The 144,179-nt window shown below is 43.4% G+C and overlaps 8 protein-coding genes and 1 pseudogene across 14 annotated transcripts; all 9 read left to right on the top strand.

Annotated features, from left to right (window-relative positions):
• Nucleotides 1–4: 4 nt before the first annotated feature.
• Nucleotides 5–3,738, top strand: LOC143491277 (mucolipin-3-like; the record flags this gene model as incomplete). The annotated part of the gene is made up of 9 exons (XM_076990126.1): nucleotides 5–13; nucleotides 235–334; nucleotides 877–989; nucleotides 1,261–1,410; nucleotides 1,528–1,629; nucleotides 1,854–1,976; nucleotides 2,226–2,432; nucleotides 3,220–3,350; nucleotides 3,512–3,738. Coding segments are annotated over 9 exons (963 nt in total), but the record flags the coding sequence as incomplete, so codon positions are not given.
• Nucleotides 3,739–14,504: 10,766 nt separating this feature from the next.
• Nucleotides 14,505–24,187, top strand: LOC143491300 (E3 ubiquitin-protein ligase TRIM35-like). The gene is made up of 6 exons (XM_076990159.1): nucleotides 14,505–14,556; nucleotides 14,698–15,177; nucleotides 15,526–15,621; nucleotides 15,732–15,980; nucleotides 16,650–16,749; nucleotides 21,538–24,187. The coding sequence occupies exons 2-6, from the start codon at nucleotides 14,773–14,775 to the stop codon at nucleotides 22,080–22,082; spliced, it is 1,395 nt and encodes a 464-aa protein (XP_076846274.1). The 5' UTR covers nucleotides 14,505–14,556; nucleotides 14,698–14,772; the 3' UTR covers nucleotides 22,083–24,187.
• Nucleotides 24,188–37,625: 13,438 nt separating this feature from the next.
• Nucleotides 37,626–46,260, top strand: LOC143491299 (E3 ubiquitin-protein ligase TRIM35-like; annotated as a pseudogene). The gene is made up of 7 exons (XR_013125172.1): nucleotides 37,626–37,948; nucleotides 38,090–38,569; nucleotides 38,924–39,019; nucleotides 39,130–39,360; nucleotides 39,704–39,726; nucleotides 39,865–39,983; nucleotides 42,537–46,260. The product of XR_013125172.1 is annotated as an E3 ubiquitin-protein ligase TRIM35-like (transcript).
• A 2,648-nt stretch (nucleotides 46,261–48,908) lies between these two features.
• Nucleotides 48,909–73,483, top strand: LOC143491256 (E3 ubiquitin-protein ligase TRIM35-like). The gene is made up of 7 exons (XM_076990099.1): nucleotides 48,909–48,991; nucleotides 49,133–49,606; nucleotides 49,951–50,046; nucleotides 50,157–50,387; nucleotides 50,643–50,665; nucleotides 50,966–51,072; nucleotides 73,141–73,483. Exons 2-7 carry the CDS (start codon nucleotides 49,208–49,210, stop codon nucleotides 73,227–73,229), a joined length of 945 nt encoding a protein of 314 aa, XP_076846214.1. The 5' UTR covers nucleotides 48,909–48,991; nucleotides 49,133–49,207; the 3' UTR covers nucleotides 73,230–73,483.
• Nucleotides 73,484–74,211: 728 nt separating this feature from the next.
• Nucleotides 74,212–85,625, top strand: LOC143491251 (macrophage mannose receptor 1-like). Of its 6 annotated transcripts, XR_013125151.1 has the most exons (12): nucleotides 79,285–79,410; nucleotides 79,527–79,862; nucleotides 79,966–80,325; nucleotides 80,442–80,777; nucleotides 80,888–81,247; nucleotides 81,364–81,699; nucleotides 81,810–82,169; nucleotides 82,286–82,621; nucleotides 82,732–83,091; nucleotides 83,307–83,434; nucleotides 83,530–83,636; nucleotides 83,727–83,851. XR_013125151.1 is itself a non-coding variant. In XM_076990089.1 (11 exons), the coding sequence occupies exons 1-11, from the start codon at nucleotides 79,395–79,397 to the stop codon at nucleotides 84,089–84,091; spliced, it is 3,495 nt and encodes a 1,164-aa protein (XP_076846204.1). In that variant the 5' UTR covers nucleotides 79,285–79,394; the 3' UTR covers nucleotides 84,092–85,625. The 6 variants fall into 6 exon arrangements, 5 of the variants coding, with proteins under 5 accessions (XP_076846208.1, XP_076846204.1, XP_076846206.1 ...); XM_076990089.1 differs by having other exon boundaries at nucleotides 83,307–83,636; nucleotides 83,727–85,625; XM_076990091.1 differs by having other exon boundaries at nucleotides 82,747–83,091; nucleotides 83,307–83,636; nucleotides 83,727–85,625.
• A 4,192-nt stretch (nucleotides 85,626–89,817) lies between these two features.
• Nucleotides 89,818–97,396, top strand: LOC143491252 (E3 ubiquitin-protein ligase TRIM35-like). Its single transcript, XM_076990094.1, has 7 exons — nucleotides 89,818–90,022; nucleotides 90,735–91,214; nucleotides 91,544–91,639; nucleotides 91,750–91,980; nucleotides 92,258–92,280; nucleotides 92,579–92,697; nucleotides 95,322–97,396. Exons 2-7 carry the CDS (start codon nucleotides 90,810–90,812, stop codon nucleotides 95,876–95,878), a joined length of 1,431 nt encoding a protein of 476 aa, XP_076846209.1. The 5' UTR covers nucleotides 89,818–90,022; nucleotides 90,735–90,809; the 3' UTR covers nucleotides 95,879–97,396.
• Nucleotides 97,397–104,404: 7,008 nt separating this feature from the next.
• LOC143491254 (E3 ubiquitin-protein ligase TRIM35-like) lies at nucleotides 104,405–111,293 on the top strand. The gene is made up of 7 exons (XM_076990096.1): nucleotides 104,405–104,726; nucleotides 104,868–105,347; nucleotides 105,693–105,788; nucleotides 105,899–106,129; nucleotides 106,485–106,507; nucleotides 106,646–106,764; nucleotides 109,308–111,293. Exons 2-7 carry the CDS (start codon nucleotides 104,943–104,945, stop codon nucleotides 109,844–109,846), a joined length of 1,413 nt encoding a protein of 470 aa, XP_076846211.1. The 5' UTR covers nucleotides 104,405–104,726; nucleotides 104,868–104,942; the 3' UTR covers nucleotides 109,847–111,293.
• Nucleotides 111,294–116,493: 5,200 nt separating this feature from the next.
• On the top strand, nucleotides 116,494–118,235 carry LOC143491278 (C-type mannose receptor 2-like). The gene is made up of 4 exons (XM_076990127.1): nucleotides 116,494–116,794; nucleotides 116,898–117,257; nucleotides 117,473–117,643; nucleotides 117,734–118,235. Exons 1-4 carry the CDS (start codon nucleotides 116,494–116,496, stop codon nucleotides 118,096–118,098), a joined length of 1,197 nt encoding a protein of 398 aa, XP_076846242.1. The 3' UTR covers nucleotides 118,099–118,235.
• Nucleotides 118,236–123,666: 5,431 nt separating this feature from the next.
• On the top strand, nucleotides 123,667–130,026 carry LOC143491253 (E3 ubiquitin-protein ligase TRIM35-like). Its single transcript, XM_076990095.1, has 8 exons — nucleotides 123,667–123,785; nucleotides 124,392–124,473; nucleotides 124,615–125,094; nucleotides 125,424–125,519; nucleotides 125,630–125,860; nucleotides 126,150–126,172; nucleotides 126,471–126,589; nucleotides 129,456–130,026. Exons 3-8 carry the CDS (start codon nucleotides 124,690–124,692, stop codon nucleotides 130,010–130,012), a joined length of 1,431 nt encoding a protein of 476 aa, XP_076846210.1. The 5' UTR covers nucleotides 123,667–123,785; nucleotides 124,392–124,473; nucleotides 124,615–124,689; the 3' UTR covers nucleotides 130,013–130,026.
• The last annotated feature ends 14,153 nt before the right edge of the window (nucleotides 130,027–144,179 follow it).

Below are 144,179 nucleotides of genomic sequence, written 5' to 3' on the forward strand. Positions count from 1 at the left end.
CTTCAGCATCACTGTACGTCACATGACCCTCCACTTCCTCTTGTGTGTTGGATCATGAGTGGAACAAAAACAACCCCTTTATTATCAACATTTTCCATAACTATAAATACGCGTTCCTCCCCCGTCGTAGCCAAGTTCCCTGACTGTGGGTGACCAAACATAAACCCCTTCAAACACTTTTCCTTTCGTGTGTGTGTGTGTGTGTGTGTGTGTTCGTTTTCCATCGGAGTACAGATCACGTTTGACAACCGCGCTCACAGCGGCCGTATCCGAGTGGACCTGGACAACGACGTGGACATCAACGAGTGCAGGGACTGGAAGGTCACGGGTGCCTGTGAGTGCCTATCCCACAATTCCTCTCTTCCCAGGACACGCGTCCTCCTCCGAGTGGCCGCCACGTCGTGCGTCATCGTGATTGGTCCCGAGCTCCTGGTAGCCCTGCCAGTGCCTCCGTCATGAGCTGGTGATTCATGATCAGTTACGTCTATAACGAGGGGAGTTATTCTGGTTATGGCAACCATGATGAATGCGTTACACTGGTAAAATTCCCACTGAGGTTTGTCTAGTCATCTTGCCCAAATAATGGTAAACAAATCTGTGATTGTACATTTAATTTGATTTACATTCAGAACCTTCTGAATCTGAAATATAGTGCAGTAACAGATTCTGATGTAGGACATGGAGATGAACCAAACGGATAGGGAAGGTGTGGTGTGTGTGTGTGTTGGGGGGGGGGGGAGATAAGAGTCCTGGCGCTGGTATTGGAACTGGAGTGTGTGCTGGGAACTTGGCTGATGACCTTTTTGACCCTGAAATCAGTTGCCCCTAACCCCCCCCCCCCCTACCTCCCCTTCCATTCTCATCGTGTCTCCACAGCCCCCAAGAATATCTACTACACGGTGCTGTTTGACGTCGTCATCATTCTGACGTGTCTGGCGTCTCTGGTGCTCTGCACGCGCTCAGTGGCCACCGGTGTTCAGCTGCAGTTTGTGAGTGTCTGTCTGTCCTGAGCACCACCAGCTTTTTGGACAACCTTTGATATCCATGTGTCCGATATGGGTTAAACCTGTAGATAGACAGACATTATAGAACTTAACAATAATACTGTTACTGTTACTACCACTACATCTGGTCTTCAACAAAAAAATATATATATATGTGTTTAGCATTTAAGCACAGATGTATAGAAATAATTGTGTCCATCATAAGGACGTAGGAGGTGGTGTTGAGCACATCTGTGTGGTCTGTGTCTCCATTCAGGACTGCACGGTTTTCTTCCTGAAGCACTACAGTAAACGTGTGTCCTGGTCTGATCGGATGGAGTTCATTAATGGCTGGTACATCCTCATCGTGGTCAGTGACGTCCTCACAATCACCGGATCGATACTCAAGATCGCCATCCAGCTCAAGGTTTGCCCAGCCACCCCCGGGTCTGTTAATTCTAGATTTACATTGAAGCGTAAATGAAGCATATTGATTGGTAAGCGATGGCTGGTTTGAGTGTGCTGTGGCTCCGCCCCCTTCTAGGCGGTGACGAGTTATGACGTGTGCAGTATTCTCCTGGGCACTGGCACCATGCTCGTGTGGATCGGCGTGCTACGCTACATGGGCTACTTCAAGAAATATAACGTGAGCCTCGATTTTAGCACTGAAATGACTGACCTGGGTTCACTTTCCAGTTGTACTGTGAGCACCAGAGTAAGACTGGAGAGAGAATATGCAGAATGTTCACCAGAATAGTGAACTGCTGTTGTGCTACACGTGAAATGCTGCAGCAGGACAGTAGTGATCTCTCTGTGTGTGTGTGTGTGTGTGTGTGTGTGTGTGTGTGTGTGTGTGTGTGTGTGTGTCAGATCTTGATCATCACCCTTAGGGCAGCCTTCCCAAATGTCATGCGTTTCTGCGGCTGCGCTGCTATGATCTACCTGGGCTACTGCTTCTGTGGCTGGATCGTTCTGGGGCCCTATCACGAGAAGGTGAGGCCTGGCCCCGCCTCCCCCCCCACCCGTCACCATGGTGACCTCTGACCAGGCCCAGCCAGAAAGCGCATCCACCCAGTGGCCATATTTAAGCTCCGCAGTTACTAAAGCTATTAAAACATTGTTCACAACCTGGGTGTGCAGTGATTTCTGCATCAAATGGTCTGATAATGCACATTATTTTAGATGTTTTTATAATACCTGTTCCATTGTGGTGTCCGATTGAGTTCTCCCTCCCCTTCGCAGTTCCGCACTCTGAACACCGTGTCCGAGTGTCTGTTTTCGCTGATCAACGGCGACGACATGTTCACCACGTTCAAGAACATGCAGCAGAAGAGCTACCTGGTGTGGGTGTTCAGCCGCATCTACCTCTACACCTTCGTCTCTCTCTTCATCTACATGGTCCTCAGCCTCTTCATCACCTTGATCACGGACACCTACGAGACCATCAAGGTATCCTCCGTGGTTGAGCTGCTCACAGTAACGTGTTCACTCTCTCAGTGCTGCACCAATCATAAGACTGTCTGGAGTAACGATGAGATAAAAGCCCTTTCCAAAGAGTTGTGGGTAGAGGCGTAACTTGGTTCTACTACTAGAGGTCAAAGTTTGGAGTTTTCTTGTATGGTGTGTGTGGGTTGCGTTGTGTGGTTCTGGACCACTTTCCCTTGACCTGGGATGGGACGGGGGACGGGGGGGGGGGGGGGGGGGGGGGGGAGTGTGTGTGTGTGGTGATGGGGGTTCGGGGGGGGGGGGGGGGTGGGGGGTGGAGTGTGTGTGGTGGTGGGGGTTCTGGGTGTAGAGTGGGCGTAGATGTCTGACGTGCTGGTGAGGTAGAAAATCTAAAGATGAAGCACCTAGATCAAGGTTTGTCTCGGAAATCTTTACTGGACACTTCTGGAGAGAGACTGACATCACACACGCAGTACGCACACACTGCTGTCCTGCAGGACGTCACACACGCGGTCCTCGCACACTGCTGTCCTGCAGGACATGGAGGAAACGGGAACTGGAGAGTACATGCACACTAGCACCTAAAGTTAGAGCGTCAGCTAGGTCGTGAGGTCAAATATAACGTGGTTACTATGGTACCCAATAAGTGCAAAGGAAGCCACAAGTATGTAGGCTTCTCGACAGAATCGGATATAGTGATGTAAGAAAGATATTTCCCCCTACAGTTCTGGAGGGGTGCGCGTGTGTGTGTGTGTGCGTGTGCGGCGCTGACACGCTGGTCTCGTTGCAGCAGCAGCAGACTGACACTGAGCCGACGTCGGAGCTCCACGCCTTCGTGTCGGAGTGTAAGGACCAGCCCAGCTCGGGCTGCTACCGCGTGGACCAGCGCACCTCTCCCTGTCTGCTCTGCTGTGGGAGAAGGTGAGCTGCTCGGTTCCTCCAGGCTCCTCAAACCACCTCCACCTCCACCACACCTGGCATGGTGGTGCGTCTCCATCTTCCTGCCCACAGCACCCACATCTGAAGCTGATGTATAGTCTTCTGCTTACTCATTAACATTTATGGGCCTGTTTCTGTTTCAGGGTTCACGACCTGCATGAGCGCTGCTGAAATGGGACTGATATTCTAAATGTAGCAATTATTGTAATTTTATGCTAATTACATGTATAATGTACATGTAGGACAAAGCAGAAAAGATTTAAAGGAATATTCTAAGTCTTTGAAAATTTTCATTGTAATAATTTACTTTATCTTATTTGTTTTGTTATTGTACTCTTAAAAAATAATAATAAAATTTGTGACACAATGACCCTGAGGTCATGGGGTGTTTTGGGTCTTGGGTCATCGCTTGCCCTCCCCTGGGCAGCCCAGTGAGGTTTGAGGAGATCCCAGCTTGTCTCTCCACTCTCAGGGGTGGTCCCGCACAGGAGTGCTTCCTCCTGGGTCACTTCTCCTCCTCCACAGCCTCCTCTGTGGTTCTTTCAGTGTCGGCCATGTCTGGTGGCTCCTCTCTGCTACAGCCCTGAGATCCCCAGCAGGCCCGATTGGGCTCGTGGCAGGCCTGCTGCCCCAGACCTCCACCCTCTACCAGGCGGAGTTTGTGGGACTCCCCCGTCTTCTCAGGGAGGTGTTGGTCCCAGCAGAACCACCTGCTCATGTGAAGAGCAGGTCGAGCCTCGGTCTCATCACTGTGGGCTCTGGAAACTCTGGAAATGCACAGTGTCAACAGCAAGGGTTGGTTTTGGAGGTCTAATGACTGTTTGGGTCCATGAGCCTCGGTGAAGGGGTTCATTAATCCATTAAACACTCAAATAATTAAACACTTTAGCATTTTATGTGATCATATACTTTGTGGCCACAAAACCAGTACCATAAATACAAGTGTGAGAGTGTGGAACAACCCCCAGTGACCAGTACAGAACTCTGACCAGTATGCCTCAACATCAGTATGTCAATATCATCTGTTGGGAGTCAGCTCTTCTCATTCAAATCAGTTCCTTGACTTCACAAAGCTTGTTTAGACCAAAACACAAACAAGCTGGTGAATGACCATCTCAGAAGGATTTAATACCATTAAAGGTTCAGGAAGGTTTACTTACTGCAGTTAGGAATTGGCTAACTGTATCTCTTCAGACTAACTTACTTTTATGCATGATCTCAAATACAAAACTATCATAAAAACAGATCAAAGTAGTCACCTAGATATTTGTCAATCTCGGATCATCTGTTGCAGTGGTAACCATCAGGATGTAAAGTTTAGGTCAGGTCTCATCAGAGTGCTGTGGTTTGGGTATGAATGCTTTCAGCGTGCCGTGTTTGGTAGTCTGACCCAGAACAGGAGAACAGCACCACCTAATCCACCCAGCTACACGTCCATATAGTGTGACCGGTCCATGGAGAGAGACCGGTTTATGCGCCGCCCAGTTGGATTTGCGAGGGGAGATTCTGGTGCTGATCAGAGGTAAAAGGATGTTTGAGGAATGAGCCTGTGAGACGGTATGAAACCAAACTCTCCCAACACTGTAAAAAATCCTAACAGTGGTTTAACTGACCGATGCTTTTTGAGGTGGTTGAGCAAATAAGTGTGTTGGGGATGTCGGGACATCTTGTGAACTAAATTGATTCATGCAGCTGCATCAATCCGATGCTCAGATTAATCGACCTACAAAAGTGAACACATCCAGAAATTAGTGAACACTACTCTCTTAAGACCGTAAGACATGAACACCACCATCTTAAGGCTGTTGGCTAAAGTTAATGTTGTGTGTGTTGACAGCACCCTGGACCCAGGACTGATGCTCTCCAGTGACCGTCACTTTGAGTCTATATTTGAGGTGTGTGTGTGCACATGTTTTTTTTACACTAAAACTGCATTTCACTGATTTCTTATGTAAGCTGCACTCTATGAACTGTTTCCATTTGCCCAGGAGCTTGAGAATAAAGTAATCTCTGTGGTGATAAATAGTGCATTCATGGTGCTACACGTTTCACTCATGACGGTGTGAGAAGTGTGATTATTTGAATCAGTAGTTTGTTTACTGTGGTGTCTCTCCTAGACTCTGCGGCTGTGGGCTCACAGGGAAAAGCTGTCCAATTCTGGCTTTTGATCTCAGCTCAAATATCTCAAATCTCAAAGAGCTGAACTTGAGCAATAACAATTTACACAAATCAGGAGTGAGACTGCTGTGCAAGAACATTCGGACTGTGAACTGGAGAGACTAGAGTGAAACTAGAGTGAGCATTACCAGCAAAGATTAAGAGTGTCTACATTTTAAAATAAAAACTAATCTTGGTTTATCAGTTTTCAGCACAGTACTTTCACTGTGAGTTAAAGGGATAATTAATGAAAAATGCCTACATTACAAACACAGATAATTAAAGCAAGAAACCAAACCCCAAGTGATTGGTGCACCTAACCTGTGGTGATTCTGAAATTAGCCACCATCTCTCACTCAAGCAACAGCACTATTATGTGGTATATGTCTTGGACAGTGTAGCAGGTTTTGTTAGTGAACTGAAGTTTTAAAATTAATGAAGATAATCCATCTAAGGTGGGACTATTAGATGTAGTAGGTGTAGGTGACACTATGTAGATCAGTAGCGAACCCTGACCATTAAACCTGGGCCCGCTACACCCCCCCGAATTATTTTTTTCCTCTCCTAATAAACTGCACTAAAGAATAAAGAAAAAACCGAGACGACAGTATAACTTTAGAAACGCATGTAGTGCGTTCAAATAACATTTGTACTAGATAACTTGTTAAGCAAAATAAGTTTCCAAACAAAATAAGGTTTCACAGCTCCGTGGTTCTCGCAAGCGGAATATGTAAATGAGGACGTCAAAGGGCCGAATCGAAACTAGCTAGCGGCGGTAGGCTAACGACAGCTAGCGTCGCCACAGCGGGCGGAAATTATCATACAGTTAAGCCCGCCCACTAAGAGGGTAGATATGATTGGTCAATTTTGCTGTCATTCTGTAAACGAACAGCGGGCATCACAGTCCTGATAGGGGGAGACACAGGCTCACAGGCTTCCACTTAACCCCTCACCTTCCAACACAGATTGAATAGACACGGTTGAATATTTTATTTGCTTATATTTTTGTAATTGTTTAGATGTCGATTGTAAAACTGTAAGTAGATAAAATAAAATTGGATAATTATATATATATTGTTTTAAGAATATTTTAGGCCCTCTGAGAGGGCGTAGAGGGCCCTGACGGTTCCCCACTGATGTAGATGTAAGTAGCTGTTTTATGGTGTGTTGTTCTTGCCCTGGACTTCCTGAACCCAGCAGTGCTGTCCATGCAGAAGATTCATGTAGCTGGAGCCCAAAATATGAAGCCAAATTTCTATGAATATGAGAATGTGGTATCTCTTCATTTCCCACCTTGCTGACAGCCCTAGTCTGAATTCCACCAAAGTAATTCTTTAGAGATGGAGGAATTCAGGATGTTTGTGAGAAGCAAGCTTTAGCCCCCTGGGGTACTGTTGCCCCCTGGGGTACTGTTGCCCCCTGGGGTACTGTTGCCCCTGGGGTACTGTTGCCTCTGATTTTGTAAGCTTGAAAGTACATAATATTCTGTTTTATGTACTACTGCCTTGATCACAATGTACTGAAATTCTCATTCTTTCTGTTTCTGTATTCTTTTTTGAATTCCCATGCAGCCATTATAATAAACCCTTACTCTGGGTAATAAACAGAATTACTGAACTTATGTATATTTCCTATTGCATAATTTTGCATTTATTTGCATTTACGTTCTGTAGTCTGTGTGACTGCAGTATTACAGAGGAATGCCTTGCTTCTGTGGCCACAGCTCCGAGGTCAAATCCATCATCACACCTGAGAGAGCTGAATCTGAATCACTATAAACCAGGACACTCAGGAGTGAAGCAGCTCTCTGCTCTACAAGAGGATCCACACTGTACACTGGAGAAATGAGAGTAAGCTTCTGAATTCCATTATTCACATACTCATTCATTGATACATTTTGCAATTTGATCATATGTTTACTATAAGCCTATGATTAATGTTGATGGTTTAAACTATATTTCCTTTATTCTAACAGCACAATGCACAGTGACTTCTTTATTTTTATTGCAGTTTCTTCTTATGATGAAGTCATAAGGGTGGATGGAATTAACAACTGTGTAGATACAGAATTGAGAGAAAACATAGGGTGACCAAACGTATTTCACAACCGTGAGTGCAGTAATATTTTAGTTGTGTGGAAATGAACATTAGTGTAAGTGCTTTAGTGCTATAAGTGTGTGTACAATATGCATTTATTTTACACTAAGAACAAAACACCTTTTGAAGCTGGAGATGTTTAATGCACCAGTGCAGTGCAGTAGTTGACCTGCAGTCTCAGTAGTGTGTGGGCGTGCATCTCAACTCCTGAACCAGGCCACTGCTGGTGACTGGGTCGGTACTCTCAGTAGCGCACATACTTCCTGTATATATGTTTTAAGTGTGTCCAATGCATCATTACCAACACAAGACAGTAAGAGATTCGTGGCATTATACATGAGTACAATTTACATGCAGTTGAGAGTAGGTTGTTGCCTAAACGAGGTTGATTCAGTGTGGGAGTTACTTAATTGTAACAATGCAATTGTAACAATTTATTGTCATTTCAACTACACACAGAGTACACAGTGAAACGAAACAACGTTCCTCCAGGACCATGGTGCATAAAGACACAGTGCAGACAGAACTTAAGTGCAACACAAAGTGCAGACACACAGTACAACACAATACAGACAGTACAGTACACTAGACACAGTGCAGTATACTGTACTGTCTGTATTGTGTTGTACTGTCTGTCTGCACTTTGTACTGTGTTGCGGCGTTCCGGGTCCGATAAATGGTGCTTTTGTTTAGAAAGAAGTTTACAAGTTTAGAAAGAACTTTATTGTCATACATTGTACAAGTACAAGGTACGAAATTTCATTTACCTGTGGTCCAGTGTTAAAGCACCGGGAGCCCAGAGCAGCTGCAGCATCTAAGACGCACCACCAGCTCTGCAGGGTTGGGGGAGAAACAGAGAGATAAACACTAGGAGACAAAAACATATGACCACAGATTATTCTCACAACAGGACAACAGTCTGTGTGCACGCAAAAAATCCCCATAGCACATACAAGTATTGATAACACAGAAAGTAAGCAGTGAGAGGCGTGATTCATTCAGATAGGGAGTGAGAGGCAGAATCCTGGCAGAGTTTTTGTGTAAAAGTTTGTGGTGGAAGGCGAGCGCCATCTCTGACAGTCTCTGTGTGGGGGTAGGAGGAGGTAACCAAGATGACGACCTTCTGGGAGAAGTTTGTTTGGGCGCCAATGCAGATAAGCAGAATGAAGAATTTAGCGAGGAGCTCGTCCTTGACTGTTTGAGCACACAAACTCCTCTTAAGTCAGCGGTCTCCCAACTGTGTTACTGTTTGTCGCTACTTCCAGTTTTTTTCCCGCTGTTAAGTGCAAGGGAACACCAGTGCTCATGTTCTACCCCCGCCAGACCCTGCTACAGTGGAGAAATCACTCAGAAAAGCTCCAAGATAAAGTTCTGCAGACGCTACGAGAGCTCACCCTGCTACGAGACCCAGGCCCGCAGACCGCGGTGTCGCCTGATTCCGGCGTCCAACGGAAGTCTCACCGCAAGCGGTGCGAGCGAAAGCGAAAGCGCGGTAAGAGAGCCGGGATCCGCGCGAGGCTAAAGGCTAACCCCAGCCGCCCGGCTGTACCGTCGCTGTTCCTCGCACACGTTTGCTCCCTACACACCGAACTGGAGCACATTCGGCTCCAGCGGACGACCCGGCGTGAGTTCCGAGACTGCTGTGTTTTAGTTTTCGTGGAGTCGCGGCTGAGCGACGACATCCCGGACAGCGCCGTTCAGCTAGCAGGGCTCACCGCCTTCAGAGCGGATAGGAGCGCGGCCCCGTCCGGGAAGACCCGCGATGGTGGAGGCGTGTGTGTTTACATCAACACGGAGTGGTGCAGCGACGCTGTGGCTGTGGCCAGACACTGCTCTCTGCTGGTGGAGTTCCTGATAGTCAGATGTAGACCTTTTTATTTACCACGAGAACTCTCCTCCGTGCTGATAGCCGCCGTGTACACGCCACCCAGCGCTGGTGCTGATGCTGAGGAGACACTAGGCGAACTGTACGGAGCCATCAGCGAGCTGCAACTCAAACACCCAGACGGACTGTTCATTATCGCCGGAGATTTCAACCATGCAAATCTCAAGTCAGTCCTCCCTCAATTCCATCAGCATGTGGACTTTGCAACGAGAGGAGCGAACACACTGGATCTTGTCTACACAAACATCCCCAGCGCGTACCGGGCGGAGCAGCGCTCCCACCTCGCGTTCTCGGACCGCATGTGTGTGTGGCTCACTCCAGCCTACACACCGCTCGCCAGACGCTCCAGACCAGTTCAGAAGCAGGTGAGAACCTGGCCGGCAGGAGCCGTCTCTGCCCTTCAGGACTGTTTTGAGCGCACAGCGTGGGACATGTTCAGGGAGGCTGCAACTGACGGCGACACAGTTAACCTGGAGGAGTACACAGCATCAGTCACTGGCTACATCAGCAAGTGCATTGATGATGTTACTGTCTCCAGGACCATCACTATACTCCCAAACCAGAAGCTGTGGATGACTGCTGAGGTACGTGCGCTGCTGAGGACCCGCAACTCTGCCTTCAAAGCGGGTGACAAGGCGGCCCTGAGGACAGCAAGGGGCAAATTGTCACGAGCCATCAGAGAGGCAAAGCGCGCACATGCCCAGAGAATCCACAGCCACTTCAAAGACACTGGTGACACACAGCACATGTGGCAGGGTATCCAGACAATCACCAACTACAGGACAACACCACCATCCTGTGACGGTGATGCCTCCCTCCCTGATGCCCTGAATGACTTCTATGCACGGTTCGAGGCACAAAACGACACGTTGGCAAGGAAGACCTCACCCAAGCCAGACGAGCAGGCGTTGTGTCTGTCTGCAGTGGATGTGAGGAGAACTCTGCGTAGAGTCAACCCACGAAAAGCTGCAGGACCAGACCACATCCCCGGCAGAGTGCTCAGGGAATGTGCAGAACAACTGACGGACGTTCTCACGGACATCTTCAACATCTCCCTGAGCAGCTCTACTGTCCCAACGTGTCTCAAGACCACCACCATCGTCCCCGTGCCACAGAAGTCCACAGTGTCCTGCCTCAACGACTACCGTCCCGTTGCACTCACCCCCATCATCATGAAGTGCTTCGAGAGGCTAGTCATGAGGAACATCAAGACCCAGCTGCCCCCTTCAATAGACCCCCTGCAATTTGCATATCGTCCCAACCGCTCCAAGGACGATGCCATCACCACCACCCTTCATCTCTCCCTCACCCACCTGGAGAAGAAGGACACCTACGCCAGAATGCTGTTCATAGACTTCAGTTCAGCATTCAACACCATCATCCCACATAAACTCATTGGGAAACTAAGCCTGCTGGGCTTAAACACACCCCTCTGTAACTGGATCCTGGACTTCCTGACTGGAAGGCCCCAGTCAGTCCGGATCGGGAACAGCACCTCCAGCACCATCACACTGAACACCGGGGTCCCCCAGGGCTGTGTTCTGAGTCCTCTGCTGTTCACCCTGCTGACTCATGACTGTGTAGCAAAACACAGTTCAAACCACATCATTAAGTTCACTGATGATACAACAGTGCTGGGTCTCATCAGCAAAGGTGACGAGTCAGTGTACAGAGAGGAGGTGCAGTGGCTGACAGACTGGTGTAAAGACAACAACCTTCACCTGAACGTGGACAAGACCAAGGAAATGGTTGTTGACTTCAGGAGAGCACGTCACACTCACTCTCCGCTCAACATCGACGGGTCCTCTGTGGAGATCGTCAAGAGCACCAAGTTCCTTGGTGTCCACTTAGCGGAGAACCTCACCTGGACCCTGAACACCAGCAGAACACCAGCCAACACCAGTTCTACAGCCAAGAAAGCCCAGTAGTAGTAGTAGATGTAAAAAAGGCGCAGAGTGTAGTGTTAAAAGTGCGAGGTGAAGGTCTCGTGGAGTGTTATCAATGAGGTGTTAATGAGTCCACAGCTTTTGGAAAGAAGCTGATTTTCAAACAGTTTGTCCGTGTGTGTGTGCTGGTCCACAGATGGCAGCATCTTGAAGAGAGAGTGTCCCAAGTGTGTGTGTGCAGCTGCAGTCTGCTGGAACGGATAGTGTCCATGCTGGAGAGATCAGGCCCACAATTTATTATGGAATCAAAACGTGGAGCCAGTAGTCAGTCTTGCACTACTGTAGTATTTAGTTCTGTCACACACGGTGGTCACTGCCGCCAGGAGTGAGTGGGTGAGTGGGTGAGTGGGTGAGTGAGTGGGTGAGTGGGTGAGTGGGTGAGTGGGTGAGTGAGTGAGTGAGTGAGTGAGTGGGTGGGTGGGTGAGTGGGTGGGTGAGTGGGTGAGTGGGTGAGTGAGTGAGTGAGTGAGTGAGTGAGTGAGTGAGTGGATGGGTGAGTGGGTGGGTGAGTGGGTGGGTGGGTGAGTGGGTGGGTGAGTGAGAGAGTGGGTGAGTGAGTGGGAGAGTGGGTGAGTGAGAGAGTGGGTGAGTGAGTGGGTGGGTGAGTGGGTGAGTGAGTGAGTGGGTGAGTGGGTGGGTGGGTGAGTGGGTGCTTCGGTGTAGCCGCGATGCGGGGAGCTCGGACACAGACGCTGGTGTTGACGCTCTGAAGATGCTCTTTTATTGTGAAATAACAAACATACTACACATGCGGCTACAGATGCTCCATTTATACATAAATGTCACAAAAGCAGTGTCACAGCATTAATGAGATAATGTATACTGATCTATACATAAAGAAAAGATCAGAGTTTATGCAAACTGAAGAGTCATTATAATGCAAAACAAACTCATTGAGGCACATGTCATGAGTACCGTGTTTACTGTTATTTATTAATCACCAGTTTAACCAAGTTGTCCCAGGTGATGAATAGCTAAGAGTTACTTGTTTCTTGTCGTGACCAAAGTTATATTTTAGTATATCTATCCCTGGTTCAATTTATTCTTTTGACCTTTGTTTCTTCATACTGTATCAGAGTTCTATTGTATGGTTGTGTTTTAAAGATTAAATTGCAAATGACAATAATTTTGTGAGTTAAAGATCTGTTGCTGATTACAACTTAAAGTGGTGATGAGGCCTTAAACATTTTTGGAAGTTTTTAAAAAAATCTTAGAAGGGTATTGAATTTATTTTCAGTATTTCTGCATATACACTGTTGTATCTCACTTATATTAGTAAACAACCGACTCGTTACCTTCCGCCATTTTTTCTCTGCTCTGAACACCTTGTAGCGGGACTATAGTTGTCTTGTAGTCCCGCTCCATAGTATTATCCCTTCATTGTACAGTATAATTCCTATCTGCATTCTGTGTTTCAGTCTAGCATTTTGTTGTATTCTTTTTAATAAATATTCATTATCTTGCATTTTCGTCACCCCTGCCTTTGACAAGCGTTACACTGCTGTAGATGAAGCAGTGTGTGACTTTAAGGTATGAAATGTACACTACTGTTTTGGTTTAACTAATGTTTTCCCATATTTATGATTATCTTGAAATATATGTTAGAAAGATTAGAATTTCACAGTGAAACAATATAAATAAAACATTGATACACAACCATACCCACTCCACACAGTCACACACATACAACTCTCTCATACCCACTACACATACACCACACACACACACACACACATACTGTATATACATCTCTCTCACACACTCCACATACATACACCACACAGACACACACATACATACATCTCTCTCATACACACCCTACAGAAACAGTTTTGCAGTAAAGGTTATATTTTACAGTATTAGGGACATTACTGTACACTGTGGCCTAACCCAAAAAATAATTATCGTAACTGTAAACATAATTAGCCATGGTCCCATATGTGTAAAAATACACATATACAAAAAAAGCCACACAAGGGGGAAAAACAGGATACAAAACTGAACAGTCTTGTTATGTGTAATCTAAACGGTCTTCAGCAGTTGGCCACATGTTTCATCCACATCACATCTGATGTTGGCCCTTGCCATGCACCTGGGATAGAAAAGCTTGGTATGCCTTATTCACCCCTGGCAGTCTTCAGCTGAAATGTCTCTGCAGCCGGGATCCATTGCATCCAGGAGGGACATTTGGTCATGGGGCCGATGATCATACGTGTTCCTCTGTGATTCCTCTGGGGGGTGTTGTGGGAGTATAGGGTACGGGGCCCTACCCTATCCAGTACCTGTACAAACGGAGCAGGAGCTTGGTTCACATGGCTGGCAGTAAGTCAGACTGGTTCCCTGTGGGAGTTGGACTCTGCCCTTTGTCACCGATTCTGTTCATAACTTTTATGTACAGAATTTCTCAGCGTAGCCAAGTGGTGGAGGGGGTTCAGTTTGGCTCTGTCTTAGAGATAAGATACGGAGCGCGGTCATCTGGGAGAGACTAGGAGTAGAATCACTGCTCCTCCATGTGGAGAGGAACCAGTTGATGTGGTTTGGGCATCTGGTCCAGATGCAACATGGGCATGTCCAGCTAGGAGGAGACCCCCCCCCCCAAGACCCAGGACAAGCTGGAGAGATTATATTCCTCCTGGAAACACCTCTGTATCCCCCCAGAAGAGCTAGAAGAGGTGGCTGAGGGGAGGGAAACCTGGACCTCTTTGATTAGGCTACTGCCCTCACGACCCAAACCCAGATAAGCAGATGAACATGGATGGATGGATGGATGGATGGATGGATGGATACCAAAAACTAGTACCGGGTCCTAAAGCCCTGCAGATACCCCACAATCCACAATTAGGTGCTTCCGTTACATAAATATTTACTTTAAAATGTTTTGTTGCACTCCAATGTAATGAGTAAATATAAAACCTGAAATTGAGTTAGTGGACGATTCCCTGATTCAAGTACTTGATAGTAAACTGGCGCCATCTGGTGGAACAATAATAGTTTTTCACCTCCTTTATTTCTTTACAAAAGCTCCTCCTCCCTGTACACGCCTGCCTGTATGAGGAAGTAAATCTGGGAATGCCACACGAGTCTTTATTAATTCTGCGTTCAGGTGAGTTATAAATATTATGAGAACCTCTTAACTCTGGTATTTACTTCTTTCTGCCTTATTTCTGAAAGGAGTCTAAACTCCCTCAGCTGGATAAAGGACTACAGTGACTGATTCTCTTCTGTGCTACTGTGTTTATTACAGAATATCTAAAAGTGAAAGTGAAGTTTGTACAGAAGGAGACATTACAGAGAAACAGCACAGCAGCTGTTGGAGGAAATGGCTGCTACAAACCCTCTGTCAGAAGAAGAGTTTTCATGTCCTGTGTGCTGTGACATCTTCAGGGATCCTGTTATACTGTCATGTAGCCACAGTGTGTGTAAAACCTGTCTGCAGCAGTTCTGGGAAACCAAGGGATCTCAAGAATGTCCAGTTTGTAGGAGAAGATCTTCAAGAGATGATCCTCCCTGTAATCGTGCACTAAAGAACCTGTGTGAGTCTTTTCTAGAGAGAAGGAGTCAGAGATCTTCAGCAGGGTCTGAGGTTCTCTGCAGTCTGCACAATGAGAAACTCAAACTCTTCTGTCTGGAGGACCAACAGCCTGTGTGTTTGGTGTGTCAGACTGCAAAGGCACATAAAACTCACGACTGCTGTCCAGTAGAGGAAGCTGTGTGTGACTTTAAGGTATGAAATGTACACAAATTTTTTAACTAATGTTTTTCCGGTGTTTACAATTATCTTGAAAAAATATGTTAGACAGTCTAGATTAAATTTGTCAGATGATGAGATTTCAGACAGCTAAATCAGACCATCATTCACCGTGAAACTTAATATAAATAAAAATATTGATATACAATCTGCTACAATATATCATACATCTCAATTTGATAGTAAAAGGATGAAAAGCAATAATAGTAATCATGCCATTGTGTTCAGTCGTTATAATCACTGTAATCTCCAGCACATCTATATAGATACAGTGATGAGTCCTGTAAGACTCACACTGTCCTCTACTAAACCCGTATTTTACAGAACAAACTCAAGACCTCAATGGAGTCTCTACAGCAGCATCTGAAGGTCTTAGAGGAAGATAAACAAGACTGTGAGAAAACAGCAGCACACATTAAGGTGAAAGGTCAGTCTGAGTTCTGAATGGTGCTGTGATCACTGTCCACGTACACCATAATGAAACACACACATTTGGACAGTTTATATTTCCTCATCATCTCCCATTCCAGTATCAGGCCCAGCACACAGAGAGGCAGATAAAGGAGGAGTTTGAGAAGATCCACCAGTTTCTAAGAGATGAAGAAGCAGCAAGAATAGCTGCACTGAAGGAGGAAGAGGAGCAGAAGAGTCACATGATGAGGAGGAAGATTGAGGAGATGAGTGGAGAAATAGCATCTCTTTCAGATCAAATCAGAAACACAGAGAAGGAGATGGAAGCTGAGAACATCCCGTTCTTACTAGTAAGAATCACTCAGTCTGTCTCTCACTTAAACTCACGTACAAAACATGTTAAATACACCAATGTAGAAGAAAAAATAAATAAATCACCCTGACCACCATCTTTCACTAACTCTCTCTCTCTCTCTCTCTCTCTAACTCTCTCTCTCTCTCTGTCACACACACACACACACACACACACACAAATGCACACACACACACAAAAAAAAGTTTTAGTTTGTGTGTGTGTGTCTTTAGACACATTGATTTTATTATCTCATAATGAAAAGGCATGTTTGAGCCTCATATAAAGAAAATGACAAAAATTTGATTTAATTTTCTGTGTTTGTCCCTCTGTTTCCTTCTCAGAACGTGTCGTCCACATTGAAACAGTAAGTGATTATTATTTCTGTTTGATATATTATGTTACACATTGTGTTTGTGAAATTATTCTGATACATTCAGATCTTCAGTATGTGGTCTGTGTTATTTCAGAAACATGATATATGAAGACGGTATTTAGAAATAAAAAATATATATTGATATTGACGATGTGCAAACATTTCAAAGACATATTGATGGATTTAATTAAAGATATTTCACATGTTACTTTTAATGTTAAATACTTTGAATAAGATAAATAATAATCTATTATATATTTTAATAATATAATAGCTTTATATATTTCCAGAGTTCATCACACCCCAAAGGAACATGAGAAGGTGTCAGGAGCTCTGATCAATGTAGCAAAACATCTTTCCAACCTGAAGTTCAGAGTCTGGGAGAGAATGCAGAAGATTCTCCAGTACTGTGAGTTTTGGTGTTCTTTGATTAAATTTAGAGTAATTCTGTTCTCCTCACAATTAGAACTCTATAGAGAGAGAAACATTAACATTGTGTGTTTGGTACATGAACTATTCCAGTATTAAAGGCTGTATTAGTATAAACAGTGAGGGGGACGACCAGTTGACTGCTGGTCTGAGGAGAGACAGTCAGTCCATGAGGAGATCTACACCACCCACTCTCCACCTCTACACACCACCCACTCTCCCCCTCTACACACCACCCACTCCCCCCTCTACACACCACCCAATCCCCCCTCTACACACCACCCACTCTCCACCTCTACACACCACCCACTCTCCCCCTCTACACACCACCCACTCTCCACCTCTACACACCACCCACTCTCCCCCTCTACACACCACCCACTCTCTCCACCTCTACACACCACCCACTCTCCCCTCTACACACCACCCACTCTCCACCTCTACACACCACCCACTCTCCACCTCTACACCACCCACTCTCCACCTCTACACACCACCCACTCTCCCCTCTACACACCACCCACTCTCCACCTCTACACACCATCCACTCTCCACCTCTACACACCACCCACTCTCCACCTCTACACACCACACACTCTCCACCTCTACACACCACCCACTCTCCACCTCTACACACCACCCACTCTCCACCTCTACACACCACCCACTCTCCCCCTCTACACACCACCCACTCTCCACCTCTACACCACCCACTCTCCACCTCTACACACCACCCACTCTCCACCTCTACACACCACCCACTCTCCACCTCTACACCACCCACTCTCCACCTCTACACACCATCCACTCTCCCCTCTACACACCACCCACTCTCCCCCTCTACACACCACCCACTCTCCACCTCTACACACCACCCACTCTCCACCTCTACACACCACCCACTCTCCCCCTCTACACACCACCCACTCTCTACCTCTACACACCACCCACTCTCCACCTCTACACCACCCACTCTCCACCTCTACACACCACCCACTCTCCACCTCTACACACCACCCACTCTCCACCTCTACACCACCCACTCTCCACCTCTACACACCACCCACTCTCCCCTCTACACACCACCCACTCTCCACCTCTACACCACCCACTCTCCCCTCTACACACCACCCACTCTCCCCCTCTACACACCACCCACTCTCCACCTCTACACACCACCCACTCTCCACCTCTACACACCACCCACTCTCCCCTCTACACACCACCCACTCTCCCCCTCTACACACCACCCACTCTCCATCTCTACACACCACCCACTCTCCACCTCTACACACCACCCACTCTCCACCTTTACACACCACCCACTCTCCACCTCTACACCACCCACTCTCTACCTCTACACACCACCCACTCTCCACCTCTACACCACCCACTCTCCCCTCTACACACCACCCACTCTCCACCTCCACACACCACCCACTCTTCCCCTCTACACACCACCCACTCTCCACCTCTACACCACTCACTCTCCCCTCTACACACCACCCACTCTCCACCTCCACACACCACCCACTCTTCCCCTCTACACACCACCCACTCTCCCCTCTACACACCACCCACTCTCCACCTCCACACACCACCCACTCTTCCCCTCTACACACCACCCACTCTCCACCTCTACACCACCCACTCTCCCCTCTACACACCACCCACTCTCCACCTCCACACACCACCCACTCTCCCCTCTACACACCACACACTCTCCCCTCTACACCACCCACTCTCCACCTCTACACACCACCCACTCTCCCCTCTACACACCACCCACTCTCCACCTCTACACACCACCCACTTTCCACCTCTACACACCACCCACTCTCCACCTCTACACACCACCCACTCTCCACCTCTACACACCACCCACACTCCACCTCTACACACCACCCACTCTCCACCTCTACACCACCCACTCTCCACCTCTACACACCACCCACTCTCCCTCTCTACACACCACCCACTCTTCACCTCTACACACCACCCACTCTCCACCTCTACACAACACCCACTCTCCACCTCTACACACCACCCACTCTCCCCCTCTACACACCACCCACTCTCCACCTCTACACACCACCCACTCTCCCCCTCTACACACCACCCACTCTCCCCCTCTACACACCACCCACAATCCCCCTCTACACACCACCCACTCTCCACCTCTACACCACCCACTCTCCCCTCTACACACCACCCATTCTCCCCCTCTACACACCACCCATTCTCCCCCTCTACACACCACCCACAATCCCCCTCTACACACCACCCACTCTCCATCTCTACACCACCCACTCTCCACCTCTACACACCACCCACTCTCTACCTCTACACACCACCCACTCTCCACCTCTACACACCACCCACTCTCCACCTCTACACCACCCACTCTCTCCCTCTACACACCACCCACTCTCCACCTCTACACACCACCCACAGTCCCCCTCTACACACCACCCACTCTCCCCCTCTACACACCACCCACTCTCCACCTCTACACACCACCCACTCTCCACCTCTATATAATAAAGTGGCTCTTGGTCTCTGACGGGTTGGCCTCCCCTGATGTAGAGGGTACAAAACAATTCACTTCCTAACTGTATTCAGAAATTAGGCAATAAATATGAGCTTAGGGCAACAAGTATGTTTAAAAAAATAAGAGCTAATATAATATATAAACTAGTGGTGGGCCGTTAACGGCATTAACGGCGTTCGTTAATTTGATACTCTTATCGGGCGATATAAAAATTATCGCCGTTAATCTATTCTTAAAGTTGGGTTGGGAACTGGGTCAAAATGGGTAAGCAAACTATGATGACTTTCAACTTGACAGTTTAGTTCGGCTGTATTCCTAACCAAATTGCACAGTAGGGGCGAGAACGAGTTTTCAAACCTGTGAATTACAAATCGTACGTGTGTTTACATGGATGCAGACACGAAGTCGCATTTTTAGGAACGTAAAGTTTTACCGGAGCGGAGCTCGGAGCGGTCGTTTTCTGCATGGTCCTAGCGCTAGATTCGTCGTTATTTAAATATTTCTTTTTAACCGTTAAAACTGCAGAGGACCAAAACCGGCTTTCGAAAAAGTCTCCCCCAAATTACGTCCTTGAGGTTAAATGTACTAAATGTTGGCTTACATTTCAAATATTATGTTTAGAGTAGAGTAGAGTAGAGTAGAATTTTTTGTCATTATACATGATACAACGAGATTCTGAGTGGTACCTCTTAGTCACATAACACGATTAAAAGAATAAAAACAGTGTGGGACAACATGTATACATAAAACATTTCAGTAGTCTGTCGGGACAGATACTGATATTGGTTTATATCAGCACCATGGTGTAGGTGAGGCAATTATGGCATGATGGTATGTGTCACGGTGAGGCGGCCCCCTACCGGCCGCCTCCGTCCACAGCGGCTGCTGTTGTTGTTTGGTGACGTCATGTGCGTCCCTCAGGTGGGCGGAGCCCGTGATCCGTCTCACCTGAGGGTCGTTTGTTTGCCTATATATGTCTTGTCTTTGTACCAGTTGACCGCTGGTCATTATATCCTTAATTTGGATCTTTTGCACGGGTTTTGGTTTGCACACTTTCTATTAAACCATCCTTTTTCCCTGAGACTTGGCTTCCTTTTCAGTTGCTCACACCGCCCGTCACAGTATGACTGTTTTGATTATGTGGCATGGTATAACATCTAGTATATTTACATTATGTATAGTATTAAAGTATTATAACTAAACTAAAAATATTAATAGCAGCAATACAAGTTTTTGGTGCAAAGCTGCAAATGAGAGATGCAATGAGTGCAATAGTGCTTATATTAATAGTGTAGTGCAATAGGTCCTAAAGGTTTGGGTTTGCAGGGGGAGTGATGGATGTTAGGTGAATAAACATGTTATCAACCCCTTTTAATGTACAGTATAGGCTTACAAATTCATGTTTAACTGAATAAACCATTTGTCTTTCTGCTCAAATGCTCAAACATTTTATTGAGCATGTTTTTTTTCTTCAAGTATCAAAGTAGAACAGCTTTCTCAAGCAGTCATTGATGCATTTTGGAAACAGGAGATGAGCCCCTGGTCTAATGCACCCTCTGTATTAAGAAACCCTATCTCAAAAACTGACTTTTTAATATAGATTAATATAGATTAATCTAGATGAATCTAGATTAATTTCAAGATTTCAGTGAGATTAATCTAGATTAAAAAAATTTATTTATGCCCACCCCTAATATAAACTAATATAAAAATAGGTGTGTATGAGTCAGGGGGTTAACACTGTGGAATAGTTGCAGCAAGGAATTGAAATTGTGAAATAAATGACAAGAGTAAGGTAGTGAACTCATATAAACCTGAACAGTGATTATATATGCAATGTGTGTTTTTTTGTTTGTTTGTTTGTTTTTATTATTTCTTGACTTTGCTTTGGAATACATAATGTGAGATAATATAAAAGGGTAGACAAAATAAGCTAAAGCTTCAGCCTATACCTTTCGGTTAAATTTATTTTGCTGACATTTTTATTAACAGCATATTGTTGTTGTGTTTTTCTGTTTATATATTTATTCTTTTTGTTCATGTTGTATAACCGAAATAAACTTCTAATTCAATTCAACACACAACATCACCATCACTTCCCTCTTATCAACCTACTGCAGCATTTCACTCAGAGTAAAGGGCCTGCAGTCTGTAGATGTGACCTCATCACATAAACACATGAAGAACATGATGATTCATTCTGTTCTCTCTCCTCAGACCCTGTTACTCTGGACCCCAACACTGCGTATCTACGCCTCCACCTGTCTGATGATCTCACTACCGTAGACCTGAGACCACAGAAATCACTGCTTCCTGATAATCCAGAGAGATTTGATAAGTATGCGTGTGTCCTGGGCTCTGAGGGCTTTAACTCAGGGACACACTGCTGGGATGTTGATGTTGAAGACAGTGATGACTGGGAACTGGGTGTAATTAGAGAGTCTGAATGGAGAAAGGGAGAGGAGGTCTGGGGTTCAGTGTGGAGTCTGGGCTACTATAAAATCGTTGGTAAATACTGGACACGCTGCCCAGGACAGAAATGTCACTACTTCACACCTACAGAGAAAGTGCAGAGGGTCAGAGTTCAGCTGGACTGGGACAGGGGGGAAGTGACATTCACTGATCTTCTAACCAGTTCACACCTGCACACTATAACACACACTTTTACTCACACTGTTTTCCCATTATTCTATAATCACAGTTCCTCTCCTATGAGGATCTTACCAGTAAAGATATCAGTAACAGTGGAACAGCAAAATTAATGTTGCCTTGAATTAATCTGCATACATGTAATAATGAACATTATATAATATATACATATACTGTTAAAAAAATAAAGGGAATACTAAAATAACATCCTAGATCTCAATTAATAAAATATTCAAGTTGAAAATCTTTATTTATTATATAGATGAGAACAAAATAACATAAAATGATCAATGTAAATCAGTTTTATTATACCATGGAGGTCTGTATTTTGGAATACTCAAAATCAAAGTGGAAAATCAAATGACTGATTCAGCGTCAGTGGAAATTCCTCAAGACAAGTTCAAATGAGTCTCAGTAGTGTGTGTGGCCTCCACGTGTCTGTATGACCTCCCTACAACACCTGGACATGCTCCTGATGAGACGGCAGATGTTCTCCTGAGGAATCACCTCCCAGACCTGGATTAAAGCATCAGTCACCTCCTGGACAGACTGTGGTGCAACGTGGCGTTGGTGGATGGTGTCCCAGACGTGCTCGATTGGATTCAGGTCTGGGGAACGGGCAGGCCAGTCCATAACATCAAAGCCTTCATCATGCAGGAACTGCTGACACACTTCAGCCACATGAGACCTAGCATTGTCATGCATCAGAAGGAACCCAGGGCCAACTGCACCAGCATATGGTCTCACAATGAGTCTGAGGATCTCATCCTGGTACCTAATGGCAGTCAGGGTACCTCTGGCTAGCACATGGAGGTCTGTGCAGCCCTCCAAAGAAATGCCCCCCCACACCGTTACTGACCCACTGCCAATCCGGTCATGCTGGAGGATGTTGTAGGCAGCAGAACATTCTCCACAGCATCTCCAGACTCTGTCACGTCTCCAGACTCTATCATGTGTTCGGTGTGAACCTGCTCTCATCTGTGAAGAGCACAGGGCACCAATGGCGAATCTGCCAGTCTTGGTGTTCTCTGGCAAATGCCAATCACCCTGCACGGTGTTGGGCTGTAAGCACAAGCCCCACATGTGGACGTCAGGCCCTCATACAACCCTCATGGAGTCTTCCTGACAGTTTGAGCAGAAACATGGATATTAGTGGCCTGCTGGAGGTAATTTTGCAGGGCTCTGGTGCTGCTCCTCCTGTTCCTCCTTACACAAAGGAGGAGTTAGTGGTCCTGCTGCTGGGTTGTTGCCCTCCTACGGCCCCCTCCATGTCTCCTGGTATCTGCTACATGCTCTGGACACTGTGCTGACAGACACAGCAAACCTTCTTGCCACAGCTCACATTGATGTGCCATCCTGGATGAGCTGCACTACTTGAGCAACTTCTGTGGGTTGTAGACACCACATCATGCTACCTCTATGGTGAGAGAACTGACAAAATGCCAAAGTGACCAAAACATCAGCCAGAAAGGATGAGAACAGAGAAAAGGTCTGTGGTCTCCACCTGCAGAACCTCCTTTATAGGGGGTGTCTTGGTATTTGCCTCTCATTTCTACCTGTATTCAGTTCCATTTGCACAACAGCAGGTAAAATTTATTCACAATCAGTGTTGCTTCCTAAATGAACAAGTTGGTTTCACAGAAGTGTGATCAATTTGGAGTTACATTGTGTTGTTAAAATGTTCTCTTTATTTATTGAGCAGTGTATATTAGAATACTTTCATACCTGTTTTTTATATTAGTATCCTAACATTACTTATCCACAAGATGCCGTTTTATTGTTTTAAACAACAGTTTATCATGACATTTTTAATGCCTGAATTGTCAGAGAGATTAATAGATTGGAGTTCACAGTTTGTGAATATATGTGAGAATGTGGAACTGATACTGGTACTGACCAATATCTCTTACCATTATGTTAATAATGTTCAGCAGACCAAAGCTATGTTCGAAATGACATACTATATACTGTATACTGCATACTGCACTCAGTATATACTGGATACTGCATACTGCATACTGGTCATCATAGTAGTATGTGGCATACTATCTAGGATGGGATAAACCATACTACTGGCTCACATGAAGGTATAAGGAACAGGAGTTTAATGTTAACACAAAACACCCATGTAGACAGCTAAGAATAGCCTGCCACACATTCAGTTCTATGGGTATCCACATGCTAAATACCAGTAGCCCATAAAATAACTGATATTCAGGGGGAGGTGTAACACAGTGGGGGGTGTAACACAATAAAGGGCGTGACACGGGGGGGGGGGGTGTAACACAGTGGGGGGTATCACACAGGGGGAGGTGTAACAGTGGGGGGTGTGGCACAGTGGGGGGTATCACACAGGGGGAGGTGTGGGAATGTGTTCATTTGGTGTCTTTTTATTTATGATTAGCTGATGTCCCAGTGTTCACCATCAGATGGGTTCTCCTCTCTGAGTCATGGTCCTCTTGAGCAGCGGTCACCACCCACCATCCGGGCCGCGGACCGGTAACGGTCGGTGGGTCATTTGGTACCGGGACACACACACACTTTTTTTATCGATGATCAGTGTCTGAGTGATGTTTTATTTTGAAAATTAAAAAATTTGGGATTCTCTTCCCTATTACATCCGTCGGTGTGTCTAGAGAGTTTTATTTTTATGTGCTTTATATTTGTTTTTATGTCAGTCGTATCATTTACGTCGTATTTACCCCCCACACTTTAAAGGCCGGTCTGTGAAAATATTGTCTGACGACTGAGAACAACGTACATTTTGTCATTCGATATATAAAGCAGGCGGTACATGCCGGTTTTCCCTCCAGCCTCTATCAGCTGGCAGAGGTATTCAATGAGGAGTTTTTTTTTTTTTTTTTTTTTTTTTTTTTGGCCCACCTCCACCCCCCCATCTTTGGAGGACAACTTTGTTTTTATGTACAGATTTAAATGGCAATTATAACAATTCTGTATAATATATAGTGTAGTGATAACAATATATAGTGATAACAATATGCAAAGTGATAATTATTGGGGTTAGGTGGACCAAGAAAAGAGGGGGAGAGAAATAATAAATAGGGAAAAGACAGAGGTAGGAGAAGAAAGGAGAAGAAAAAGAAAAGAAGAAAAAAAAAAATAATAATAATTAAAAAAAAAATAAAAAAAATTAATAATAATAAAATAATAATAATAATAATAATATTAATAAAATAAAACACGCAACCAGCTCAAATGACCACTGCAAAGAAGTACAGAAAGTAAACCAAATACATATAGTGCAGATGAGTGCGATGTATGGGTGTGTGTGAGTGTGTGTTTATGTGCAACCTAGAAGTGCAACATAGGATAGATGTATGGAATGTACTTACCAGCAAGGGTGGGTAGCTGCGACAGCATTCCCCCAGAGGCCAGAGGCGGGTGGAGAGAGACCCGGGAATCCCACCCGTCCACGGCCCCCCACAGAGCGGTGGAGTACCAGAGCCGCACTTCCCAGAGACCCTCACCCGCCCGCCCCCGCAGGCGGGAGAGAGAGACCCCGGACAGCGCCCCACCAGTCAAGGAGCGCAGGTCCAGGGGAACCAGAGGGAACAGAGCGCCTCCCCCCCAGGATGCCCCCCCCCCCAGGGGCCAGCGGCAAAACCACGGCGCCACGCGCCCGGAAAGCCACCCACCACCCGGCAGGGCCCACCTCCCGCCGAGGAGCACCCGGCCGCCCCATACCACCACCGCCCAGGGGAGCGGGCCAACCGCCCCTACGCCGGGGGGCCAAGCCGGACTCTGGAGCTCCAAGGTGCCCCCCCTCTGGAGTGGTGCAGTAGTCTCAGGGGAGCGTCCGGGAGTGAACCGGGCACGACCAGCCCCGACCCAGAACCAGCTGTCCTCACCCACCTAACCAAACCCACCCTACATTCGCCCCTATACACCCCCACCATGTACACACCCACCCCCACACACACACACACATACACTCAAATTCACCCTCACACCTCCAAACCTGGCCATATGTCCCCTCCCTCCAACACGCACTCATTCATGCACCCATCCAGAAACAAGAAGAAAACAAGGACAAAGACACACACTTATCCAGACTAGCACACCCTCTGCGGCAGGGGCAAATGGCTGGACCAGCAAGGACCAGTAGTGGTCCTAGGAAGCCGCCAGCCCAGTCCCGCGCCAGCAACACCCCCCCCCCCCCCCCCCCCCGCCCCGGCAGGGAGCAGGAAGCGGGTGAAGGAAGGCCTTCCCACCCCTCCACCCCCAGTGTTGTGTGTAGGTGTTGGTGTATATGCATGTGTCGTAGTGTGTGATACTATGGTGCAGTTAAAATTGAGGGGACAGGTGCTAGGACAAACGTGAGTGCATGTCCACACCGTCCCCTCAAAGGCCCTCAATGTCTAAAGTGCAGTAAAAACTGAGGGACAGACAGTGGTGAGGAGACGGGTGAACCATGGCAGCAGGCCCACCTCGTCAACCTCTGGGTACCTGCCTGTCCCCAGAATCCTAAATGAGCAAGGATGTGTGTGTGTGTGTGTGTGTGTGTGTGTGTGTGTGTGTGTGTGTGTGGGGGGGGGGGGGGGGGGGGGGGGGGTGGGTGGGTGGGAATGCTTAGGTCCAGAGGAAAGGGTCCTCTGGAAGAGGAGAGCCAGCTTGCTAGCTGGCTCATTGAGCACCGAACTTCACTGCCCCCCCAGCTCAAGGCAGGGAGTGGTCGACCCGGGGAGACCAGGGCGGCAACCCCCCCCACCACCACATCCAAGCCCGGATCCACACCACCCCCACCACAGAGAGCAGCCGGTCCGCACATCCACATACACCTAGACACACATTTCTTTCATACACGTATGCACTCACACACATTTAACCCATAAATATATACATATATACACATATACATACATACATCCATCCATATATATAAATATATACATACACATACATACATATATACATATATATCTACACATACATATACACCCACACACGCTAGTCCCATATACACCACACCCCTGTGTATGCACCCACAACCATACCAATCGCACAGTGAACAAACGATGACAGACATCAACAGTATTGAGGACATGCTGGTCGGAGTCCGGAACCCTACCTCCCGGCCCACCCCAGACATCCCCATCATCCACCACCCCACTCCCACCACCCAGGCACCTCGGAGCCCCAAGGCCCAGACCCGACCCCCCGACCCAGGCCGACCGACCCACCCCCCCCAGCGGCGCAACCGCAGCGGCGCAGGTCCCCCCGCACGGGCAGGGCCCCAGCTCGGGGTCGGGGGGCCCCAGGCACCAGGCCCCGGGTCCCGCCACCCGGCCCCACAGGGGAGGCCAGCCACCCCGCCGAGGGCCAGCACCTGCCCCCCCCCACGCCCCGGCCCCACACCCCAGAGCCCAGAGGGAGCGCCACCCAAGCCCCCCCAACCACCGCCCGCCAGGGCAAGCACATGCCATCCCAGGTCGGCAGCCCCGGCCCCCCCGCCCCGAAAGTGGCCGGCACGAGCAGTCTCCCCGGGGCCGACCCCCAGCCACCAACCGGCCCTCCGGGAGCTGAAGCCCCCGCCAATCACCCCGACTAGCTAATGGAACTGATCAGTGGGGACCAAAGAGAATTAAATTCCTCCAACTGGTCTTTAGAGGAAGCAGACATTCTCTCCAGACAGATGTGATCAAGTAATACATTTTTGTAATGAGTAATATGCAGGTCCTTTTTCGTTTTCCAATTGATAAGAATGGTTTTCTTGGCGATGCATAGGGCAGTGAGAACTATGTGTGATATGTCTGCCTCTGTATCTAATTCACTGACGTCTCCTAAGATGCACAGTCTGGGGGAAGTTGGGATGCAGCTTTTAAGCCCCGTGGACAATTCTACACATACCTTCTTCCAGAATTCCTTAACAGGCCTACAATCCCATATAGCATGCATATAGTTATCAATTATATTGCCTGTACAGTGGGTGCATATGTTTGATTGTGCTAGGCCCATTTGGAACATCCTTTGTCCTGTATAGTGTGTTCTATGAAGGACTTTGTATTGTATAAGTTGTAAGTTGGGGCTTTTACTTATTTTGAAGATATTTGTACATATGTCGGTCCAGAAATGTTGATCTGGATTAATAAATAGATCTCGTTCCCATTTGGCTATCGGAAGGGATATTGAGTCATCAAATTTTAACAATAATTTATACAATTTTGATAATAATTTAGGAGTATATAGATTAAAAAATTCAGTTATCCATGCTGATATTTCTAAGTTCAGTTGATTGCGGTTGAATCTCTGTTGAATGATGGATTTTAATTGTTGATATTCCAGAAATCTACTGTTGTTTATTCCATATTCTGATACAAGTTCCTGGAATGTGACAAAGTTTCCATCTTTAATAACATGTTCTAAATTTTTTATTCCCCTGTCATGCCATGATGAAAAATGTAGTACTTTCTTGTTCTGACAGATGTCTGGATTGTTCCAAATGGGTGTTAGTTTGCATGGGATGAGTGGGGACCGAGTTAATTTAAGGAATTCCCACCAGGCTGTCAGTGAAGTATTTATATTAAGGCTTTTAAAGCAGTCCTGACGCTTAATATTAGAGCTAATGTAAGGTAGGTCTGAGAGTTTTATTTTCCCGCAAAATGCTTGTTCTAGGTCCAACCATGGCCTGTCTATTAAGTCGTATTTGACCCATTTTAAAATGTACTGTAATCTATTGGCTAAGAAATATTGATAAAAATTTGGTAATTCTAAGCCACCATTGCGTTTTGGCTTTTGCAAGGTTTTCATACTTATTCTTGATGGCTTGTTTTTCCATAGAAATTTTGAGATGTTTGAATCTAGGGATTTAAACCAAGCAGCAGAGGGTTTATTTGGGATTAATGAGAATAAATAGTTAACTTTGGGTAGAACCATCATTTTAATGGTAGCCACTCTCCCCATGAGTGATATAGGTAAAGCGTTCCAACGTGTGAGATCATCTTCTATTGTTTTTAATAGAGGGATATGATTTAACTGCACCAAGTCTAACAGTTTAGCAGAGACATGTATGCCTAAATATCTAATATTACCTGATTGTAGTGGAGTGGTGGTCGTGTTCTGGAAACTACAGTTTATAGGCAAAACTGTTGATTTGCCCCAGTTGATGGAATATTCTGCAATATTCAATGAGGAGTTGACAAAAATCCCAAAAAGTAGATTTAGACACTCGTTTGTGTTTACAGAAGACGTTTGGTTGAAGTAATGGCTGTGAAAAGAGATGCCACAATGTACTAAAAACGTTCTCATACTTTTCCACTTCGCAGATTTTCAGTTTTTTGAGAAATTACTTTTGTTCAATAAATTCTGAAAATGTATGTCATCTTCTGTGTCCCTTATTTGGAAGGTTTGCTTTACAAATTGAGATTTGGATATTAATTCCATAAGATTCTTTATTTTTTCTTTTAGAGAATCATGAGCACGCTTGGGTGGTTCATAAAGTTTCAAGCAGCACTTTATATAGTAGTGTTTAGGAGAATGACAATCTTTAAATAAATGGTAACATAACAAACATGCATTATTTGGGGCGGAAATGTACTATTGTCTTCAAATGAAACCAGAGTCGTCGTCTTCTTCTTTCGGCAATTCTCATTTAGGGGTCGCCACAGTGGATCAAACTCCTCCATCTGACCCTGTCCTGAGTGTCCTCCACTGACACACCAGCCACTCTCATATCCTCTACCACTGCATCCATAAACCTCCTCTTAGGCCTACTTCTCTTGCCTGGAAGTTCCATCCTCAATATACCTCCTATATACATCCTACCAATATACCTCTCCTCCCTCCTCTGTAAATGAAACTGGAGTCTGCACTCCTTATTTTACTGGAAACTGATAACTATATTGTTGGATTATGTGGGGATCTTTACCTGGAATAAAACCTCTTGTGAGATTTTAGGAAACATATGAATCAGAAAAGAAACCAGAAAGCCAGAAACCAGCTGCAACTCAAACATGGTTACTGTTAAACTCCGTTCTCTGTTGATCTGTGCATTATGCAGAAGTGAATGTGATTTCATGACAATAAAACTTTGTACGATGTAGATTTAGTTCACAATAAGAACAATAAACTGTTTTGTGCTGAGCACAATTCAAACCAAAGTTTTCCTATTCAGCATAAGAATACCGCAAATGTACCTGTGCACTGTGAGCACCATCGATTCATGGTTTAAAGCGTCTGAATCGCTTCTTGAAGTGCTGCAGATGAGCTTGATTTAAATTGATTAAAGTGAATGGGAGCACCTAAGTGAATTCTTCTGCACAACTGTGAGTGCAATAATATTTTAGTCGTGTGGAAATGAACATTAGTGTAAGTGCTTGAGTGCTATAAGTGTGTGTACAATATGCATTTATTTTACACTAAGAACAAAACACCTTTTGAAGCTGGAGATGTTTAATGCATCAGTGCAATGTAGCAGTTGACCTCTGACCTGCAGTCTCAGTAATGTGTGGACATGCATCCCAACTCCTGAACCAGGCCACTGCTGGTGTCTGGGTCGGTATTCTCAGTAGCGCACACACTTCCTGTATATGTGTTTTAAGTGTGTCTAATGCATCATTACCAACACAAGACAGTAAGAGAGTCTTGGCATTATACATGAGTAGAATTTACATGCAGTTGAGAGTAGGTTGTTGCCTAAACGAGGTTACTTAAATGTAACAATGCACTATGAATAGAGAAATGCCTTTTAAGTGGAGATGCAATTACTCTGGCCTGGGTCTCTTTAGCCAGTAGTTCAACTTCAAGAGGTTTTATTGTCATTTCATCACAGTGAAACGAAACAACGTTCCTCCAGGACCATGGTGCATAAAGACACAGTGCAGACAGAACATAAGTGCAACACAAAGTGCAGACACACAGTACAACACAATACAGACAGTACAGTACACTAGACACAGTGCAGTATACTGTACTGTCTGTATTGTGTTGTACTGTCTGTCTGCACTTTGTACTGTGTTGCAGCGCTTTGGGTCCGATAAATGGTGCATTTGTTTAGATAGAAGTTTAGAAGGCGAGAGCTATCTCTGACAGTCTCTGTGTGGGGGTAGGAGGAGGTAACCAAGACGACGACCTTCTGGGAGAAGTTTGTTTGGGCGCCAATGCAGATAAGCAGAATGAAGAATTTAGCGAGGAGCTCGTCCTTGAGTGTTTGAGCACACAAACTCCTCTTAAGTCAGCGGTCTCCCAACTGTGTTACCGTTTGTCGCTAATTCAGTTTTTTTCCACTGTTAAGTGCAAGGGAACACCAGTGCTCATGTTCTACCCCCGCCAGACCCTGTTACAGTGGAGAAATCACTCAGAAAAGCTCCAAGATGAAGTTCTGCAGACGCTACGAGAGCTCGGCCTGCTACGAGACCCAGGCCCTCAGACCGCAGCGTCGCCTGACTGCGGAGCCCGGCGGAAGTCTCATCGCAAGCGGTGCGAGCGAAAGCGGAAGCGCGGTAAGAGAGCCGGGATCCGCGCGAGGCTAAAGGCTAACCCCAGCCGCCCGGCTGTACCGTCGCTGTTCCTCGCACACGTTTGCTCCCTACACACCGAACTGGAGCACATTCGGCTCCAGGGGACGACCCGGCGTGAGTTTAGAGACTGCTGTGTTTTAGTCTTCGTGGAGTCGCGGCTGAGCGACGACATCCCGGACAGCGCCGTTCAGCTCGCGGGGCTCACCGCCTTCAGAGCGGATAGGAGCGCGGCCCCGTCCGGGAAGACCCGCGATGGTGGAGGCGTGTGTGTTTACATCAACACGGAATGGTGCAGCGACGCTGTGGCTGTGGCCAGACACTGCTCTCCGCTGGTGGAGTTCCTGATAGTCAGATGTAGACCTTTTTATTTACCACGAGAACTCTCCTCCGTGCTGATAGCCGCCGTGTACACGTCACCCAGCGCTGGTCCTGATGCTGAGGAGACACTAGGCGAACTGTACGGAGCCATCAGCGAGCTGCAACTCAAACACCCAGACGGACTGTTCATTATCGCCGGAGATTTCAACCATGCAAATCTCAAGTCAGTCCTCCCTCAATTCCATCAGCATGTGGACTTTGCAACGAGAGGAGCGAACACACTGGATCTTGTCTACACAAACATCCCCAGCGCGTACCGGGCGGAGCAGCGCCCCCACCTCGCGTTCTCGGACCGCATGTGTGTGTGGCTCACTCCAGCCTACACACCGCTCGCCAGACGCTCCAGACCAGTTCAGAAGCAGGTGAGAACCTGGCCGGCAGGAGCCGTCTCTGCCCTTCAGGACTGTTTTGAGCGCACTGCGTGGGACATGTTCAGGGAGGCTGCAACTGACGGAGACACAGTTAACCTGGAGGAGTACACAGCATCAGTCACTGGCTACATCAGCAAGTGCATTGATGATGTTACTGTCTCCAGGACCATCACCATACACCCAAACCAGAAGCCGTGGATCACTGCTGAGGTACGTGCGCTGCTGAGGACCCGCGACTCAGCCTTCAGAGCGGGTGACAAGGTGCCCTGAGGACAGCAAGGGGCAAACTGTCACGAGCCATCAGAGAGGAAAAGCGCACACATGCCCAGAGAATCTACAGCCACTTCAAAGACACTGTTGACACACGGCGCATGTGGCAGGGCATCCAGACAATCACCAACTACAGGACAACACCACCGTCCTGTGACTGTGATGCCTCCCTCCGTGATGCCCTCAATGACTTCTATGCATGGTTTGAGACACAAAATGACTTGTTGGCAAGGAAGACCACGCCCAAGCCAGACGAGCAGGTGTTGTGTCTGTCTGCAGTGGATGTGAGGAGAACTCTGCGCAGAGTCAACCCACGAAAAGCTGCAGGACCAGACCAAATCCCCGGCAGGGTGCTCAGGGAATGTGCAGAACAACTGACGGACGTTCTCACGGACATCTTCAACATCTCCCTGAGCAGCTCCACTGTCCCAACGTGCCTCAAGACCACCACCATCGTCCCCGTGCCAAAGAAGTCCACAGTGTCCTGCCTCAATGATAGGGGTGTGACGAGACACTCAGCTCACGAGACGAGACGAGACACGAGACTGGGTTCACGAGATTCGAGACGAGACGAGGTTTTAAGAACACTAAAATTACAAATTATGTGACCGGACAACAGACTTATTAAAATTTTATTTAACTTCAAACATGCATTTTGAAATGTTTTATTATAACTCTTAACATGCATTATGTAAGAGACTGAAAAGTCCATCGTAAAGCAGTTTTTCGTCGTTAATCGTGACCCTATATTTAGATACGCTTTGATCGTAAATACAGTATAGAAAAAACTAACAATGTTCTCGTGCGTACAGCGTGAGAAAGAGCGATCGCGTTACCGAGATGGGCTTATCGTACACAACACTCCACTACACTACACAACACTCCACAGTTCCTCCGCGCACCGCGCAAAATTAAATTAAAAGTCTGTGGTAAGTCCGGTCCGTTGTTATCCAGACCCGTCGTTAAGCGGGGACTCACTGTATTATGTACAAAACAAAAAGTTCAAATAGTGCAAACTGAGCCTGACCAAGTATGTCACTGAATTTGCTGCAACTACACTGCCATGTTCATTTTTAAGAATATTAGCATCCCCACACTGCTCCCGATATCCTTTACTGTCTCAACTTGCCAAAGCGCCGTTCTGTCCCTGCTACCTCTGTTCAAGTGAGATGTGTTGATTTGAGTACTGAGCTGTGGTGCAGCTGTAAATGTCTCTGCATCATGCTCGTATTAGTCGCGGTGTACAGCATTATTTTCATACAATGTTTGCATATGTAGTGTCTTATCAGTCACTCTCTTCCCATTTATCATTTACGCCGGGTTCCCAAAATGCTGCCAAACAAACGATTTGAAAGTGGCGGGGCATCTTCAATAGTAATACCTGTATTTTCCCACATCATTGTGACGTCATCAAATCTCGCGAGATCACTAGACACGGAGATCTCGTCACACCCCTACTCAATGACTACCGTCCCGTCACACTCACCCCCATCATCATGAAGTGCTTCGAGAGGCTAGTCATGAGGAACATCAAGACCCAGCTGCCTCCTTCACTAGACCCCCTGCAGTTTGCATATCGTCCCAACCGCTCCAAGGAGGATGCCATCACCACCACCCTTCATCTCTCCCTCACCCACCTGAAGAAGAAGGACACCTACACCAGAATGCTGTTCATAGATTTCAGTTCAGCATTCAACACCATCGTCCCATGAAAACTCATTGGGAAACTAAGCCTGCTGGGCTTAACCACACCCCTCTGTAACTGGATCCTGGACTTCCTGACTGGGAGGCCCCAGTCAGTCCGGATCGGCAACAGCACATCCAGCACCATCACACTGAACACCGGGGTCCCCCAGGGCAGTGTTCTGAGTCCTCTGCTGTTCACCCTGCTGACTCATGACTGTGTGGCAAAACACAGTTCAAACCACATCATTAAGTTCGCCGATGATACAACAGTGCTGGGTCTCATCAGCAAAGGTGACGAGTCAGCGTACAGAGAGGAGGTGCAGCGGCTGACAGACTGGTGTAAAGACAACAACCTTCACCTGAACGTGGACAAGACCAAGGAAATGGTTGGTGACTTCAGGAGAGCACGTCACACTCACTCTCCGCTCAACATCGACGGGTCCTCTGTGGAGATCGTCAAGAGCACCAAGTTCCTTGGTGTCCGCTTAGGGGAGAACCTCACCTGGACCCTGAACACCAGCAGAACACCAGCCAACACCAGTTCTACAGCCAAGAAAGCCCAGTAGTAGTAGTAGATGTAAAAAAGGCGCAGAGTGTAGTGTTAAAAGTGCGAGGTGAAGGTCTCGTGGAGTGTTATCAGCGAGGTGTTAATGAGTACACAGCTTTTGGAAAGAAGCTGATTTTCAAACTGTTTGTCCGTGTGTGTGTGCTGGTCCACAGATGGCAGCATCTTGAAGAGAGAGTGTCCCAAGTGTGTGTGTGCAGCTGCAGTCTGCTGGAACGGATAGTGTCCATGTTGGAGAGATCAGGCCCACAATTTATTATGGAATCAAAACGTGGAGCCAGTAGTCACTCTTGCACTACTGTAGTATTTAGTTCTGTAACACACGGTGGTCACTGCCTGCAGCCAAGAGTGAGTGAGTGAGTGAGTGAGTGAGTGAGTGAGTGAGTGAGTGGGTGGGTGAGTGAGTGAGTGAGTGGGTGAGTGAGTGGGTGGGTGAGTGAGTGGGTGGGTGAGTGAGTGGGTGGGTGGGTGAGTGGGTGGGTGAGTGAGTGGGTGGGTGAGTGAGTGAGTGAGTGGGTGGGTGAGTGGGTGGGTGGGTGGGTGGGTGAGTGAGTGGGTGAGTGAGTGGGTGAGTGGGTGGGTGGGTGGGTGGGTGAGTGAGTGAGTGAGTGAGTGAGTGAGTGAGTGAGTGAGTGGGTGGGTGAGTGGGTGGGTGAGTGAGTGAGTGAGTGGGTGGGTGAGTGGGTGGGTGAGTGAGTGGGTGAGTGAGTGGGTGAGTGAGTGGGTGAGTGAGTGAGTGGGTGCGTGCGTGCTTCGGTGTAGCCACAATTCGGGGAGCTCGGACACAGACGCTGGTGTTGACGCTCTGAAGGTGCTCGTTTATTGTGAAATAACGAACATACTACACATGGGGCTACAGATGCTCCATTTATACATAAACGTCACAAAAGCAGCGCAGCGTTAATGAGATAATGTATACTGATCTATACATAAAGAAAAGATCAGAGTTTATGCAAACTGAAGAGTCATTAGAATGCAAAACAAACTCATTGAAGCACATGTCATGAGTACCGTGTTTACTGTTATTTATTAATCACCAGTTTAACCAAGTTGTCCCAGGTGATGAATAGCTATAAGAGTTACTTGTTTCTTGTCGTGACCAAAGTTATATTTTAGTATATCTAACCCTGATTCAATTTATTCTTTTGACCTTTGTTTCTTCATACTGTATCAGAGTTCTATTATATGGTTGTGTATTAAAGATTAAATTGCAAATGACCATAATTTTGTAAGTTAAAGATCTGTTGCTGATTACAACTTAAAGTGGTGATGAGGTCTTAAACATTTTTGGAAGGTCTTTAAAAAGTCTTAGAAGGGTATTGAATTTAATTTCAGTATTTCTGCATATTCATTATCCGAACCGCTTAATCCCGCTAGTCGGGGTCACGGGGGGGCTGGAGCCAATCCCAGCAACTCCGGGCGAAGGCAGGGTACACCATGGGCAGGTCGCCAGTCCACCGCACGGCCTATTTCTGCATATACACTTTTGTATCTCACTTATATTAAGTGAACCGACTCGTTACCTTCCGCCATTTTTTCTCTGCTCTGAACGCCTTGTAGCGGGACTATAGTTGTCTTGTAGTCCCGCTCCATAGTATTATCCCTTCATTGTACAGTATAATTCCTATCTGCATTCTGTGTTTCAGTCTAGCATTTTGTTGTCTTCTTTTTAATAAATATTAATTATCTTGCATTTTCGTCACCCACATTCGTCAAAGGTGACAAGCGTTACACTGCTGTCCAGTAGATGAAGCTGTGTGTGACTTTAAGGTATGAAATGTACACTACTGTTTTGGTTTAACTAATGTTTTCCCATATTTATGATTATCTTGAAATATATGTTAGAAAGATTAGAATTTAACAGTGAAACAATATAAATAAAACATTGATACACAACCATACCCACTCCACACAGTCACACACATATTCACCACACAGACACCCACACACCTCTCTCTAATACACACTCCACAGTATCAGTTTTGCAGTAAAGGTTATATTTTACTGCATTAGGAACATTACTGTAAATTGTAGCCTAACCCAAAAAATAATTACCATAATTTAAACATAATTAGCCATGGTCCCATATGTGTAAAAATACACATATACAAAAAAAGCCACACAAAGGGGAACAAACAGGATACAAAACTGAACAGTCTTGTTATGTGTAATGTAAGTGGTCTTACATGTTGGCCCTTGGCATGCACCTGGGATAGAAAAGCTTGGTATGCCTTATTCACCCCTGGCAGTCTTCAGCTGAAATGTCTCTGCAGCCGGGATCCATTGCATCCAGGAGGGACATTTGGTCATGGGGCCGATGATCATACGTGTTTCTCTGTGATTCCTCTGGGGGGTGTTGTGGGAGTATAGGGTACGGGGCCCTACCCTATCCAGTCCCTGTACAAACGGAGCAGGAGCTTGGTTCACATGGCTGGAAGTAAGTCAGACTGGTTACCTGTGGGAGTTGGACTCTGCCCTTTGTCACCGATTCTGTTCATAACTTTTATGTACAGAATTTCTCAGCGTAACCAAGTGGTGGAGGGGGTTCAGTTTGGCTCTGTCTTAGAGATAAGATACGGAGCGCGGTCATCTGGGAGAGACTAGGAGTAGAATCACTGCTCCTCCATGTGGAGAGGAACCAGTTGATGTGGTTTGGGCATCTGGTCCAGATGCCACTTGGGCATGTCCAGCTAGGAGGAGACCCCCCCCCCCCCTCCCCAAGACCCAGGACAAGCTGGAGAGATTATATTCCTCCTGGGAACGCCTCTGTATTCCCCCAGAAGAGCTAGAAGAGGTGGCTGGGGAGAGGGAAACCTGGGCCTCTTTGATTAGGCTACTGCCCCCACGACCCAAACCCCATTAAGCAGATGAAAATGAATGGATGGATGGATGGATGGATGGATGGATGGATGGATACCAAAAACTAGTACCGGGTCCTAAAGCCCTGCAGATACCCCACAATACACAATTAGGTGCTTCCGTTACATAAATATTTACTTTAAATTGTTTTGTTGCACTCCTATGTAATGAGTAAATATAAAACCTGAAATCGAGTTAGTGGACGTTTCCCTGATTCAAGTACTTGATAGTAAACTGGCGCCATCTGGTGGAACAATAATAGTTTTTCACCTCCTTTATTTCTTTACTAAAGCTCCTCCTCCCTGTACACGCCTGCCTGTATGAGGAAGTAAATCTGGGAATGCCACACGAGTCTTTATTAATTCTGCGTTCAGGTGAGTTATAAATATTATGAGAACCTCTTAACTCTGGTATTTACTTCTTTCTGCCTTATTTCTGAAAGGAGTCTAAACTCCCTCAGCTGGATAAAGGACTACAGTGACTGATTCTCTCCTGTGCTACTGTGTTTATTACAGAAGATCTAAAAGTCAAAGTGAAGTTTGTACAGAAGGAGACATTACAGAGAAACAGCACAGCAGCTGTTGGAGGAAATGGCTGCTACAAACATTCTGTCAGAAGAAGAGTTTTCATGTCCTGTGTGCTGTGACATCTTCAGGGATCCTGTTATACTGTCATGTAGCCACAGTGTGTGTAAAACCTGTCTGTAGCAGTTCTGGGAAACCAAGGGATCTCAAGAATGTCCAGTTTGTAGGAGAAGATCTTCAAGAGATGATCCTCCTTGTAATCTTGCACTAAAGAACCTGTGTGAGGCTTTTCTAGCGAGCAGGAGTCAGAGATCTTCAGCAGGGTCTGAGGTTCTCTGCAGTCTGCACAATGAGAAACTCAAAGTCTTCTGTCTGGAGGACCAACAGCCTGTGTGTGTGGTGTGTCAGATTTCAAAGGCACATAAAACTCACGACTGCTGTCCAGTAGAGGAAGCTGTGTGTGACTTTAAGGTATGAAAATGTCACACTTTAATGTTTTTACAACTGTAATGTTTTTCCAGTGTTTACAATTATCTTGAAATATATGTTAGACAGGCTAGATTAAATTTGTCAGATGATAAGATTTCAGACAGCTAAATCAGACCTTCATTCACTGTGAAACTTAATATAAATAAAAATATTTATATACAACCTGCTACAATTTATCAAACATCTCCATTTGATAGTAAAAGGATGAAAAGGAATCAAAGTAATCACACCATTTTGTTGTCGTTATAATCTCTGTAATCTCCAGCACATCTATACAGATACAGTGATGAGTCCTGTAAGACTCACACTGTCCTCTACTAAACCCGTATTTTACAGAACAAACTCAAGACCTCACTGGAGTCTCTACAGCAGCATCTGAAGGTCTTAGAGGAACATAAACAAGTCTGTGAGAAAACAGCAGCACACATTAAGGTGAAAGGTCACTCTGAGTTCTGAATGGTGCCGTGATCACTGTCCACGTACACCATAATGAAACACACACATTTGGACAGTTTATATTTCCTCATCATCTCCCATTACAGTATCAGGCCCAGCACACAGAGAGGCAGATAAAGGAGGAGTTTGAGAAGATCCATCAGTTTCTACGAGATGAAGAAGCAGCAAGAATAGCTGCACTGAAGGAGGAAGAGGAGCAGAAGAGTCACATGATGAGGAGGAAGATTGAGGAGATGAGTGGAGAAATAGCATCTCTTTCAGATCAAATCAGAAACACAGAGAAGGAGATGGAAGCTGAGAACATCCCGTTCTTACTAGTAAGAATCACTCAGTCTGTCTCTCACTTAGACATACGCTCAAAACATGTTAAATACACCAATGTAGATGAAAAAGAAAATATATCACTCTGACCACCATCTTTCACTATCTCTCTCTCTCTCTCTCTCTCTCTCTCTCACACACACACAAATGCACACAAAAAGTAAAATGTTTTGACATTTGTTTTGTGTGTGTGTGTGTGTGTGTGTGTGTGTGTGTAAGGGTCTTTAGACACATTGATGTTATTATCATATAAGGAAGATGCATGTTTTACCCTCATATAAACAAAATAACTAAAATCTGATTTCACTTTCTGTGTTTGTCCCTCTGTTTCCTTCTCAGAACGTGTCGTCCACATTGAAACAGTACGTGATTATTATTTCTGTTTGATCTCCATATTGTGTTACACATTGTGTTTGTGAAATTATTCTGATCAGATCTTCAGTATGTGGTTTTTTAATAATATGGTATTTTAATAATATAATATCTTTATACATTTCCAGAGTTCATCACACCCCAAAACAACATGAGAAGGTGTCAGGAACTCTGATCAATGTAGCAAAACATCTTTCCAACCTGAAGTTCAGAGTCTGGGAGAGAATGCAGCAGATTCTCCAGTACTGTGAGTTTTGGTGTTCTTTGATTAATTAGAGTAATTCTGTTCTCCTCATAATTAGAACTCTATAGAGAAAGAAACATTAACATTGTGTGTTTGGTACATTAACTATTCCAGTATTAAAGGCTGTATTAGTATAAACAATGAGGGGGATGACCAGTTGACTGCTGGTCTGAGGAGTCAGTCCATGAGGAGATCTACACCACCCACTCTCCACCTCTACACCACCCACTCTCCACCTCTACACTACCCACTCCACACCACCCACTCTCCACCTCTACACACCACCCACTCTCCCCTCTACACACCACCCACTCTCCACCTCTACACCACCCACTCTCCACCTCTACACCACCCACTCTACACCACCCACTCTCCACCTCTACACACCACCCACTCTCCCTGGGACATCACCACCTCCACCTGCTCCTCCATCCTGTCTCCTCCTCCATCCTGTAAATAATGAAGATACTAGGGGTCTATAGGAAGTCCGGTACTCTGAGTCTGAGTTCCATGGTTCTCTGTCCTTGGGGGACCAAGCGTGTCGGCTGAGATCCTCCCATATCATTGTGTCTGTCTCTGTCCCTGTCTATGTCCCTGTCATCATTTTTGAGTCTGCGTTTGTCTGATTGGACAGACGTATATAAAAATTGTCACGCTACAGTTCTGGACCCCTCCTTTTGGGCGTGTGTTTATGTTGTCTACGTCTAGTTATGTCCGTCTGTGTATCCACCTCTACACACCACCCACTCTCCACCTCTACACACCACCCACTCTCCACCTCTACACACCACCCACTCTCCACCTCTACACACCACCCACTCTCCCCTCTACACACCACCCACTCTCCACCTCTACACACCACCCACTCTCCACCTCTACACACCACCCACTCTCCCCTCTACACACCACCCACGTTATAATGATCTAGATAAGGCATATGGGGTTTCTGTCCATACTAACAGGGTTATATGAAAAAAACTGTCCTTTAAGAAAAAACAAAGGGGATTGCAAATGCATGCAAAAAGAAAAATAGCCTATTATATAATAGATTTTAAAAACAAAGAACAAAAGAAGCAGAATACAAATATAAGAGGTAAAAAAATAAATTAATAAGTATTATCAAATCAAATCAAATATATTTGTATTGCGCTTTTCACAACACATGTTGTCACAAAGCGCTTTACAGGATTTACAAGGTTAACAATACTATGGTCCAAATCCCTAATGAGCAAGCCAAAGGCGACAGTGGTGAGGAAAAACTCCCTATGATGGTGGGGAATAGGAAGAAACCTTGGGAGGACCAAGACTCAAAAGGGAACCCATCCTCCATTGGGCGGCCCGTTAACACACAAATTACACAAAAACAAATTATACAGATGAATACACAAGTTACAAACAAATCACACAATCAGGCTAAGTATAACTTAAACTAGAATGAAAGTTCTGGGCCAAAGTAAACATATGAGTCTTTAGTAGCGATTTAAACATTGAGACCGTGTCTGAGTCCCGAATAGAGGCAGGAAGATTATTCCACAATTGTGGAGCTTTAAAAGAAAAGGCTCTTCCACCTGCTGTGATCTTTTTGATCCTAGGAACAGTTAATAACCCTGCGTCCTGCGAGCGAAGTGAACGTGCTGGGTTGTAATGATCTCACTTCATGTTGATTATTTAATTTAATTTAAATTAGATTTTTAAAACATATCGCCCTGTTATTCCTATATCTGACACGGTTAACAGACACAGTCTCAATGGTTTGGTAGGTAGGGAAGTAAGTTCTACTAAAGAATGGCCGTTGGAAACCATTTTTTTTTTTTTTCCATTTTTGGGTGATGTTGTCCTTAACCGTCTGTCTGTCTGTTGTCAGACTATTATGAGACTTAGTAAGAAGTATTACTATGAGAAAGTACTGGAGCAGTGTAGGAGTAATATAATTTGCTCTCAAAATGGCAGGGAAAAAATGCACAACAAAACAAAAATATGAAGATGAACAGAGGACGTTTTTAACAGAGTAGGCAGCCCTAGCCCGGCACCCGGGGAGCAGTTGGGGTTATGTGCCTTGTTCAAGGGAACCTCAGTCATGGCCTCAGGCCTGGGAATCAAACCCACAACCCTCTGGTCACAAGACCAGTTCCCTACCACCAGATCATGACTGCCCACACACTGTTTTTGTGTGACATTTACAATAAATCTGAGCAGAGGCCTCTCTCTCTCTCTCTGTGTGTGTGTGTGTGTGTGTGTGTGTGTGTGTGTGTGTGTGTGTGTGTGTGTGTGTGTGTGTGTGTGTGTGTGTGTGTGTGTGTGTGTGTGTGTGTGTGTGTGTGTGTGAAAGGGATGGTTGATGTTCAAGCGTGCCCATGTGTATGATGTGATGTTTGTTTATGTTGTATAACCAAAATAAACTTCTAATTCAATTCAACACACATCATCACCATCACTTCCCTCTTATCAACCTACTGCAGCATTTCACTCAGAGTAAAGGGCCTGCAGTCTGTAGATGTGACCTCATCACATAAACACATGAAGAACATGATGATTCATTCTGTTCTCTCTCCTCAGACCCTGTTACTCTGGACCCCAACACTGCACATCCAGACCTCCACCTGTCTGATGATCTCACTACTGTAGAATGGAGACCACAGAACTCACTGCTTCCTGATAATACAGAGAGATTTGATGTGTGTGCGTGTGTCCTGGGCTCTGAGGGCTTTAACTCAGGGACACACTGCTGGGATGTTGATGTTGGAGACAGTGAAATATGGGTACTGGGTGTAATTATAGAGTCTGAAAGGAGAAGGGGAGGGAGGGTCTGGGGTTCAGTGTTGAGTCTGGGCTCCCTTATGGGCAATTACTGGACACAGTGCCCAGGACAGACACGTCACCTCCTCACACCTACAGAGGAACTGCAGAGGGTCAGAGTTCAGCTGGACTGGGACAGGGGGAAAGTGACATTCACTGATCTTCTAACCAGTTCATACCTGCGCACTATAACACACACTTTTACTCACACTGTTTTCCCATTATTCTATAATAAAAGTTCCTCTCCTATGAGGATCTTACCAGCAAAGATATCAGTAACAGTGGAACAGCAAAATTAATGTTGCCTTGAATTAATCTGCATACATGTAATAATGAACATTGTATAATATACAGTCCCTGACATAAGTTCTGTCGCTTATCCATGTTTTGGAAACAAAAGCTTATAACCTGACTTTAAATTCATCTATTCGTTTTAGAAATGACTCATATGAGAGCTGAAACCCTCCCAAATGAGATTTAATTTACGAAAATAAATTTGCTTCACTGCAGAAATATTGATCATTTAATGAACACAGAAAGGTCAGATTTTGGCAAGACAAAAGTTGTCGCCCACAGAAAGTAAGGTGAAAATCAAACAAATAATTCACTTCATATACAAATATATGCTTCATAACACTGGTGAATGACGTTGTGGTGCTATTAGAGCCATATTTAATATTTTGTGTGACTTCCACGAGTTTGAAGGACCGCATCCATGCAGTTCGACAATGATTCATACAATAGCAAAGAACGCAGTCTTACATGCCTCCCAGAGTTCATCAAAATTCTTTGGTTTTGTCTTCCAAGCTTCCTCTTTCATCCTACCCCAAACATGCTCATTGATGTTCATGTCTGGTGACTGGGCTGGCCAGTCCTGGAGCACCTTGATCTTCTTCGCCTTGAGGTACTTTGATGTAGAGATGGATGTATGAGATAGATCACTATCCTGCTGAAAAATTTGGCCCCTTTTATGATTGGAAATGTAAGATGTAGCTAATACTTCTTGATATTTTTAGACTATTGATATTGCCTTCCACCTTGCAAATGTTTCGCACACCCCCATACTGAATGTAACCCCAGACCATGATCTTTCCACCACCAAACTTGACTGTTTTCTGGGTGAATCTTGGATACATACTGAAGATTCATCTGAGAAATCCACCTTCTGACACTTTTCCAGCGTCCATCCATTTAGCAGGCTGTGAAACCTTGGCAAATGCCACACGGTTTTTTACCTGCCTTTTGTTTAGTGCTGGCTTCTGGGCACTGATTCGACCATGGAGGCCATTTTGAGACAGAATCCTACAAACTGTTCTAGTTGACACAGGGACTTGAGGTGACCAGGCCTGGTGGAGCTCTGCTGCAGTGGAAGAGGGACTGGCTTTGGATTTTCTAACCAACAAACGTTCCTCCCAAGCAGTTGTCTTGTGGAGTCTGCCGGACCTGGGCTTGTCAAAAACATCTCCAGTCTCTTCAAATCTTCATATGAGTCATTTCTAAAACCAATCGATGAATTTAAAGTCAGATTATAAGCTTTTGTTTCCACAACATGGATAAGCAACAGCACTTATGTCAGGGACTATATATATATACTGCTCAAAAAAATTAAGGGAACACTAAAATAACATCCTAGATCTCAATTAATAAAATATTCCAGTTGCAAATCTTCATTTATTACATAGTGGAATGCGATGAGAACAAAATAACATAAAATGATGAATAATAATAATAAATAATCAATATTATCCCATGGAGGTCTGGATTTTGGAATACTCAATATCAAAGTGGAAAATCAAATGACATTCAACATCAGTGGAAATTCCTCTAGACAAGTTCAAATGAGTCTCAGTAGTGTGTGTGGCCTCCACGTGCCTGTATGACCTCCTTACAACACCTGTGCATGCTCCTGATGAAGAACAACTGCAGAACAACTGACGGATGTTCTCACGGACATCTTCAACATCTCCCTGAGCAGCTCCACTGTCCCAACGTGTCTCAAGACCACTACTATCGTCCCCGTGCCAAAGAAGTCCACAGTGTCCTGCCTCAACGACTACCGTCCCGTCACACTCACCCCCATCATCATGAAGTGCTTCGAGAGGCTAGTCATGAGGAACATCAAGACCCAGCTGCCCCCTTCACTAGACCCCCTGCAGTTTGCATATCGTCCCAACCGCTCCAAGGACGATGCCATCACCACCACCCTTCATCTCTCCCTCACCCACCTGGAGAAGAAGGACACCTACGCCAGAATGCTGTTCATAGACTTCAGTTCAGCATTCAACACCATTGTCCCACGTAAACTCATCGGGAAACTAATCCTGCTGGGCTTAAACACACCCCTCTGTAACTGGATCCTGGACTTCCTGACTGGGAGACCCCAGTCAGTCCGGATTGGGAACAGCACCTCCAGCACCATCACACTGAACACCGGGGTCCCCCAGGGCTGTGTTCTGAGTCCTCTGCTGTTCACCCTGCTGACTCATGACTGTGTAGCAAAACACAGTTCAAACCACATCATTATGTTCACTGATGATACAACAGTGGTGGGTCTCATCAGCAAAAGTGACGAGTCAGCGTACAGAGAGGAGGTGCAGCGGCTGACAGACTGGTGTAAAGACAACAACCTTCACCTGAACGTGGACAAGACCAAGGAAATGGTTGTTGACTTTAGGAGAACACGTCACTCTCACTCTCCGCTCAACATCGACGGGTCCTCTGTGGAGATCGTCAAGAGCACCAAGTTCCTTGGTGTCCACTTAGCGGAGAACCTCACCTGGACCCTGAACACCAGCCCAGCTGCAGAACACCAGCCAACACCAGTTCTACAGCCAAGAAAGCCCAGTAGTAGATGTAAAAAAGGCGCAGCATGTAGTGTTAAAAGTGCGAGGTGAAGGTCTCGTGGACTGTTATCAACGAGGTGTTAATGAGTCCACAGCTTTTGGAAAGAAGCTGATTTTCAAACTGTTTGTCCGTGTGTGGTGTGTGTGCTGGTCCACAGATGGCAGCATCTTGAAGAGAGAGTGTCCCCAGTGTGAGTGTGCAGCTGCAGTCTGCTGGAACGGATAGTGTCCATGTTGGAGAGATCAGGCCCACAATTTATTATGGAATCAAAATGTGGACCAGTAGTCACTCTTGCACTATTCTAGTATTTAGTCCTGTCACACATGGTGGTCACTGCCTACAGCCAGAGTTTAACATGGACTGGATCCTGCCAGAACAAGACATGGTACCTCTGATATTTGGAGTACTAACATTTACTGCTGAACTGAACATGGTCTGTCATCTAAATAAATTGTTAAACATCTGTTCTGGGGTCTGAGTCCAGTGAGGAGCTGTGTTGTGTTAATAACATGATGCCGTCACCTGTTAAGCATCTAGAGCAGGGGTAATCAATTAAATCTTTCCGCGGTCCATTTTTGGCAGATAGCTCAGACCTTAGGTCCGGGTCCGCGGTGTCGAACGAAAGTTGTTGAGCGGGGGGGGGGGGGCGCGCGAACGTAACACTCAAATGGTAACACTCAAATGGGTGGAGAACGTAACACTCGTCTGAAAATAAATTCTCCGGTTTAAAATATAGTCTCCCGTTAAATTTTTTTTGGCATTTGGGTCCGTATCCAGTTAATCAGGAATGTGATTGGGTCCGGACAGGACGGCGTTCGGGTCCGGATCCGGTGATCATTTGGTGATACCTGATCTAGAGACAATTAAAGTCGTAATATAGAATCATTATTAGCCCAGTGGGTGAGTGGGTGGGTGGGTGAGTGAGTGAGTGGGTGCTTCGGTGTAGTTTGCGATGCGTGGAGCTCGGACACAGACGCTGGTGTTGACGCTCTGAAGATGCTCGTTTATTGTGAAATAACGAACATACTACACATGCGGTTACAGATGCTCCATTTATACATAAATGTTACAAAAGCAGCGTCACAGCGTTAATGAGATAATGTATACTGATCTATACATAAAGAAAAGATCAGAGTTTATGCAAACTGAAGAGTCATTAGAATGAAAAACAAACGCATTGAGGCACATGTCATGAGTACCGTGTTTACTGTTATGTATTATTCACCAGTTTAACCAAGTTGTCCCAGGTGATGAATAGCTAAGAGTTACTTGTTTCTTGTCGTGACCAAAGTTATATTTTAGTATATCTAGCACTGGTTCAATTTATTCTTTTGACCTTTGTTTCTTCATACTGTATCAGAGTTCTATTGTATGGTTGTGTTTTAAAGAGTTAAAGATCTGTTGCTGATTACAACTTAAAGTGATGATGAGGTCTTAAACATTTTTGGAAGGTCTTTAAAAAATCTTAGAAGGGTATTGATTTTAATTTCAGTATTTCTGCATATACACTATTGTATCTCACTTATATTAGTAAACAACCTTCCGCCATTTTTTCTCTGCTCTGAACACCTTGTAGCGGGACTATAGTTGTCTTGTAGTCCCGCTCCATAGTATTATTCCTTCATTGTACAGTATAATTCCTATCTGCATTCTGTGTTTCAGTCTAGCATTTTGTTGTATTCTTTTAAATAAATATTCATTATCTTGCATTTGCGTCACCCCTGCCTTTGACAAGCGTTACACTGCTGTCCAGTAGATGAAGCAGTGTGTGACTTTAGGGTATGAAATGTACACTACTGTTTTGGTTTGACTAATGTTTTCCCATATTTATGATTATCTTGAAATATATGTTAGAAAGATTAGAATTTAACAGTGAAACAATATAAATAAAACATTGATACACAACCATACCCACTCCACACAGTCACACACATATTCACCACACAGACACACACATACAACTCTCTCATACCCACTACACATACACCACACACACACATACTGTATATACATCTCTCTCATACACACTCTACATACACACATACACCACGCAGACAGACACATACATACATCTCTCTCATACACACCCTACAGTAACAGTTTTGCAGTAAAGGTTATATTTTACAGTATTAGGGACATTACTGTACATTGTGGCCTAACCCAAAAAATAATTATCGTAATTGTAAACATAATTAGCCATGGTCCCATATGTGTAAAAATACACATATACAAAAAAAGCCACACAAGGGGGAAAAACAGAATACAAAACTGAACAGTCTTGTTATGTGTAATCTAAACGGTCTTCAGCAGTTGGCCACATGTTTTCATCCACATCACATGTGATGTTGGCCCTTGCCATGCACCTGGGATAGAAAAGCTTGGTATGCCTTATTCACCCCTGGCAGTCTTCAGCTGAAATGTCTCTGCAGCTGGGATCCATTGCATCCAGGAGGGACATTTGGTCATGGGGCTGATGATCATACGTGTTTCTCTGTGTTTCCTCTGGGGGTTGTTGTGGGAGTATAGGGTACGGGGCCCTACCCTATCCAGTCCCTGTACAAACGGAGCAGGAGCTTGGTTCACATGGCTGGCAGTAAGTCAGACTGGTTCCCTGTGGGAGTTGGACTCTGCCCTTTGACACTGATTCTGTTCATAACCTTTATGTACAGAATTTCTCAGCGTAACCAAGTGGTGGAGGGGGTTCAGTTTGGCTCTGTCTTAGAGATAAGATACGGAGCGCGGTCATCTGGGAGAGACTAGGAGTAGAATCACTGCTCCTCCATGTAGAGAGGAGCCAGTTGATGTGGTTTGGGCATCTGGTCCAGATGCAACATGGGCATGTCCAGCTAGGAGGAGACCCCCCCCCCCCCCCCCCCCAAGACCCAGGACAAGCTGGAGAGATTATATTCCTTCTGGGAACGCCTTGGTATCCCCCCAGAAGAGCTAGAAGAGGTGGCTGGGGGGAGGGAAACCTGGGCCTCTTTGATTAGGCTACTGCCCCCACTACCCAGACCCAGATAAGCAGATGAAAATGGATGGATGGATGGATGGATACCAAAAACTAGTACCGGGTCCTAAAGCCCCGCGGATACCCCACAATCCACAATTAGGTGCTTCCGTTACATAAATATTTACTTTAAAATGTTTTGTTGCACTCCAATGTAATGAGTAAATATAAAACCTGAAATTGAGTTAGTGGACGTTTCCCTGATTCAAGTACTTGATAGTAAACTGGCTCCATCTGGTGGAACAATAATAGTTTTTCACCTCCTTTATTTCTTTACAAAAGCTCCTCCTCCCTGTACACGCCTGCCTGTTTGAGGAAGTAAATCTGGGAGTGACACACTAGTCTTTATTAAGTCTGCGTTCAGGTGAGTTATAAATATTATGAGAACCTCTTAACTCTGGTATTTACTTCTTTCTGCCTTATTTCTGAAAGGAGTGTAAACTCCCTCAGCTGGATAAAGGACTACAGTGACTGATTCTCTCCTGTGCTACTGTGTTTATTACAGAAGATATAAAAGTGAAAGTGAAGTTTGTACAGAAGGAGACATTACAGAGAAACAGCACAGCAGCTGTTGGAGGAAATGGCTGCTACAATCCCTCTGTCAGAAGAACAGTTTTCATGTCCTGTGTGCTGTGACATCTTCAGGGATCCTGTTATACTGTCATGTAGCCACAGTGTGTGTAAAACCTGTCTGCAGCAGTTCTGGGAAACCAAGGGATCTCAAGAATGTCCAGTTTGTAGGAGAAGATCTTCTAAATCCAGCCCTCCCTGTAATCTTGCACTAAAGAACTTGTGTGAGGCTTTTCTAGAGAGCAGGAGATCTTCAGCAGGGTCTGAGGTTCTCTGCAGTCTGCACAATGAGAAACTCAAAGTCTTCTGTCTGGAGGACCAACAGCCTGTGTGTGTGGTGTGTCAGATTTCAAAGGCACATAAAACTCACGACTGTTGTCCAGTAGAGGAAGCTGTGTGTGACTTTAAGGTATGAAATGTACACTAATGTTTTAACTGTAATGTTTTTCCAGTGTTTACAATTATCTTGAAACATATGCTAGACAGTCTAGATTAAATTTGTCAGATGATGAGATTTCAGACAACTAAATCAGACCTTCAGTCACCGTGAAAATATAAATAAAATACTGATATACAACCTGCTACAATATATTATAGATCTCAATTTGATGGTAAAATTATGAAAAGGAATCATAGTAATCATGCCATTGTGTTCAGTCGTTATAATCTCTGTAATCTCCAGCACATCTATACAGACACAGTGATGAGTCCTGTAAGACTCACACTGTCCTCTACTAAACCCGTATTTTACAGGACAAACTCAAAACCTCACTGGAGTCTCTACAGCTGCATCTGAAGATCTTAGAGGAAGATAAACAAGTCTGTGAGAAAACAGCAGCACACATTAAGGTGAAAGGTCACTCTGAGTTCTGAATGGTGCTGTGATCACTGTCCATGTACACCATAATGAAACACACACATTTGGACAGTTTATATTTCCTCATCATCTCCCATTCCAGTATCAGGCCCAGCACACAGAGAGGCAGATAAAGGAGGAGTTTGAGAAGATCCACCAGTTTCTAAGAGATGAAGAAGCAGCAAGAATAGCTGCACTGAAGGAGGAAGAGGAGCAGAAGAGTCACATGATGAGGAGGAAGATTGAGGAGATGAGTGGAGAAATAGCATCTCTTTCAGATCAAATCAGAAACACAGAGAAGGAGATGGAAGCTGAGAACATCCCGTTCTTACTAGTAAGAATCACTCAGCCAGTCTCTCTCTCACTTAAACACACGTAAAATGTTTTGACATTTGTTTTAGTTTGTGTGTGTGTGTGTGTGTGTGTGTGTGTGTGTGTGTGTGTGTGTGTGTGTGTGTGTGTGTGTGTGTAAGGGTCTTTAGACACATTGATTTTATTATCACATAATGAATAGGCATATTTGACCCTCATATAAAGAAAATGACAAAAATTTGATTTAATTTTCTGTGTTTGTCTGTTTCCTTCTCAGAACGTGTCGTCCACATTGAAACAGTAAGTGATTATTATTTCTGTTTGATATCTTGTGTTACACATTGTGTTTGTGAAATTATTCTGATACATTCAGATCTTCAGTATGTGGTCTGTGTTATTTCAGAAACATGATATATGAAGACGGTATTTAGGAATAAAAATATATATGTTGATATTGACGATGTGCAAACATTTCAAAGACATATTGATGGATTTAAATAAAGTTATTTCACATGTTACTTTTAATGTTAAATAGTTTAAATAAGATCAATAATAATCTATAATATATTTTAATAATATAATAGCTTTATACATTTCCAGAGTTCATCACACACCAAAGGAACATGAGAAGGTGTCAGGAACTCTGATCAATGTAGCAAAACATCTTTCCAACCTGAAGTTCAGAGTCTGGGAGAGAATGCAGTACTGTGAGTTTTGGTGTTCTTTGATTAATTAGAGTAATTCTGTTCTCCTCACAATTAGAACTATAGAGAGAGAAACATTAACATTGTGTGTTTGGTAAATGAACTATTCCAGTATTAAAGGCTGTATTAGTATAAACAGTGAGGGGGACGACCAGTTTACTGCTGGTCTGAGGAAAGACAGTCAGTCCATGAGGAGATCTACACCACCCACTCTCCACCTCTACACACCACCCACTCTCCACCTCTACACACCCCCCACTCTCCACCTCTACACACTACCCACTCTACACCTCTACACACCACCCACTCTCCACCTCTACACACCACCCACTCTCCACCTCTACACACCACCCACTCTCCACCTCTACACTCCACCCACTCTCCACCTCTACACTCCACCCACTCTCTACCTCTACACTCCACCCACTCTCCACCTCTACACACCACCCACTCTCCCCCTCTACACACCACCCACTCTCCCCCTCTACACACCACCCACTCTCCACCTCTACACACCACCCACTCTCCCCCTCTACACACCACCCACTCTCCCCCTCTACACACCACCCACTCTCCACCTCTACACACCACCCACTCTCTACCTCTACACACCACCCACTCTCCCTGGGACATCACCACCTCCACCTGCTCCTCCATTCTCTAAATAATGAAGATACTAGAGGTCTATAGGAAGTCCGGTACCCTGAGTCTGAGTTCCATGGTTCTCCGTCAGCTGAGACCCTCTCATGTCTTTGTGTCTGTCTGTGTCCCTGTCATCATTTTTGAGTCTGTGTTTGTGTGATTGGACAGACTGTTACGGACCTCAGATGGTAAGGGGTCTCCTTCTGTTATCGGATGACACGTATTGTGGGGCTGATCGTTTGATTCAGGGAATGGGTGCTGGTTACGTGTCCGTTCCATTACATTTCGTGTGTTTACGTTCAGACATCGTAACAGGTACATTCATGGTTGGAGTATGTGAGACGTTGCCTGTTGTTGGGGTTACATTTATATTAGGCAATGACTTGGCCAGTGACAGAGTGCTTCCTGCCCCTGAAGTCGTGAGACTTTCTGAATTGGCCGGTTTGAGTAGTAAGATACCCGTCCAAGAAGATGTCGAGATACGGTCTATGTTTCCAGCGTGCGTAGTCACACGTGCACAGAGTAAGAGATTGGCGGAGGTGGTGGATTTAAGTGATTCCGAGTGGTTTATGGCCGAACCTGCCGTCGCATCTAACAATTCCGAAACCAAACAGCCGGAGATGAGTTATGAGAAGCCACAAAAGGGTTTTATGAACATAGACTTGTGTGCCACGAAGGAGCAGCTAACACAGGCTCAACGCAATGATCCAACGTTGAGAGAGTGTAGAGAGAACGCCGAGAAAGGTGATGATTCTTCTGTGGTCACGTACATTTGGGATCATGATGTTTTGGTACGTAGATGGACCTCAGATGGTGATCGGGATGGCAAGGAATGGAACATGGTGGTTCAGATTGTTGTTCCTGAGAAGTACTGATCTCAAGTCTTGTCTTTAGCCCATGACCATTCTTTAGCTGGACATTTGGGAGTAACTAAAACATACCAGCGTATATTGCAGTGTTTTTTTCGGCCTAAAATGAAGACCGATGTGAGAAATTACTGTCGTTCGTGTCACGTGTGCCAAATGGTAGGTAAACCCAATCAGAAGATCCCTCCTGCTCCTTTGCAACCGATACCCGTTGTCGGTGACCCATTCGACACACTGTTGGTCGACTGTGTCGGTCCTTTGCCGAGGACGAAATCGGGACATCAGTATTTACTAACGGTGATGTGTGTGGTATCGCGTTATCCGGAAGCTATTCCGTTACGTACGATAACCGCAAAAGCTGTGACTAGGGCTTTGTTACAGTTCTGCTCCAAGTTCGGTTTACCTCGTTACATCCAATCGGACCAAGGTTCAAATTTCTTGTCACGTGTCTTTGCACAAGTATTAGACCAATTGTCTATCAAACACACAACATTGAGTGCTTACCATCCTGAATCGCAGGGTGCGATTGAGAGATTCCATCAGACATTAAAGTCTATGCTGAGAAAATACTGTTTTGAGACTGGTCGTGACTGGGATGAGGGTGTTCCTTTGGTTCTATTTGTGGTGAGAGAGACCGTACAGGAGTCTCTTGGTTTTAGTCCAACTCAAATCGTGTTTGGACATACCGTCCGAGGTCCTTTAAAACTTTTAAAAGAAAAGTGGTTAAACAGCGAAGTTTCTCCGCAGGTCCTCCAGTCCATCCTCCGACCGATGTACCGGATCCACCCGGGTATCATTAAGGATCGATCGATAAATCGATCGATCTATCTAATGTATATTATATATTACATATATATATATATATATATTTACATTACGCTAAGAGCCTTAGAGAGAACTAATGGTGTATCATTGTAACTCTATAAAATGATGTTGATTTTTACCGTATTGTCTTGAATGAGAGGGACAGTTCGGACAATGAAGAAAGAAAATATAGAATATATATATATATATATATATATATATATATATATATATATATATATATATATATATATATATATAAAATATAGCCTCACAGTCGTTCTGTCAAGTTGCTCATCTAAACCCAGGTGTATTTTCCTGTTCATCAAACGGAGTAAGTAGTGATCTAAAATAATATTCTGTACTCGGACCCCTATCTGATGTGGGATGTTAGTCTATCGAGATAAGTTGTTACAGTAGAGTTTAAAACCATAGTTCCCGAAATCTTACAGTACAATTTCTCCTTAGAGTTATAATACGGGATATTCACACCTGGAAATAGAAACCCGTAAAGTTGCATTTGTCGATAGAGCAGCACAACTCGTCCATGTAACGGCGGCGGGTAGGAGCAAGGACGAGACACGAATCCTGCTTTGCAGCCAACGTCACTGCTTTATTCAACATACGACAGTAAACACTCACACGACATGCACACTAAAGACAACGACAAGCACACGACACTGCGCGAACGCACATTAAATAGACAAACTACATGAGCCCCGAGTGATTACGAGACGGGCCACAGGTGGGACGAATGAACACACGCAGACACAACCACACCCACGAGGAGCAACAGACGCAGACGGCAAGACGCAGACGATGTAGACACACGCCCACAGGGAGGGGTCCGGAGCTGTTCCGTGACAGTCCAAACATTGTTCCACGCTGTCGTTTAAAGTTTCATAAAGGATTCTCTCACAATAGATGCCTTTAAGTCAAATTTAAAAACTCATTAATTTTCTCAAGCATTCGAGTCTAAAGACTTTGCATTTTTTAATTCTTCGTAGTGGTTTATTTTTATTAATATTATTGTGTAGCACTTTTGTCGACTTTTAGATAGAAATTCAGGCGACTGGTAGCAATAGCAACGGACATTTTTGGATGGTTAACCATAGTTTGCACATAGTTTCGGGGCACTGCCTCACAAACACCGGCTTTCTTGAACGCCGTTGACGACTGGGAGTCCGGTGGGGAGGAACTCTATTTTGATGCCAAAGATGATTCTGTAATGGAGTCTGACATGACCCTGCCGTCTGACTTGGGTTACAGGCATGATATATGTGAGACCTCTGACAGACCTTCACAGCAGACTACAAACTAAACCCTCAAACACATGGTAGTAGTGTTTCCATTTGTCACTTCAGTGTGTAGTCACATATATGAAAGGCTAATCATATATTTCAATCATATAATCATATATTTATCAAACTTCTTAGAATTACTCCTAAGAATGCTGCTAAGAATTCACTTATGTCTAAAATAATTCTTAGTTAAAAGCTGAGACTAAAAGTTAGTTATTAAGCCTCCCAGTCTCACTTTAAGCGAAGTGTAGGAGTAATTCTTAAGTGTCAGTCTCCTGACCCCCTGCAAGAACCAATCTGTGACGGGCAGGGTGAGCAACTAAAAAGGAAGCGATCACGCCAAGTCTCAGGGAAAAAGGATGGTTTAATAGAAAGTGTGCAAACCAAAAACCCGTGCATTGTTCCAAATGAAGGAAATAATAACCAGCAGTCAACTGGTACAAAGACAAGACATATATAGACGAACAAACGACCCTCAGGTGAGACGGATCACGGGTCCCGCCCACCTGAGGGACGAACATCACGTGACCAAAAACAGGACCGCTGCCGCTGTAACCGGGGGCGACCGGCAGGGGGCCCCCCCACAACGTGACAGACCCCCCCCCACCAAAGCCACACTCCCCTCCGGATGTGCGGCGTACAGCGGCTGCACACAAAATACAACAAAGGGGCGGGAAGGCGGGGACAAGACAGGGACCCGTTCCCTGCCGTCCTGGAGCTGAAACAAAAAACAGACATACAGGTTAGCTCGCCTCCTGGGCGGGACCCTGGACCGACTGGGCCGTCACCAAGACGATAACCACACTGTAAAAAAAACATTTTTTTTAACAGATATTTACTGTAAATAAATACAGTATTTTTCTGTCTTTTTCATAATAAGAGAATATACCTGTAAAATACAGGAAAATTACTTTTTTTAAGAAAACACCTTTAAATATACGGTCAAAGTCTGTAAATTTAAATTACAAGAATTTCTTGTTTTATAACAGGATTGTATATTTTTTTAAGGGTCTTGAGTTTTAATTTAGTAGTTATCAGTGTAAAAATGCAGTTTTCAGTGTAAAAACACAGAACAATGCCTTTTGTAACTTCACAGTAATTTTCCATTTTTAAACAGTAAATGAAATTAAGAAATTATATTGAACCAAAAACAACAGCCTAACATCTACATTTGACCAAAGCTGGAATTATAGTGAATTAAGATTTGAAGTAAAATATTGTGTAAAATTTCCCATTTCCAATTCTCTAAATATACATTAATAACTCTGCTACCAAAAAAGCTGTAAATTGAATTACATACACAAAGTACTGAACAACAGCCTTTTATTTGAAATGACATTTAAAGCAACAAGTTTAGAACGCAATACTACTCCACTCTGCTCAAGCAAGTGAATAATATAAAATATTTGGTCCCTCAATCCTCAATCCTGGGCAATCAAGGGCTTTTCGTCAGAAGGCGCAAAGATATAAGGCATTAGGAGATTTTTTTCAGAAAGGCCCATAAGATAACCTGTTAAAACTTTGCAATATATAGCAATAAGTTTGCGGAGGGGGGTCAGAGAAATATTGTGTGTGTGTGTGTGTGTGTGTGAGAGAGAGAGAGAGAGAGAGAGAGAGAGAGAGAGAGAGAGAGAGAGAGAGAGAGAGAGAGAGAGAGGAGATCGATCTATCCATCCATTCATCCATCAGGAAACAGGGGTGATTTTCCCGAAACGTTCTACTTCTTAACCTCGTACGTTTCATACGAGGTTACGAAGTACTTAGCGCTACGAACGTTTCGGGAAACCCACCCCAGATCAGCAAACAGTTCTGTGTGGTGATTGGACAGAATCGTGGGCGCCTGGTCTGTTCATCCAATGAATGCCGAGAAGCACTAGTTTGAATTTGAGCGCCAGGTGCCTGGAGACATTACGTTCCGTTATTCACGGAATCGCAGGTAAAGGCAATAATGATGGGATTTTCGGCTCTATTTTGAGATGCGGCTCTAATGGCTCTTCTTACTGTGGAGAGCCGGCTCTTTTCGGCTCCCCATATATATTTTTAACATTATTAATTAATTAATAGCTTAAACCTAATTTTATAACATTTTGTTTCATTATTGACATTGTTAAGTAAAAATGCAACAATGCTTTATAAATAAAAGTTTTATTATAACCAATTATTAAATTATCACAAAATAGAACGCGAACAGAACCATACAGCTTGGCCAATTGCCTGCCGTTTCCACAAAAAAAGTGGAGACTTTTTTTTTTCAGTGTTTTCCCACCACATTATTAACTGAAAGCTGCATGTGATTGGTCAGATATGTGGAGCACACGCTTGACATGCGGGCAGTGGAGAAGTTCTTTGCAGTGTTGTCTGAAACGATATGGGTGGTAGTATAAAGAAACACCCCTAAAAAACAGGGAAAAACAGGATTTTACCTGACGAAAATTAATGTTGCATTGTGCTCCAGGTTTGAAAAGTGCTAAAGTAGGCTAAAGTACTTGAAAATGTAACTGTATTTTGTTTCACAACAAATAGATTTCTGACTGAATCGATGTGATAAAAAAGCGAATTATTTCGAATAATTTCGAGTATATGTATAAATATTTAAGTTTAAGGTGCTGGGAAATATTGAAAATGGCAAGTGACGTACAAGTGCTTGAATTCCACCTTGTAAAGGTGTATGAACCCGGCATACATAACTTTGTTCATTGCGCTGAAGAGGTGCACGACCTCGCTTCGCACGGGGGTCCTCACGCAGGGGCGGAGCCACCGCGATTGCGTCATTTTTGGCGCACGGACCCTCGCGCTGGTCGCGACGCGCCAAGTATGCTCTACCACTGGCAGAAACAGAGCAATACGCGCAAGGAGAGGGAGAGACAGCGAGGCACCGAAGGACAAATAAAAACGATGTTGGAAAAAAACTGGCACTGTGGCACTTGCAGAGCACAAGCGCAATACTGAAGGAAAAAGCGGCTCCCAAATAGGATCCTAAACACTAGAGCTCCTGAGAATTCAGGATTCTGAGGACATCACCCCTCCTTCTTCTCCTTCTTGCCAGCAATTAGCAAAGCCAAACATCACCCTTTATTATGTTAATTCACAGAGCAAGACTGAGGCAGCAGCCTCACCCAGAAAGTCTCTGATCACAGAGATCACAGATCACAGATCACAAACAAGCAGAAACACAAATGCTTCTATCAAATGCTTCTAACACAAATATAGATAGATAGATAGATAGATAGATAGATAGATAGATAGAGAGGTAGTATAAGAAATGTACAAAGAGCAAGATTCAAGCCTGCTGTTTAGATCACAAACAAGCAGAAACACAAATGCTTCTATCAAATGCTTCTAACACAAATATAGATAGATAGATAGTATAAGAAATGTACAAAGAGCATGATTCAAGCCTGCTGTTTAGATCATAAACAAGCAGAAACACAAATGCTTCTATCAAATGCTTCTAACACAAATATAGATAGATAGATAGTATAAGAAATGTACAAAGAGCAAGATTCAAGCCTGCTGTTTAGATCATAAACAAGCAGAAACACAAATGCTTCTATCAAATGCTTCTAACACAAATAGGGATGTCCCGATCCAGCTTTTTGAACTTCCGATCCGATACCGATATTTATTTGCACTTCCGATCCGATACCGATATCGGCCGATACCGATACCGGCCTATCCGAGCATGTATTAAAGTTTAAAGTTATTTAGCCAACTTACTTTGTTGTCAAACTCATGTTGAAAAGCGTTTTACTCTTGATAACAAGTAGCCAGCTGAATTAGGTGTGTTTGAATAATACACAATGGTTGGTAAGGAGAAACTGACCTGTTTATTTAGCAATTAATAAACTCAAAATAGACAAAATATTAAATAACAAACAGAAATAGCATCAGTAAACCAAGGTTTAAAAAGTCACAAGTGCAAATAATATTGTAAATTATATTAAAAGCAAAACACACAACCTGAGTGGAAAATAGTCTATTAACAAATAGTCCATTAACATTAACATCCATCAGTGCTCTTGAACAAGTGTAAACCAAAGCTTAAAAAAAAATCCGTGCACATATCGTAATCTAATTAAAAGCAAAATGCCTTCTACTCCACACTTTGCTGCTCCATCCCCATCTATACACTCCCTTCAATTCAAACGTTTCTGCCAGTGTTAGTTGTGTAGGACCTTTCTTTTTGTCTTCGGTTTTCTTTAGAAACTCGTCATGTTGTTTATGGTGGTATTTCGCTAAATGCTTGATTAGATTGGTGGTATTAAAAGTTCTTACAGCTTTACCACCACGCTTGACTTTACTGTGGCATATGTTGCACTCTACCTCTTCGTCTTTGTCATCCTTTAAGGTAAAATAATCCCACACAACTGACATTTTTACCGATAACTTCAAATTTACACAGTGGTCCGAGATGCCACGGAGCTAAATTGGGGCAGACGCTGTGCTGAAGGTGTGCTGGAAAATGCGGACCGGATTTTACTCTCACTGGCAAAACCGAGGAGCAAAAACTGGAATGGATTATCTAAATGGGTGCGCTGGAAAACCCGGATCGGATTAAAAAAACTGGATCGGGAGTCTGGATCGGCATTTTCTCATGCCTGCCGATCCGATACCGATACGCATTTTTTGCTAATATCGGCGGCCGATCCGATCCAAATATCGGATCGGGACAACCCTAAACACAAAATATAGATAGTATAAGAAATGTACAAAGAGCAAGATTCAAGCCTGCTGCTTAGATCACAAACAAGCAGAAACACAAATGCTTCTATCAAATGCTTCTAACACAAATATAGATAGATAGATAGATAAATAGTATAAGAAATGTACAAAGAGCAAGATTCAAGCCTGCTGTTTAGATCATAAACAAGCAGAAACACAAATGCTTCTATCAAATGCTTCTAACACAAATATAGATAGATAGATAGATAGTATAAGAAATGTACAAAGAGCAAGATTCAAGCCTGCTGTTTAGATCACAAACAAGCAGAAACACAAATGCTTCTATCAAATGCTTCTAACACAAATATAGATAGATAGATAGTATAAGAAATGTACAAAGAGCAAGATTCAAGCCTGCTGTTTAGATCATAAACAAGCAGAAACACAAATGCTTCTATCAAATGCTTCTAACACAAATATAGATAGATAGTATAAGAAATGTACAAAGAGCAAGATTCAAGCCTGCTGTTTAGATCACAAACAAGCAGAAACACAAATGCTTCTATCAAATGCTTCTAACACAAATATAGATAGATAGATAGATAAATAGTATAAGAAATGTACAAAGAGCAAGATTCAAGCCTGCTGTTTAGATCATAAACAAGCAGAAACACAAATGCTTCTATCAAATGCTTCTAACACAAATATAGATAGATAGATAGTATAAGAAATGTACAAAGAGCAAGATTCAAGCCTGCTGTTTAGATCACAAACAAGCAGAAACACAAATGCTTCTATCAAATGCTTCTAACACAAATATAGATAGATAGATAGTATAAGAAATGTACAAAGAGCAAGATTCAAGCCTGCTGTTTAGATCATAAACAAGCAGAAACACAAATGCTTCTATCAAATGCTTCTAACACAAATATAGATAGATAGTATAAGAAATGTACAAAGAGCAAGATTCAAGCCTGCTGTTTAGATCACAAACAAGCAGAAACACAAATGCTTCTATCAAATGCTTCTAACACAAATATAGATAGATAGATAGTATAAGAAATGTACAAAGAGCAAGATTCAAGCCTGCTGTTTAGATTTACATTTACATTTACATTTATGGCATTTAGCAGACGCTCTTATCCAGAGCGACTTACAAAAGTGCTATGTAGTTGCTTGGAATCTCCAAGGTAGAATAGATAGTCCTGAACACAAGGTACTCTAAGCTGGAAAAACCACTAGACGAAAGTCAAATGATACCCAACAATTATACCTGAATATACACATCCCCTGAGGAAAAAGACAGTAAACAATTCCTATAACCCAATTATGCACAATACCTGAATTAAGAGACGATAAAGTACAATAGACAAAGCATAATTATGCAAAGTGCACTTGAAAGAGGTGGGTCTTCAGTCGGCGTCTGAAGACAGCAAGTGACTCCGATGTTCGGACACACAAGGGAAGTTCATTCCACCACCTTGGAGCCAGGACAGAGAAAAGTCTGGATGCTTGTCTCCCATGTGTCCTGGATGATGGAGGGTCAAGACGAGACATACTTGAGGCGCGGAGGGCTCTAGGTATGCATCTGGGTTTTACCATGGCCATCAAGTAAGGAGGAGCTGGACCATTCTTTGCTTTGTAGGCCAGCACCAGGGTTTTATATTTGATGCGGGCAGCTACCGGAAGCCAGTGGAGGGAGGACAGCAAGGGAGTGACATGGCTGAACTTGGGAAGGTTGAAGACCAACCGAGCTGCAGCGTTCTGGATCAGTTGCAGGGGTTTGATGGCATGTATAGGAAGACCAGCCAGTAGGGAGTTGCAGTAGTCCAGTCTTGACATAACAAGGGACTGGACAAGGACCTGAGTGGCCTCCCTAGAGAGAAATGGCCGAATCCTCCGAATGTTGTGAAGGGCGAATCTGCATGATCGTGTTGTGTTAGCAACGTGGGCCGTGAAGGAGAGTTGATTGTCGACAACTACACCAAGGCTACGCGCTTCCATGGATGGAGTGATCACGGTGTTCTCGAATGAGATAGAAAGATCACGATGAAGACTGGCTCTTGCAGGGATGTACAGCATCTCTGTCTTGCTTGGGTTAAGCTTTAGGTGGTGAGCTGCCATCCAAGAGGCAATGTCTTTCAGACATGCAGAGATTTGAGCTGAAACCTGTGTGTCAGAGGGTGGGAAGGAAAAGAAGAGCTGGGTGTCATCCGCATAACAGTGATAAGAGAAGCCATGTGCAGAGATTGACTCACCCAGAGAGCGGGTATAAAGGGAAAAAAGAAGTGGACCCAGCACTGAGCCTTGTGGAACACCGGTGGAGAGTTTGCATGGCGTGGATGTTGATCCTCCCCATGTTACTTGGTAGGAACGACCCTCCAGGTAGGATGCAAACCACGTCCATGCATTGCCAGTGATACCAAGGCCTGAGAGGATGGACAGGAGGATCTCATGATTGACTGTGTCAAAGGCCGCCGAAAGGTCAAGCAGAATCAGAACTGATGATAGTCCATTTGCTCTAGCCGCATGGAGTTTCTCAGTTACTGCAATGAGTGATCATTTAGATCATAAACAAGAATTTAGATCATAAACAAGCAGAAACACAAATGCTTCTATCAAATGCTTCTAACACAAATATAGATAGATAGATAGTATAAGAAATGTACAAAGAGCAAGATTCAAGCCTGCTGTTTAGATCACAAACAAGCAGAAACACAAATGCTTCTATCAAATGCTTCTAACACAAATATAGATAGTATAAGAAATGTACAAAGAGCAAGATTCAAGCCTGCTGCTTAGATCACAAACAAGCAGAAACACAAATGCTTCTATCAAATGCTTCTAACACAAATATAGATAGATAGATAGATAGATAGATAGATAGATAGATAGATAGATAGATAGATAGATAGATAGATAGATAGATAGATAGATAGATAGATAGTATAAGAAATGTACAAAGAGCAAGATTCAAGCCTGCTGTTTAGATCATAAACAAGCAGAAACACAAATGCTTCTATCAAATGCTTCTAACACAAATATAGATAGATAGATAGTATAAGAAATGTACAAAGAGCAAGATTCAAGCCTGCTGTTTAGATCACAAACAAGCAGAAACACAAATGCTTCTATCAAATGCTTCTAACACAAATATAGATAGATAGATAGTATAAGAAATGTACAAAGAGCAAGATTCAAGCCTGCTGTTTAGATCATAAACAAGCAGAAACACAAATGCTTCTATCAAATGCTTCTAACACAAATATAGATAGATAGTATAAGAAATGTACAAAGAGCAAGATTCAAGCCTGCTGCTTAGATCACAAACAAGCAGAAACACAAATGCTTCTATCAAATGCTTCTAACACAAATATAGATAGATAGATAGATAGTATAAGAAATGTACAAAGAGCAAGATTCAAGCCTGCTGTTTAGATCACAAACAAGCAGAAACACAAATGCTTCTATCAAATGCTTCTAACACAAATATATATATATATATATATATAGATAGATAGATAGATAGATAGATAGATAGATAGATAGATAGATAGATAGATAGATAGATAGATAGATAGATAGATAGATAGATAGATAGATAGATAGATAGATAGATAGATAGATAGATAGATAGATAGATAGATAGATAGATAGATAGCACATGAATTTGTTTTCCTGTCTTTTCCTCTCCTTTTCCAGCCTGCTGTTTAGATCACAACATTTATCAGTGATGCAGTGATGCAATGCGACCATGCTAATTTTCGCTAGCAATGATATGGGATTTCCTATATAACATTAGCATCAAGCTAATTGCGCCATATAATTTCTTAGCTTTTCAAACGCGAATTCAAACGCGGAAACAGAAAGTGTTTGATTACAACAAATATTATATAGTATAGTATATGAAATATACAAAGAGCAAGATTCAAACATTTTTATTTATTTTTATTGTTTGACGGGACTCATTAGAGAAACTGCCGTCTCTACGTGCGATTGAATTGTAACTTTTGAAACACGAGTCTACAAATTTTCTGCCGTTTGTTGTAGTATCGGTAACATACAGTCTGCTTGTAACTTCAACTTTTTCGTGAAGTATCACGTTTGGTGTTTTGGTCATATGAGCTTGGGGGTGAGCCAGCTTGTGCTTTGGCAGGCGTATGAGCTGGGGATGAGCCGCTTCCACCGCATTACCAAGACAATGGGCGTTAATCCCTTCACAGCAGGGGAGTGGGCTACATGGACCCTACCAAGCCCTGTGAAATTTTTCGCTTCTCTAGGAGCTCTAGTGTAAAACGGCTCCCATTGTGGAGCCGGTTCCAATCGTTCTAGAGCCGGATCGTTCGCGAACGACACATCACTAAAAGGCAAGACCGACTGAAGCACCGAAGCACAGAAGCACCAGTTCACGCCAAGTGTCTGTGATCAATATCAACTGAAGGTACGTCTTAGTTTTTTTTTTTTTCAAAAATCGCTGCTTTGCCGGGAGTGTTTAATTATTTTATTATGAGTAGCATTCTGACGACAGGTTGTTGTCTGACACGTTGTGTTATAGTAGTTTTGGTTTCAAACGTGTTTTAGCCAGTTTATTTTAATCTGTTCATGGCGTTTTTTATCACATTATTTAATGGTTGTTTATTTTCAAAGCGCCCAATCTTAACGTCTTCACTCATGTTTCGTCCTGGAATTACAAGAGGCTCGTAATACAGGAGAACTGTTTAGTCAGACAGTTGTGAAACGAAGTAGTTTCAATTTCAAGCATTTTCAAGTACTTTAGCCTAAATTCCAGCACTTTTCAAACCTGAAACAAAAAGCAACATTAAAATTGGTCAGGTAAATGTTCCTTCCCGTTTTTGAGGGGTGTTTCTTTATAACTACCACATATAGTTACGGACAACACTGCAAAGAATGTGACGCGAGGTGTGCGGAGTCGCGCGCTACGGTCAGTCTCGAAAGTATAAACATAGTTAAAATGAGCACAGCCAGGCCAAGTGTTTAATTAACTTTAAATAAATACTTCTAATGTCTTTTTTTAGGTTGTACAGACAAACAGCATTTTACAGAGTATACCTAACTTTTAGAAAAAACTGCAAGTTTTTGTGCTTTTATGTTGGCTATGTTGCTTTTGTGATGCTGAGCTCTAGCTATAAAAAGTTTGTGCTATTACCAGAAAAGAGCGCTTTTGTTTGTATTTTATTCTTTAACCTTATTTTTCTATTATTTACTTATGTTTTATTATTATTAGGGATGCACCGAAATGAAAATTCTTAGCCGAAACCGAAAACCGAAAATGAGGAAACCAAGGCCGAAAGCCGAAAACCGAAACACCGAAATACATTATGCCAATTATTAGTAACATTGGATTTATGGCTAACCTCACTAAAATCAAGGCATTGCTATTCAAAGAATAAATCAACTACAAAATTTGATTTGAAAATATTTATTTAGCACTGACATTACAGTAATGCATATTATGAAATAAAATTAGTGGTGGGCCGTTAACAGCGATACCGCTGACAACGGCCGACCACTAATTAAATTAAACTCGCTTGCAGACCGTTTTTATCTGAGAGGATAAATATATGTATTTTATACGAGTTAAATTTAATTATAACTGATTGGCCTGAAAGATAAATATAAATTCTCTCATAAAAACGTGACGCGAGTTGCAACAACATTAAACAGCTCAGGTAAACACACTTCTGAGAAATGTCGTCTGCTCGGCAAAACATAACGGGGCTCAATGTGCTCTATTAGCCTACGAAATCCCTACGACAGAGAACGGCTGATCGTCTAAGGCAACGAGTTCCATAATTTTTGGTGTAATGTCCTTTTCCTTGGCGCCATCAATGGAAATTTTTTTTGCTAGCTTTATCCAAATAAGCGCGTGCAGGTGGCGATTTTTGCTTGCGTCATCACAGCACACTGTTTCGGCCATGTTGTTTCGGTGATGAAAGTATTTCGGTGGCCGAATTTTCGGTGCATCCCTAATTATTATTTATTATTACTAAATGTTGAGAGAACACAGCCTTGCACAAAATGTTTGCACTATTATTACTTGTACACGTGTTATCTAATTTTAGATTTCATCTATTGTTGAATAAACCTGCAAAATATTTGGAATTATTCTGGATTCATTACACAGTAAAAAACAAAACAAATTAACATGCTGCTGTTCAGAGAGACATTACATTTCTGTATTTGAATCTTAATTTAGTGTGTTTCACATTGATATCAGGATATCCAACAATGTTAAAGTGTTGAAATGTAAATTAATTAGACCGGCAGCCTCCTTAAAACCAGTATCCTTTGCCAGTGTGGTAGTGTTTTTTCCATGTACGGAATGAGAGAATATAAAAATAAGTCAGATCTTTCCCTTTTGTTCATAGCTTGCTTTGACAAGCTCTAAAAGCAGACAGCAATCAGTGGAGTTCTTTCTGACCCTACCGGTACTTGTCCATCCTCAAAGCAAAGTTGGCATCTGTGGTGCTCTTTCTTGTCATGACACCCTGCTGCTCACAAATAGTTCCCTCTTGTCTAAGTCTAGCTTCTACAATTTTCTCCCAGATCTTCAATGTGTGGCTCATCAACTTAATTCCATTGTAGTTGTTACAACTCTGTACATCACCCTTGTTCTTAAAAATGGGTACCAGCACACCTCTCCTCCATTCCTCTGGCATTTTCTCACTCTCAACCATACCATTGAATAGTTGAGACAAAGACCTCACTGCTATCTCTCCTAGAGATTTCCGTACCTCCACTGTTATGCCATCAGGTCCATCTGCCTTCCCTTCTTCATCCCATCCAAAACTTTCCAAACTCTACTCTTTGTTCCATTTCATTCTCTTCATTCATTAGCTCCTCAAAGTACTCCTTCCATCTTCTCATCACACTCTCCTCACTTGTTAAAACATTACCATTCCTATCCTTAACAAGTCTAACCCAGCGCCTTTAACAGCTCCTCTATTAACTCTTTACCGCATTCCTTCCTTCTTCAGTTTCCACCATTTGGTCTTCTCTGGTTTGACGTTTTTTTTTTACATAATTCTACACACCACCATACGATGCTATTTGGCCACGCTCTCTCCTGTCACAATCTTATAGTCTCCAATCTCTGTCATGTTTCGTCTTCTACACAGAATGTAGTCTACTTGTGTACTCCTCCCTCCACTCTCATAGGTCACCCTATGTTCCTTTTTGGAAATAAGTGTTGACTACAGCCATTTCCATCCTCTTGGCAGAATCCACCACTATCTGTCCTTCCTGGTTCCTTTCATTGAAACCAAACCTACCCATTGCTTCCTCATCATCTGTTTCCTTCACCATGTCCATATAGGTCTGTTACAATCACCACTCTCTCCTTACTGGGAATACTTTCACTTCATCTAGATCCTTCCAAAACTTCTCTTTTTCCTCTTCCTCATATCCAACCTGTGGAGCATAACCACTGGCAAATTCAATGTCAGACCTTCTACTTCTATCTTCAGACACATCACCCTATCTACACTTGTTTCACCTCTACTATGTTCTTTGCTAACACCTCTTTCAAGACTAGTATGTGCACACAAGATCAAGGCACCAGTATGAGTAATACTATTTCACTACTTAACTTGATAAACAGCTATGTTTTCTGGTTATGTATACAAACATTTGTATGACTTTTAAATGGTCCCATGATGAGCTTATGTGCAGTCACTTTTGAAAGTTGTTCCACTTTAAGCAATCACAAACTCCAATAAAAGCCTGGTCAGAAATGGATGGGTTTACTTTAGAAACTGAATAATGGGGCAAGAACTCTACAGCTGCAAGCCCTGTAAAAATGTAGGTACGAGTCAAAACCATACACAGCTGCCAAAATCAGGCCCAATTCTGACCAACATGCCTCGTATCTTCCTGGATGTCAAACAAAACTGTCTGATATTTGGGGTTATTGTGATTTCAGAATTGTTTTGCATTTTACATTACAATGTTATGCATTCTAAATTGATTACAAAGTGCACACGATGTCCCAGAATTACTATATAGCCTACAGGTTGCAGGTTAAAACAAACATTTGATTTTCTCTTTTCACAGATGCAGCAGTGGGCACTGGTTTAATGATGCTGTAATGATCTGTGTGAGGCAGAACAGGGAGGCGGACACAAATGCTGAGGAGAGCGAGATTTATTCTAAGGAATTCCAAAGACGTGGTCAAGGTAACAGGTGCGGGTCAAAACGGGCAGGCAATCCGGACATGAATTACAAACACAACTAGGAGGACTCACGGACCAGGCAGGAACACACGGAGATCATGGGGAAAACAACGAGACATGAAACGGAAAACTACGAACGTTAGAGATCACAAGGAACATGAATGCACAAAACAACCGATAACCAGACATAGGAAATACAAGGACTATAAATACACAGGACTAGACCAGGACCAGGTGACAACACTGATGACAAGGGCGTGGAAGACAATGGGAAACCATAGAAACAGACAAGCTGGGCGGGACTAACCGGCAAGGAACTACAGACATGAGGAACAGGGAAACTGGAGTGACAGGTAGGAGAGGGGGCGTAGCCCTATGTGACAGATGCCTAACAAGATCATTGAGAGAAACTGCCATAATGTTCAAAACCTGGAGTTATGGAATTTTCTTCCTTCTGGATGTGTCCTAATACGACATCTTTTTTGATAAAGTTAATGATAAACTTTTATGTAGTGACAGCTAACAGTGAGTGAACTGGGACTGAACACAAGTGCACAGTGATAATGAAATGATGTTGTTCTATGAGATATTTGATGTGATCGTTTCATATAGCTAGGTGCAATTCTTAAAATAATTTCAGCACCCTTACCATCTTACTGTTACTGTTGAAAATGCCTTAAACAACTGTGTGTAAGCCCTTTTATGATCTGTAACGATTATTGAAGTATTAGATTCTGTGATTGGCCCTTGTGCTTTGTATTAGCCAATTAAAAGTTCTCGTTGTAGAAGCATATTCAGTGTAGCTAAATTTTCCAAGTTGTTGATTTTCTACTGGGTGTGTAAATGAAACAAAGAAACATTTTTCCCAAGCAATCCTAATCTGAATCTTTTAATTGGCACGTACTGCTACAGTCCATACTACACAATACACTGAGAATGATATAAGATAACTAGTGCTGTTAGTTCACATTATTGTTTATATTTTAGAATCCCATTTAATATAAATCTTTTCAACCTCGAGAACATTGTAAAAATCCATAGTAACCATCTTTTTGTGTTTTTTTATATATTTTTTAGAGTCAGTTCAGTTGTCATGATTGTTGAAGTTCAACTGTCAAAATAAAGAGATTGAGAGCTTTTATTATTTTATTGTTTTGGTTAATGTTTTTACATTGTTTTAAATGTTGTTTGTTAATTTATGTAAGTACACCATTCTTTTATCTGCTGAAATAAAAGGTAACTGTAAAATGTTCATGTAAGCTGGAATTTAATGACCAAAATAACCACAAAAATATTTACGTTTACAGAAATGTATTGCAATATTGGTAGTTTTAACAGAAACTTAAGATGTTAATACATCCCAAGCACCGTAAATTAATAGGAAAGAGTAGCATATTTATTGGACCATTGGATGTTAAATTAAACACATAACTTTTGAAACTACTTTTATATAGGGTTAAAAATATATAATTTTACATTATTTTTGTGTATTTAAAAAGCAGAATCCAATTATTTTAATGTTGAAATCTCATTGATAAACAGTACATTGTAAGAGTTTGTGCGTTGATCAACCAACATTTAACAGTTATCCACTGTAAGTGGATAGGATATGAACATATATTCACAGATTACCTCTGTACTTTGACAAGTTCATTTGTAGATCGTTTAAATAATACCATGAAGTAACCTAATTATGCTGTTATTTTAACATTCTAGCTGTGTTTTCTTACAATGAAAATTTGTAATTTTACTTAAATTTGGCTGTGAAATTACAAAGAATAAATACAGGGAAAATCTGTAATTTTACAGTAATTCATTGTTGAATTATGTGTGGTATTTTACTGTAATTTTACAGTAACTGTTTGGCAACTTTTGCTGCCGGACATGTTACCATTTTTTTACGACTTTTTTTTTTACAGTGCACGCCCCGGTCGGTCACAGGGCCCTCACGCCCTAACCGGCCTTAGGCCGCTCAAGCCCCACTGCTGTGTGCGGACCGGGAGCACACAGCCCAACACACGTCACAGGTGTGGATGTGTGCAGGCCGCCACACTGGGGTGCGACCACGGCTTCCACCGACCACCTCCCGAACCTACCTCTTCGCTCGGAACTGACCCCTGCCCTTTTCGCTAGGGGTCACCCCAGACTCCTGGGGAGGGAACCCCTCCCGGGGCCCCTCATCTCAAGGTGGACTCCTCCACCCAACCCAGGAGCGCCGGAGACCAGGGCTCTGGCAATGCGCATCAGGGACACGCTGGTCACCCCGAGCTCGAAGGGGAGGGTCTCCGCCTGGAGACCCCACTAGGTCTGGGAGTGCCGCAATCCACCACCAGGAGCGACCTGCAACACATCACACACACGCACACAGACATCATACAACACATAACGCGCACCTACGCTGACCATTGACCCCCCCCCCCCCCCCCCTTTGCCCAGGGGGGAGGGGACCCCTTCTTGGCATGAGGAGACACCCTGTCCGTACATCCCAGGCATCTTCTGCCTACTTAAAGGGTACAGGGGCTCCTCCTTGCTCAGGGGTCCCTCCCAACCGGTCAGGTCTCCTGATGGAGTCGCGCCTTCTGAGCCACATGCCGTGGCTCAGGAACCCCATAGCTCCCCCCCAAAAACATATTTAGGGGAGGCCCCTCCGGGGAATCACAAAACACAAACACAACATATAACACACACACACACCTAAGATGCCCTCCGTGCCACACCCAGTGGCACGGGACCTCTAATGGGCCCCTCCCCACACACAGTGAAGAGGGGCGCAAGAGAGGAATTACATAAAACAAAGCACGCTACACTCTAGGACAAAACGAACACGCAAAGACAGAGAACACAAACAAACGGACAGGACCCACCGATATGCGCGCTCTATGGAGCGCGACACGCCCACTCCAGCTCTCTCTCTCACCGTTTTCACAACGGGATCCGCAGATCTTTGGAGAGAGAGAGCTATCTCTGGCTCGCAGTCGCTCACCCCCGTCGAGGCGAAAGGAGCAGAGAGACTCTCGCGTCTCACGCGTTCCAGCGCGCAGCACGCATCGGTGGACCCGTCCACACACACACGAACACCACCAGCGAGACACACACAACAGCACACACACACTCGCTCAAGTCCGCGTCGTTATTCATACAAAACAAAACAACGTACACACACATACACACATACACCGACGATAACGAACAACGGACGAGCGTACTGTGAGGTACCGGTGGTCTCGCTGGGTGAGAGCGGAGTCTACTGGTCCCCAGCTCTAGTCACCGCTGTGTGACTTACGGGTCTTACACAAACAACATTTAAACACGGCGGGACGAGTGGGGACAGACTCAACACACTCTCAGACAATACACAACAAACACACAGCACGAGACATGACCACGAACAAAGGCGAAAGTAAAGGAGACTGGCGGCTTCTGAAGGGTGGCTGGTTATTTTGTGACGGGCAAGGTGAGCAACTAAAAAGGAAGCGATCACGCCAAGTCTCAGGGAAATAGGATGGTTTAATAGAAAGTGTGCAAACCAAAAACCCGTGCATTGTTGGAAATGAAGGTTCCAAATGAAGGAAATAATAACCAGCGGTCAACTGGTACAAAGACAAGACATATATAGACAAACAAACGACCCTCAGGTGAGACGGATCACGGGTCCCGCCCACCTGAGGGACGAACATCAACAGGACCGCTGCCGCTGTAACCGGGGGCGACCGGCAGGGGGCCCCCCCACAACGTAACACAATCACTGGATCGGATCTCATGTTCAATAATATTTCCTGAGAAATGTCAAGATAATATTCAGAAAATGTTGAAATACCTTCATATTTAACTTAATAATGTTGCAGTCATAATTTTTGTGAAACAACCGTGTATTTACGTAGTTAATAAATAATAATTAAAAACAGGGCTCTCAAGTCAAGGAGGTGTGGCGTGTGAGCGTGTGAAGACGGTCAAATGCGTGTGTCACACGCTCAATGCGTGAGACTTGAGAGCCCTAATTAAAAAGTATATTTCATATCTACCTTTAAGTCCTATGTGACACTGGTATGTATAATTTTCTCTTCTTTTGTTATTCATATATTTTCTCAGATTTATTTTGGAGACTGCATACATTCTCACCGAATCACATTCAGGCGGAGGACCACCGGGCAAGTTTCTTAGCGCATTTTGTGAGGTGGTGCAGCGTATCATGGGGGAAAATACACTCTGTGGAGTGGAGGGGGGTCAGGATCCTGCATTAATGAAATTCGAAAACATATCTCAAAGGTTTTAATCATTTATTTAGATTTGCACACAAACACTGTGATGCTAATTGTCACTTCAACATTATTGCATCCATCAGTAATAAAGAAGCTGCTCATTCTCCCGACCCTGCTGGCTTGAGCGCAGATTCTCCATCTGCCCCTCCCTCTCTGACAGCGCTTCCAAACACCTCCAGTCATGAATGGCCGGAGGAAGAGTGAGCGTCTGAAGGACGTCTGGCAGAGGACTCACTCCCAAATGACATACAAGAACTGACAAGGCAGAAGTCAAAGTCAGAGATGATGTCCGGGTGGCACAAGTCATGTTTCAAAGAGTTGGTTCAGGCCGCTTTCAGTGAAAATCCGAGTGTCAGGGGTTGACCCAGGCCATTTGGGTACAACATTTATGCTGGGTGCAATGATCTTTATGTGAGTGCCATCAATTGCACCTACAACTCCTGGAAATCCAGCTATCTGCATAAACTGGGTTTGCTTCTGTTGGAAGACACAGGGTGTTGTTGGAAAGTCAATAAAACAGGTTACAATGTGTGGTGCTGTAAGTGCCATAATTGATTGCATGACGACTCGGCTAATTGTTGGTTGGGATGGTCCCAAATCATCAGCACTACACTGCTGCATTTTTCCTGTAGCAAGAAAACGAAGCATCAGCACTTTTAATTCAGCTGGGATGGTGTTGCTGCGTGTAGTTGAAGGTGAGATGACATCTCTCACCAAGTCAGTGACAAAGATGATTCCTGTTCTGTCCAGTCTATATCGTTTGATTAATTGAAAGTCATCAAACATTTCAAAGACATATGGCAATGGTCAAGAGTCGATCCGCACCTCGAGCCCTTCGCGCTTCAAGTACGGCTCGGCTTGACCCGCCATCCATCAAGATTCATGGAAGACACGTGACAAGATGCTTCTCTGTCCTGGCTCCCAGATGGTGGAACGAACTTCCACTGGCTATCCGAACAGCGAACTCTCTCACAGTTTTCAAACGCAGACTGAAGACCCATCTCTTTGTAAAGCACTTATAAGCACTAATCTACTGAAGCATTGGTATAAATCGTAATTGCACTTTATCTCTGGGAACACTTGCTAATGTAGTCTTGTAGGTATTTCAGTCTTGCTAGGTATTGCTCTGTGTCTAATCTTATATTTGTTGTCTTCTTTCTAGGTATCAGCACTGGCAACTGTTTATGGCAGTGCTTGAGCTTGAGTAGTTTGGACTTAAACCTGTTTATACTAGACAGAGATGCATATTCTGTCTAAACACTTAGCACTTTTGTAAGTCGCTCTGGATAAGAGCGTCTGCTAAATGCTGTAAATGTAAATGTAAACATTCTTCCTCTCTTGGAAGGTTCGCACGCGTCTCTGTCTTCTCGGCGACATCTCAGCCCCCTGGTGGCAACTGGTGGTTTCACGGACACTGAGAAGCTGTTGAAATGACACTCAACTGCATGACCTGATCACAATAACGAGGAAGAAGCAGCACCTTTGATATGTGGCTTCAGTGTGTTTGCATACATTTGTCTATTTGAGCCTCTTTATGTATCACATGGAAACTGTTCACAGTGACTTTATTAACCAGATAGTAAAATGTCACAACCCCAATCCCCAGAACAGTTACTTTCTTTCCTCCAGTGAAATTAAACTTGTTTTTGAAATCATTGTCCTGAATAATAAATAAATATTTTTTTACATTTCTGTCCCACATCTTGTCTGTAAGCATTGTTTCCTGAACATAAGGAAGTGGTGAACGGTGGTTAATATTCCTCTAGAATACACGGGTGTCTCACACAGAACACACATTACAGCACATTTAGAAATACGAGTTATACTTTTTTTGGTTTTGAGTCAAATAATCCCAGATCATTCTAAAGTGTTAGATTAAAATATTAACTAATTTAAATGTTCTTTTAGTGTTACTCTCTCAGTAACAAATATGATATATTACACAATATCTAATGGTTTCTCTGTGTGTACATTTGCACATTCTTAGATCATCCATAGAGGTTTCTCTTTTGGCCTTGGTACAGCTTTACTGTAATTGGCTTTATGAGACTTTTTCTCTACTTTATTCTCAAATGCAGCTCTAGTTCAAAGCCTTTTTTACATCTTGACATATATGCATATGAGCTGGTGACATCACACCTCATCGTGTGATGTCACCACGATGAGAGCTGTTGGGGATTTGAAAATTCTTCTCCATTCAACAATAAACACCTCATCAGGTAAGACTGTGTCCTTAGTTTACTAATTCTTTTATGTAGTTCATCAGTTATTAACCAGAAATTTATTTAACCATTTTTTATTTACTGCTATCTGTTTTTGCTGTATTTGCAATGTTTTTTTTTTACATGTTAAATGTTTGTAATCAGAGTGAACACATACAGTGTCTGGTGTGTATGTCTGCAGATTAGATCACTATAGCCCCTCTGATATTTCAGCACTCAGGACTCCAACTCAGCACTAGTGTGAGTTTATGGAATTACCATGGAAACCATCTCTGTGCTCCTCTCTCTACTGTTGGGTAAATATTCACTAATAACCACTAGGCTCAAAACACCTGTTTGCTCTGAACATATTCAGTATGAATTTGTGATTCCTACGCATATTTGATTAATCAAATTATTATCTGGTGGAAAAAAATTATTTTCACAATGTCAAAGTGGTCTGGACACCAATTGTTTTCAGGTTCCAGTGTATGTTTTACAGTTCATTAACATAAATGTTATATTAATATTAATGTCGCTGTAACGTGGGGAAGAGGCACGACGAGGCATGTGTAACGAACAAGGCTGGGCAGGTAGGACGCAGATGCAGAATTCAGAGGTTTAATATAAACGACTAACACAAAAGAGTATAATACATACAAAGACCAAAGATGACAAGCAAGATAACACAAAAAGACACAGAGAGCATGAACTAACTGAACAACAACCACTACACACGACTAGAACATTAGACTTAATCCTTTCACTGATAACATACAACGTTCAACTTACAAGCTACAATAACCCACAACCACAGAGACCAAACACAGGACTTAAATGCACTGACTAAACAAGGAACACAACAAGACACACCTGAAAGTGATAACGAGGGGCAGAGAACACGGCAGGGGTGTGAAAACAGTGGCTGTGTTCGAAATAGACTACTACATACTGGATACTGCATACTGGACTCAGTATATACTGGATACTGCATACTGGTCCTCGTAGTAGTATGCAGTACAGTTTTCAGTATGCGACAAAAGCAAAGCACACTACGGGGTCACGTGAACGTAGCGTTGCATGATGGGATGCAGTACACCACAAAGATAGCTCTGTTCACGTACTGGAATATTTTGCGGAAGTAGTAGGTCATCCGGGTATGTTTCACGTACTGGAAATTTTCATTTTGGTCACATACTGCATACTGGATACTGAGTACTGGGGCTCGATCAGTACGCCAGTAGTATGTAGTAGACTATTTCGAACACAGCCAGAGACAACTAGGAAATGTCAAAATAAAAGACACTCAAACACACAGAGAACAAAACAAAAGACAAGACTGACGGGGGAGGCAGGACCACACGACGAGGCACATTGCGGTGAAAACACACATTTTAATTAACAAAGACGGTGGAGACCAGCGCGAGTAGCATTAACATTAAAACACATACACACAGGCACGAGCTTTAGACAAAGACGATCACGAGACATTGTGCGAACGCACATTAAATAGATGAAGTACACAATCCCCAGTTGTAACAGTCAGAACTATACACTGATCACTGTTACACACTGATCACGAGACGAGACACAGGTGAGACAGATGAACACGCTCACACACAACCCCACGGAGATACATATACGGTCATAACCAGACTCAGATGACATAAACACACGCCCAAAAGGAGGGGTCTGGAGCTGCTCCGTGACAGTTGCCATTTACTTATGAGAAGAATTTACGTTTTAACCAGTTACACCAGTTACAAGATGAAACTGAATATTTAAGTAGCAATAAATAAATAAATGTAAAGACCATGCTGTTAAGTCGTACTGAGAGGCGGCGGACACAAGTATGATTGAGGGTTTATTTACAGGAAGGACACTGTCAACATTATCAACCTCTTTTAAACTCACCATGACAACACGGTGGGCATGACGACAGCGATGCATGACAAACAGACTTATAGGACTAACACCAAGACTATAAGATGAAGACAGAACTACCAGAATATAACTTAACACACACAGTGAACACAGACAGATGATGTGAACAAGGCAGATACTCTACAGAAGGGATACACATAGACCAACTAAACACACTAGACATACAACCAGACTAAACCAGGTACACACAGAAATACAGAAACCAGAACATAGAACAATGAGATCATAACCTTGAGCAGTGATAAATGACCTACACAGACCTCACCAAGATTCATACACTGACCCACAAGACTCAACACTAGAGGTACAAACAAGACAGACAGAACAAGACACAAGGAGCAAAAACAGAGACATGACTGACAGACAGGAGGAGCTAAACTGGAGACACAAACAAGACTGACAGATGTGGGCGGGGCTAGATGTGACATGTAAATAATGTAGTGAATTTTGACTAATAAGATTTTTGCTTCCTCTTGTCATGTTTGGTTTCTACTTTCTCACAACCCACTACTTCCACTAACGGTGATGATCAATCCTGCCAAACTTACAATAAGAGATTTTAAGAGATAGATTTATTTCATTCACTGAAAAGCGAGACTTGTTTTTCTTCATGTATCTACTATTTTATAAATATTTCTTTGAGTGGTAGTTGAGTAATATAAAACTTTACACTGTGCTATTTAAAAATGTCACTGTAATATAAAACTTTACACTGTAAGCTTTATTTAAAAACCTGATTGAGCACATGGCACCACTTACAAACAAGAAATATCAAACATACTAAAAAATACCCAACATAATTCTCCTCTCATGTGAACTGGTCCATGTGTACCATACAAGTCACATGCTGTGTGTTTCCTGTTCAGCTGAGCTGAAGGTTATGTGCACCCCTGTTCACCCCCCAGTTCAACTCCCAAATTCATCTGTCCACCAAAGTCTTCTGGCGTTGAACATCTTTCAGATGGAAAGGACAGAGGAAATGTTAATACTAGTGGTGGGCCGTTAACGGCGTTAACGGCTTTCGTTAATTTGATACTCTTATCGGGCGATATAAAAATTATCGCCGTTAATCTATTCTTAAAGTTGGGTTGGGAACTGGGTCAAAATGGGTAAGCAAACTATGATGACTTTCAACTTGATAGTTTAGCTCGGCTGTATTCCTAACCAAATTGCACAGTAGGGGCGAGAACGAGTTTTCAAACCTGTGAATTACAAATCGTACGTGTGTTTACATGGATGCAGCCACAAAGTCGCCAGGTTTGCTTCATGGAAAATTCATTTTAGGAACGTAAAATGTTACCGGAGCGGATATAGGGGTAGATGTGAAGAACTGGGGTAGAACTGGGGTAGATGTGACAGGGCTGATGTAACGGGGTAGATGTAACGGGGTAGATATGAAGGACTGGGGTAGATGTAGCAGGGTAGACATGATGGGGTAAATGTGAAGGGTATTAACTAGGGGTGGGCATAGATAAATTTTTTTAATCTAGATTAATCTCACTGAAATCTTGAAATTAATCTACTATATTAAAATGGCTCATATGCGTGCTACCCAAGTAATGACTAAAAGTCAGTTTTTGAGATGGGGTTTCTTAATACAGAGGGTGCATTAGACCAGGGGCTCATCTCCTGTTTCCAAAATGCATCAATGACTGCTTGAGAAAGCTGTTCTACTTTGATACTTGAAGAAAAAAAACATGCTCAATAAAATGTAGGCTACTCGTGTTCAACGGTTTATTCAGTTAAACATGAATTTGTAAGCCTACATACTGTAAATTAAAAGTGGTTGATAACATGTTAATTAAGCTAAACCAGGGCTTAATTTGTAAATCAAACGTTGCCGGAACGCATTTTAACCTGAGCGAGGGGGGGGGGGGGGGGGGGGGGGTGGTGGTTTGGCGAACGTAAGTAGTTGAGCGGGGGGGGGGGGGGGGGGGGGGTGGCGAACATAAAATGTACACAGATTAAGTGTTATATCGCCGGTGGTTGGCGTCAGAGCTAGCGAACTAGTAACTCACGCAATGCGTGAGAGTTGGCAGCCCTGCGGACAACATAAAATGTTACCGGATCGAGGCAGACAGTTACCGGAACGCACGCTTCAAAATTAAAGAGTTCCCGGATCCTGTTCCGGCAGGATCCGGCTCAAATTAAGCCCTGAGCTAATCATGATATTTGAAATGTAAGCCAACATTTAGTACATTTAACCTCACGGATGTAATTTGGGGGGGACTTTTTCAAAAGTCGGTTTTGGTCCTCTTGTTGGAAAATGATTTTGAATAGAGCATAGCTGTGTTGATTAACTGCTAAGCATAATGTAAAGTGTTAACAATCAAATTGTACACCATGTTCCAAGAAAGATCTGACAGGCATATATTCTGAAAACTCGAGCAGCCTGTGTCAACAAAAGAAGACCTTAGTTTGCGAATGCACTTGACCTTTCGATACACTTGTGGTGAGCTCGCTGCACCTGGCTCTGGGCGAGTTTATTTTGGGCACACGCCAGAGATAAAGGTGTAGAGAGATGGAGGGTCGCAGAACATCGGTGTCGGGGAAGGGTGAGAGTTGAGATAGATGGGTGCACACAAACTTCTGTTGACAGAGGTGTTGCACAGACTGGGACCGGGGAGAAAGTGCGGGGGGGGGTTAACCTTTGTACTTACCTGTGTTGCTCGGAAAATAACTGAAGAGAGCTGAAGAGAGAATTGGTATAAAAGGAGAGAGTTTGCCCAGTTCGAAGCTTCTTGCTCCGACTCTGCTATATGACTTACTTGGCTTTAGTAGATTTAAGGCAATTAAGCCCTAGTGCACTAGAATACATTTGTACCACGTATACTCTATACTCTGATTAATCTGCATTTGGCTTTATACAATACAAGTTGGATACAAAAGAACTTTTGGTGTCAAGACTTTATTTGAATTGTCCACTCAACAACCTGTCGGTCCATCGGGGCAGTGTTGGGGCCCGTCTGGGTCAACGGACACTCTGCAGTTTTAACGGTTAAAAATAAATATTTAAATAGCGACGAATCTAGCGCTAGGACCTTGCATTCCTGACAGTTTCATATCAGACCAACATCACCCCATCACTGAGTCACTAAGAAGAGAAACTTTTCCAGTCTTTTCTGCTGCAGGTGGAAGTCGTCTCAGAACATTCCACATCACAGGATATGAGAATCTGACTCAGTCTGAGGCTCAAACAGCTTGTAGAAGAAACTACACCGACCTCGTCACTGTGTACAGTGAGGAAGACAACAGTGTACTGGCTAATCTGACTGAGGAGGCTGGATTATATGCTGCCTGGATTGGGCTCCAACGCAGTCAGCCCAGATGGTCTAATGGTGATGCAGTTACATTCAGAGACTTAACACAAGACTGTGGGACATGGAGCTGCTGTGTTGCTGTGAAGGCTGAGGGTTCATGGGAGTGTGATAACTGCACACAGAAAAAGAATTTTATGTGTTATAAACAAGGTAAATACTTACTATAGAGGTTTCAACCATATTAAATACTATAATTATTGATGTCATCACCTTTAAGTCTAAACATATAATTAAGGATTGATTTGTTAATTGTTTAATCACTGCAGATTCGTGCCACAGTTATCAGTTAGTGCTTGAGCCAATGTCCTGGTATGAAGCCCAGAGATACTGCAGGGAGAAATACACTGATCTGGTCAGCATCAGAGATCAGGAGCAAAATGAAGAGGTGAATCTGAATGGGAAGATCAGCACCACCCCCTTCTGGATCGGCCTGCTGTGTGATGACTGGGAGTGGACTGATGGAGGACTCTCCACCTACAGGAACTGGGGGACTGATCAGCCTCAGAGACCAGGAGACTGTACAAAACTGCAAAGAGGGAAATGGATCTCAGTGTCATGTAATACTGGTTTTCCTGCTCTGTGCTACCACAGTAATGCCACAGGTATCACAACACACGCCCACAGCACTGGAGAACAATCCTGACAGTTTCATATCAGACCAACATCACCCCATCACTGAGCCACTAAGAAGAGAAACTTTTCCAGTCTTTTCTGCTGCAGGTGGAAGTCGTCTCAGAACATTCAACATCACAGGATATGAGAATCTGACTCAGTCTGAGGCTCAGACAGCTTGTAGAAGAAACTACACCGACCTCATCACTGTGTACAGTGAGGAAGACAACAGTGTACTGGCTAATCTGACTGAGGAGGCTGGATTATATGCTGCCTGGATTGGTCTCCAACGCAGTCAGCCCAGATGTAAATGGTCTAATGGTGATGCAGTTACATTCAGAAACTCAACACAACACTGTGGGACATGGAGCTGCTGTGCTGCTATGAAGGCTGAGGGTTCATGGGATTGTAATAACTGCACACAGAAAAAGAATTTTATGTGTTATAAACAAGGTAAATACTTACTATAGAGGTTTCAACCATATTAAATACTATAATTATTGATGTCATCACATTTAACTCTAAACATATAATTAAGGATTGATTTGTTAATTGTTTAATCACTGCAGATTCGTGCCACAGTTATCAGTTAGTGCTTGAGCCAATGTCCTGGTATGAAGCCCAGAGATACTGCAGGGAGAAATACACTGATCTGGTCAGCATCAGAGATCAGGAGCAAAATGAAGAGGTGAATCTGAATGGGAAGAACAGCACCACCCCCTTCTGGATCGGCCTGCTGTGTGATGACTGGGAGTGGACTGATGGAGGTCTCTCCACCTACAGGAACTGGGAGACTGATCAGCCTCAGACAACAGGAGACTGTACAACACTGCTAGGAGGGAAATGGATCTCAGTGTCATGTAATACTGGTTTTCCTGCTCTGTGCTACCACAGTAATGCCACAGGTATCACAACACATGCCCACAGCACTGGAGAACATTCCTTACAGTTTCTAATCAGACCATAGTATAACATCACCCCATCACTGAGTCACTAAGAAGAGAAACTTTTCCAGTATTTTCTGCTGCAGGTGGAAGTCGTCTCAGAACATTCCACATCACAGGATATCAGAATCTGACTCAGTTTGAGGCTCAGACAGCTTGTAGAAGAAACTACACCAACCTCGTCACTGTGTACAGTGAGGAAGACAACAGTGTACTGGCTAATCTGACTGAGGAGGCTGGATTATATGCTGCCTGGATTGGTCTCCAACGCAGTCAGCCCAGATGTAAATGGTCTAATGGTGATGCAGTTACATTCAGAAACTCAACACAACACTGTGGGACATGGAGCTGTTGTGCTGCTATGAAGGCTGAGGGTTCATGGGATTGTAATAACTGCACACAGAAAAAGAATTTTATGTGTTATAAACAAGGTAAATACTTACTATAGAGGTTTCAACCATATTAAATACTATAATTATTGATGTCATCACCTTTAAGTCTAAACATATAATTAAGGATTGATTTGTTAATTGTTTAATCACTGCAGATTCGTGCCACAGTTATCAGTTAGTGCTTGAGCCAATGTCCTGGTATGAAGCCCAGAGATACTGCAGGGAGAAATACACTGATCTGGTCAGCATCAGAGATCAGGAGCAAAATGAAGAGGTGAATCTGAATGGGAAGAACAGCACCACCCCCTTCTGGATCGGCCTGCTGTGTGATGACTGGGAGTGGACTGATGGAGGTCTCTCCACCTACAGGAACTGGGAGACTGATCAGCCTCAGACAACAGGAGACTGTACAACACTGCTAGGAGGGAAATGGATCTCAGTGTCATGTAATACTGGTTTTCCTGCTCTGTGCTACCACAGTAATGCCACAGGTATCACAACACATGCCCACAGCACTGGAGAACATTCCTTACAGTTTCTAATCAGACCATAGTATAACATCACCCCATCACTGAGTCACTAAGAAGAGAAACTTTTCCAGTATTTTCTGCTGCAGGTGGAAGTCGTCTCAGAACATTCCACATCACAGGATATCAGAATCTGACTCAGTTTGAGGCTCAGACAGCTTGTAGAAGAAACTACACCAACCTCGTCACTGTGTACAGTGAGGAAGACAACAGTGTACTGGCTAATCTGACTGAGGAGGCTGGATTATATGCTGCCTGGATTGGTCTCCAACGCAGTCAGCCCAGATGTAAATGGTCTAATGGTGATGCAGTTACATTCAGAAACTCAACACAACACTGTGGGACATGGAGCTGTTGTGCTGCTATGAAGGCTGAGGGTTCATGGGATTGTAATAACTGCACACAGAAAAAGAATTTTATGTGTTATAAACAAGGTAAATACTTACTATAGAGGTTTCAACCATATTAAATACTATAATTATTGATGTCATCACCTTTAAGTCTAAACATATAATTAAGGATTGATTTGTTAATTGTTTAATCACTGCAGATTCGTGCCACAGTTATCAGTTAGTGCTTGAGCCAATGTCCTGGTATGAAGCCCAGAGATACTGCAGGGAGAAATACACTGATCTGGTCAGCATCAGAGATCAGGAGCAAAATGAAGAGGTGAATCTGAATGGGAAGAACAGCACCACCCCCTTCTGGATCGGCCTGCTGTGTGATGACTGGGAGTGGACTGATGGAGGTCTCTCCACCTACAGGAACTGGGAGACTGATCAGTCTCAGAGAACAGGAGACTGTACAAAACTGCAAAGAGGGAAATGGATCTCAGTGTCATGTAATACTGGTTTTCCTGCTCTGTGCTACCACAGTAATGCCACAGGTATCACAACACATGCCCACAGCACTGGAGAACATTCCTGACAGTTTCTAATCAGACCATAGTATAACATCACCCCATCACTGAGTCACTAAGAAGAGAAACTTTTCCAGTATTTTCTGCTCCAGGTGGAAATCGTCTCAGAACATTCTACATCATTGTGGATGAGAGTCTGACTCAGTCTGAGGCTCAGACAGCTTGTAGAAGAAACTACACCGACCTCGTCACTGTGTACAGTGAGGAAGACAACAGTGTACTGGCTAATCTGACTGAGGAGGCTGGATTATATGCTGCCTGGATTGGGCTCCAACACAGTCGGCCCAGTTATAAATGGTCTAATGGTGATGCAGTTACATTCAGAAACTCAACACAACAGTGTGGGTCATTAAGCTGCTGTGCTACTATGATGGCTAATGGTTCATGGGAGAGTAATAACTGCACAGAGAAAAATCATTTTATGTGTTATAAACAAGGTAAAAACTTAATATAGATGTTTTAACAATATTACAAACTGTAATTATTGATATCATCACATTCAAAGATATAATTAATAATCGATTTTAATTTCATGTGCTATAAATATGGTAACAACCTGACTGGAACTATTGATAAATTCCTTATTCATATCAACCTCATAACTTCAATTGCATAAACATAAATAAACCGTGTTTACCTTTGACCTCTACAGGTGTTATTAGAGCCATGTTCAGTTATCAGTTAGTGCTTGAGCCAATGTCCTGGTATGAAGCCCAGAGATACTGCAGGGAGAAATACACTGATCTGGTCAGCATCAGAGACCAGGAGCAAAATGAAGAGGTGAATCTGAATGGGAAGAACAGCACCACCCCCTTCTGGATCGGCCTGCTGTGTGATGACTGGGAGTGGGCTGATGGAGGTCTCTCCACCTACAGGAACTGGAGATCTCGTGTCCCTCAGCCATGTGATTGTGTAAAACTGATGAAGGATGAATGGTCTCCATCAGCGTGTAATGATCCTGCATCTGCTCTGTGCTACAGCAGTAAGTCATGATGTTACCAACACTAAAATGTTCTCTGCAGTCTAGATCAGTAGAATGAAGAAGTGTCTCTGGTGTTTGTGTCTCTGTCAGCATCCATCCATGTGAGTGAGGTCAGGATGATCTGGGAGAAAGCTCTGGACTACTGTCAGGAAGGTAACAGGTCTGGTCTCCTACGCATTGAGTCTGACCTCGACCAGAAAGAAGTGGAGTCTGAACTCAGAAGGAATAAAGTCCCTGGGCCTGTGTGGGTGGGGCTTAAACAGAGCCGACTCTTTGGGTTCTGGATTTGGTCCAATGGGATGGTTGTGGGATCTTGGACCAACTGGAAGGGAGGAAGACAGCCAGAACTTCCCCTGTCTCACCAGTGTGGCGCCATAGAAACACGAGATCAAGGCTACATGTGGATGGACATGAACTGTAGGAATGAACTCAGAGTTTTATGTGAAGTGAAATGATCTGACTGGTGCTCTTCAATCATTCAGGATATTTCACACACATGCCAACACACCACACGTTACAACTTGTTTCATAATCTACAGTGCTGCAATAACCACCCACCCTGCTTAATACAGTACACAGCAGATGTGAGTACACCCCGTAATATCACAGTCAAATTGTTAAAAAAAATTATAATTTCTTAATAATTGCATTATATCAAAGTTTGCAAACAGAGATTTTTCTCTTATGTACAATTTAAAAATAAATGATATAGAAAGCTTGCATTAAAAATACTGGCCCCAGTCTAGGAAAAGGAAATACACCTTTGACGACTGCCACACACCTTACAACATATGTTGGTATTGAAACAAAACAGAGTACAGTGGTTTTCCAATTAGCTGAACTGCATAAAAATGTTTATTAAGCAGCACAATGCGTCAAGGCTCCATGGGAAATAATTGCCGGAGGTGTTGAAAAATCAGACTGTAACACACAAAGACTGAAGAGGAAGACCTGTCCCTAGTTGAAGGTCAGTTGAAACAGTAATCACTGAACAAGCCAGAGATCCTCTAACTGTGACTGTGTAGGCTGTCCTCAAAACATTATGCCACAGACAACGCGCTATTTACACAGTCTAGATCTGGGAAACAGACAGGCCAGTGGGGCTGTCAGTGGAAGCACAGTGTCTGTGTCAGCTCAGACAGGGCAAAGGACATTGTGTAAAGTCAATCTGTGTGGACAGCATACAGGACAAAAACCTTTCATTGCCCATCACAACAAATATGCAAGATTAAACTTAGGGAATGGATGGTCCCGCAAGAGAAGCACAGTCCCGCACGGTCCTGACAGAGAAGCACAGTCCCCCATGGTCCTGACAGAGAAGCACAGTCCCGCATGGTCCTGACAGAGAAGCACAGTCCCGCATGGTCCTGACAGAGAAGCACAGTCCCACATGGTCCCGACAGAGAAGCACAGTCCCGCATGGTCCTGACAGAAAAGCACAGTCCCGCATGGTCCTGACAGAGAAGCACAGTCCCGCATGGTCCTGACAGAAAAGCACAGTCCCACATGGTCCCAACAGAGAAGCCCAGAGCGGGGAGTGGGATGATATGGGGCTGAATGAGCACAGAACGTATTGGGAAGAGGACATTTGAAGGTGAATACCATGAATTCCTCTGGATATTTGAACATTCTGGCTGACCAGATGATTCAGTCACCAGAACCTTCTCAGAAGAGGAATATTCCCACTTGATAATAATCCGAAACAGACAAAATCACACAGAGTTCCCAAAGAAAAAGTGGATATGATGGCGTGTCGGAGCGAGACAGCAGTGCAGCAGAGAGCAGACATGGTGTCTGAAGAACCACACAGTATCTGTCACTAATAACAGCGGTGAATGGAGCACTGACCTGTGCTCTTGCTGAGTCCATACTGTAGGGCCTGTGTTTTTTATTGTAATGTGACCTAAATATGATGATCTGGCATTGACACTGCACAGGGGTTAGTGTTAGGGGTTAGGGTTAGAGTTAGGGGTTAGTGTTAGGGGTTAGTGTTAGAGTTAGGGGTTAGTGTTAGAGTTAGGGGTTAGTGTTAGAGTTAGGGGTTAGTGTTAGGGGTTAGTGTTAGAGTTAGGGGTTAGTGTTAGTGTTAGGGGTTAGTGTTAGAGTTAGGGGTTAGTGTTAGGGGTTAGTGTTAGGGTTAGGGGTTAGTGTTAGAGTTAGGGGTTAGTGTTAGAGTTAGGGGTTAGTGTTAGAGTTATGATGATCTAACTTTGATACACAGTGGTGCTTCGTTTGTTCTCTACATACTTATGTACATTTGCTTTTCTAACGCAGCCACTGTGTCACTATATTCTGAGCTCATGTTTTCACAACTCCAGTTTTTTATATCTTTCTGTTCTGGATTCCATGTTGAATAGCATTTTATCTTCTATCATTAGCATATTGTTTAATCTACTGTTTTATATGCAAGCTTTGTGTTCTTTGAAAAGGTTACAATTAACAATTAAAAGTAAATTTGAAGTAAAAAAAAGTAAATCTGAAGTATTTCAATGAAAACTACATTTGCTGTAATGGAGATGCGGATACCCAGGGATCTTCACATCTGGAGCTCCAAAACGTTTTTCTCCAACACCACATCACATCAGCAGCACTTACACATGTAAAACCTCATCAGGTGACTCCACATGTCAGCTTCTAAATTTAAGGATTCACAATGATAAAGTATGTGCATAGTCTCAGCATTTAAAACTGTATAAACCACCACTTTCTTTAAAAAAAAGATACATTTCAGATTCAAAACACAGACAGACTTTAAAAAAGTCATTGGAACGACGGGCCCCCTACTGGTCGCCTCCGTCTACAGCGGCAGTTGTCCTGTTGTTGTTGTGTTCGTCCCTCGGGGGGGCAGAGCCTGTGATCCGTCTCACCTGAGGGTCGTTTGTTTGTCTATACATGTCTTGTCTTTATACCAGTTGACCGCTGATCATTATATCCTTCATTGGGATCATGTCACGGGTTTTTGGTTTGCGCACTATTTCAATTAAACCATCCATTTTCCCTGAGACTTGGCGTGATTGCTTCCATTTTATTTCGCTCACCCTGCCCATCACAACAGTGAGGAAAATAATTATTTGAACACCCTGCGACTTTGCAAGTTCTCCCACTTAGAAATCATGGAGGGGTCTGACATTTTCATCTTAGGTGCATCTCCACTGTGAGAGACATCATCTAAAAAAAGTATCCGGAAATCACAATGTATAATTTTTTAATGATTTATTTGTGTCTTACTGCTGTTCAAATACGTATTTTCCTCACTGTAGCCTGTATGCAATAATATTAAATATGCAAAACTGCCAGTAGACTCATTGATATTACTGCCCTCAATAATGTATAATGTTCTTTTACTGCTGCAAGCACACCTATTCTTATGAAATGCTATATCTGCATGTTTTGTTTAACTTGTGTTAATTTTGTTGATATAATGAAGTTTGTATGAACTCTGCAATTACAATAAGTATGTGAGATGACTTTGTGAGATGAAACAAAGTATTGTATTAATACGGTTAATGGACATTTTAACAGAAATTCAAATATTTGTCTGAATCACACAGACCAAAAACACTGGAAAAGAGTGATTCCTAACCTGTTTTTCAACTGAAGTGAAGACATTTTTCAATGCTCCTGTTAACACAATCCTTAATGTGTGTCCTTTATTCAAAAGATGAGAGCGATAAGAGTTTTGCATTTAATTACGTATCAAAGCGATAAAATGAAGCCAGTGGGAAAGAGGAAACTGATGATAAGCAAATAATATGCAAATGTTTCTCCAAGAAACAAGACCTGCTCACAGAGAGAATGTCACGGGGCCGAGGGCCATCAGAGGATTTGCATCATGCAAATCAGACATGAACCCGTCGAACACACTGACATTATTTCTTACATATTTTGTACATCTTTCATATCTTACCTGGTTAAATTCAGCTGTCAAATCCTTTTTTTCTTAAAAAATTCTATAAATTATGCGAACATTTTTCCTTGTCTCACAACCGGAGCATATTCAGTGTAAGTTCTTGTTTTAAGTCTAAAGTGCGTCTCTCAGTGACGTCTGTGGCTGGTGTCTTCTGTTCAGATGTCTTCCACTTCTACACTGATGAAGATTTTATAGTACACAAGGAATAATCCCACCTCATTAGATACATCAAACTCTCTGGCCAACGTATAGGGACTATTATTAGGGAATTTATTAAGGAGTTTTATAGGTGTGTGATTAGCGAATGTAGCCCATCTGATGGTATACACATTTATTAAGGAGTTTTATAGGTGTGTGATTAGTGAATGTAGCCCATCTGATGGTATACACATTTATTAAGGAGTTTTATAGGTGTGTGATTAGTGAATGTAGCCCATCTGATGGTATACACATTTATTAAGGAGTTTTATAGGTATGTGATTAGTGAATGTAGCCCATCTGATGGTATACACATTTATTAAGGAGTTTTATAGGTGTGTGATTAGTGAATGTTGCCCATCTGATGGTATACACATTTATTAAGGAGTTTTATAGGTGTGTGATTAGTGAATGTAGCCCATCTGATGGTATACACAATTTTATTAGCCATCTTCTATCCTGTTCATCACAGGTCCTCTGACCACAGGAACGCTGTAATCTGTATATGAATGAGGTGAATTAGGTGGTCCACATGTACACACACACATAGTTGTTGTTGATGCGGTAACAAGGAATAGCAGGTTTTCTGGAGCTTTAGCATGTCTGTGTCAGTATTTAGCATGTCTGTGTCAGTATTCAGCATGTCTGTGTCAGTATTCAGCATGTCTGTGTCAGCATGTAGCATGTCTGTGTCAGTATTTAGCATGTCTGTGTCAGCATGTAGCATGTCTGTGTCATGTAGCATGTCTGTGTCAGCATGTAGCATGTCTGTGTCAGTATTTAGCATGTCTGTGTCAGCATGTAGCATGTCTGTGTCAGTATTTAGCATGTCTGTGTCAGCATGTAGCATGTCTGTGTCTGTGTCTTGTCTGCCATGCCAAAACTATCCATTGATGAAGAGTTGGAAGATTATCCACTGGGAACATTAGCAAAAGAGCAATCGTTTGAGACTACTCACCTTCAAGGTGTTTCCAACAACAAACGTTTCTAATGAAGAGGCCAGCGTGTGTGTAATAGTAGGAAATGATTTGAAGTGGTAAAAAATGGTCAAACAAACAAATATTCTACCAGACGCCGTTTTGATTAACCTTTTCATTATAATGTGGCACTATTTATTTGTACATCATTGTGTCGTGGGCGAGCTGAAGGATACGCCCTCTTATTGACACAGGAACTTACTGTTTTCCTTCGGGACCGTCCTCAGGGCCCGGATCAGTGCATAGCGCTTCGTCTAAGTCGTCTTGTACATCCCACCGGATGAGATTTTTTTTTTTTAAGAATACGTTCAGTTACTCCGTCACCCTGTGTTTTCTTGTGGATCTGAGATAGAGCGTCCGCCTTGGTATTCTTGAAACCGGGTCTGTAAAATACTGTGAACTGGAAGCGAGAAAAGAATAAAGCCCACCTTGCTTGTTGTTGATTTAATACTTATAATATAATTTTATACATTTTGGGATTTGGTCATGTAAAAAATCATAAAATATTTATTTTTTCCGCCGATTGAATTCCGCAGTCAACCAGCGAAAAAGTGATGACCCGCAAATTATTTTTCCCATTAATATCTTATAAAGTCCCGTGAAAGAGTGAATTCACAAAAGCTGAAGTGCAAAGTGTCGCAGGATCACTGTAACATAATACAAAAAATAAGTATGAACTAACCTACAACTGAGTGCAAAATAAATATTAAATTAACAGCAACATTAAGATAAAAACTGTACATTCAGATGAAAATATCAACTTAAATGTGCAATCAAAAAGAAAATGTGAGTGTTGGCAGTGCAAACGTGAATCACCTCCTTAGCAACAGTTCTCTGGGTGACAGTACATTCAGTGAACAAATCAGAGAATGAACAAGAGCTTTCAGTTCATGAACGAATCAGAGAATGACCGAGAGCCCTCAGTACAGTTAACGAATCACTGAACAAATCACTGAGCATGCGCAGTTCCCTCGCAATGACAGTCTCCGCCTCCAGATTCGCGGGTGAATCGGTGATTCACAGACCACACTGCAGTTCCTCTGCCGGCCTGCAGGGTCGCTGCTGAACTCAACTACTGAACTGAAAAGGGAACGAATCAGCAGAGGAAGTGATTCGATTCAGTTAGTTCACTCAAATGTTTCGTTCATTTGAACGAATCGTTGGCGAACGACACAACACTAGTGGACCAGTCCATCGGTTTCGTCCGAAGAGAAAGTGTTTGGCGTGCTGGTGAGTCTACAGAACCTGTAGTGTTTGTAAAGATCGCTAAAACCATTAATCTTCCAAAAACGGACCTGTGTGTAAGTGTGTTTATTACTGTTACAGATACTAAGTTGTAAACAGATGAATGAATGTTTAGGACGGTGGCGCGTATTGAAAACGTGAGTGGTGAAGTGGAAACAAACAAATGTTACAAAATGGCGGTAGGCCTCCCTGCATACTGTAACATGTGAATTCAATGTTATGGCAAATGGTGAGATGTGGAATGCTTAAACCGGGTAAACAGAGACAGCAAACGGGAGTGTAAATGCAGTGATACTCGCACAGTAGGTCAGCTGAAGTTTTAAAAATGCCGGCAGATAGCTGCCTCTGCTGCTGTGCGCATGCGCGAATGACTGGGTGTTGTGCTGAGGGGACAAAACGGTGAAATAGGGGCAACAATTGTGGACCATGTTTTACATGTAAGTCATGGTCTCACAATGGCTGAAGCTGGTCGTTGGGTGCAGCTGAATATTGGAAGAACAACTGTGTCTTCATACTTTTTCAACTCCTTTATTTCTTTACAAAAGCTCCTCCTCCCTGTACACACCTACCTGTTTGAAGAAGTAAATCTTGGAGTGACACACTAGTCTTTATTAATTCTGTGTTCAGGTGAGTTATAAATATTATGAGAACCTCTTAACTCTGGTATTTACTTCTTTCTGCCTTATTTCTGAAAGGAGTCTAAACTCCCTCAGCTGGATAAAGGACTACAGTGACTGATTCTCTCCTGTGCTACTGTGTTTATTACAGAAGATCTAAAAGTCAAAGTGAAGTTTGTACAGAAGGAGACATTACAGAGAAACAGCACAGCAGCTGTTGGAGGAAATGGCTGCTATAAACCCTCTGTCAGAAGAAGAGTTTTCATGTCCTGTGTGCTGTGACATCTTCAGGGATCCTGTTATACTGTCATGTAGCCACAGTGTGTGTAAAACCTGTCTGCAGCAGTTCTGGGAAACCAAGGGATCTCAAGAATGTCCAGTTTGTAGGAGAAGATCTTCAAGAGATGATCCTCCCTGTAATCTTGCACTAAAGAACCTGTGTGAGTCTTTTCTAGCGAGCAGGAGTCAGAGATCTTCAGCAGGGTCTGAGGTGCTCTGCAGTCTGCACAATGAGAAACGCAAACTCTTCTGTCTGGAGGACCTACAGCCTGTGTGTGTGGTGTGTCAGATTTCAAAGGCACATAAAACTCATGACTGCCTTCCAGTAGAGGAAGCTGTGTGTCACTTTAAGGTATGAAATGTGCACTAATGCTTTAACTGTAATGTTTTTCCAATGTTTACAATTATCTTGAAATATATGTTAGACAGGTTAGATTAAATGAGTCAGATGATGAGATTTCAGACAACTAAATCAGACCTTCATTCGCCGTGAAACTTAATATAGATAAAAATATTGATATACAATCTGCTACGATATATCAAACATCTCCATTTTATATTAAAAGGATGAAAAGGAATCAGTAATCACGCCATTGTGTTCAGTCGTTGTAATCTCCTATACAGATACAGTGATGAATCCTGTAAGACTCACACTGTCCTCTACTAAACCCATATTTACAGAACAAATTCAAGACCACACTGGAGTCTCTACAACAGCATCTGAAGGTCTTGGAGGAAGATAAACAAGTCTGTGAGAAAACAGCAGCACACATTAAGGTGAAAGGTCACTCTGAGTTCTGAATGGTGCTGTGATCACTGTCCACGTACACCATAATGAAACACACACATTTGGACAGTTTATATTTCCTCATCATCTCGCATTCCAGTATCAGGCCCAGCACACAGAGAGGCAGATAAAGGAGGAGTTTGAGAAGATCCACCAGTTTCTAAGAGATGAAGAAGCAGCAAGAATAGCTGCATTGAAGGAGGAAGAGGAGCAGAAGAGCCACATGATGTGGAGGAAGATTATGAAGATGAGTGGAGAAATAGCATCTCTTTCAGATCAAATCAAATACACAGAGAAGGAGATGGAAGCTGAGAACATATCGTTCATACTAGTAAGAATCACTCAGTCTGTCTCTCACTTAGACATACGCTCAAAACATGTTAAATACACCAATGTAGAAGAAAAAGAAAATAAATCACTCTGACCACCATCTTTCACTAACTCTCTCTCTCACACACACACACACAAATGCACACAAAAAAGTAAAATGTTTTGACGTTTGTTTTTGTGTGTGTGTAAGGGTCTTTAGACACATTAATTTTATTATCACATAATGAAAAGGCATATTTGACCCTCGTATAAAGAAAATGTCCCTGTTTCCTTCTCAGAATGTGTCGTCCACATTGAAATTGTAAGTGATCATTATTTCTGTTTGATCTCCATATTGTTACACATTGTGTTTGTGAAATTATTCTGATACATTCAGATCTTCAGTATGTGGTCTGTGTTATTTCAGAAATATGATATATGAAGAAGGTATTTAGAAATAAAAAATATATATTGATATTGACAATGTGCAAACATTTCAAAGACATATTGATGGATTTAATTAAGGATATTTCACATGTTACTTTTAATGTTAAATACTTTGAATAAGATAAAAAATAATCTATTATATTTAATAATATAATATCTTTATACATTTCCAGTGTTGATCACACCCCAAAGGAACATGAGATGGTGTCAGGAGCTCTGATCAATGTAGCAAAACATCTTTCCAACCTGAAGTTCAGAGTCTGGGAGAGAATGCAGAAGATTCTCCAGTACTGTGAGTTTTGGTGTTCTTTGATTAATTAGAGTAATTCTGTTCTCCTCACAATTAGAACTCTATAGAGAGAGAAACATTAACATTGTGTGTTTGGTACATGAACTATTCCAGTATTAAAGGCTGTATTAGTATAAACAGTGAGGGGGACGACCAGTTGACTGCTGGTCTGAGGAGAGACAGTCAGTCCATGAGGAGATCTACACCACCCACTCTCCACCTCTACACACCACCCACTCTCCACCTCTACACGCCACCCACTCTCCACCTCTACACGCCACCCACTCTCCACCTCTACACGCCACCCACTCTCCACCTCTACACGCCACCCACTCTCCACCTCTACACGCCACCCACTCTCCACCTCTACACGCCACCCACTCTCCACCTCTACACGCCACCCACTCTCCACCTCTACACCACACCACCCACTCTCTCCACCTCTACACACCACCCACTCTCCCTGGGACATCCCCACCTCCACCTGCTCCTCCATCCTGCCTCCTCCTCCATCCTGTAAATAATGAAGATACTAGGGGTCTATAGGAAGACCGGTACCCTGAGTCTGAGCTCCATGAATCTCCATCCCTGAGGGACCAAGCGTGTCAGCTGGGACTCTGCCTTGTCTCTGTGTCTGTCTCTGTCTGTCTCCCTGTCATAATCTTTGTGTCTGTGTATTTTCTTTTCTGCGTCCCTGTCACCGCCTTTGTTTCTGTGTTTGACTCTGTCTTTGGCCCTGTCTCCATCTTTGTATCTGTCCCAGTGTTGTCCTTTGAGTTTTTGTCCCACCCCCTCAAGTGGTGAATGAAGCAACTTTCTTTACTCGTGTCTGCGTTATTCCGATACGTAAAGGAAACTTCCCCAAAGCTCTGTGATGAACAAAACAAAACGGTTGTTTATTCCAGGCTGTACATGCGATGAAATAAACTTAAAACAAAACTTTCAAACCATGGTTAGGTCGTTCCAAATATATGGTGCAGCACAAATCGTAACGCTAAACACGGTAAGAAAACTGTGTTGCTACCAGTATTCTCAAATACTCACTTCTCCCCTAAAGTCAACATGAGCTTCCCGCCCCGTCTCCACTTTGCTCTTAAAGAGACAGTGACCTAATTTCTTCACATAAACAAATGGAGACTGTTGACATTTATATTTACATATATTTACATCACCTCTGGCATCTTAATACTTTATTAAACAGCAATATATACACATATGCACCTCTTCATAAAAAAGTTAATCAACAACACATTTACACACAATGCAAAGAAGGTCCTTATGTTTTGTCTCCTACACCACTGGTGTTAGTTACTCTGGGAGTAGCGCCCTTTAGTGGGGGAACTGTAACGGTATCTACCCACTAATGAGGGGACACACACACTTCAGTACACAGACACTAATAATCAGTGTTGGGAACGTTACTGTAAAAAAGTAATTAGTTACTCACTACTTGTTCAAAAAAGTAACCGAGTTAGTAACTGAATTACTTTATAATAAAAGTAACTCGTTACCAGGGAAATGAACTATTTGCATTACAGTTAAAAAAATGTTATATGCCAATGAATAAGGATTTTTTGAAAAAGCAGTTTTCACAGTCATTTGAAATGAGTAGATCATGAAGGTGTTTTAACTTTTGATATTTATTGCACATCCACAGACCAGTGCAGGATAAAATCCTTTAAAATCCTAAATCTTTGAAAAAATAAAATAAGCAAAAGTAAAACAGTTACACTATATAAAGTGCATTTACATCTATCAAATTAAATTAAATTCTCTCAACCTGAGACAACTGGTTTGTTCACAACCGAAGTAAACTTAACAATAAAACCTCTATTCTTAATTCAATAAATCAAATACCCATTCTGGTAGACATTCAGGAATTTCAAGTATTTTCTTAAATAATGTTTATATCGCCACCTTGAAAATGCTCATTTTTTTTCGGCTTGCTCCTGACTCGCCATTTCTGCCTCTTCTCCGTTTGTGTCGTGTGTCACTGGTGTGCTTTGGCACGAGTGTAAAAACACTGGCTCTGATTGGCTACCATAATGCTGCTTTAGCCAATCGCTTACTGACTTGTTAAGTTAAACAGGTGTTACACCGAGAACTGTGATCTATCGAGATATGTTACTCTTCACTAGCCTGGGCAGCGGTCCGCACGGATTACTGTTAGTATGTCAATATATAGTAACGCACCACTTTTAATGACCAGTAACGTCAATGGCGTTGTAACGACAGGAAAAGTAATTAATTATATTATCCTGTTACTGACAAAATGACACCGTTACCATAACCGCATTATTGGCAACATTGCTAATAATACATGCAGTGTGACAATCAGTGTAACAGTAACACTGCACTAGTTAAGTGTCACATGTGATACTCAAATAATGAATCCAAGACATGTAGAAATATATTAATGAATAAAACAGACACAATTTCAAGTGTCAAAACAACAAGCACACAAGTACTGCAGGGGTGTGTGGTGAACACACAACATCACCATCACTTCCCTCTTATCAACCTACTGCAGCATTTCACTCAGAGTAAAGGGCCTGCAGTCTGTAGATGTGACCTCATCACATAAACACATGAAGAACATGATGATTCATTCTGTTCTCTCTCCTCAGACCCTGTTACTCTGGACCCCAACACTGCACATCCAAACCTCCACCTGTCTGATGATCTCACTACTGTAGAATGCAGATCACAGCAATTACTGCTTCCTGATAATCCAGAGAGATTTGATGAGTGTGCGTGTGTCCTGGGCTCTGAGGGCTTTAAGTCAGGGACACACTGCTGGGATGTTGATGTTGGAGACAGTCATTCATGGGCACTGGGTGTAATTAGAGAGTCTGAATGTAGAAAGGGAGAGAGTATCTGGGATTCAGTGTGGAGTCTGGGCTACAATCCGGGCACTTACTGGATACGCTGCCCAGGACAGACAGATCACTACTTCACACCTACAGAGGAACTGCAGAGGGTCAGAGTTCAGCTGGACTGGGACAGGGGGAAAGTGACATTCACTGATTTTCTAACCAGTTCACACCTGTGCACTATAACACACACTTTTACTCACACTGTTTTCCCTTTATTCTATAATTACAATTACTTCGATAATGAAAGTTCCTCCCCTATGAGGATTTTACCAGCAAAGATATCAGTAACAGTGGAACAGCAAAGTTAGTGTTTGTGTATATATGTATGTATGTGTGTGTGTGTGTGTATATATATATATATATGTATATATATGTGTGTGTGTATATGTATGTGTGTGTGTGTGTGTATATATGTATATACATATATATTACCCACACACACACTGCCCAAGAGAGTTAAGGGTACACTAAAATAACATCCTAGATCTCAATTAATAGTGTAATATGTTTAGAACAAAATAACATAAAATAATCAATGTAAATCAGTATTATTATCCCATGGAGGTCTGTATTTGGTATACTCAATGTCAAAGTGGAAAATCAAATGACTGATTCAGCGTCAGTGGAAATTCCTCTAGACAAGTTCAAATGAGTCTCAGTAGTGTGTGTGGCCTCCACGTGCCTGTATGACCTCCCTACAACACCTGGACATGCTCCTGATGAGATGGTGGATGTTCTGCTGAGGAATCTCCTCCCAGACCTGGATTAAAGCATCAGTCACCTCCTGGACAGTCTGTGGTGCAACGTGGCGTTGGTGGATGATGTACCAGACGTGCTCGATTGGATTCAGGTCTGGGGAACGGGCAGGTCAGTCCATAACATCAATGCCTTCATCATGCAGGAACTGCTGACACACTTCAGCCACATGAGACCTAGCATTGTCATGCATCAGAAGGAACCCAGGGCCCACTGCACCAGCATATGGTCTCACAATGAGTTTGAGGATCTCATCCTGGTACCTAATGGTAGTCAGGGTACCTCTGGCTAGCACATGGAGGTCTGTGTGGCCCTCCAAAGAAATGCCTCCCCACATCGTTAATGACCCACTGCCAATCCGGTCATGCTGGAGGATGTTGCAGACAGCAGAATGTTCTCTACAGCATCTCCAGACTCTATCATGTGCTCAGTGTGAACCTGCTCTCATCTGTGAAGAGCACAGGGCACCAATGGTGAATCTGCCAATCTTGGTGTTCTCTGGCAAATGCCAATCACCCTGCATGGTGTTGGGCTGTAAGCACAAGCCCCACATGTGGACGTCAGGCCCTCATACCACCCTCATGGAGTCTTCCTGACAGTTTGAGCAAAAACATGGATATTGGTGGCCTGCTGGAGGTCATTTTGCAGGGCTCTGGCACTGCTCCTCCTGTTCCTCCTTACACAAAGGAGGAGTTAGTGGTCCTGCTGCTGGGTTGTTGCCCTCCTACGGCCCCCTCCATGTCTACCGGTATCTGCTCCATGCTCTGGACACTGTGCTGACAGACACAGCAAACCTTCTTGCCACAGCTCACATTGATGTGCCATCCTGGATGAGCTGCACTACCTGAGCAACTTCTGTGGATTGTAGACACCACATCATGCTACATCTATGGTGAGAGAACTGACAAAATGCCAAAGTGACCAAAACATCAGCCAGAAAGGATGAGAACAGAGAAAAGGTCTGTGGTCTCCACCTGCAGAACCTCCTTTATAGGGGGTGTCTTGCTATTTGCCTCTCATTTCTACCTGTTTTCAGTTCCATTTGCACAACAGCAGGTAAAATTTATTCACAATCAGTGTTGTTTCCTAAATGAACAAGTTGGTTTCACAGAAGTGTGATTAATTTGGAGTTACATTGTGTTGTTAAAATGTTCTCTTTATTTTTTGAGCAGTGTATATTAGAATACTTCAATACATGTTTTTTTATATTAGTATCCTAACATTAACTTATCCACACAATGCCGTTTTATTGTTTTAAACAAGTTTGTCATGACATTTTTAATGCCTGAATTGTCAGAGAGATTGATAGAGTGGATTTCAGTTTGTGAATATATGTGAGAATGTGGAACTGATACTGGTACTGACCAATATCTCTTACCATTATGTTAATAATGTTCAGCAGACCAAAGCTATGTTTGAAATGGCAAACTACATACTGTATACTGCACTCAGTATATACTGTATACTGCATACTGGTCCTCATAGTAGTATGTGGCATACTATCCAGGATGGGATAAACCATACTACTGGGTCACATGAAGGTATAAGGAACAGGAGTTTAATGTTAACACAAAACACCCATGTAGACAGCTAAGAATAGCCTGCCACACATTCAGTTCTATGGGTATCCACACGCTAAATACCAGTAGCCCATAAAATAACTGATATTCAGGGGGAGGTGTAACGCGGGGAAGTGTACGCAGTGTGGGCTGTGACACAGCGTGGGCTGTAACACAGCGTGGGCTGTGACACAGCGTGGGGTGTGACACAGCGTGGGGTGTGACACAGCGTGGGGTGTGACACAGCGGGGGGTGTAACACAGTGGGAGGTATCACACAGGGGGAGGTGTGTGAATGTGTTCATTTGGTGTCTTTTTATTTGTGATTAGCTGATTTCCCAGTGTTCACCAGCAGATGGGTTCTCCTCTCTGATTCGTGGTCCTCTTGAGCAGCGGTCACCAACCACCGGGCCGCGGACCGGTAACGGTCGGTGGGTCATTTGGTACCGGGACACACAGAATTGTTATCATCAATGATCAGTGTCTGAGTGATGTTTTATTTTGAAAATTAAAAAAATTGGGATTCTCTTCCCTATTACATCCGTCGGTGCGTCTGGTGAGTTTTATTTTTATGTGCTTTATATTTGTTTTTATGCCAGTCGTATCATTTACCTCGTATTTACCCCCCACACTTTAAAGACCGGTCTGTGAAAATATTGTCTGACGACTGGGAACAACGTACATTTTGTCATTCGATATATAAAACGGGCGGTACATGCTGGTTTCCCCTCCAGCCTCTATCAGCTGGCGGAGTTCTGCAAAGAGGAGTTGACAAAAATCCCAAAAAGTAGATTTGAGACACCCGTTTTTGTTTACAGAAGACGTTTGGTTGAAGTAATGGCTGTGAAAGGAGATGCCACAATGTACTATCTAAAAAAGTTCACATACTTTTCCACTTCGCAGGTTTTCAGTTTTTTGAGAGAGAAATTACTTTTGTTCAATAAATTATGAACACAGTAACACGCAGCGGCCGCTCTGGGTCCGACAAATGGTGCTTTTGTTTAGAAAGAAGTTTAGAAGGCGAGAGCTATATCTGACAGTCTCTGTGTGGGGGTAGGAGGAGGTAACCAAGATGACGACCTTCTGGGAGAGATTTGTTTGGTCGCCAATGCAGATAAGCAGAATGAAGAATTTACCAAGGAGCTCGTCCTTGAGTGTTTGGGCACACAAACTCCTCTTAAGTCAGCGGTCTCCCAACTGTGTTATTGTTTGTCGCTACTTCCAGGTTTTTTCCCGCTGTTAAGTGCAAGGGAACACCAGTGCTCATGTTCTACCCACGCCAGACCCTGTTACAGTGGAGAAATCACTCAGAAAAGCTCCAAGATGAAGTTCTGCAGACGCTACAAGAGCTCAGCCTGCTACGAGACCCAGGCCCGCAGACTGCGGCGTTGCCTGATGGCGGAGCCCGGCGGAAGTCTCATCGCAAGCGGTGCAATCGAAAGCGGAAGCGCGGTAAGAGAGCCGGGATCCGCGCGAGGCTAAAGGCTAACCCCAGCCGCCCGGCTGTACCGTCGCTGTTCCTCGCACACGTTTGCTCCCTACACACCGAACTGGAGCACATTCGGCTCCAGCGGACAACCCGGCGTGAGTTCCGAGACTGCTGTGTTTTAGTTTTCGTGGAGTCGCGGCTGAGCGACGACATCCCGGACAGCGCCGTTCAGCTAGCGGGGCTCACCGCCTTCAGAGCGGATAGGAGCGCGGCCCCGTCCGGGAAGACCCGCGATGGTGGAGGCGTGTGTGTTTACATCAACACGGAGTGGTGCAGCGACGCTGTGGCTGTGGCCAGACACTGCTCTCCGCTGGTGGAGTTCCTGATAGTCAGATGTAGACCTTTTTATTTACCACGAGAACTCTCCTCCGTGCTGATAGCCGCCGTGTACACGCCACCCAGCGCTGGTCCTGATGCTGAGGAGACACTATGCGAACTGTACGGAGCCATCAGCGAGCTGCAACTCAAACACCCAGACGGACTGTTCATTATCGCCGGAGATTTCAACCATGCAAATCTCAAGTCAGTCCTCCCTCAATTCCATCAGCATGTGGACTTTGCAACGAGAGGAGCGAACACACTGGATCTTGTCTACACAAACATCCCCAGCGCGTACCGGGCGGAGCAGCGCTCCCACCTCGCGTTCTCGGACCGCATGTGTGTGTGTGGCTCACTCCAGCCTACACACCGCTCGCCAGACGCTCCAGACCAGTTCAGAAGCAGGTGAGAACCTGGCCGGCAGGAGCCGTCTCTGCCCTTCAGGACTGTTTTGAGCGCACCGCATGGGACATGTTCAGGGAGGCTGCAACTGAGGGCGACACAGTTAACCTGGAGGAGTACACAGCATCAGTCACTGGCTACATCAGCAAGTGCATTGATGATGTTACTGTCTCCAGGACCATCACTATACACCCAAACCAGAAGCCGTGGATGACTGCTGAGGTACATGCGCTGCTGAGGACCCGCAACTCTGCCTTCAAAGCGGGTGATAAGGCGGCCCTGAGGACAGCAAGGGGCAAACTGTCACGAGCCATCAGAGAGGCAAAGCACGCACATGCCCAGAGAATCCACAGCCACTTCAAAGACACTGGTGACACACGGCGCATGTGGCAGGGCATCCAGGCAATCACCAACTACAGGACAACACCACCGTCCTGTGACTGTGATGCCTCCCTCCCTGATGCCCTGAATGACTTCTATGCACGGTTCGAGGCACAAAACGACACGTCGGCAAGGAAGACCACACCCAAGCCAGACGAGCAGGTGTTGTGTCTGTCTGCAGTGGATGTGAGGAGAACTCTGCGCAGAGTCAACCCAAAAAAAAAAGCTGCAGGTCCAGACAACATCCCCGGCAGGGTGCTCAGGGAATGTGCAGAACAACTGACGGACATTCTCACGGACATCTTCAACATCTCCCTGAGCAGCTCCACTGTCCCAACGTGCCTCAAGACCACCACCATCGTCCCCGTGCCACAGAAGTCCACAGTGTCCTGCCTCAACGACTACCGTCCCGTCGCACTCACCCCCATCATCATGAAGTGCTTCGAGAGGCTAGTCATGAGGAACATTAAGACCCAGCTGCCCCCTTCACTAGACCCCCTGCAGTTTGCATATCGTCCCAACCGCTCCAAGGACGATGCCATCACCACCACCCTTCATCTCTCCCTCACCCACCTGGAGAAGAAGGACACCTTGCCAGAATGCTGTTCATAGACTTCAGTTCAGCATTCAACACCATCGTCCCACGAAAACTCATTAGGAAACTAAGCCTGCTGGGCTTAAACACACCCCTCTGTAACTGGATCCTGGACTTCCTGACTGGGAGGCCCCAGTCAGTCCGGATCGGGAACAGCACCTCCAGCACCATCACACTGAACACCGGGGTCCCCCAGGGCTGTGTTCTGAGTCCTCTGCTGTTCACCCTGCTGACTCATGACTGTGTGGCAAAACACAGTTCAAACCACATTATTAAGTTCGCCGATGATACAACAGTGCTGGGTCTCATCAGCAAAGGCGACGAGTCAGCGTACAGAGAGGAGGTGCAGTGGCTGATAGACTGGTGTAAAGACAACAACCTTCACCTGAACGTAGACAAGACCAAGGAAATGGTTGTTGACTTCAGGAGAGCACGTCACTCTCACTCTCCGCTCAACACCGATGGGTCCTCTGTGGAGATCGTCAAGAGCACCAAGTTCCTTGGTGTCCACTTAGCGGAGAACCTCACCTGGACCCTGAACACCAGCAGAACACCAGCCAACACCAGTTCTACAGCCAAGAAAGCCCAGTAGTAGTAGTAGATGTAAAAAAGGCGCAGAGTGTAGTGTTAAAAGTGCGAGGTGAAGGTCTCGTGGAGTGTTATCAACGAGGTGTTAATGAGTCCACAGCTTTTGGAAAGAAGCTGATTTTCAAACAGTTTGTCCGTGTGTGTGTGTGCTGGTCCACAGATGGCAGCATCTTGAAGAGAGAGTGTCCCAAGTGTGTGTGTGCAGCTGCAGTCTGCTGGAACGGATAGTGTCCATGTTGGAGAGATCAGGCCCACAATTTATTATGGAATCAAAACGTGGAGCCAGTAGTCACTCTTGCACTACTGTAGTATTTAGTTCTGTCACACACGGTGGTCACTGCCTACAGCCAGGAGTGAGTGGGTGAGTGAGTGGGTGAGTGAGTGGGTGAGTGAGTGGGTGAGTGAGTGGGTGAGTGAGTGGGTGAGTGAGTGGGTGAGTGGGTGAGTGAGTGGGTGAGTGAGTGGGTGGGTGAGTGGGTGGGTGGGTGGGTGAGTGTGTGGGTGAGTGAGTGAGTGAGTGAGTGGGTGCGTGCGTGCTTCGGTGTAGCCACAATTCGGGGAGCTCGGACACAGACGCTGGTGTTGACGCTCTGAAGGTGCTCGTTTATTGTGAAATAACGAACATACTACACATGGGGCTACAGATGCTCCATTTATACATAAACGTCACAAAAGCAGCGCAGCGTTAATGAGATAATGTATACTGATCTATACATAAAGAAAAGATCAGAGTTTATGCAAACTGAAGAGTCATTAGAATGCAAAACAAACTCATTGAAGCACATCTCATGAGTACCGTGTTTACTGTTATTTATTAATCACCAGTTTAACCAAGTTGTCCCAGGTGATGAATAGCTATAAGAGTTACTTGTTTCTTGTCGTGACCAAAGTTATATTTTAATATATCTAACCCTGATTCAATTTATTCTTTTGACCTTTGTTTCTTCATACTGTATCAGAGTTCTATTATATGGTTGTGTATTAAAGATTAAATTGCAAATGACTATAATTTTGTAAGTTAAAGATCTGTTGCTGATTACAACTTAAAGTGGTGATGAGGTCTTAAACATTTTTGGAAGGTCTTTAAAAAGTCTTAGAAGGGTATTGAATTTAATTTCAGTATTTCTGCATATTCATTATCCGAACCGCTTAATCCCGCTAGTCGGGGTCACGGGGGGCTGGAGCCAATCCCAGCAACTCCGGGCGAAGGCAGGGTACACCATGGGCAGGTCGCCAGTCCACCGCACGGCCTATTTCTGCATATACACTTTTGTATCTCACTTATATTAGTAAACAACCGACTCGTTACCTTCCGCCATTTTTTCTCTGCTCTGAACGCCTTGTAGCGGGACTATAGTTGTCTTGTAGTCCCGCTCCATAGTATTATCCCTTCATTGTACAGTATAATTCCTATCTGCATTCTGTGTTTCAGTCTAGCATTTTGTTGTCTTCTTTTTAATAAATATTAATTATCTTGCATTTTCGTCACCCACATTCGTCAAAGGTGACAAGCGTTACACTGCTGTCCAGTAGATGAAGCTGTGTGTGACTTTAAGGTATGAAATGTACACTACTGTTTTGGTTTAACTAATGTTTTCCCATATTTATGATTATCTTGAAATATATGTTAGAAAGATTAGAATTTCACAGTGAAACAATATAAATAAAACATTGATACACAACCATACCAACTCCACATAGTCACACACATATTCACCACACAGACACACACATACATCTCTCTCATACACACTCCACAGTATCAGTTTTGCAGTAAAGGTTATATTTTACTGCATTAGGAACATTACTGTAAATTGTAGCCTAACCCAAAAAATAATTACCGTAATTTCAACATAATTAGCCATGGTCCCATATGTGTAAAATACACATATACAAAAAAAGCCACACAAAGGGGAAAAAACAGGATACAAAACTGAACAGTCTTATGTCATGTCTAATCTAAACGGTCTTCAGCAGTTGGCCACATGTTTTCATCCACATCACATCTGATGTTGGCCCTTGCCATGCACCTGGGATAGAAAAACTTGGTATGCCTTATTCACCCCTGGCTGTCTTCAGCTAAAATGTCTCTGCAGCTGGGATCCATTGCATCCAGGAGGGACATTTGGTCATGGGGTCGATGATCATACGCGTTCCTCGGGGATTCCTCTGGGGGTTGTTGTGGGAGTATAGGGTACGGGGCCCTACCCTATCCAGTCCCTGTACAAACGGAGCAGGAGCTTGGTTCACATGGCTGGAAGTAAATCAAACTGGTTCCCGGTGTGAGTTGGACTCTGCCCTTTGTCACCGATTCTGTTCATAACCTTTATGTACAGAATTTCTCGGCTTGGCCAAGTGGCAGAGGGGGTTCAGTTTGGCTCTGTCTTAGAGATAAGATACGGAGCGCGGTCATCTGGGAAAGACTAGGAGTAGAATCACTGCTCCTCCATGTGGAGAGGAACCAGTTGATGTGGTTTGGGCATCTGGTCCAGATGCCACTTGGGCATGTCCAACTAGGAGGAGACCCCCCCCCCCCCCCCCCCCCCAAGACCCAGGACAAGCTGGAGAGATTGTATTCCTCCTGGGAACGCCTCTGTATTCCCCCAGAAGAGCTAGAAGAGGTGGCTGGGGAGAGGGAAACCTGGACCTCTTTGATTAGGCTACTGCCCCCATGACCCATGACGCAGATAAGCAGAGGAAAATGAATGGATGGATGAATGGATGGATGGATGGATGGATGGATGGATGGATACCAAAAACTAGTACCGGGTCCTAAAGCCCTGCAGATACCCCACAATACACAATTAGGTGCTTCCGTTACATAAATATTTACTTTAAATTGTTTTGTTGCACTCCTATGTAATGAGTAAATATAAAACCTGAAATCGAGTTAGTGGACGTTTCCCTGATTCAAGTACTTGATAGTAAACTGGCGCCATCTGGTGGAACAATAATAGTTTTTCACCTCCTTTATTTCTTTACTAAAGCTCCTCCTCCCTGTACACGCCTGCCTGTATGAGGAAGTAAATCTGGGAATGCCACACGAGTCTTTATTAATTCTGCGTTCAGGTGAGTTATAAATATTATGAGAACCTCTTAACTCTGGTATTTACTTCTTTCTGCCTTATTTCTGAAAGGAGTCTAAACTCCCTCAGCTGGATAAAGGACTACAGTGACTGATTCTCTCCTGTGCTACTGTGTTTATTACAGAAGATCTAAAAGTGAAAGTGAAGTTTGTACAGAAGGAGACATTACAGAGAAACAGCACAGCAGCTGTTGGAGGAAATGGCTGCTACAAACATTCTGTCAGAAGAAGAGTTTTCATGCCCTGTGTGCTGTGACATCTTCAGGGATCCTGTTTTACTGTCATGTAGCCACAGTGTGTGTAAAACCTGTCTGCAGCAGTTCTGGGAAACCAAGGGATCTCAAGAATGTCCAGTTTGTAGGAGAAGATCTTCAAGAGATGATCCTCCCTGTAATCTTGCACTAAAGAACCTGTGTGAGGCTTTTCTAGCGAGCAGGAGTCAGAGATCTTCAGCAGGGTCTGAGGTTCTCTGCAGTCTGCACAATGAGAAACTCAAAGTCTTCTGTCTGGAGGACCAACAGCCTGTGTGTGTGGTGTGTCAGACTGCAAAGGCACATAAAACTCACGACTGCTGTCCAGTAGAAGAAGCTGTGTGTGACTCTAAGGTATGAAATGTACACTAATGTTTAACTGTAATGTTTTTCCAGTGTTTACAATTATCTTGAAATATGTTAGACAGTCTAGATTACATTTGTCAGATGATGAGATTTCAGACAGCTAAATCAGACCTTCATTCACCGTGAAACTTAATATAAATAAAAATATTGATATACAACCTGCTATGATATATCAAACATCTCAATTTGATATTAAAGGATGAAAAGGAATCATAGTAAACATGCCATTGTGTTCAGTCGTTATAATCTCTGTAATCTCCAGCACATCTATACAGATACAGTGATGAGTCCTGTAAGACTCACACTGTCCTCTACTAAACCCGTATTTTACAGAACAAACTCAAGACCTCACTGGAGTCTCTACAGCAGCATCTGAAGGTCTTAGAGGAACATAAACAAGTCTGTGAGAAAACAGCAGCACACATTAAGGTGAAAGGTCACTCTGAGTCCTGAATGGTGCTGTGATCACTGTCCACGTACACCATAATGAAACACACACATTTGGACAGTTTATATTTCCTCATCATCTCCCATTCCAGTATCAGGCCCAGCACACAGAGAGGCAGATAAAGGAGGAGTTTGAGAAGAGCCATCAGTTTCTACGAGATGAAGAAGCAGCAAGAATAGCTGCACTGAAGGAGGAAGAGGAGCAGAAGAGTCACATGATGAGGAGGAAGATTGAGGAGATGAGTGGAGAAATAGCATCTCTTTCAGATCAAATCAGAAACACAGAGAAGGAGATGGAAGCTGAGAACATCCCGTTCTTACTAGTAAGAATCACTCAGTCTGTCTCTCACTTAGACATACGCTCAAAACATGTTAAATACACCAATGTAGATGAAAAAGAAAATATATCACTCTGACCACCATCTTTCACTATCTCTCTCTCTCTCTCTCTCTCTCTCTCTCTCTCACACACACACACACAAATGCACACAAAAAGTAAAATGTTTTGACATTTGTTTTGTGTGTGTGTGTGTGTGTGTGTGTGTGTGTGTGTGTAAGGGTCTTTAGACACATTGATGTTATTATCATATAAGGAAGATGCATGTTTGACCCTCATATAAACAAAATGACTAAAATTTGATTTCACTTTCTGTGTTTGTCCCTCTGTTTCCTTCTCAGAACGTGTCGTCCACATTGAAACAGTACGTGATTATTATTTCTGTTTGATCTCCATATTGTGTTACACATTGTGTTTGTGAAATTATTCTGATCAGATCTTCAGTATGTGGTTTTTTAATAATATGGTATTTTAATAATATAATATCTTTATACATTTCCAGAGTTCATCACACCCCAAAACAACATGAGAAGGTGTCAGGAACTCTGATCAATGTAGCAAAACATCTTTCCAACCTGAAGTTCAGAGTCTGGGAGAGAATGCAGAAGATTCTCCAGTACTGTGAGTTTTGGTGTTCTTTGATTAATTAGAGTAATTCTGTTCTCCTCATAATTAGAACTCTATAGAGAAAGAAACATTAACATTGTGTGTTTGGTACATTAACTATTCCAGTATTAAAGGCTGTATTAGTATAAACAATGAGGGGGATGACCAGTTGACTGCTGGTCTGAGGAGTCAGTCCATGAGGAGATCTACACCACCCACTCTCCACCTCTACACCACCCACTCTCCACCTCTACACTACCCACTCCACACCACCCACTCTCCACCTCTACACACCACCCACTCTCCCCTCTACACACCACCCACTCTCCACCTCTACACCACCCACTCTCCACCTCTACACCACCCACTCTACACCACCCACTCTCCCTGGGACATCACCACCTCCACCTGCTCCTCCATCCTGTCTCCTCCTACATCCTGTAAATAATGAAGATACTAGGGGTCTATAGGAAGTCCGGTACTCTGAGTCTGAGTTCCATGGTTCTCTGTCCTTGGGGGACCAAGCGTGTCGGCTGAGATCCTCCCATATCATTGTGTCTGTCTCTGTCCCTGTCTATGTCCCTGTCATCATTTTTGAGTCTGCGTTTGTCTGATTGGACAGACGTATATAAAAATTGTCACTCTACAGTTCTGGACCCCTCCTTTTGGGCGTGTGTTTATGTTGTCTACGTCTAGTTATGTCCGTCTGTGTATCCACCTCTACACACCACCCACTCTCCACCTCTACACACCACCCACTCTCCACCTCTACACACCACCCACTCTCCACCTCTACACACCACCCACTCTCCACCTCTACACACCACCCACTCTCCCCTCTACACACCACCCACTCTCCACCTCTACACACCACCCACTCTCCACCTCTACACACCACCCACTCTCCCCTCTACACACCACCCACGTTATAATGATCTAGATAAGGCATATGGGGTTTCTGTCCATACTAACAGGGTTATATGAAAAAAACTGTCCTTTAAGAAAAAACAAAGGGGATTGCAAATGCATGCAAAAAGAAAAATAGCCTATTATATAATAGATTTTAAAAACAAAGAACAAAAGAAGCAGAATACAAATATAAGAGGTAAAAAAATAAATTAATAAGTATTATCAAATCAAATCAAATATATTTGTATTGCGCTTTTCACAACACATGTTGTCACAAAGCGCTTTACATGATTTACAAGGTTAATAATACTATGGGTCCAAATCCCTAATGAGCAAGCCAAAGGCGACAGTGGCAAGGAAAAACTCCCTATGATGGTGGGGAATAGGAAGAAACCTTGGGAGGACCAAGACTCAAAAGGGAACCCATCCTCCATTGGGCGGCCCGTTAACACACAAATTACAGAAAAACAAATTATACAGATGAATACACAAGTTACAAACAAATCACACAATCAGGCTAAGTATAACTTAAACTAGAATGAAAGTTCTGGGCCAAAGTAAACATATGAGTCTTTAGTAGCGATTTAAACATTGAGACCGTGTCTGAGTCCCGAATAGAGGCAGGAAGATTATTCCACAGTTGTGGAGCTTTAAAAGAAAAGGCTCTTCCACCTGCTGTGATCTTTTTGATCCTAGGAACAGTTAATAACCCTGCGTCCTGCGAACGAAGTGAACGTGCTGGGTTGTAATGATCTCACTTCATGTTGATTATTTAATTTAATTTAAATTAGATTTTTAAAACATATCGCCCTGTTATTCCTATATCTGACACGGTTAACAGACACAGTCTCAATGGTTTGGTAGGTAGGGAAGTAAGTTCTACTAAAGAATGGCCGTTGGAAACCATTTTTTTTTTTTTCCATTTTTGGGTGATGTTGTCCTTAACCGTCTGTCTGTCTGTTGTCAGACTATTATGAGACTTAGTAAGAAGTATTACTATGAGAAAGTACTGGAGCAGTGTAGGAGTAATATAATTTGCTCTCAAAATGGCAGGGAAAAAATGCACAACAAAACAAAAATATGAAGATGAACAGAGGACGTTTTTAACAGAGTAGGCAGCCCTAGCCCGGCACCCGGGGAGCAGTTGGGGTTATGTGCCTTGTTCAAGGAAACCTCAGTCATGGCCTCAGGCCTGGGAATCAAACCCACAACCCTCTGGTCACAAGACCAGTTCCCTACCACCAGATCATGACTGCCCACACACTGTTTTTGTGTGACATTTACAATAAATCTGAGCAGAGGCCTCTCTCTCTCTGTGTGTGTGTGTGTGTGTGTGTGTGTGTGTGTGTGTGTGTGTGTGTGTGTGTGTGTGTGTGTGTGTGTGTGTGTGTGTGTGTGTGTGTGTGTGTGTGTGTGTGAAAGGGATGGTTGATGTTCAAGCGTGCCCATGTGTATGATGTGATGTTTGTTTATGTTGTATAACCAAAATAAACTTCTAATTCAATTCAACACACATCATCACCATCACTTCCCTCTTATCAACCTACTGCAGCATTTCACTCAGAGTAAAGGGCCTGCAGTCTGTAGATGTGACCTCATCACATAAACACATGAAGAACATGATGATTCATTCTGTTCTCTCTCCTCAGACCCTGTTACTCTGGACCCCAACACTGCACATCCAGACCTCCACCTGTCTGATGATCTCACTACTGTAGAATGGAGACCACAGAACTCACTGCTTCCTGATAATACAGAGAGATTTGATGTGTGTGCGTGTGTCCTGGGCTCTGAGGGCTTTAACTCAGGGACACACTGCTGGGATGTTGATGTTGGAGACAGTGAAATATGGGTACTGGGTGTAATTATAGAGTCTGAAAGGAGAAGGGGAGGGAGGGTCTGGGGTTCAGTGTGGAGTCTGGGCTCCCTTATGGGCAATTACTGGACACAGTGCCCAGGACAGACACGTCACCTCCTCACACCTACAGAGGAACTGCAGAGGGTCAGAGTTCAGCTGGACTGGGACAGGGGGAAAGTGACATTCACTGATCTTCTAACCAGTTCACACCTGCGCACTATAACACACACTTTTACTCACACTGTTTTCCCTTTATTCTATAATTACAGTTCCTCTCCTATGAGGATCTTACCAGCAAAGATATCAGTAACAGTGGAACAGCAAAATTAATGTTGCCTTGAATTAATCTGCATACATGTAATAATGAACGTTGTATAATATACAGTCCCTGACATAAGTTCTGTCGCTTATCCATGTTTTGGAAACAAAAGCTTATAACCTGACTTTAAATTCATCTATTCGTTTTAGAAATGACTCATATGAGAGCTGAAACCCTCCCAAATGAGATTTAATTTACGAAAATAAATTTGCTTCACTGCAGAAATATTGATCATTTAATGAACACAGAAAGGTCAGATTTTGGCAAGACAAAAGTTGTCGCCCACAGAAAGTAAGGTGAAAATCAAACAAATAATTCACTTCATATACAAATATATGCTTCATAACACTGGTGAATGACATTGTGGTGCTATTAGAGCCATATTTAATATTTTGTGTGACTTCCATGAGCTTGAAGGACCTCATACATGCTGTTCGACAATGATTCATACAATAGCAAAGAATGCAGTCTTACATGCCTCCCAGAGTTCATCAAAATTCTTTGGTTTTGTCTTCCAAGCTTCCTCTTTCATCCTACCCCAAACATGCTCAATGATGTTCATGTCTGGTGACTGGGCTGGCCAGTCCTGGAGGACCTTGATCTTCTTCACCTTGAGGAACTTTGATGTAGAGATGGATGTATGAGATGGATCACTATCCTGCTGAAAAATTTGGCCCCTTTTATGATTGGGAATGTAAGATGTAGCTAATACTTCTTGATATTTTTAGACTATTGATATTGCCTTCCACCTTGCAAATGTTTCGCACACCCCCATACTGAATGTAACCCCAGACCATGATCTTTCCACCACCAAACTTGACTGTTTTCTGGGTGAGTCTTGGATCCATACGGGCTCCAGTACTGTGGTGTAATACGGGCCCAGGACATTTTTAATGCCTGAATTGTCAGACAGGGCCCATATTTATCAAACTTCTTAGAGTGGAATTTTGGACTTAAGTGCTGAAAAATTCTTAGATTTGCTCCTACTCACAGAGTTAAGTGTAAGTGCCAGTTATCAAAACTCTCAAGTATAAGAATCACTCTTACTCTCCCGAAAAGTTAAGACTGCTCCAGAGGACTCATAAGTCGTTAAGAGTTGCCACTAGGGGGCTGAGATGGCACTGAGAAAACAGAGACAAGCGATCCATCCTGGCCGGCCACCTCCTGCCTAACCGGATGCCTACACCATGATGGACATTATTACATATTTTTCGGTCTAAATTGACATTATTGCATCTTTTACATTCTGTCTACATTCTGTCTATATTGTTGTTGTTGTCATGGTGACCGGTGTCGGCCAGAGGATGATGGGTTCCCCCCCTGAGTCTTGGTTCCTCTCAAGGTTTCTTCCTCATGCAAAAAACTAGGGAGTTTTTCCTTGCCACTGTCGCCTTTGGCTTGCTCACTGGGGGCTAGGACTCGGCACTTGTAAAGCTGCTTTGGGACAACAACTGTTGTAAAAAGCGCTATATAAATAAAATTTGATTGATTGATTGATTGAACCATCATTTTAGGTACATATTTCAGTTTTATAGATATATAAATATGCACAATGCACAAATATGCACAATAATTAGGCATCAAGATAAGCATGGGTTTAATTTTTTTTCTTCCTTTCATTTTTTTCGTGCAAGAGTGTAATATTCATGCTGCGATTTTCATACTTTAATTTTAAGCTTTGACGTCTGACTCGTCAGTTATTGTATGTCATTTGGGAGTGAGTCCTCTGCCAGACCTCCTTCAGACGCCCACTTTTCCTCCGGTCATTCATGACTGGAGGAATGGCCGGAGGAAGAGGGATATAATAATTATTATATCTATATATCTATATATATAATGTTGCAGTCATAATTTTTGTGAAATAACCGTATATTTACGTAGTTAATAAATAATAAATAAAATATTTCTTTATTATCCATCAGTAATAAAGAAGCTGCTCGTGCTCCTGACCCTGCTGGCTTGAGCGCAGATTCTCCATCTGCCCCTCCCTCTCTGACAGCGTTTCCAAACACCTCCAGCCATGAATGACCGGAGGAAGAGTGAGCGTCTGAAGGACGTCTGGCAGAGGACTCACTCCCAAATGACATACAATAACTGACAAGGCAGAAGTCAAAGTCAGAGATGATGTCCAGGTGGCACAAGTCCTGTTTCAAAGAGTTGGTTCAGGCCGCTTTCAGTGAAAATCCAAGCATCATGGATTGACCCAGGCCATTTGGGTACAACATCTAATATGTTGTATTCTGCATCAAACACAACTTGAGTGTTGATGCTGTGGTACCTTTTCTGTTCACATAAACATCCTCATTAATGCTGGGAGCAATGATCTTTATGTGAGTGCCATCAATTGCACCTACAACTCCTGGAAATCCAGCTATCTGCATAAACTGGGTTTGCTTCTGTTGGATGACACGGGGTGTTGTTGGAAAGTCAATAAAACGAGTCACAATGTGTGGCGCTGTAAGTGCCATAATTGTTTGCATGACGACTCGGCTAATTGTTGGTTGGGATGGTCCCAAATCATCAGCACTACACTGCTGCATTTTCCTGTAGCAAGAAAACGAAGCATCAGCACTACTTTTAATTCAGCTGGGATGGCGTTGCTGCGTGTAGTTGAAGGTTAGATGACATCTCTCACCAAGTCAGTGACAATGATGATTCCTGCTCTGTCCAGTCTATATCGTTTGATTAATTGAAAGTCATCAAACATTTCCAAAACATTCTTCCTCTCTTGGAAGGTTCGCACGCGTCTCTGTCTTCTCAGTGCCATCTCAGCCCCCTGGTGGCAACTGATGGTTTCACAGACACTAAGAAGCTGTTGAAATGACACTCAACTGCATGACCTGATCACAGTAACGAGGAAGAAGCAGCACCTTTGATATGTGGCTTCAGTGTGTTTGCATACATTTGTCTATTTGAGCCTCTTTATGTATCACATGGAAACTATTCACAGTGACTTTATTAACCAGATAGTAAAATGTCACAACCCCAATCCCCAGAACAGTTACTTTCTTTCCTCCAGTGAAATTAAACTTGTTTTTGAAATCATTGTCCTGAATAATAAATAAAAATTTTTTCTTTTACATTTCTGTCCCACATCTTGTCTGTAAGCATTGTTTCCTGAACATAAGGAAGTGGTGATACACAAAGTGAACGGTGGGTAAAGATTCCTCTAGGATACACGGGTGTCTCACACAGAACACACATTACAGCACATTTGGAAATACGAGTTACACTTTTTTTGGTTTTGAGTCAAATAATCCCAGATCTTTCTAAAGGGTTAGATTGAAATATTAACTAATTTAAATGTTCTTTTAGTGTTACTCTCTCAGTAACAAATATGATATATTACACAATATCTAATGGTTTCTCTGTGTGTACATTTGCACATTCTTAGATCATCCATAGAGGTTTCTCTTTTGGCCTTGGTACAGCTTTACTGTAATTGGCTTTATGAGACTTTTTCTCTACTTTATTCTCAAATGCAGCTCTAGTTCAAAGCCTTTTTTACATCTTGACATATATGCATATGAGCTGGTGACATCACACCTCATCATGTGATGTCACCACGATGAGAGCTGTTGGGGATTTGAAAATTCTTCTCCATTCAACAATAAACACCTCATCAGGTAAGACTGTGTCCTTAGTTTACTAATTCTTTTATGTAGTTCATCAGTTATTAACCAGAAATTTATTTAACCATTTTTTATTTACTGCTATCTGTTTTTGCTGTATTTGCAATGTTTTTTTTTTACATGTTAAATGTTTGTAATCAGAGTGAACACATAGAGTGTCTGGTGTGTATGTCTGCAGATTAGATCACTACAGCCCCTCTGATATTTCAGCACTCAGGACTCCAACTCAGCACTAGTGTGAGTTTATGGAATTACCATGGAAACCATCTCTGTGCTCCTCTCTCTACTGTTGGGTAAATATTCACTAATAATCACTAGGCTCAAAACACCTGTTTGCTCTGAACATATTCAGTATGAATTTGTGATTATTACGCATATTTGATTATTCAAATTTTTATCTGGTGGAAAAAATTATTTTCACAATGTCAAAGTGGTCTGGACACCAATTGTTTTCAGGTTCCAGTGTATGTTTTACAGTTCATTAACATAAATGTTATATTAATATTAATGTTGCTGTAACGTGGGGAAGAGGCACGACGAGACACGTTGTGGTGAAAACACACTTTTAATTAACGAAGACGGTGGAGTCCAGCGCGAGTAGTGCACACAGCACTCTTAACATTAAAACACACACACACAGGCACAAGCTTTAGACAAAGACGATCACGAGACATTGTGCGAACGCACATTAAATAGATGAAGTACACAATCCCCAGTTGTAACAGTCAGAACTATACACTGATCACTGTTACACACTGATCACGAGACGAGACACAGGTGAGACGGATGAACACGCTCACACACAACCCCACGGAGATACATATACGGTCATAACCAGACGCAGATGACATAAAAACACACGCCCAAAAGGAGGGGTCTGGAGCTGCTCCGTGACAGTTGCCTTTTACTTATGAGAAGAATTTATGTTTAACCAGTTACATGTCAACATATTGAAAGCTGAAACTGAATATTTAAGTAGCAATAAATAAATAAATGTAAAGACCATGCTGTTAAGTCGTACTGAGAGGCGGCGGACACAAGTGTGATTGAGGGTTTATTTACAGGAAGGACACTGTCAACATTATCAACCTCTTTTGAACTCACCATGACAACACGGTGGGCATGACGACAGCGAGGCATGACAAACAGACTTATAGGACTAACACCAAGACTATAAGATGAAGACAGAACTACCAGAATATACCTTAACACACACAGTGAACACAGACAGATGATGTGAACAAGGCAGATACTCTACAGAAGGGATGCACATAGACCAACTAAACACACTAGACATACAACCAGACTAAACCAGGTACACACAGAAATTCAGAAACCAGAACGTAGAACAATGAGATCATAACCTTGAGCAGTGATAAATGACCTACACAGACCTCACCAAGATTCATACACCGACCCACGAGACTCAACACTAGAGGTACAAACAAGACAGACAGAACGAGACACAAGGAGCAAAAACAGAGACATGACTGACAGATAGGAGGAGCTAAACTGGAGACACAAACAAGACTGACAGATGTGGGCGGAGCTAGATGTGACACGTAAATAATGTAGTGAATTTAGACTAATAAGATTTTTGCTTCCTCTTGTCATATTTGGTTTCTACTTTCTCACAACCCACTACTTCCACCAATGGTGAGGATCAATCCTGCCAAACTTACAATAAGAGATTTTAAGAGATAGATTTATTTCATTCACTGAAAAGCGAGACTTGTTTTTCTTCATGTATCTACTATTTTATAAATATTTCTTTGAGTGGTAGGATTGAGTAATATAAAACTTTACACTGTGCTATTTAAAAATGTCAATGTAATATAAAACTTTACACTGTAAGCTTTATTTAAAAACCTGATTGAGCACATGGCACCACTTACAAACAAGAAATATCAAACATACTAAAAAATACCCAACATAATTCTCCTCTCATGTGAACTGCTCCATGTGTACCATACAAGTCACATGCTGTGTGTTTCCTGTTCAGCTGAGCTGAAGGTTATGTGCACCCCTGTTCACCCTGTTCACCCCCCTATTCACCCCCCAGTTCACCCCCCTGTTCACCCTGTTCACCCCCCTATTCACCCTCCAGTTCACCCCCCTGTTCGACTCCCAAATTCATCTGTCCACCAAAGTCTTCTGGGGTTGAACATCTTTCAGATGGAAAGGACAGAGGAAATGTTAATACCCTTCACATTTACCCCATCACGTCTACCCTGCTACATCTACCCCAGCCCTTCACATCTACCCCATCACATCTACCCTGCTACATCTACCCCATTACATCTGCCCTGTCACATCTACCCCAGTCCTTCACATCTACCCCTATAGCCTCATTACTGTTACTCAGTGCCATGTAATAATGTTGAATCTGATCTGTGCTACCACAGTAGTGCCACATCACAACACACGCCCACAGCACTGGAGAACATTCCTGACAGTTTCATATCAGACCAATATCACCCCATCACTGAGTCACTAAGAAGAGAAACTTTTCCAATCTTTTCTGCTGCAGGTGGAAGTCGTCTCAGAACATTCAACATCACAGGATATGAGAATCTGACTCAGTCTGAGGCTCAGACAGCTTGTAGAAGAAACTACACCGACCTCGTCACTGTGTACAGTGAGGAAGACAACAGTGTACTGGCTAATCTGACTGAGGAGGCTGGATTATATGCTGCCTGGATTGGGCTGTACCACAGTCAGCCCAGATATAAATGGTCTAATGGTGATGCAGTTACATTCCGAGACTCAACACAAGACTGTGGGACATGGAGCTGCTGTGTTGCTATGAAGGCTGAGGGTTCATGGGAGACTGGTAACTGCACAGAGAAAAAGAATTTTATGTGTTATAAACAAGGTAAATACTTACTATAGAGGTTTCAACCATATTAAATACTATAATTATTGATGTCATCACCTTTAAGTCTAAACATATAATTAAGGATTGATTTGTTAATTGTTTAATCACTGCAGATTCGTGCCACAGTTATCAGTTAGTGCTTGAGCCAATGTCCTGGTATGAAGCCCAGAGATACTGCAGGGAGAACTACACTGATCTGATCAGCATCAGAGATCAGGAGCAAAATGAAGAGGTGAATCTGAATGGGAAGAACAGCACCACCCCCTTCTGGATCGGCCTGCTGTGTGATGACTGGGAGTGGGCTGATGGAGGTCTCTCCACCTACAGGAACTGGGGGACTGATCAGCCTCAGACAACAGGAGACTGTACAAAACTGCAAAGAGGGAAATGGATCTCAGTGTCCTGTAATACTGGTTTTCCTGCTCTGTGCTACCACAGTAATGCCACAGGTATCACAACACACGCCCACAGCACTGGAGAACATTCCTGACAGTTTCATATCAGACCAATATCACCCCATCACTGAGTCACTAAGAAGAGAAACTTTTCCAGTCTTTTCTGCTGCAGGTGGAAGTCGTCTCAGAACATTCCACATCATTGTGGATGAGAGTCTGACTCAGTCTGAGGCTCAGACAGCTTGTAGAAGAAACTACACCGACCTTGTCACTGTGTACAGTGAGGAAGACAACAGTGTACTGGCTAATCTGACTGAGATGGTGCATCCCAGTACTGCCTGGATTGGGCTGTACCACAGTCAGCCCAGTTATAAATGGTCTAATGGTGATGCAGTTACATTCAGAAACTCAACACAACAGTGTGGGACATGGAGCTGTTGTGTTGCTATGATGGCTAATGGTTCATGGGATTGTAATAACTGCACAGAGAAAAATCATTTTATGTGTTATAAACAAGGTAAATACTTACTATAGAGGTTTCAACAATATTACAAACTGTAATTATTGATATCATCACATTCAAAGATTTACTTAAGAATCAATTTTAATTTCATGTGCTATAAATATGGTAACAACCTGACTGGAACTATTGATAAATTCCTTATTCATATCAACCTCATAACTTCAATTGCATAAACATAAATAAACCGTGTTTACCTTTGACCTCTACAGATGTTATTAGAGCCATGCTCAGCTCAGGCTGGGAGTGGGCTGATGGAGGTCTCTCCACCTACAGGAACTGGAGATCTTGTGTCCCTCAGCCATGTGATTGTGTAAAACTGATGAAGGATGAATGGTCTCCATCAGCGTGTAATGATCCTGCATCTGCTCTGTGCTACAGCAGTAAGTCATGATGTTACCAACACTAAAATGTTCTCTGCAGTCTAGATCAGTAGAATGAAGAAGTGTCTCTGGTGTTTGTGTCTCTGTCAGCGTCCATCCATGTGAGTGAGGTCAGGATGATCTGGGAGAAAGCTCTGGACTACTGTAAGGAAGGTCACAGGTCTGGTCTCCTGCGCATTGAGTCTCACCTCGACCAGAAAGAAGTGGAGTCTGAACTCAGAAGGAATAACGTCTCTGGGCCTGTGTGGGTGGGGCTTAGACAGAGCCGACTCTTTGGGTTCTGGATTTGGTCCAATGGGATGGTTGTGGGATCTTGGACCAACTGGAAGGGAGGAAGACAGCCAGAACTTCCCCTGTCTCACCAGTGTGGCGCCATAGAAACAAGAGATCAAGGCTACATGTGGATGGACATGAACTGTAGGAATGAACTCAGAGTTTTATGTGAAGTGAAATGATCTGACTGGTGCTCTTCAATCATTCAGGATATTTCACACACATGCCAACACACCACACGTTACAACTTGTTTCATAATCTACAGTGCTGCAATAACCACCCCACCCTGCTTAATACAGTACACAGCAGATGTGAGTACACCCCGTAATATCACAGTCAAATTGTTAAAAAAATTTCTTAATAATTGCATTATATCAAAGTTTGCAAACAGAGATTTTTCTCTTATGTACAATTTAAAAATAAATGATATAGAAAGCTTGCATTAAAAATACTGGCCCCAGTCTAGGAAAAGGAAATACACCTTTGACGACTGCCACACACCTTACAACATATGTTGGTATTGAAACAAAACAGAGTACATTGGTTTTCCAATTAGCTGAACTGCATAAAAATGTTTATTAAGCAGCACAATGTTGTCAGGTTTGCATGTCTATGTGCGTCAAGGCTCCATGGGAAATAATTGCCGGAGGTGTTGAAAAATCAGACTGTAAAACACAAAGACTGAAAAGGAAGAGCTGTCCCTAGAATGTCAGTTGAAACAGTAATCACTGAACAAGCCAGAGATCCTCTAACTGTGACTGTGTAGGCTGTCCTCAAAACATTATGCCACAGACAACGTGCTACTTACACAGTCTAGCTCTGGGAAACAGACAGGCCAGTGGGGCTGTCAGTGGAAGCACAGTGTCTGTGTCAGCTCAGACAGGGCAAAGGACATTGTGTAAAGTCAATCTGTGTGGACAGCATACGAGACAAAAACCTTTCATTGCCCATCACAACAAATATGCAAGATTAAATTTAGGGAATGGATGGTCCCGCAAGAGAAGCACAGTCCCGCACGGTCCTGACAGAGAAGCACAGTCCCGCACGGTCCTGACAGAGCAGCACAGTCCCGCATGGTCCCGCAAGAGAAGCACAGTCCCGCACGGTCCTGACAGAGAAGCACAGTCCCGCACGGTCCTGACAGAGAAGCACAGTCCCAAATGGTCCTGACAGAGAAGCACAGTCCCAAATGGTCCTGACAGAGAAGCACAGTCCCGCACGGTCCTGACAGAGAAGCACAGTCCCAAATGGTCCTGACAGAGAAGCACAGTCCCAAATGGTCCTGACAGAGAAGCACAGTCCTGCATGGTCCTGACAGAGCAGCACAGTCCCGCATGGTCCTGACAGAGAAGCACAGTCCTGCATGGTCCTGACAGAGAAGCACAGTCCTGCATGGTCCTGACAGAGAAGCCCAGAGCGGGGAGTGGGATGATATGGGGCTGAATGAGCACAGAACGTATTGGGAAGAGGACATTTGAAGGTGAATACCATGAATTCCTCTGGATATTTGAAAATTCTGGCTGACCAGATGACTCCCAGTCACCAGATCCTTCTCAGAAGAGGAATATTCTCACATGATAATAATCCGAAACAGACAAAATCACACAGAGTTCCCAAAGAAAATGTGGATATGATGGTGTGTCGGAGAGAGACAGCAGTGCAGCAGAGAGCAGACATGGTGTCTGAAGAACCACACAGTATCTGTCACTAATAACAGCGGTGAATGGTGCACTGACCTGTGCTCTTGCTGAGTCCATACTGTAGGGCCCGTGTTTTTTATTGTAATGTGACCTAAATATGATGATCTGGCATTGACACTGCACAGGGGTTAGTGTTAGGGGTTAGTGTTAGGGGTTAGGGTTAGAGTTAGGGGTTAGTGTTAGGGGTTAGGGTTAGTGTTAGGGGTTAGTGTTATGGGTTAGGGTTAGTGTTAGAGTTAGGGGTTAGTGTTAGGGGTTTTGGGTTAGAGTTAGGGGTTAGGGTTAGTGTTAGAGTTAGGGGTTAGTGTTAGGGTTTAGTGTTAGAGTTAGGGGTTAGGGGTTAGTGTTAGAGTTAGGGGTTAGTGTTAGAGTTAGGGATTAGTGTTAGAGTTAGGGGTTAGTGTTAGAGTTAGGGGTTACAGTTAGGGGTTAGTGTTAGAGTTAGGGGTTACAGTTAGGGGTTAGTGTTAGAGTTAGGGGTTAGTGTTAGGGGTTAGTGTTAGGGTTAGGGGTTAGTGTTAGAGTTAGGGGTTAGTGTTAGAGTTATGATGATCTAACTTTGATACACAGTGGTGCTTCGTTTGTTCTCTACATACTTATGTACATTTGCTTTTCTAACGCAGCCACTGTGTCACTATATTCTGAGCTCATGTTTTCACAACTCCAGTTTTTAATATCTTTCTGTTCTGGATTCCATGTTGAATAGCATTTTATCTTCTATCATTAGCATATTGTTTAATCTACTGTTTTATATGTAAGCTTTGTGTTCTTTGAAAAGGTTACAATTAACAATTAAAAGTAAATTTGAAGTTAAAAAAAAGTAAATCTGAAGTATTTCAATGAAAACTACATTTGCTGTAATGGAGATGCGGATACCCAGGGATCTTCACATCTGGAGCTCCAAAACGTTTTTCTCCAACACCACATCACATCAGCAGCACTTACACATGTAAAACCTCATCAGGTGACTCCACATGTGAGCTTCTAAATTTAAGTATTCACAATGATAAAGTATGTGCATAGTCTCAGCATTTAAAACTGTAAACCACCACTTTCTTTAAAAAAAGATACATTTCAGATTCAAAACACAGACAGACTTTAAAAAAGTCATTGGAACGACGGGCCCCCTACTGGTCGCCTCCGTCTACAGCGGCAGTTGTCCTGTTGTTGTTGTGTTCGTCCCTCGGGGGGGGCAGAGCCTGTGATCCGTCTCACCTGAGGGTCGTTTGTTTGTCTATACATGTCTTGTCTTTATACCAGTTGACCGCTGGTCATTATATCCTTCATTGGGATCATGTCACGGGTTTTTGGTTTGCGCACTATTTCAATTAAACCATCCATTTTCCCTGAGACTTGGCGTGATCGCTTCCATTTTATTTCGCTCACCCTGCCCATCACAACAGTGAGGAAAATAAGTATTTGAACACCCTGCGACTTTGCAAGTTCTCCCACTTAGAAATCATGGAGGGGTCTGACATTTTCATCTTAGGTGCATCTCCACTGTGAGAGACATCATCTAAAAAAAGTATCCGGAAATCACAATGTATAATTTTTTAATGATTTATTTGTGTCTTACTGCTGTTCAAATACGTATTTTCCTCACTGTAGCAATAATATTAAATATGCAAAACTGCCAGTAGACTCATTGACATTACTGCCCTCAATAATGTATAATGTTCTTTTACTGCTGCAAGCACACCTATTCTTATGAAATGCTATATCTGCATGTTTTGTTTAACTTGTGTTAATTTTGTTGATATAATGAAGTTTGTATGAACTCTGCAATTACAATAAGTATGTGAGATGACTTTGTGAGATGAAACAAAGTATTGTATTAATACTGTTAATGGACATTTTAACAGAAATTCAAATATTTGTCTGAATCACACAGACCAAAAACACTGGAAAAGAGTGATTCCTAACCTGTTTTTCAACTGAAGTGAAGACATTTTTCAATGCTCCTGTTAACACAATCCTTAATGTGTGTCCTTTATTCAAAAGATGAGAGCGATAAGAGTTTTGCATTTAATTACGTATCAAAGCGATAAAATGAAGCCAGTGGGAAAGAGGAAACTGATGATATGCAAATAATATGCAAATGTTTCTCCAAGAAACAAGACCTGCTCACAGAGAGAATGTCACGGGGCCGAGGGCCATCAGAGGATTTGCATCATGCAAATCAGACATGAACCCGTCGAACACACGGACATTATTTCTTACATATTTTGTACATCTTTCATATCTTACCTGGTTAAATTCAGCTGTCAAATCCTTTTTTTCTTAAAAAATTCTATAAATTATCCGAACATTTTTCCTTGTCTCACAACCAGAGCATATTCAGTGTAAGTTCTTGTTTTAAGTCTAAAGTGCGTCTCTCAGTGACGTCTGTGGCTGGTGTCTTCTGTTCAGATGTCTTCCACTTCTACACTGATGAAGATTTATAGTACACAAGGAATAATCCCAACTCATTAGATACATCAAACTCTCTGGCCAACGTATAGGGACTATTAGGGAATTTATTAAGGAGTTTTATAGGTGTGTGATTAGCGAATGTAGCCCATCTGATGGTATACACATTTATTAAGGAGTTTTATAGGTGTGTGATTAGTGAATGTAGCCCATCTGATGGTATACACATTTATTAAGGAGTTTTATAGGTGTGTGATTAGTGAATGTAGCCCATCTGATGGTATACACATTTATTAAGGAGTTTTATAGGTGTGTGATACCACGGACGTAGTTTTGGGGGGGGACGGGGGGGACATGTCCCCCCCACTTTTTCAAAAGCCGGTTTTGGTCCCCCCCAGTTTTTACAGTTAAAACCAAATATTTAAGTAGCGACGAAGTCATGTCCCCCCCACTTTTTAACGGTTAAAAAAACAATATCCAAATAGCGACAAATCTAGCACTAGGACCATGCAGCTCCGAGCTCCCCCCCCCGCTCAACAATTTTTGTTCACAGCGCTCAACAATTTTCATTCAACCCCCCCCCGCTCAACAGTTCGCCACCCCAGGTTGTGTCCCCCCCACTTATGAAATCAAAACTACGTCCATGTGTGATACACTGTAATCTGGATGTGAATAGGTGGTCAACATGTAGACCAGCGTTTCTCAACCAGGGTGCCGTCAAAATATTCTGATGTGAAATAAAAAACTATAGTTTTAAAAATTGAATACGCTTAAAAAATCATTAAAATGTATTTCATATGACCAGGGCCCGTATTTATCAAACTTCTTAGAGTGGAATTTTGGACTTAAGTGCTGAAAAATTCTTAGATTTGCTCCTACTCACAGAGTTAAGTGTAAGTGCCAGTTATCAAAACTCTCAAGTATAAGAATCCGTTGACCAGCCGACCTGCTTTCATCTTTCCCTAGATAGGGAATGGCGTTCAACATATATTTTGTTTCAACATCAGCGGCCACCCAGAACTTAATCGCAAATGTATCGGGTTTATTGGCCACGTACTGAGTGAAACGACAGCGAGCTTTAGTTGGGAACAGTTGGTCATCAACAGTTGTTATCACCGGGCGTGTAAGAAGCAATACTGTTTTTCACAAATTTATAAAATATCTCCGAGATCATGGCAAATTTCAAGCAAACTGTGTTGCTGTTCAAACGCCCAAGCAGAGTTTTCACTCAAACTGTGTAGCCGCGTCCCGACGAATTTATAGCTCGTGAATGCTATTGTGAATAAAGTGTTCATAACAGCACCGCCCATGCCATCATCTCAGTTTCGCTCGCAAAGGTATGCATTTACATACGTAACTTGCATTCTGCTTAATTCTTTTGTAATGCCATACAGTCATACATAATGTATGTGTCTAACAGCTAGCCCTGGCGAAGAGGGATTATACCCGAGAGATAATTCCTTTGAGATATGACTTGATAAGTAATTACCATTCGCAGAATTCCTGCAAACTACTCCGCCTCCAGATTCGCGGGTGATTCGGTGATTCACAGACCACACTGCAGTTCCCCTGCCGGCCTGCAGGGTCGCTGCTGAGCTCAACTACTGAACTGAAAAAGGAACGAATCAGCAGAGGAAGTGATTCGATTCAGTTCGTTCACTCAAATGTTTCGTTCATTTGAACGAATCGTTGGCGAACGACACAACACTAGTGGACCAGTCCATCGGTTTCGTCCGAAGAGAAAGTGTTTGGCGTGCTGGTGAGTCTACAGAACCTGTAGTGTTTGTAAAGATCGCTAAAACCATTAATCTTCCAAAAACGGACCTGTGTGTAAGTGTGTTTATTACTGTTACAGATACTAATTTGTAAACAGATGAATGAATGTTTAGGACGGTGGCGCGTATTGAAAACGTGAGTGGTGAAGTAGAAACAAACAAATGTTACAAAATGGCGGTAGGCCTCCCTGCATACTGTAACAAATGTGAATTCAATGTTATGGCAAATGGTGAGATGTGGAATGCTTAAACCGGGTAAACAGAGACAGCAAACTGGAGTGTAAATGCAGTGATACTCGCACAGTAGGTCAGCTGAAGTTTTAAAAATGCCGGCAGATAGCTGCGCGCATGCGCGAATGACTGGGTGTTATGCGCTTGCCTAAGCGTCACGTGGTGTGTGGTGTAGAGGGGGTGAGACTGGTGTAAGGCTGAGGGGACAAAACAGTGAAATAGGGGCAACAATTGTGGACCATGTTTTACATGTAAGTCATGGTCTCACAATGGCTGAAGCTGGTCGTTGGGTGCAGCTGAATATTGGAAGAACAACTGTGTCTTCATACTTTTTCAACTCCTTTATTTCTTTACAAAAGCTCCTCCTCCCTGTACACACCTACCTGTTTGAAGAAGTAAATCTTGGAGTGACACACTAGTCTTTATTAATTCTGTGTTCAGGTGAGTTATAAATATTATGAGAACCTCTTAACTCTGGTATTTACTTCTTTCTGCCTTATTTCTGAAAGGAGTCTAAACTCCCTCAGCTGGATAAAGGACTACAGTGACTGATTCTCTCCTGTGCTACTGTGTTTATTACAGAAGATCTAAAAGTGAAAGTGAAGTTTGTACAGAAGGAGACATTACAGAGAAACAGCACAGCAGCTGTTGGAGGAAATGGCTGCTATAAACCCTCTGTCAGAAGAAGAGTTTTCATGTCCTGTGTGCTGTGACATCTTCAGGGATCCTGTTATACTGTCATGTAGCCACAGTGTGTGTAAAACCTGTCTGCAGCAGTTCTGGGAAACCAAGGGATCTCAAGAATGTCCAGTTTGTAGGAGAAGATCTTCAAGAGACGATCCTCCCTGTAATCTTGCACTAAAGAACCTGTGTGAGTCTTTTCTAGCGAGCAGGAGTCAGAGATCTTCAGCAGGGTCTGAGGTGCTCTGCAGTCTGCACAATGAGAAACGCAAACTCTTCTGTCTGGAGGACCTACAGCCTGTGTGTGTGGTGTGTCAGATTTCAAAGGCACATAAAACTCATGACTGCCTTCCAGTAGAGGAAGCTGTGTGTCACTTTAAGGTATGAAATGTGCACTAATGCTTTAACTGTAATGTTTTTCCAATGTTTACAATTATCTTGAAATATATGTTAGACAGGTTAGATTAAATGAGTCAGATGATGAGATTTCAGACAACTAAATCAGACCTTCATTCGCCGTGAAACTTAATATAGATAAAAATATTGATATACAATCTGCTACGATATATCAAACATCTCCATTTTATATTAAAAGGATGAAAAGGAATCAGTAATCACGCCATTGTGTTCAGTCGTTGTAATCTCCTATACAGATACAGTGATGAATCCTGTAAGACTCACACTGTCCTCTACTAAACCCATATTTACAGAACAAATTCAAGACCACACTGGAGTCTCTACAACAGCATCTGAAGGTCTTGGAGGAAGATAAACAAGTCTGTGAGAAAACAGCAGCACACATTAAGGTGAAAGGTCACTCTGAGTTCAGAATGGTGCTGTGATCACTGTCCACGTACACCATAATGAAACACACACATTTGGACAGTTTATATTTCCTCATCATCTCCCATTCCAGTATCAGGCCGAGCACACAGAGAGGCAGATAAAGGAGGAGTTTGAGAAGATCCACCAGTTTCTAAGAGATGAAGAAGCAGCAAGAATAGCTGCATTGAAGGAGGAAGAGGAGCAGAAGAGCCACATGATGTGGAGGAAGATTATGAAGATGAGTGGAGAAATAGCATCTCTTTCAGATCAAATCAAATACACAGAGAAGGAGATGGAAGCTGAGAACATATCGTTCATACTAGTAAGAATCACTCAGTCTGTCTCTCACTTAGACATACGCTCAAAACATGTTAAATACACCAATGTAGAAGAAAAAGAAAATAAATCACTCTGACCACCATCTTTCACTAACTCTCTCTCTCTCTCTCTCTCTCACACACACACACACAAATGCACACAAAAAAGTAAAATGTTTTGACGTTTGTTTTTGTGTGTGTGTAAGGGTCTTTAGACACATTAATTTTATTATCACATAATGAAAAGGCATATTTGACCCTCGTATAAAGAAAATGTCCCTGTTTCCTTCTCAGAATGTGTCGTCCACATTGAAATTGTAAGTGATCATTATTTCTGTTTGATCTCCATATTGTTACACATTGTGTTTGTGAAATTATTCTGATACATTCAGATCTTCAGTATGTGGTCTGTGTTATTTCAGAAATATGATATATGAAGAAGGTATTTAGAAATAAAAAATATATATTGATATTGACAATGTGCAAACATTTCTAAGACATATTGATGGATTTAATTAAGGATATTTCACATGTTACTTTTAACGTTAAATACTTTGAATAAGATAAAAAATAATCTATTATATTTAATAATATAATATCTTTATACATTTCCAGTGTTGATCACACCCCAAAGGAACATGAGATGGTGTCAGGAGCTCTGATCAATGTAGCAAAACATCTTTCCAACCTGAAGTTCAGAGTCTGGGAGAGAATGCAGAAGATTCTCCAGTACTGTGAGTTTTGGTGTTCTTTGATTAATTAGAGTAATTCTGTTCTCACAATTAGAACTCTATAGAGAGAGAAACATTAACATTGTGTGTTTGGTACATGAACTATTCCAGTATTAAAGGCTGTATTAGTATAAACAGTGAGGGGGACGACCAGTTGACTGCTGGTCTGAGGAGAGAGTCAGTCAGTCCATGAGGAGATCTACACCACCCTCTCTCCACCTCTACACGCCACCCACTCTCCACCTCTACACGCCACCCACTCTCCACCTCTACACGCCACCCACTCTCCACCTCTACACGCCACCCACTCTCCACCTCTACACGCCACCCACTCTCCACCTCTACACGCCACCCACTCTCCACACCACCCACTCTCCACCTCTACACCACCCACTCTCCACCTCTACACACCACCCACTCTCCACCTCTACACACCACCCACTCTCCACCTCTACACACCACCCACTCTCCACCTCTACATGCCACCCACTCTACACACCACCCACTCTCCACCTCTACATGCCACCCACTCTACACACCACCCACTCTCCACCTCTACACACCACCCACTCTCCACCTCTACACACCACCCACTCTCCACCTCTACACCACCCACTCTCCACCTCTACACCACCCACTCTCTCCACCTCTACACACCACCCACTCTCCCTGGGACATCCCCACCTCCACCTGCTCCTCCATCCTGCCTCCTCCTCCATCCTGTAAATAATGAAGATACTAGGGGTCTATAGGAAGACCGGTACCCTGAGTCTGAGCTCCATGAATCTCCATCCCTGAGGGACCAAGCGTGTCAGCTGGGACTCTGCCTTGTCTCTGTGTCTGTCTCTGTCTGTCTCCCTGTCATCATCTTTGTGTCTGTGTATTTTCTTTTCTGTATCCCTGTCACCGTCTTTGTATTTGTCCCTGTCTGCGTCCCTGTCACCGCCTTTGTTTCTGTGTTTGACTCTGTCTTTGGCCCTGTCTCCATCTTTGTATCTGTCCCAGTGTTGTCCTTTGAGTTTTTGTCCCACCCCCTCAAGTGGTGAATGAAGCAACTTTCTTTACTCGTGTCTGCGTTATTCCGATACGTAAAGGAAACTTCCCCAAAGCTCTGTGATGAACAAAACAAAACGGTTGTTTATTCCAGGCTGTACATGCGATGAAATAAACTTAAAACAAAACTTTCAAACCATGGTTAGGTCGTTCCAAATATATGGTGCAGCACAAATCGTAACGCTAAACACGGTAAGAAAACTGTGTTGCTACCAGTATTCTCAAATACTCACTTCTCCCCTAAAGTCAACATGAGCTTCCCGCCCCGTCTCCACTTTGCTCTTAAAGAGACAGTGACCTAATTTCTTCACATAAACAAATGGAGACTGTTGACATTTATATTTACATATATTTACATCACCTCTGGCATCTTAATACTATATTAAACAGCAATATATACACATATGCACCTCTTCATAAAAAAGTTAATCAACAACACATTTACACACAATGCAAAGAAGGTCCTTATGTTTTGTCTCCTACACCACTGGTGTTAGTTACTCTGGGAGTAGCGCCCTTTAGTGGGGGAACTGTAACGGTATCTACCCACTAATGAGGGGACACACACACTTCAGTACACAGACACTAATAATCAGTGTTGGGAACGTTACTGTAAAAAAGTAATTGGTTACTCACTACTTGTTCAAAAAAGTAACCGAGTTAGTAACTGAATTACTTTATAATAAAAGTAACTCGTTACCAGGGAAATGAACTATTTGCATTACAGTTAAAAAAATGTTATATGCCAATGAATAAGGATTTTTTGAAAAAGCAGTTTTCACAGTCATTTGAAATGAGTAGATCATGAAGGTGTTTTAACTTTTGATATTTATTGCACATCCACAGACCAGTGCAGGATAAAATCCTTTAAAATCCTAAATCTTTGAAAAAATAAAATAAGCAAAAGTAAAACAGTTACACTATATAAAGTGCATTTACATCTATCAAATTAAATTAAATTCTCTCAACCTGAGACAACTGGTTTGTTCACAACCGAAGTAAACTTAACAATAAAACCTCTATTCTTAATTCAATAAATCAAATACCCATTCTGGTAGACATTCAGGAATTTCAAGTATTTTCTTAAATAATGTTTATATCGCCACCTTGAAAATGCTCATTTTTCTTCGGCTTGCTCCTGACTCGCCATTTCTGCCTCTTCTCCGTTTGTGTTGTGTGTCACTGGTGTGCTTTGGCACGAGTGTAAAAACACTGGCTCTGATTGGCTACCATAATGCTGCTTTAGCCAATCGCTTACTGACTTGTTAAGTTAAACAGGTGTTACACCGAGAACTGTGATCTATCGAGATATGTTACTCTTCACTAGCCTGGGCAGCGGTCCGCACGGATTACTGTTAGTATGTCAATATATAGTAACGCACCACTTTTAATGACCAGTAACGTCAATGGCGTTGTAACGACAGGAAAAGTAATTAATTATATTATCCTGTTACTGACAAAATGACACCGTTACCATAACCGCATTATTGGCAACATTGCTAATAATACATGCAGTGTGACAATCAGTGTAACAGTAACACTGCACTAGTTAAGTGTCACATGTGATACTCAAATAATGAATCCAAGACATGTAGAAATATATTAATGAATAAAACAGACACAATTTCAAGTGTCAAAACAACAAGCACACAAGTACTGCAGGGGTGTGTGGTGAACACACAACATCACCATCACTTCCCTCTTATCAACCTACTGCAGCATTTCACTCAGAGTAAAGGGCCTGCAGTCTGTAGATGTGACCTCATCACATAAACACATGAAGAACATGATGATTCATTCTGTTCTCTCTCCTCAGACCCTGTTACTCTGGACCCCAACACTGCACATCCAAACCTCCACCTGTCTGATGATCTCACTACTGTAGAATGCAGATCACAGCAATTACTGCTTCCTGATAATCCAGAGAGATTTGATGAGTGTGCGTGTGTCCTGGGCTCTGAGGGCTTTAAGTCAGGGACACACTGCTGGGATGTTGATGTTGGAGACAGTCATTCATGGGCACTGGGTGTAATTAGAGAGTCTGAATGTAGAAAGGGAGAGAGTATCTGGGATTCAGTGTGGAGTCTGGGCTACAATCCGGGCACTTACTGGATACGCTGCCCAGGACAGACAGATCACTACTTCACACCTACAGAGGAACTGCAGAGGGTCAGAGTTCAGCTGGACTGGGACAGGGGGAAAGTGACATTCACTGATTTTCTAACCAGTTCACACCTGTGCACTATAACACACACTTTTACTCACACTGTTTTCCCTTTATTCTATAATTACAATTACTTCGATAATGAAAGTTCCTCCCCTATGAGGATTTTACCAGCAAAGATATCAGTAACAGTGGAACAGCAAAGTTAGTGTTTGTGTATATATGTATGTATGTGTGTGTGTGTGTGTGTGTGTGTGTGTGTGTGTGTGTGTGTGTATATATATATATATATATATATATATATATATATATATATATATGTGTGTGTGTGTATATGTATGTGTGTGTGTGTATATATGTATGTGTGTGTGTGTATATATGTATATACATATATATTACACACACACACACACTGCTCAAGAGAGTTAAGGGAACACTAAAATAACATCCTAGATCTCAATTAATAGTGGAATATGTTGAGAACAAAATAACATAAAATAATCAATGTAAATCAGTATTATTATCCCATGGAGGTCTGTATTTGGTATACTCAATGTCAAAGTGGAAAATCAAATGACTGATTCAGCGTCAGTGGAAATTCCTCTAGACAAGTTCAAATGAGTCTCAGTAGTGTGTGTGGCCTCCACGTGCCTGTATGACCTCCCTACAACACCTGGACATGCTCCTGATGAGATGGTGGATGTTCTGCTGAGGAATCTCCTCCCAGACCTGGATTAAAGCACCAGTCACCTCCTGGACAGTCTGTGGTGCAACGTGGCGTTGGTGGATGATGTACCAGACGTGCTCGATTGGATTCAGGTCTGGGGAACGGGCAGGTCAGTCCATAACATCAATGCCTTCATCATGCAGGAACTGCTGACACACTTCAGCCACATGAGACCTAGCATTGTCATGCATCAGAAGGAACCCAGGGCCCACTGCACCAGCATATGGTCTCACAATGAGTCTGAGGATCTCATCCTGGTACCTAATGGTAGTCAGGGTACCTCTGGCTAGCACATGGAGGTCTGTGTGGCCCTCCAAAGAAATGCCTCCCCACATCGTTACTGACCCACTGCCAATCCGGTCATGCTGGAGGATGTTGCAGACAGCAGAATGTTCTCTACAGCGTCTCCAGACTCTATCATGTGCTCAGTGTGAACCTGCTCTCATCTGTGAAGAGCACAGGGCACCAATGGTGAATCTGCCAATCTTGGTGTTCTCTGTCAAATGCCAATCACCCTGCATGGTGTTGGGCTGTAAGCACAAGCTCCACTTGTGGACGTCAGGCCCTCATACAACCCTCATGGAGTCTTCCTGACAGTTTGAGCAAAAACATGGATATTGGTGGCCTGCTGGAGGTCATTTTGCAGGGCTCTGGCATTGCTCCTCCTGTTCCTCCTTACACAAAGGAGGAGTTAGTGGTCCTGCTGCTGGGTTGTTGCCCTCCTACGGCCCCCTCCATGTCTACCGGTATCTGCTCCATGCTCTGGACACTGTGCTGACAGACACAGCAAACCTTCTTGCCACAGCTCACATTGATGTGCCATCCTGGATGAGCTGCACTACTTGAGCAACTTCTGTGGATTGTAGACACCACATCATGCTACCTCTATGGTGAGAGAACTGACAAAATGCCAAAGTGACCAAAACATCAGCCAGAAAGGATGAGAACAGAGAAAAGGTCTGTGGTCACCACCTGCAGAACCTCCTTTATAGGGGGTGTCTTGCTATTTGCCTCTCATTTCTACCTGTATTCAGTTCCATTTGCACAACAGCAGGTAAAATTTATTCACAATCAGTGTTGCTTCCTAAATTAACAAGTTGGTCTCACAGAAGTATGATTAATTTGGAGTTACATTGTGTTGTTAAAATGTTCCCTTTATTTTTTGAGCAGTGTATATTAGAATATTTCAATACATGTTTTTTTTATATTAGTATCCTAACATTACCTATCCACATGATGCCGTTTTATTGTTTTAAACAAGTTTGTCATGACATTTTTAATGCCTGAATTGTCAGAGAGATTGATAGAGTGGAGTTCACAGTTTGTGAATATATGTAAGAATGTGGAACTGATACTGGTACTGACCAATATCTCTTACCATTATGTTAATAATGTTCAGCAGACCAAAGCTATGTTCGAAATGACATACTGTATACTGCATACTGCACTCAGTATATACTGTATAGTGCATACTGGTCCTCATAGTAGTATGTGGCATACTATCCAGGATGGGATAAACCATACTACTGGGTCACATGAAGGTATAAGGAACAGGAGTTTAATGTTAACACAAATCACCCATGTAGACAGCTAAGAATAGCCTGCCACACATTCAGTTCTATGGGTATCCACATGCTAAATACCAGTAGCCCATAAAATAACTGATATTCAGGGGGAGGTGTAACACAGTGGTTGGTGTAACACAGTGGGGGCTGTAACACGGGGGGGGGGGGGGGGTCTTTTTATTTATGATTAGCTGATTTCCCAGTGTTCACCAGCAGATGGGTTCTCCTCTCTGATTCGTGGTCCTCTTGAGCAGCGGTCACCACCCACCGGGCCTTGGACCGGTAACGGTCGGTGGGTCATTTGGTCCTGGGACACACAGAATTGTTTTTTTTATCGATCAGTGTCTGAGTGATGTTTTATTTTGAAAATAAAAAAAAATTGGGATTCTCTTCCCTATTGCATCCGTCGGTGCGTCTGGTGAGTTTTATTTTTATGTGCTTTTTATTTGTTTTTATGCCAGTCGTATCATTTACGTCGTATTTCGATGATGTGACTGACCTCAAGACCATCACTGTTCGTGCTAGTCAGAAGCCATGGCTGACAGCAGAGGTCCACAGGCTCCTGAAGGCCAGAAATGCTGCCTTCACAGCAGGAGACCAGGAAGGCCTGAAGACAGCTAGGGCCAACTTGTCCCGTGGCATCAGGAAAGCGAAGAGGCAGTACTCCAAGAGGATTTCTCAATGCTTCAGTGACAGCAGAGACACACGGAATCTTTGGCAGGGAATTCAGACCATCACAGGCTACAAACCCCCTCCACAGACCTGTGACAGCACCATCTCTCTGTTAAACGACCTGAACGGATTCTTCACACGATTTGAAATACTCAACAATGCACCTGTCCAAAAATCCAACCCTCCTCCTGGTGACCAGGCGCTGAGGCTGTCTCCGGACACCGTGTGGAGAGCTTTCAGTAGGGTCAATGCTCGGAAAACTCCTGGGCCTGACAACATTCCTGGTCGGGTGCTGAAGAACTGTGCCTGGGAACTCGCAGAGGTCTTTACAGACATCTATAACACCTCTCTGAGTCAGGCGGTGGTTATCCCTGTCCCTAAGAAGGCATCGCCATCCTGCTTCAATGACTACCGTCCGGTTGCACTAACCTTCATCCCCATGAAGTGTTAGTCATGCACCACATCAAGTCTTCCCTCCCCCCCCCTCTCTGGACCCCTACCAGTTTACATATCGGTCTAATCGCTCGACCGATGATGCCATCTCCACTGCTTTACACTCAGCCCTCACACACCTGGACAGGAAGGACACCTACATCAGAATGCTGTTCCTTGACTTCAGTTGGGCATTTAACACAATCATCCCCCAACAGCTCATTCACAAACTGGACAGTCTGAGGCTGAGCACATCACTGTGCAACTGGCTGCTAGACTTCCTGACCAGAAGACCACAGGCATTGCGGGTTGGCAGTAACTCATCCAACAGCATCACACTGAACACAGGGGCTCCCCAAGGATGTGTGCTGAGCCCCCTTCTGTTCACGCTGCTGACCCACGACTGCACACCAGAGCACCCCTCCAATCTCTTCATCAAGTTTGCGGATGACACGACGGTGGTGGGTCTCATCAGTGACAACGATGAGACACACTACAGGAGCGAGGTGAGACACAACGGTGGTGGGTCTCATCAGTGACAACAATGAGACACACTACAGGAGCGAGGTGAGACACGACGGTGGTGGGTCTCAGTGACAATGATGAGACACACTACAGGAGTGAGGTGAGCCGCCTGGTCTCCTGGTGCAAACACAACAATCTCTCTCTGAACACAGACAAGACCAAGGAGATTGTTGTGGACTTCAGGAGAACTCGCACACAGCACACTCCCCTGTTCATCAACGATACTGCGGTGGAGAGGGTGAGCAGCACCAAGTTCCTGGGTGTGTATGTCACAGAGGACCTCTCCTGGACCACCAACTCTGCATCATTAGCCAGGAAGGCAAATCAGCGGCTCTACTTTCTCCACAAACTAAGAAGAGCCGGTGCCCCAACCCCCATCATGAGCACCTTCTACAGTGGGACCATCGAGAGCATCCTGACCAGCTGTCTCACCGTGTGGTATGGGGCCTGCACAGCATCCTGCTGCAGGACCCTCCAGCGCATCGTGAGCGTAGCTGAAAAGATCGTTGGTACCTCTCTCCCCTCCCTTCTGGAGGTTATTCAGCTCCCACCTCAGGGAGGAGACTGTGGAGTCTCAGGGCTAGAACCACCAAACTGAAGGATAGATACATACACCAGGCTGTGGGACAGCTACATACAACAGGCTGAAGGACAGCTACATGCACCAGGCTGAAGGACAGCTACATGCACCAGGCTGAAGGACAGCTACATGCACCAGGCTGTGAGACAGCTACATGCACCAGGCTGTGAGACAGCTACATGCACCAGGCTGTGAGACAGCTACATGCACCAGGCTGTGAGACAGCTACATACACCAGGCTGTCAATCAATCAATCAATCAATCAAAGTTTATTTGTATAGCGCTTTTAACAACTCAAGTTGTCGCAAAGCAGCTTTACAGGGTTTACAAGGTTAACAATACTATGGGTCCAGAACCCTAATGAGCAAGCCAAAGGCGACAGTGGCGAGGAAAAACTCCCTATGATGGTGGGGAATAGGAAGAAACCTCGAGAGAACCAAGACTCAAAAGGGAACCCATCCTCCATTGGGCGGCCCGTTAACATACAAATACACAAGTCACACATAATTCACACAATCAGACTAGGTAAAAGGTAGAATTGAAAGTTCTGGGTTTTGATATTGTCACTGTAAATGTCTGTTGATGAATGCCAGGCTTTCATTCCGTGTCGGAGCAGTGATGCTGGTATTGTAGGCTCCGACTGCAGTGTTACTCCCCAGGTGAACCCCGGTATCGGCACATCCACCGGCAGCCAGACCATCCCCCAGGTGCCCGCAGGTGCCTGTATCCAATCGTCTTGGGTAGAGCCATGCAAGAAGATAGATAATACAGACTGAGTGGACATGAATTTAAACCACCGTTGATTTAAATGTACGTAGCTCACGTGCCAGTGATCAGCATGTGGCTCCGGCAGACTAATCTATAGCAGCATAACTAAAGGGAGGGGTTCAGAGGTGACCACAGGCATGAGGGCTCACTGAGACAAGTCATAGTCACAAATAGAGTGATGCCAAGACACAGCTGGATGACAGCATCAACATCTCAGATCACCAGAAATCTCAACGTCTGGGGGCCCCCAAGCCCCTACACCTTACAAGGGGAATTTTAGCTGAAGGCTTGACTAAACAGGTGAGTCTTAAGTCTAGATTTAAAGATTGGAACTGTGTCAGAATCTCGGATTGGAGCTGGAAGGCTATTCCATAATTGAGGGGCTTTAAAAGAGAAAGCTCTGCCTCCGGCTGTAGTTTTACTAATTTTTGGAACTACGAGAAATCCAGCATTTTGGGAGCGCAAAGGGCGAGATGGGTTGTAGTAATCAATGAGTTCACTCAGATATTGTGGGGCAAGACCATTTAACGCCTTATAGGTTAACAGGAGAACTTTAAATTCAATGCGATATTTAATCGGCAGCCAGTGTAGTGCGGCGAGAGTGGGACTAATATGATCGAATTTCCTAGCCTTGGTTAGGACTCTAGCTGCGGCATTTTGTACAAGTTGTAGCTTCTTTATGGACTGTTTAGAGCATCCAATTAGAAGACTATTACAGTAGTCCAATCTCGACGAGACAAAAGCATGAACTAGCTTCTCTGCATCAGCTAATGAAAGTAAGTGTCTCAGCTTGGCAATATTACGTAAATGGAAAAAGGCAGCCTTAGTGACATTGCATACATGTGTGTAAAATGAAAGATCAGAATCAATAGTGACACCTAAACTTTTTGCAGTAGATTTTGGTGTTACTGAAAAACCATCTAGGGTAAGGGGAATATCAGCCCAATTGCTTCTAACAGCTTTAGGCCCAAGAATCAGTACCTCAGTCTTGTCAGAATTTAGTTTAAGAAAATTAGACGCCATCCAGTTTTTAATATCCTGGACGCAGTTCTCAATCTTGAGAGTTGTGGTGGTATCATCTGGATTAGAAGATATATACAACTGAGTATCATCTGCGTAGCAATGGAAGCTAATGCCATGCCTACGAATGATAGTGCCCAGTGGTAGCATATATAATGAGAATAATATGGGGCCCAGTACAGATCCTTGTGGGACACCATACTTTACTTTAGAATGCTCAGAGCATTCGTTATTTACTAGCACAAATTGGTAACGATCTGTCAGGTAGAGTGCTTGACCTCTTATGCCAATGAGTGTCTCCAGTCTATTAAGTAGAATATTATGATCAATGGTGTCAAAAGCAGCACTGAGGTCTAGCAGTATGAGAAACGAAATGTGTCCTTTATCAGAGGATATTAAGAGATTGTTCAATACTTTAGTCAGTGCCGTTTCAGTACTGTGATGAGCTCTAAATCCAGACTGAAATAACTCTAAGACATTTTCTGTCTGTAAGAAGGAAGAGAGTTGTGAAGAAACTACTTTCTCTAAAATTTTGGATATGAATGACAGATTAGAAATTGGCCTATAGTTGGACAGTTCTTGGGGTTCTAAGACCAGGTTTTTTAATTAGCGGCTTGATGACTGCAAGTTTAAATGAACTGGGAACGTAGCCCAGGCTCAGAGAATAATTTATTATAGTAAGCAACGGTTCTACATTGCTGTGCAGTAATTCTTTAAGTAGATGAGTTGGTACAGCATCTAGTATGCATGTGGAGGGTTTAGCAGATTTCACCAGTGAAATAAGCTCCTCACGACCAATTGGGGAGAAGGACTCTAACAGGGCATCAGAGCTGACCAGACAGCTGTCAAGGTGCATTGGCATGTTGACAGGCTCTGGGATAGCACTACTAATGTTTTCCCTAATTTTATCAATCTTATCATTAAAGAATTTCATAAAATTGTTACTGCTACACTCTAGTGGAATAAGAGAATTGTTTTGTTCATGACTCCTCGTAAGGCTGGAAACAGTTTTAAAAAGGAGTCCTGAATTGTTTTTATGTTTTTCTATTAAGGCCGATAAGTATAAGGACTTTGCCGTATGGAGGGCATGCTTATATTCAATAAGGCTGCTTTTCCATGATAGTCTATACACTTCTAACTTCATATTTCGCCATTTACGTTCCAGGATCCGCGCGGCTCGTTTGAGGCTACGCGTGTGCTCATTGTACCATGGCGCTATTCTTCTCTCCGTGGCTCTCTTATATCGTAGTGGTGCAACTTTGTCTAAAGCTGTACGAAGGGAAGTCTCGATGTGCTCGGTGAAACGCTCTAGTCCTTCCGGAGCTACAAGTGGATCAGTGTTTGTCAGACCCGGTAAAAAAGCTGTGAGACAGCTACATGCACCAGACTGAAGGACAGCTACATACACCAGGCTGTGAGACAGCTACATACACCAGGCTGTAAGGATGTTGAACTCTCTCCCAGCTCTACCCCCCCTCCCCCTCCTAACTCCAGCACACACTCATACAACATCCTGATCAACACAGTACTGAAACCTAGTAACAGTACTTACAAGAACTGTTATGCACTCACACATCTCATACATGCACTACTGCTCAAACATGGTGTCAATTTTCACTGCTATGCAGATGACACTCAACTTTACATATCATCCAAACCTGATGACAAACTCAGTTTAGGAAAAATTGAGGCCTGTGTAAGAGATATTAAATGCTGGATGTCTCTAAACTTCCTCCAACTTAATGAGGACAAAACAGAAGTCCTCCTTCTGGGCCCTAAGGCCACAAGACATAAAATTCCAGATCTAATGCTTAATCTTGCAGACTATCCTATTACACCTGGCACAGTAGCCAAAAACCTAGGCGTCATACTCGACTCCGACCTATCATTTCATAAATAGGCCTACATAGATAATACTACTAGGATAGCTTTTCTACATCTCTGCAACATTGCCAAGTTAAGAAATGTATTATCACAGGATGATGCAGAAAAACTGGTACACGCCTTTGTTAGCTACAGATTAGACTACTGTAACTCATTACTGTCAGGATGTTCAAATAGGAATCTAAATAAACTTCAAATAGTTCAAAATGCCGCAGCCAGAGTTCTGACTAGAACTAGAAAATTTCATATCAGACCAGTCCTATCAGCCCTGCATTGGCTCCCAGTTAAATTCCATATTGATTTTAAAATTATTTTATTGACTTATAAAGCACTGCACGGGCTTGCTCCTGAATACCTGCAGGAACTTATTTCCTATTATGAACCCCCACGTCCACTAAGATCACAGGGTGCTGGTCTTTTATTAGTTCCACAAATTAATAAGGTAACAGCAGGGGGAAGAGCCTTTTCTTATAAGGCTCCCCAGCTTTGGAACAACCTTCCAAAATGCGTACGGGACTCTGACACAGTCACAATCTTTAAGTCTAGGTTGAAAACCCACTTATTTAGTCTAGCGTTTGATAATTAATATCCCCCTTAGATAAAGGTACAGATCCAGGGGTTCATAGACGAAGGGTTTTATGGTTGACTGGGGTGCTGGTGCTGTCATCCTGTCACTGCTCGTGGTCACTCAAGTTTGTTGACAGTGCAGTGGATGGATGCTATTGTCTCAGAATGCTCCCAAGTCTATGTTACCTTCTGGTTCTGCCTTTTTTAGCTAGGCTGTAATTTAACTTAATGCCGGAGTTGCTACCACACTCCAGAAATGTTTATAGTCTCATCTGTCCTGTATATGTCCTCATACTGAGCTAATTTTCCCTGTTTTATTTTCTCCACATGGCTGCCCGCCTGCTCGTGGAACAATGAGATGAGGAGAGACAAGCGATCCATCCTGGGCCGGCCACCTCCTGCCTAATCGGATATGCCTACACCAAGATGGACATTATCCCTTGCATCGTTTTCCTTTTCTTAATTTCTTTCTGTCTAAATTGTTGTTGTTGTCATGGTGACCGGTGTCGGCCAGAGGAGGATGGGTTCCTCTCAAGGTTTCTTCCTCATGCCCTTGAGGAGTTTTTCCTTGCCACTGTCGCCCTTGGCTTGCTCACTGGAGGCTAGGACTTGGACACTTGTAAAGCTGCTTTGTGACAACAACTGTTGTGAAAAGCGCTATATAAATAAAATTTGATTTGATTTGATATGATTACTACTCACATTACACTTTCTTACCCTCTTAATACCCCCTACCACTGTATCCTAAAGAACTGCACTAAAATGTTCAATTATCAGCCATAAGTTATTATATTGCACTATTGTTCATACATGTTGCTACACTGGTACTGTTATTCCCTCTTAATCCCCCATCTCATCTTACCACTTCACTACCCTTGTATTGCACTATTGTCCCGTTTCGTGTCTCTTGTCACACACACTCTGTACAGTTATTGTTGTTATTGTCTCACTCTCTTTATTATTTTTAATTTTATTTTTACTTCAGTGTACTTTCGTGTTGTTTTTGTGCTGAAACTTGGGAAGGAGAGTACGTAATTTCAATTCTCTGTAGGCTATGTCCTGTACATATGCAGAATTGACAATAAAAAAACTACTTGACTTGAAATGTATATAATTTGTAACTACTTTACAGAAAATAAGAAAAAATGAACATTGGGCTGTTAAAAAATAGCAGTGTCTGCATTTGTCTTTACAAACTCAAAATATGTACTCCTTTTTAATGATTTAGCATTCCTGTGAATCACTAACCTAAAATTTAGATGACTAACCACAGTTTTTTACAACTGCTTCACATTTGTGTTGCATAGAGTCCACCAACTTCTGGCACATCTCAACTGGTATTTCAGCCCAGGATGCTTTGACTATTTCCCACAATTCATTTGCATTTCTTGGTTTTGCCTCAGAAACGGCATCTTTGATGTCACCCCACAAGTTTTCTATCGGATTAAGGTCCGGGGATTGGGCTGGCCACTCCATAACCTCAATTTTGTTGGATTGGTGTGTTTAGGGGCGTGGTCTTGTTGAAACACCCATTTCAAGGGTATTATCTATTCAGCATAAGGCAACATGACCTGTTCAAGTATTCTGATATATGCAAACTGGTCCATGATCCCTGGTTTGCGGTAAATAGGCCCAGCACCATAGTAAGAGAAACATGCCCATATCATGATGTTTGCCCCACCATGTCTTCAGAGTGTTCTGTGGCTTGAATTGAGTTTGGGGATCATCTGACAAACTGTCTACAGCCCTTGGACCCATAAAGAACAATTTTACTTTCATCAGTCCACAATACGTTTCTCCATTTCTCTTTGGGCCAGTTGATGTGTTCTTTGGCAAATTGTATCCGCTTCAGTACGTGTCTTTTTTTTAACAGTGGGACTTTGTGGGGACATCTTGTTAATAGATTAGCTTCACACAGACATCTTCTAACTTTCACAGTACTCACAGGTAACTTGAGACTATCTTTGATCATCCTGGAGCTGATCATTGGCTGAGCCTTTGCCATTCTGGCTATTCTTCGATCATTCGAATGGTAGTGTTGCGTTTTCTTCCACGTCTCTCTGGTTTTGCTCTCCATTTTAAAGCATTGGAGATCATTTTGGCTGCCTATTATTGTCTGCACTTCTTTATAAGTTTTACCCTCTCCAATCACCTTTTTAATCAAAGTTCGCTGCTCTTCTGAACAATGTCTCGAATGACCCATATTTCTCAGGCTTTTAAGGAGAAATGCATGTACAGCATGTGCTGGCTTCACCCTTAAATAAGAGCCACCTGATTCACACCTGTTTCCTCACAGAATGATTGTCCTTACTAATTGAACTCCACGCTGCTATTATTTTGAACACACCCCTTTCAATTAATTATTCAAATACACAGACTCAATATCATGTATATCATGAATGCTGAGTCTGTTGGCTTTCTAAGATTCTACTGCACCAACTGGTAAATTGTTTGTCATGTAGTAATATAATCTATACCAAAAACAGTGATTAATCTGGTTGGTCATATTGGACTGCTATTATTTTGAACACTACTGTATATAGGAAACTAGCTGGTGCTTTTTTCCATTAATGAGAAATAGAACCATTTGGAAGAACTTGTTTCATTTATTCAAGAAGTGGTTTATTGTTAGAAAGCCTGAAGCTGATCTTATGATGGTGGTCGTGTCAGTTGACCAGCACAATGTGGTGGTGTTTTTCTTTACAGCTGATTAGATGAGGACGTTCTTTTTTCTCAGTGTCCATTTTTATCTATACATTTCAAAGAGAAGACAACGGATACTCCGCAGGTAGGCAAACATGTGACAGCGTGGTCATGGTGGCACGCGAAACCATGGAGCACGGGTTCTTCATCTGAGACAGTGGACACAGAAGAGAGAGAGAGAGCCCTCAAGTTCCAGGCCAGGCCTCCACACCTATCTTATGACAAGAAATTCCTCTCTAAAACATTCCAAATGGACTCTTCCACAGGTCAGAACATCCAAATGCATCAAATGGAGCATGTCCAGTTGGACATGTTCACTGACCCAGCACTGTGTTGAACCACAAGTATTTAAGATGAGCCACAGGGGTAATAAAATTAACTTTGGACCCTGGTGGAAGAGTGAGAGAAGCAATGGAAGAGAGACGAGTTTTGGTTGCAGTTTCACTCCAGATGACCTCAGATGTGCACGGGTCTGGTGATGCACCGGTGGACAGAGATCAGCAGGTGTCGCCTAAAATCTACGACCTGCTCTTCACAGAGGACAACCACCTCCATCCACCGACAGCAGTAACAAACGACCATGTCCCTTCACACACACACAAACACACACTTTCAGGACACTCCCTGGATGGTCCTCTGCACCTTGAATAATCACATGATGCTTCCAGATGCTGCCTTTGTTCAACATTCACAAAAATGTCCAAAATGTGGAATGAAATGACAACCGTAGTAGGCCTACATCAAATCATCTCAGATAGGGGGACCTGAGTTTGGACTTTCAGTTTCTACTGGACTTGAGCTTCCTGCCTACTGAATTAATCTTTCTTAAATCATTTATATACACCATCCATCAAAAAATCAAAAAAGAAACGACAATTTACACAAGACTCTGCTTTTGACTTTAATGTTATTAACAGTAGGGCACTATAAAATGTTTATGGCCAAAGCTAGAGCTGCTATCTTTTAGCAGGTCTTCTAAATTTCCGCTTGACAGTCAGATGATCAATGTTGATGTACTCTCATGATCTGCGAAGGAAACCAGAAAAAGCTTGAAAACTACAATTCCCAAAATCACCTCAGTCAGTCCAATAACAATAGGTTCACTATGATAACACTGTACTGAAGTTACTGGCATCCCAGAGCCCTACTCAACGGATGTGAAGGTGTATCCAATGGTGATGAGCTTTGGGGCTGGAACAGCCTGCGATCTAACCTCTTGGGTTTGCTGCTCATCTCTGCAGGCTTGGAGCTCTGGCGGTTTCTCCATGGCCATGATCCTCTTGGCTGGGCGGAAGCCTGCGTCAGAGGGGCGAGGGCGGGGGTGAGGAGGCTGCGCCCAACCGGTTTGGTCCTCCCTTGTCTTAGACTGACAAATCAAAAACATTTTCACGACAGGGTGTTTTAATTATACCCTACAGGAACCGGTTACAGTAATAACTACAGTTGTAATTACAGCCCTGGTCCAAGCGATCAGCATTCATTACTGCCGTGATCGTGATCTTGGAGCCACAGGTATAAGAGCAGCTCTGCTGCGCAGACACAAACCTCCACAGACGTCACCTGGAGGTCGTCTGGAGTCGCAGCCTCTTTACGTACTCGGACGGACGAAGTCCTAGACCACACATAAAACAGCGCAGACAGGTTCAGGCCAGGTTACGAGGATACTACTCAACCAGCTAATTGTGAGCAACTCCTAAAAAAAGTCAAACATTTACTTACTTTTTTAAGGCAGGTCCTGTCGAGAGCCCTCCGGGAGCTACAGACCTCCCCCTCCGTGAACTTCCTCTTCTGAGCTTTGTTAATGGACCTGTCGCTTCCAGCCTTGCGGACGTTGACGCCCTGCGAATGCTCTGCGGACGTCGGCGCTGTTGGGCTTCCCGGATTGGGGAAGCTGTTATTATTTTGGCTCTCAGTGGAGGAGACCGAGGAGTCCTGCCGAGTGCAATCAGAGAGAGGGCTGGTGAGGACAAGACGACACGGGCTTGCAGGTGCTGGAAGGCCCTGAGCCTGTAGTGCTGATCTGGGATCAGGTCTGTATGTTTATTAGGAGATGATTGACTGACACTGACTGCTGTCTGAATTTTTCTTAACTGTTATGTCTGCATTGCTCTTCACTGTTGTGTCTGCATCTCTCTTAAATTGTTTACATGTATAGTGTTACTGTGGCTTTGTGACCATAAGCAGTGAGACAAAAAAAAACACTGCTAGATTTTAATAGCCAAAACAAGCAAGTGTGTGAGGGTGAGTGAGACAGAAAACATTACGAACCACATGAGAAATATGTTGCCATCAAAGAGTACAAAGCAACACTTACTGTGCAGCGTCCTGTAGTGTCCCGCTTGTTATCCTCCCTGGGATGTGCGGGATCAGGACCACAGGCAGTCCCTCTCTGTCTGGTCCCCCTGTCCAACTTCCCCTGCTCTGTGAGAAATGGTTGCATAGCGTTACCAACGTCAGCGACTGTAAAATTGTTAATTCCTTAACAATGTGTTCAAGAAATAGAATGGCCTCCCGTTACTTTCAGTTTGGGATCTGATCTCCTTTAGCAAAGTGTCCAGACATTCCTCCTGGACATACTCCATACGTGCTAGGTTGAGCTGCAATTCCTGAATCATCTTGTCCTTGTCCTGAAGCACTACAAGCAAAAGATCAAACACCAGGTGAGGTTTTCTCCCCTTATTTCACATACTAGAGCACACCGCACGAGAGCACCGGTTCAAGAGGTCTAAAGCAGAAGGCGTCTCTGCAACCGTCGGCTCCTTCTCACGGTGTCAGCACTAGTACTGCGGTACTGTGGGGTGTTTGTGTTAAAGTACTCACGCTGAGACGTCTCCCAGTATTTCCGGAGAAATTGTTGCAACCCGACCTGCCACTGTCAACGACATGGAAAAAGCTATGAGAAAACACGCAGGAAGCCCGTATGAAAGATCACT

This window comes from Brachyhypopomus gauderio, unplaced genomic scaffold (genome assembly GCF_052324685.1).
Source record: "Brachyhypopomus gauderio isolate BG-103 unplaced genomic scaffold, BGAUD_0.2 sc73, whole genome shotgun sequence".
NCBI lineage: Eukaryota > Metazoa > Chordata > Actinopteri > Gymnotiformes > Hypopomidae > Brachyhypopomus > Brachyhypopomus gauderio.

Coding starts and splice junctions, on each gene's coding strand:
- LOC143491252 (XM_076990094.1), top strand. CDS start 90,810: ATGGCTGCTATAAACCCTCTGTCAGAAGAAGAGTTTTCATGTCCTGTG. Junction 91,215..91,543: donor AAGCTGTGTGTCACTTTAAG/GTATGAAATGTG, acceptor CCATATTTACAG/AACAAATTCAAGACCACACT. Junction 91,981..92,257: donor AGAACATATCGTTCATACTA/GTAAGAATCACT, acceptor TTTCCTTCTCAG/AATGTGTCGTCCACATTGAA.
- LOC143491253 (XM_076990095.1), top strand. CDS start 124,690: ATGGCTGCTATAAACCCTCTGTCAGAAGAAGAGTTTTCATGTCCTGTG. Junction 125,095..125,423: donor AAGCTGTGTGTCACTTTAAG/GTATGAAATGTG, acceptor CCATATTTACAG/AACAAATTCAAGACCACACT. Junction 125,861..126,149: donor AGAACATATCGTTCATACTA/GTAAGAATCACT, acceptor TTTCCTTCTCAG/AATGTGTCGTCCACATTGAA.
- LOC143491251 (XM_076990089.1), top strand. Junction 79,863..79,965: donor CTACCACAGTAATGCCACAG/GTATCACAACAC, acceptor AAACTTTTCCAG/TCTTTTCTGCTGCAGGTGGA. Junction 83,092..83,306: donor TTTTATGTGTTATAAACAAG/GTAAAAACTTAA, acceptor TGACCTCTACAG/GTGTTATTAGAGCCATGTTC.
- LOC143491278 (XM_076990127.1), top strand. CDS start 116,494: ATGTCCTGGTATGAAGCCCAGAGATACTGCAGGGAGAACTACACTGAT. Junction 117,258..117,472: donor TTTTATGTGTTATAAACAAG/GTAAATACTTAC, acceptor TGACCTCTACAG/ATGTTATTAGAGCCATGCTC. Junction 117,644..117,733: donor ATCTGCTCTGTGCTACAGCA/GTAAGTCATGAT, acceptor TGTCTCTGTCAG/CGTCCATCCATGTGAGTGAG.
- LOC143491254 (XM_076990096.1), top strand. CDS start 104,943: ATGGCTGCTACAAACATTCTGTCAGAAGAAGAGTTTTCATGCCCTGTG. Junction 105,348..105,692: donor AAGCTGTGTGTGACTCTAAG/GTATGAAATGTA, acceptor CGTATTTTACAG/AACAAACTCAAGACCTCACT. Junction 106,765..109,307: donor GCAGAAGATTCTCCAGTACT/GTGAGTTTTGGT, acceptor CTCTCTCCTCAG/ACCCTGTTACTCTGGACCCC.
- LOC143491256 (XM_076990099.1), top strand. CDS start 49,208: ATGGCTGCTACAATCCCTCTGTCAGAAGAACAGTTTTCATGTCCTGTG. Junction 50,666..50,965: donor GTGTCGTCCACATTGAAACA/GTAAGTGATTAT, acceptor ATACATTTCCAG/AGTTCATCACACACCAAAGG. Junction 51,073..73,140: donor CTGGGAGAGAATGCAGTACT/GTGAGTTTTGGT, acceptor CTCTCTTGGAAG/GTTCGCACGCGTCTCTGTCT.
- LOC143491300 (XM_076990159.1), top strand. CDS start 14,773: ATGGCTGCTACAAACCCTCTGTCAGAAGAAGAGTTTTCATGTCCTGTG. Junction 15,178..15,525: donor AAGCTGTGTGTGACTTTAAG/GTATGAAATGTA, acceptor CGTATTTTACAG/AACAAACTCAAGACCTCAAT. Junction 15,981..16,649: donor TAGTAAGAATCACTCAGTCT/GTCTCTCACTTA, acceptor CACACCCCAAAG/GAACATGAGAAGGTGTCAGG.